Source organism: Sebastes umbrosus, chromosome 15 (assembly GCF_015220745.1).
Source record: "Sebastes umbrosus isolate fSebUmb1 chromosome 15, fSebUmb1.pri, whole genome shotgun sequence".
NCBI lineage: Eukaryota > Metazoa > Chordata > Actinopteri > Perciformes > Sebastidae > Sebastes > Sebastes umbrosus.
In genome coordinates this window covers 23,001,308-23,145,486 of record NC_051283.1, presented here as the reverse complement: position 1 = coordinate 23,145,486, position 144,179 = coordinate 23,001,308, and the positions used below count along the sequence as shown (strand labels likewise).

The 144,179-nt window shown below is 40.3% G+C and overlaps 3 protein-coding genes and 1 long non-coding RNA gene across 26 annotated transcripts; 3 read left to right on the top strand and 1 right to left on the bottom strand.

The window, feature by feature from the left end:
* The first annotated feature begins 32,517 nt into the window (after window positions 1–32,517).
* Window positions 32,518–39,605, top strand: eomesa (eomesodermin homolog a). Of its 9 annotated transcripts, XM_037793705.1 has the most exons (9): window positions 32,531–32,675; window positions 33,471–33,666; window positions 34,060–34,728; window positions 36,647–36,801; window positions 37,550–37,671; window positions 37,898–38,056; window positions 38,229–38,290; window positions 38,417–39,135; window positions 39,268–39,605. In XM_037793705.1, exons 2-9 carry the CDS (start codon window positions 33,560–33,562, stop codon window positions 39,279–39,281), a joined length of 2,007 nt encoding a protein of 668 aa, XP_037649633.1. In that variant the 5' UTR covers window positions 32,531–32,675; window positions 33,471–33,559; the 3' UTR covers window positions 39,282–39,605. The 9 variants fall into 9 exon arrangements, with proteins under 9 accessions (XP_037649636.1, XP_037649637.1, XP_037649633.1 ...); XM_037793700.1 differs by having other exon boundaries at window positions 38,417–39,605; XM_037793701.1 differs by having other exon boundaries at window positions 32,553–32,675; window positions 33,560–33,666; window positions 38,417–39,605.
* An 8,392-nt stretch (window positions 39,606–47,997) lies between these two features.
* LOC119502649 (sodium bicarbonate cotransporter 3-like) lies at window positions 47,998–98,552 on the top strand. Of its 15 annotated transcripts, none has more exons than XM_037793687.1 (26): window positions 47,998–48,191; window positions 67,456–67,537; window positions 69,637–69,786; window positions 72,034–72,172; window positions 73,357–73,517; window positions 73,713–73,862; window positions 74,891–75,247; window positions 79,589–79,704; window positions 80,460–80,617; window positions 81,645–81,732; window positions 81,844–81,990; window positions 82,390–82,496; window positions 84,081–84,255; window positions 86,082–86,215; window positions 86,321–86,566; window positions 87,771–87,876; window positions 88,166–88,327; window positions 89,655–89,768; window positions 89,944–90,105; window positions 90,797–91,048; window positions 91,191–91,259; window positions 91,510–91,683; window positions 91,904–92,041; window positions 93,218–93,342; window positions 94,317–94,433; window positions 96,152–98,552. In XM_037793687.1, exons 1-26 carry the CDS (start codon window positions 48,150–48,152, stop codon window positions 96,231–96,233), a joined length of 3,753 nt encoding a protein of 1,250 aa, XP_037649615.1. In that variant the 5' UTR covers window positions 47,998–48,149; the 3' UTR covers window positions 96,234–98,552. The 15 variants fall into 15 exon arrangements, with proteins under 15 accessions (XP_037649615.1, XP_037649616.1, XP_037649614.1 ...); XM_037793688.1 differs by having other exon boundaries at window positions 73,713–73,901; window positions 79,589–79,662; XM_037793686.1 differs by having other exon boundaries at window positions 73,713–73,901; window positions 79,589–79,668.
* A 2,752-nt stretch (window positions 98,553–101,304) lies between these two features.
* On the bottom strand, window positions 101,305–113,657 carry LOC119503364 (homocysteine-responsive endoplasmic reticulum-resident ubiquitin-like domain member 2 protein). The gene is made up of 9 exons (XM_037795113.1): window positions 113,525–113,657; window positions 111,212–111,531; window positions 108,271–108,348; window positions 107,896–108,009; window positions 107,581–107,711; window positions 106,210–106,323; window positions 105,808–106,095; window positions 105,418–105,532; window positions 101,305–102,476 (listed from the first exon to the last, which is right to left on the bottom strand). The coding sequence occupies exons 2-9, from the start codon at window positions 111,356–111,358 to the stop codon at window positions 102,312–102,314; spliced, it is 1,152 nt and encodes a 383-aa protein (XP_037651041.1). The 5' UTR covers window positions 111,359–111,531; window positions 113,525–113,657; the 3' UTR covers window positions 101,305–102,311.
* Window positions 104,043–111,353, top strand: LOC119503365. The gene is made up of 2 exons (XR_005210301.1): window positions 104,043–104,211; window positions 111,199–111,353. It is a non-coding gene; the product is annotated as an uncharacterized LOC119503365 (long non-coding RNA).
* Window positions 113,658–144,179: the final 30,522 nt, after the last annotated feature.

The window sequence follows — 144,179 nt, the reverse complement described above, 5'->3', positions numbered from 1 at the left end:
ATGCATTGAGAATAAGACTGCTTTTCAAAGTCAGCACAAAAAAATGTATAAAATGTAAACAAGAGGAGGGATCTGCTTCCACCCTGGCAAAGCCTCCCTTGTCCTTGCCCGTGCCCTGTGGACTCATGCCCAGGACCTGGGCCTCTCCCAGGCCAAGCTGCCCAATGGTCCAGTTAATCATATGCAGCGCCACGAGGAAGCTTATGCTGGCCTATGCCAGTTTATGCCTCCGTAACCGCAGGGTGTCGAGGCCAGAACCGCGGCGAGAGGGGGGCCTGACAGACTGGCCTTGGCATCGGAGGCCTTGGCTTGGATTTGAAGATGAGTGGACCCCTCAGAACCTGAGCTGGTACCCACTCTCCCCGCCTCCCTGTGTTTCTCCCAGTGTCCAGGTCCTGCTGTGAGGCCGCTGACCCCGCTGACTGTGTGGACAGAGACCCTGCTGACCAACACAAACACTGACATTACTGCCTCTCAGCAGGGAGGAACTCTGAAGGGCAGTGTGTGGGTTTATGCGAGTCAAGCACGGGTACGCGTTTCACTTCACAAAGTAAAGGATGGATTAGGGTATCTATATATCCTCTGACAGTGATACTCCTTATACTTAGACTGTTTAAAGATATCAATCCCTATTTTTGATACAATTTATGACCTGCCGCTTTTTTAGGCAATAGTCATTCAGTATATTTTCATTCTGTAGTTTTAATTGCTACTGACAGAGTCATGCTTTCCTACAAGGGAATTCAAATTACGTATACTCATACATAAGAGCTTCATAGGAAAAAAAAAAAAAGGCATGCATGAAGTTGACGTGATGCAGAGGTCAAAAGCCAGTTTCAAGAAATAATGAGAACAACGTTTAGTCATGAGTTCAGTATTATTTTGGCGGACAACATTGTTCACTGTAATCTTTTTTCATTTAAACAATGTTTTGTGATGTATACGATCAGCCCTGGCTTTATGGTGGGGATGTCATTTTGCATTTTGGTGTTTGGTCAAAAAATGTTGGACTGTTCAAAATTTTGACCTGATGATCTCCAAAGCTACAATTCATCCCAAGGGGAGCATGAATTTGTGCACCAAATTTCATAGCGAGACATCCAATATTGTCGAGACGTTTCACTTAAAACCACAAATGCCAACCTCATGGTGGCGCTAGAGGAAAAGTCGGGACAAAATCAGACAGATTTATTGTCTGAGGACCACGAATGTCTGTGTAAACTTTCACGCCAATCCATCAAATAGTCGTTGAGACAATTCAGTGCTGGAAGGACCGACAGACCGACATCACCATCCCTAGAGCCACACTGGCTAAAAAATGAACAAAAATCACAGTTTACATTAATCTATTCAAGAAACAGTCATTAAAGGGGACCTTGATGTCCTCAAAGAACATTTTTTGGGAGTAGGCCAAATCAAACTAACCACCCCTGCCCACTCACACACACAAACTACTTGTGCACATGCTTTTAATCCATCTGCAATTGTCTGTTTTCTAAACACCTGAGTGACCTTGTCTGTCTGAGTGTGTGCCATCACAAAGCAAGCTGGAGGTGTGATCCTTCGGATGAGGAGACACAAAGAAGTCTATCTGCCTTTGACAAACCTAGATTTACAGTTAAGAAGCACTTGTAATGTGTGTATATGTTTCAAACTACATATTAACTTACATTAATGCATGCATGATGTGGTGGAAATAAAAGGTGTGGTGTGAATACGCGGGTGTAAATAAAAGCATGAGTGCATTTTATCTGTGTGCTTTGCATCAATGAGCGCCGCCGCAAAAGAGCAGCGTGGATTGACAGCGCAGTGGGGCTGGCCTCTGGCCGACTGTGACCTTTGACAAGTCTCTGTCACTTCTCACCTCTGCAAGACGAGCTCTGTCATACCAACGCACACGGCATCACATGCCCCTCTCCACACATCCTACCGTCTCTTCGATTAAAAGCTTAATGGATGTTTTAGTACTCTGCCACTTTGATGACAGCATGCTAATCTGCCACCGTTGGATCTCTGAGAAGCTGAAGGAAGGGAGGAGGAGGAGGAGGAGGAGGAGGACGAGGAGGAGGAGGGTATATCTTACAGGATAGGAGGGGGCACTGACAATATAATCATGGTGAGACACTGCAGCGTGAGGATTTTTTTTTTTTTCAGTTTTCACACGCTGCAGACCCAAAGGGGTGGTCCTGGTCAGGGCATCTAGCCGGAGAGCCTAGTCTCACCTCGCTGACATGGAAGCCACCCTGGCTGTCACTTTGCATCTCTGACGCCTAGAGAGGGAGACCATGAGCAGCCTGACAGGGGCAGCAGAAGGTGAGGACCCAAAATGCTTGAGACACACTTGGCTCAGAGCCAAACTCTACTCCACCTTTTACTTTCTATCGCCCCCACCCCTCCTGACACTTCAGAGTGTCTATGTGAACTTTTATACTTTATGATCTTTCTAACCTTTACATTTTGGGAATAAAATCTGAAAGGATCTGAACGACCTATTCATTTCTCTCCTTAGAGCTAATCAGGCTTTTTGACACTATGACAAGTGAGAGAACGGTTAACTGTATTCTGAATATGCCTGCTTTGGAAGAGCCATCAGAACTGAATATGATAAAACATGGATTGGGGTGCATTGCCCGCTCATTTCCCATTGCGTGCCCATCCCAGTCACCCAGAATTTTTTTTGGCATTATATGTTTCTGCAAAACCTGGATATGTTGAATGTCGAAGTTTTTTTTAAAGTTACGTGGTATAATAACGAGTATATCAAGCAAGAAAATCCACTGAGAGTGGTGGAGGGGTCAAACAAACACAGGACTTTCACCCAGGAGACTGCTGTTCGTGTCCCATGTGAAACCAAAACGGGATGTTGACTTTATGTGTTTTACGTAACGTTGTTGTACGTAGCATTGTTGTACAGAGCGTTGTTGTATATAATATTTTTGTATGTAGCATTGTTGTATTTAACGTTGTTTTACATAGCCTTGTTTTACGTAGCCTTGTTTTCAGTAACGCTGTTTTACGTAACGTTGTTATACGTAACGCAACGCTGTTATACACAATGTTGTTATACCCAATATTGTTATACGCAACGTTGTTATACGCAACGTTGTTATACGCAACGTTGTTATACGCAACGTTGTTATACGCAACGTTAAAAGTAATGCTGATGCTTGTTACTTAACGTAAGAACGTCCGCTATGGGCGGTTGTTATTTATGTAGGCTAATTACGTTGTTATGGTTGTTATGGTTGTAGCATTATGTTGTTATGTTTTTACGTTATTATTTGAACATAATCCATGATGTTTTGTCTAACCTTAACCAAGTAGTTTTGAAGCCTAAGCCTAACCAACCACCACGTGGCATTGTGCGTATTTGCAAGCGTGATACGGGGCTGATATGAAACATATTTTTTATTCAGAAACGTTGACATTCAACGTATCACGTGGTTTTGCAGAAATGTACAATGCCAAAAATGATTTCTTGCGACTGGGTTGTGTGTGTCTCTCCATCAAAACAAAAAGATACTAATTAGCAATTGCTGCATTCACTGCAATGTGTGAAGATTCACTGTGAGTACTGAGGAAAGTTTTCACCGACTACTGTTGATTGATGCCCCATACACATGAGGTGCAGCACAGACACGTCGCCCTCAGACTCAACCACAGGTGGGAGGGTGCTGTGGGCTCGGCAGCAACCTCCCACCCCTAGGTGGGTGAGGTGTATCATGTGGAAAGTATGCTGTTTTCATACTGACATATTGTTTCGATGACAAAACATCACATGATGTTGTCAAGATTTAATTTATGTTGCAAGGGCATTATTAAAGTCTAAAGTGTAATTTAGATTAACTATAATGCTGTGGTTTTATTGGAAGTTACAAATGTTTAACACGCATACATTAAGAAAATCACATTGCATTGAAAAAATATTGTTCATCAATTCCCTGTATTAAGTCCAACAGTATATATGAAATGAAATCAAATGTAAATAGTTTCCTCTGGCTACAGGACTGTTGTTCTAGTGTCAAACTCACAAAACCCTCCAAAAGTACTTGATTGGCAACATGTGACTTACCAGAAATGAAATGAAAAAACAAAAGTGTGACAAACTACACAATGAAAACACTTGTGACTTTGTAGTAACCCCTCAGGACCGACAGATGTGATACGATGACTAATGTTTTGATACCATGTGGGTGTTGCGAAGCGAACAAGGGATTCCACATCTCTTGCAAAACAATCCAAACGTTGTATTTGCATCAGAAAAAAACAGTTTCAGTGGTCTTTTTGGTTTAGATCTGATTTTTCTCTGATAAGTACTGAACTGATCCTGTTTTGAGTATTGTTCAGCGATAGAACAGTATATACAGAAATTAAAAATGATACAAAACATTTGTAGCAATTGCATTTTATCTTGCAATTAACATAAAAACAGAAGAAAATAACATAATTAGCATGCAAAAAAAATAATTAGAAACCGTCAGATAGATGAAAGCTATAATAAAACATATTAGCGCGTTTGCTTTTCCTAAAGCAGCAGGGGCGAGGGACGCGGGTGGGGGGCGTTTGAATTTTTTCCAAAACGATTTATCATTATTTTCCATATTCTCTTTGGTATCCATATAACTTTTATATAAGTTGTACTGAAAAACTAAAAAATAAGAATTTTCCTCATCAAAAAACATCTTCTCTTGTGTTTCCTGCATGTGACTCGCTCAGCTGTGAACAAAAATTAATGGTATGAGGAAAAGGAAAGTGTGAGTGTTGCCTCTTGAGACATCTAAAGTTAAAGTAAAATCAACACTCTGATTCTGTGCTGCTGCATACATCATCAGTCGGTGCACTTCAGGTGAACAATATGAGCCATTTGATATGATGTATGTGTTATCTTTTTGTTTGATAGCTCCCAGAGAACCAGCTCAAACTTGTTAATTTCAGTTTTATAAGTGGAGGCGGAGAGGCTAACGGTAATGGTTGGCAGCATAGTAAGAACAAGAAAACCCATTTTATGCCATTCACAACGTAAACATGGTTTCAGGCGTTTGTGGTCCAATGAGGCAGATTAAATCTCCCACCGTCTATCATTCCTGAAACATCCTGTGTGGTATTTTGCTATGAAACATCATTAACATTGAGCTTGGGCGTGCCGTTGCTGTGGTAGTCAGAGCCCAAATTAGGATTGAGAACATTGCATCATGGATACGAGGCAGTTACGTTGGCAAAGCATAGAGGTTCCAAGCCTTAGTAAGTTTTGCCATGATTGTTATGACTGTTTTGGGCGTCCTTGAAGTGACTGGATACGTCCTTTACCAGCAATCTGTATCTGTACATTTGCAAATTACACATACCCACATGACTGTTTCAAAATGACTCATATGGGCATGTTCTACTTATATTACATAATTGGAACCTAAAACCACTTACAAGGTTAGGGGGAGGTTGAATAAAATCCCGGTTAAAGGAATCCAAAGTTGTCTGTTGGAAGAAAACAAACCATGATCTCCGGTGTAAACGTCATCATAACTGTTCATTCTATTGCTATTTAGCCCGTTCACATCAGTTTCCTAGGATGTCTAGATCTATGATTACTGTCATCTAACTTATTTGATTGGAGGTCTATAAGCCATCGCAGCGTTCCACATCATCTAAAGTGGACTGCAGTAGAGCCACGCCCCCTTTTTCAACAAACATGGCTGACCGTGAGGCAAGGACGAAGTGTAAGGCACATTTTAATCTAATATCCATTATTGTTAAAGTACATAATTTGTGTTTAAACTGTGTTTAAAGTAAACATGAGATGATATGTATCTTATACATGTCAAAATATCATTTATAGCTTTTAGTGAAAACATGAAAAGGGTAATACTGTTTGATCTGATTTGATTTTCTAATGATACAATCAGCTTAGAATGCATCCTATTGATTATGTACACATAATATGTTACTATGTGTGAAAGCATGGTTTACATATTAGCAGCACTATAGCATGAGAAATTAACTCCTACATGAAAAATAACATCAGCTGAGAGCTTATAAAATAATGGGGTGTTTAGCAAAACTCAGAGGAGCGGCTTGTCACTAACATGAGAATCGCTGGTCCACCTTCAAGGAACAGTTTGTAACAATTAGGGGGATCTATTGGAAGAAATGGAATATAATATCAATAAGTATGTTTTCTTTAGTGTATAATCACCTGAAAATAAGAACCGTGTTTTTGTAACCTTAGAATGAGCCGTTTATATCTACATACGGAGCGGGTCCTCTTCATGGAGCCGGCCGCCATGTTTCTACTGTAGCCGAGAATAGACAAACCAACTTTACTTTTCCTGCTTGGGCCGGGTTTGGTAACGTTACTCGCTCTGGAGTTAAAACCTGCTAAACTAACTCTGTCATCTAATCCACTCGTTCACATTCGCCGCCGCTCTATCTCTCTTGCTTCACCACTCACTTCCCACGTACACACCCACACTCTACGCACTGGCTCTGCTATTCTCAAAATGACCTACGCTACTCTTACAGCTGGCTCTAGATAAGGCCATCCGCATTTTTGCATCACCCACTGTGGTTCTCCTACACGCTTGGCACACGCCGCTAGATGCTGCCAGAGCTTACACACTGGATCTTTAAATGAACCTGGGCTGAAGTTGTCGCAAACTTTGAGGCTAACCCCCTTCACTTTAATCAGCAGGTGGCAAGCAAGACAGGGGAACTTGGCTTGGGTCTTGTGGAGTTGTAGCATTTATTCACCAACAAATTAATTTTGCACACACCACACTGCTACGTTCAATAACGTTACTGCTAAATTCATACTTTCCTGACGAGTCTGACAGGCAGTCGAGGAGGTATAAGGAGATGCGAGCACATGCAGGTGAAATTCTCCATCCAGTTGCATTTGTTTTTTCAATACCGTAGATAAGCATAGTGTAGATAAGTAGCGTATACCATAGATAAGCAAATGATAACCGTCAAATTTCATTACATGGTATACCGTGAAACCGGTGCACCGCTGCAACCCACACTTTATCGCATTCATTCACACATCTGCACCCTTCCATTACGGATCCCATCATTCCTCGTTGCACAGTTGAACTTGTGCCCCCTGCCTTCTCGATGACCTCCCTGGTAGAGTGCTGTGAACCCTCCACTGCTCCCTCCCTCCCTCCATCCATCCATCCACTCCTCCTCCTCCTCCTCCTCCTCCTCCTCCTCCCCTTGTTCCAGCTCTTTCAGCGCGGCAGACTGCCGATCCCGCCTGGCCGCCCCTTGCCGTCTCACAGAAGTGCGAAAATAAGATGGCATTGGATCTATTAACACATTGGGCTGAGTGTTAGTGAGGGGGCCCCAGCCGAGACCACTCTCCCAAGGTCCACCGACCGACTGCCATTCTGCCCCTGCTCTGGCCGGGGGCAAGGTGGAAGGTTGCGGAGGGAGGGTGGGAGGTGTAGCCTGTAGACAATTAGAGATATCTGAGAGCCATAGGAGGGGGTAACGAAGAGCCAGCAGTGGAGCTTAAGTGTTGTGTACGGGGCATGCTGACACTTGTCCAGTTGAAATATCACCTGTTCATCAACAGCACTTCACGTCAATTGATGGACTGATTGATCGATAGCTACGTGTCTGCTCATGCTCATAGTCTGACAAAAGATCCGCGCTCATCGACAGACGATCCTGAAAGAGTGAATCTGATGTTGTCAACATTTGTAAAGAAAAAAAACAAGTGTGATATTTGTATTAATTTTAAGGTGATCTGCTTTGTGTGTCAGGGTGTATTTGTGTGTTCATACGAGAGTGTGCGCGTCATTCACTGTGTGTTTTTCGCATCCGCGCATGAGCAAAAAACCCTCCCAAGCAGTCAGCATATTTTCTATTCATGAAGGTAAAACATAAACTGCCACATAAACTGCCATTTTCTCAGATAACCTTGTTCCAATGTTATGATGACTTTACATGTGCTCGCATCCGCAGGATTTCACTCCTGAACTTGTTGGCACGTCGAGATGTAATGTGTGTCTGTCTCCGAGTGTCTCTACCTCGGTGCGATTACACGCCCCCAGATCTACCAGCTCCATCACAACAGCAACGCAAAAAAAAAAAAATAAACCTCACAACTTTTTGTCACACTTCAATCACATAACATTAACCGACCGCATGTTAGGAATTAATAGACGGTGTTTGCTGCTATTTATTTGACTTTGCTTTTTTAGCAAAAGATGAATGAATATGCTCATACGAAGACAAAAGGAGCAGCTTTTCATATATGTTAGTTTTCTATAATGTACAGGGTAATATTATGGTCTGTTCTGTTTGTCATCCTGGCAGCGGGAGCGAATTCCACCGTCGCCCCTCTGCTGTACAGCATGTGGCCCTCCCTCAGAGGGGCTGGTTACCAAGCAGATTAGACAAGATATTTACAGGTGTGAAAAGATGCATTCTTCTAATACAGTGTGAAATTCTTCTGTTAAGTGCGTTCTTTCCAATAAGCCTGTTCACAATGGGATGAGAGAGAGGAAAAAAGAGAGAGAGAGAGAAAGAGAGAGAATCCAAGAAGCGAGTTGTCTTGTTTTTTGGCTCTGTATTTTAAAAGGAGCTGAGGCGTAGCTGAGCGCAAGTCTTAAGAAAAAGTGATAAAATATACAGTGAGAAAAGCTTTCAAAGTGTCGGGAAATTAAAGCGGAGTGCAGCAGCAGGGGCGGGGGACGCGGGTGGGGGGTGGTTTGGTTTGTCGGGTGGTGGTGGTAGAGCGGCGTTCAAGATGACTGCAATCTGCTTATGTGACTCCGGAGAGGAGTTGTCCTCAGCGGCCTCAGACTTCTCCTGCGTGCGTTGGTGACATCACATCAGCTGGATGTTGAATGTGCAGGTTAAGAGTTGTTTCTGACACAACTTTCTTTGGAGTAATGTTAGGAGACTAAAGCAAGTCTTGACTTTTTTTGTCACCTGGCGTGACCCTGCAACCTTTTGAAGTAAAAAAAGTAGAGGAGGAGGAGGAGCGCTCAGTCAGTCCAACATTCAGCGGAAGGGAAGAGGATGGGAGGTAGAAGGAGATGGATGTGGGTGAAAGCAAAGCAGTGTGTGGGGGAGGGGAGGAGGGGGTAGGATATGGGGCGTAGGAGTGTTGTGACCACACGCCCTCACCCGTAGAGCATGGCTCGGAGCCCAGACGAGTCTGCGCTGGGCCCGCTCCGCCTCGCTATGGAAAGAGGGTCATTCTGTACAGGAGTCAGGAACAGCAGCGCAGGGATCAAAATGGTTGCGGTGCCAACTCTCCACCCTGTGAAAAACAAACAAATGATCCTAGCTGGTAAATTCCTACGACTGGCGTTTCGCATTAATGAGTCTCAAGGTAGAGGATCGTAACACGAGTGTAAACTAGGTGAAATATATTATTCAAATGCTGAAAGAATAAGTGTGGGAATCGTGTCGTCGAATCAAGATACAGATCTTGCAATGATTTTAAATCAGTGATATTAAAAGAAATATTGATACAAACAGGAACAAAATAAGTGTGATACAAAAATGGTTGCCTTAAAAAAAAAAAAAAATCACAACATGCTTTCCTATTTTTTTAAATCTAAAAAACACCTTGTCCTATTCTCCGTTCCTACCGACAACTGTGAGATTTTACCAAAGAGCACGGTGCACTAAAGCTCGTACAACCGGTTCCTTTTGACGCCTCGCTAAATAAAACCCTGGCTCCTCTTTTATCCATTTCTGCCAGTTGCATTAGCAGTTTGCACGGCCGGCGGCCTCTCTTTTCTGCAGCCCTCTCTCCCAAAACTCGAAAGCGGTGACGCACGGCTCGGCCGGGCAACGGGGCAGAGAGACCCCCCTAATTAATGGAGGCAATCTCGCGGCTTTCAAACGGCTTTACATTGCTTTTAATGAAAGGATTAACGCGGTGCATTAAGATGTATTTAACCTCCAGCACTTGCTCTGTTTCAATAAGTATTAAACAGGCCATTAAATGGAGTGGGGGGCTCAATTAAAGCAGACAAAGGCCAGCGTGCTGAATGTGGAGCGAGTGGGTGGATCCAAGGTTCGCTGTTTGCATTTAGCATCTGCCCAAACAGCTCATGGTGAGCTCGAAGAGAAAGAGAAGTGACGTGATGCAGGCTGCGAATGAAGGCCCAAATATATATAACATAAAAAAAAAAAAGAAAACATATATGCAAATAATTGTCTTTTTTTAAAAAACATAATTTGTCTACTGCGTTAAGCTTGTGCGATAAGGTGATATTGTTTTAAAAAGATGTATGTAGTCTACCCACATTGGGAAACTGGAGCCAGAAATTTCAGAAATCTATTTTCTAAGTTGTTGATTTTACAAAACAATCAGCCGCCACCATGTGAAGCCGTGCCAGAGCCCCTGCTGAACAATGATGGTATTGTTCACTTGGAAAAGAAAACTGGCGTGGGCTGCTGCGTTTATCAATTTTCCCTTTCTCTTTTTGCGCCCACCACTTGTTTGTCATGGCATGGGCGAAGGCCCATTTTGGGCCCAGCAGGTTGTCCTGTGCGCATGGCATCACCTAAAATTAGTTCAAGTCAGCGGTGGCCCTTTTTTGCAGCTTTGCCACGGCGGATGTTTGCGGATCCAAAAAAACAGCTTTGTCTCACTCGCTTTCATGTGACAAACCTTGTTTTCTCTGTTGTTTTTTTTCCTCGGTTGAAAAATATTAAATTAAACTAGTTTAAATTTAAAAATAAATACAGGATTTATGACACCTCATAGAACTGTCTCGCTTGTAAATAAATCAAAAGTCAATCGCTGTTCGTACGTCGAAGATAATACAAATTAGTAAATCCACGGAACTGAATTGTTAAACTCCTCAATGACAGCCTTGTCATGCACTTAAGTGTTAATTAGTTTTCAGATCCTCTGCTCCCTCCCCATCTATCTCTCTATCATGAGTGTATTGAGAATGACGTGGCCCAGTAGTTAAATACATTCCCTATCGTATATCATTAGCCCCCTCCCGCTGCAGGATGTGGCGGAGCAGCTTTTCTCGGGTTGTCTTCCATTCAGATGATTAGCCTCAAACTATACTCCAAAAGTGTTTGTCAGGGCGCGTGGCATGCTACAGCGAACCCGGGAAACAGATGGATTTGCTCAGGAAGGAACAGACATGGAACATGGTGCGCGTCTTAAACGAGCACAAACCTTCAGTCCATATTACTGTACGCTTTAAAATCCCCCAGCATTTATGGTAGCCTGCAGGCGAGCATTATGGTGCCCCGTGTGCTGCTGGAAAAAAATTAGACTGACAACTAGCAGTGAGAGTGAATTACGAGGGTTACGGTTGAGCAAACATTGATCGGATAACTCCAAGTCATTTTAAATGTCTTGTTTGATAGCTTTCTGTATGCTGGTGGGTTGTTAAAACTCAGATGACGCTTGTTAGCGCAGAATAAAACATTGCCCTTAACACATGCCCTTTAAAACTTTTAGAATAATTAACATACTTCTAAGCTGGTGGGGAATAAATGTGAAAGCAAAATGCTCAATAAGTGTACACACAACTTGTTAGGCAGGAATTATAGAAAAGGAAAAGGTGTACTGTAGTTGATGGAAGTTTGATCCAACCTTACATGAACTAAAACCCTGTTGTGCGTCATTATTTCTATGCGAGGTGTTATTTACCTGCACGCAATTCACTGATTGCTTTCTCTTAATTTGCAAACTCAAGATAGCAGCGGCTTGGGGGTGTGAGATTGTTGCCACGGAGAGGAGGTACCCTATACTATAATGAAAGTATCTATTGTACTGTTGCGAGATCCATTAATTGGAATCACTAAGCTTGTGTCATTCTGGAAAAAAACAACATGCTGTTTTTGCTCTTGGCTGTACAGTGAGTGCAGAGTGATGTTTCAGTACGTTTTCCCTCTTATTATTTCAGTTTCGAAACTGTTCTTAACGTTTTATATCGAATCAGTATGTGACAGAGATTTTCATATACGTTGAGGCTGGGCGCTTTACAGCAGCCCACTGCTCCTAAATGATTAGGATGGGTTAAGATGTATATGACAAATGTAATACTGTTTTTTTTCTTCTTAAGTTTAAGGAATAATACTAATAATAACTTTATTTATATTGCAAAAACAAGTTACAAAGTGCTTTACAAAGACATAAAAAGCAAAAGAAATTAACAGGTAGTAATAAATACAAATAGAGTTGATACAGTAAAAATGACAAGCAAGATATAAAGTACTTTAATAAATGATGAAAGGGTTTGTTTGGGGAGTTTTCTCTTATCCGAAGCGACAAAAGGACAGAGGCTGTAAAGATTGTAAAGCCCCCTGAGGCAAATTTGTGATTTGTGATATTGGGCTACACAAATACAATTGACTTGACTTTATTGTATTGAACTGTTGCTCGAACTGTTTCACAGTTTAAGTGTGATTGAGAACCCTAGACCTATCATCCGACACGCTTTATGCTGAAAGAGCACAACAACTCGCGATTAATCTCATGATTGTCCATAGTTAATCGTGATTAATCGCAAATGAATCACACATTTTTTGTATCCATTCGAAATGTACCTTAAAGGGAGATTTGTCAAGTATTTAATACTCTTGTCAACATGGGAGTGGACGAATATGCTTGCTTTATGCTAATATATGTATATATTTATTATTGGAAATCAATTAATAACACAAAACAATGACAGATATTGTCCAGAAACCCTCACAGGTACTGCATTTAGCATAAAAAATATGCTCAAATCATAACATGGTAAACTGCAGCCCAACAGGCAACAACAGCTGTCAGTGCGTCAGTGTGTTGACTTGACTATGACTTGCCCCAAACTGCATGTGATTATCATAAAGTGAGCATGTCTGTAAAGGGGAGACTCGTGGGTACCCATAGAACCCATTTTCATTTACATATCTTGAGGTCAGAGGTCAAGGGACCCCTTTGAAAATGGCCATGCCAGTTTTTCCACGCCAAAATTTAGTGTACGTTTTGAGCGTTGTGTAGCCTCCTTTGTGAAAAGCTAGTATGACATGGTTGGTACCAATGGATTCCTTAGGTTTTTAGTTTGATATGATGTCAGTATCTTCACTCTAGCTTTAAAAATGAGCCCGCTATAACTTAAAAATCGCAAGTTGCGTTAATGCGTTAAAGAAATTAGTGGCGTTAAAACAAATTTGTGTTAACACGTTGTTATCCCGTTAACTTTGACAGCCCTAAGTTTGCTAACAATAGCAACCAAAAGCTAGTGACCATAGAAGGATGGGTGTACGGCCACTACAGTCAATGGATCCCTGGCAATAATGCTAAAACCATGCCGGGGTATTTCTCTCATGTCTACACGTTTCAGGAAACATGAAAGAGTTTTAGAAGTTTGGTTTGAAGGGTTCTCAGAAGCACTCGATATGGAGTATATTCAGGCTTTAACAGAGTTGGCTGGGGACGTGCCAAGACTGGCGAATACCACTCCTGCTGTGTTCTTTGCACCCCGGTCGCAGCTCTCAGAGGTATCCCCAGCCTGTTGAGCCTGCGAGGGAAAGAGAGAGGATCACATGAGAGGAGAAGGAGGAGAGAGAGAACATATGAAAGTTAGACAGAGAGAGAGAGAGGGAGAGAGGGGGGAGTTGTGGAAGTGTAAAACAAAGAGATGAGTAATGAGGTGAGACACACCTCGTGTAATGTTGCCTGCTGTAGAATCACAGCTTAGCACGGGTCAGATGTTTTAGCTCTTTCTCTCCTTCCTTGAGAACTGTCATTAAGTCATATGATCGTGTAAAGTGTAAAAAAAAACAAGTGAGTCGCTCAGCAGAGTGCCAACTGTGTGTGCGCGGATGTGTAAGAGGGCTCTTCTGGCTACACATGCTTAAAATATATATTTTGAAGGGGGTTTTTATGCTCGTATGTGAGCATGTTTGAGATTATTTCCTTCCGTTTACAAGTACTTTTGGTTTCACTTTCCAACATAAAATGAACATACTGTACTTGAGACCTGAAAATTAGGAAGGATTTCAAAACCAAAGTGGGGGGTCTGGAGGTCCTCCCCCAGAAAATTATTAGTTTCAAAGACTTAGTTTCCTGCATTCTGGTGACTTTAAAAGAAATAACAAAATAATATGCACACTGAAACAGCATTTTTAAGTTAAACTTTTAATTTTACTTTCATTTCTCAGGAAAAAAAACCCTGAATAATTCGCCACAATGAGCATGTGAATCTCTGGCATAAACTAATATTCATCAGTTTTTATTCCTTTTTTTGCCCCTGCTTGAGTATTTCATTCAGTTAGCGCTCTCCGTCTCTCTCTCCATCTCTCACTCACTGAAGGCCTTTTCAGACACAACGCGACAACGGCACCACCGCGCTCTGAAACCCTAAACTTTTACAATGGCTTTTGCCACGCCACGACGGCTTTTCGCTACATTGAGCAAAGCCCAACTTCGGGTGTTGCACACTGAATCCAGCAGCAAGCGCAGCTCAAACATGAGCTCAAACTACACTGTGTCGGAGGCATAGACTGCTCTCTTCCGCCGGGAAACGTCATACGGTGTAGCTGTATTGTTGTCCGGGTGGAAATAGTAAAGCTTAAACACGATGCACAGCGCCAGAAACAAGTTAAGATAACAAAAATTTGTCATAAATCAGGAGAAATACGGGAGAGTTATGACCCATGGAGGAAACCAGGAGAGGGCATGAAAAACGGGAGTCTCCCGGAAAAATCGGAAGTGTTGGCAAGTATGAAAATGAAACTGTTTTGTTATTGTAGGAGTTACAGTAACAGCGTGAATAATGTGATCCCTCACCGGCTTCCCAACAGCAATCACTGACAATGTGTTCTCCGAGGTACTGAACCCCGGCCTTTGCGGTGGTGGGTGAGAATTTTTGCCACCCTTGCTCCCTATTTAGAGCACCTTTCCGTTAATATTTACATCCATATCCATAGCCATATCATTAGCTAACAGGCATGCTTGATGCTAACTAATTACAATTTGAGATGTGTACTCATTTATCCGTGTGTAGGCCGGAGCCGACCAGTGATTTTAGTCATTGACCACAACAAGGGTTTGATCATCAAGGGGAAATGTAGAGATCCAATTAGCCCAATAACTTGTTCCTGTAATCATTTAACGTATATCGTACACAGTAGATTTCCATGTATATCCTCCGCCGACGTGTCCCTTAAAACAGAGAATCAAGTAACTCGAGAAAAAGTGTAAAAGAGAATTCACATCCTCCTCTATAAAGTTCTGTGAACTCCGTCAAAGCCGCCTGGCTTCCCATTGTGTCACGGCGCTGAACTGTAACAAAGTTGAAATGGCCCAAGCCAAGACTAGAGGCCTCAGCTGTGGCTGAGCGGAGCCAACATGGTGCATGGTGAAGGCCTTTACTGGGGTGACGAGAGCAGGGAGCAGGGAGCCAGTGCATGTTAGCTAGCTAGAGCGTTTGGTAAAAGTGCAGACAGCTTGGGAGGTGCTAATGAATGCCGGGCATTGCTAACCGTACTGTACCCAGGCTCCGGGCGCAGCCTGGCAGCCTCCTGTCCCTCCTGCCCGTGCGAAATGTGAAAGATCAACCGGTTGGAGGGAGCAGACGGGAGCAAACACACACACGAGTGCACACACACTTTCAAAATGCACACACACTTACAAGCGTGTACGTACACACATCACTATGCATACACACGTATAGACGCACACGGACTCACACAGACAGAACTCCATGCACACACACACACAGACTCACAGCCACACAGACTCAGCGCACCCACACGCCGGCACAAACACACTCAGGCCTGGCTCACTATGGTATCACATCATGAGGGCTCCAGCCAGGCCAAGCCATGAGGCCTCAGCTGAGATGATTCAAGGCTCCCCGCTGGGTCCTCACTCAGTCAGCCAGGTGGAGCTCCACCACCAGAATGACAGCAGAGCTCCAACACTCCACGCTACAGCCTCTAAATGTGGAAAATGAATTTGTGTTTGTCAATTTGTGCTAATCAACGTAGTACGAGGAGGACTGTATGTTTTGAATTTGAAATTGTAATTACAAGACTTTGTGGTTTGTAGTCATAAGACACAAACGATGTTGGAGAAAGTTGCTCTTTGATTATTTACAAGTTACTTCTGTATCTTGCCCTGACTACTGATAGAAATAATCATATTAAATGTGTTACTACTTTCAATTTACCCACCAACCAAATAAAAAAAGAGTTAAAAAGAAAGTATATCGGAACGCAAATGAATGAATTTATAAAGGTTTTATAAGTTAGAAGCAGCTGGAGTTGCTATTAAGATCTGAATAACAACAAATATGTTAATTATTAATACGTTAATCAGTTCTAACTCTCCCAACAACTGGATGATCCTAAATCTCCCCATTTGGTTCAGCAGCTCAAAGCTCTTATTATAATTATTAATATAGAGTATAATGTACAGTATCTATGCTGCCAGTAAGGTTTTCTGTAGCAAATTTTTGTTGAAAGAAGGAAAATGAAAGTGATCGAATACTTTCAGAAAGTAACCAATAACTTGGAAAAGTGACCTGCTGAGTTACTCGTTACCCCGACAGGACTCAAACGTATTATTATTAACCAGAAGTGCCTAAAGGCATCAAAGGAGAGGCTTCTCTGTCGGTGCTTTAAACATGAAACCACTTCATAATAACATTCACTTTACTTTAATAATCCACAAACGTGTTTCTGATGCAGACAATATTTATTTTTAATCACTTTTTATTACCTGGGTCTAAACATATTACATTTCTTACTCTTATAATGCTTTATATATATATAGGGATATACCGATACCAGATTGGATATCGGGCCGATGCTGAATCAAAACAACAGGCCATTCTATTAAATTCAATTCTATGTTTTTAATCCCTGTTTAAGTTTTGACCAATTTGTTAATGCATTAAAAAGTTTTACACCTGAATTGTAATTCCTGTTAATTTTGAAGAAAGTTGTTGGTGCATTATTTCATATTTTAATAATAAATATCAATTCTATACATTTATATCTATGTATTTATTTGTTACATTTTGTTATACAAAGTTAGGAAAGCAATGTTTAAGTCAAGCCTGATGTTGCCTCACAGATAAAAGAATGATCAGTCTCTTCCACACAGTGAGACATACAGCTTATTAATTAAACACTTGTATCAGATCGGTACGCGGTATCAGCCGACACCCACAGCCCAGGTATCGCTATCGGTATCAGGGCTGAAAAAGTAGGATCAGTGCGTCCCTTTTTATTGATAGACATAGTTAAATAAAAATATTTTTTTTAAAAACATAAGCTAAATTTTTCAAAAGCAAAATTATATTAATTTGTGAAATAAAAAGTCTGTAAAAATATAGAATTAACCAAATAAACACTGCTGAATATGGACATATTTTTTTTTTTTTTTTACAAAACAGAACCTCACTTATACTGTAGTGTAGACAAGACAAACGGCAGCTTTGTGTTTCCTGTTGTGGTTTGTGTAATTATGAAATAGAGCAGTCCTTATATGAGAGCATTGTTAAAAAGAAACATTTTAGAAAAAGGCGAAGAGCTTGTGTCGTACTTTAACATATGACCAAATTTGATTATTTAGAGGAGAAGTTGGAAATAAAGAGCCTGAGGCGCTGCGTGTTAAGTATAGAAACATACCTCCTGTTGTGAGCCGGCTCTAAGGGGGATCACTGTGAAAGCTGTGAACTCTCATCAGGAACACATCCTGATAATGGAGAGATCAGCAGCTCTCATATAGAAGTACATGCACATGTATACGGGGAGTTTTGTTCCTGTTTTGAAAACCTGGCAGGAAGGCTCTGCTCTATTCTACACATTGTCTCTGTGAATTATACCCAGCTGTATAAGATGAATCACACTTTCCATTTTTTACTAATGAATATTCATAATTCAACGTTTTGCATATACCTTATCTAAATGGATGGTTTCAGTATCACAGTTCTAATCTGCGTCCCACCATCTGTAGCGTCCTTTAATACAAACGGATGGATTGACGATTTTTAAAAAACTTTTTATTCAGCGTGAAACGAAAAAAACGCACATAATTTAAGCAATATTGAATATTTATATAAATGCCTTTACAGCAGGTCATTGAATTTATTATGTTTCAAATATTACAAGTTTTTAATATCTAACTCCCACCTGACTTTAGAGGTACAAAATGTAATGCCTCTGATTTTTCCTCTTCAACTTCCTCCTTCCTCGGTAATGGTGAGTTAACTTGAGTCTCATTAAATGCTCTTTGCGAGTTGTCTGGAGATGTATCTATTCATTAGCTTCAAAAGGGTGTCATGTGTATGAATTATGCTAACAGGATCTAATTAGCAGATGCAAATGAGGTTAGTCAAAAATTGTACTGAAAAGACAGAAGAAAAGCTCCATGGGATAGTTGGAGCTCGACAGCTCACCAACCGCCCCCACGCTGGGCACCAAATGTGATGGTTCGCCCCTGCTGCTGCTCTATACGGGAGGCAGGACTGAACCATAAACACGGACGCGGGGAGGACAGCTGTTCAGAGGTGTTCTCATCAAAATCAACGCTTTGATTTTACAGCACAGTTCTGTATTTTATCTCAAAAATCGAGCTCAGACGTCAAAAAAGCTTAACATCATGTCATTCCTGTGATGAAGGTCCACTCACGCTGCTCCGATTGGAGCCAAAAGTTAACCCCCCGACTCCTCACACCTCCCCTCCTCCTGAACACACACACACTCACACACACAGACATGCATCCCCCTCCCCGTCCCGCAAGAAACAAGTTACACAACCAGCTGATGGAACTCCAGAATCCGGCGTGAAGAGGACTCACTAATAGCAGCCGCCTACAAGCTCCTGCCATTCTGACATCAGTGGCCCCAGACTGTGGAGAAGCTGGCAGGACTCAGGGAGCATGCCTTCTGGCCTCGGCACAGAGGAAGGCCAGCAGGCTGCAGCGTAACACACATACTGTACACACACTTCATCCTGCAGTGGGAGTCAGGGTGAAGCTAGTTTAGGGTTAGAGGGGGGGAAGCAGCAACTAGTGACCCTGTTTATGGCAGGATTCAAGAGAGCTACAAAGAGCGGAGAGCAGGTCGCTATTAATTGGCACGAGTCGGTTGATGCCTGCCTACCCTTGTGTTGAACCCCGAGTCGTGTCGGCCCTGCCAAGACTGGCAGAATGTCAGTGAGCGATGCAAAACTGGGAGGGGTTTCAGCTCAGGTTAAACTACAATATGCCAGGTTGATATGCCATCTGATCTCATCTATCTAATCTTAGATAAAACCGGGATGGCAAGTCACAGGATGGTAAAATAAAAAACAAATGAAGGGTGCACTGGTGGCCAAGCTTTGTTCTGTCTCTCTCTCTCTCACCAAATTTACTCTTATCTCTCCACTGTCCACTTGGACACAGTAAAAGCATAAATTGCCCCAAAGTACTTTTTAAAAAAACAAAACAAATGACATTTGCACATTCAAACTGACAGATTACGTAGATTGTTTGAGAAAACTTGCACATTATTGGCAATTTTTTATACGTTTTTGTGCTTGACACTGCAGTAGGCAGAATATTTTTGGCATCATTGGGCAAAAATTCCATAATAACCTTTCAGCATATTGTAATTCAAATGTTCTGAGAGAAAACTAGACGCCTGCATCTCCTCATGGCTCTGCTTTCAGGCTTTAAAAAATGCCTGTGATGGAGGACTTTGACCAATCACAGGTCATTTCATTGAGAGAGAGTGTTCTTATTGAGCGTTCGGCTCTGATTGGTTGTTTACCTCCGGTCTGTGAAACCTTGCAGATGCCGTTAGGAGCACCGGGGTGCACCGTAAGGACACAGAGGCACATGATTTTTTTTCAGATTACCTGTCTCATGCACTACTGTCAGGATATAGTGACCGTTTTATAAAAAATAAAATTGTTTTAATCATATTGCTTTGCTCCAACTCTACCTACTGCAGCTTTAAGGAAAGAATGTGATGTGTGCTCTTCCATTGCCTCTCGTACAGCGAGTTAAGAGCAAGAGGGAAAGGATCTGTCAGCGAGATGGACACTTATAGAAAGCCGGAAGTCTTGTAATTAAACTTACATCGATGTAACTAGTTAACAACCAGCCATCACAAAGACATATCACCTGGTACTGTGCATGCTGGCTCACTGTCAGACTGTTAGAACTGAGCTATCGTTAATGTTATCAGTAACACCTGTACTTTCCCTGCTATGGCAAGTAAAAATGTCAGCTGTGAAATAGGACTACTGAGCTGTATAGGAATATGATGAAATGTTAAATTATCATATTATGGAAAGCGTCATTCCCTTTTCTCACTGTATGAATGATAATCTAAGTTATGTAAAACTGGAACGCATTTCATCAGATTGTTGTGACTGAGGTGTGGATATCAATGAAGATTTCCATTCAAAAGAAATGTACCCAGAGTCCAAGAGATCAAGGCTCCATATTACTAAAGTCACAGAAGGCAACGTATCCTCATACAACGGTACGTATCATATCTTATGAAAAGATATTTTGCTATTTTTTGTGAGTTTTCCTATGAATGTCCAATAACATGAGCGATCAGTGCGCCTGTGCAAGCCCCTCTGGTGTTTAGGCAACAAAACTACTTGGTTAGGTTTAGGAAAAGATCATGTTTTGTGTAACCATAACAACGGAAGTGGCGTTACTTAGGTACAGATGTTGCGTAACAAATCAACACATTCTCACTCCCAACTTGTCAAGTACCACCGATTGGTCAGTGTCCCTCGGCATCGGAGACCGACGCACAGGATACCCCTCTTACGTTAGATTTGGACGTGTCAGGGACGACTTGTCAATATACAGTGCATTCGTTGCATGCATAGTGTGCTTTCAAAATAAACTTCTGTTTTCACAGGAAGTTAGGTTTAGGCAACACAGCCACTCAGTTAGGTTTAGGAAAATGTCGTGGCTGATGACTTTACTGACTAGCGACTGATGTGACTCACGGGACTAACGACACAAATGAGTCACGTGACTAAATAAATCAACGTTGCCTTTAGTTTCACACGGGACACGAACAGTGGTCTCCTGGTTGAAAGTCCTGTGTTTGTTTGACCCATCCATCCACAGTCGCAAAGGGTGCCTCCATTTGTTGGTATCCGATGCCAAGGGGCACTTCCCGAGCGTCACTTCTTGACGAGTTGGGAGTTAGACCTGGTTGAACAAATAAGTCAATATTTGGGTTAAAAGAACTACGGAAGTGGCGTTACTGTACAGAAGTTACGTGATAAATAAGTCAACATTGACATCTGGTTTCACATGGTGTACAAACAGCGGTCTCCTGGGTGAAAATCCGGTGTATTTAGATCCACCCATCCACCCCGACCTCCTCCCTACGCGGCCTTGGTCGCTCTTTATACTACATCATCGGCCCTGGCTCACAATTACGTGGATTACGTACGAATTGATTAAGTAGGAATATACAAACTATAGTGTCATTTTTCGTAGGTATAGCTACAAACAGTGTATGAGAACAGATTGCAGAAGGTGAAAGTATACAGTATATATGTATTCATATGCAAGTTATATCAGTGGTAACTTGTGAACAGAAAGCATTTGAATGTTTTACTGATGAATATGTCAAAGAGCTTGTGAGCCTTTTGGCTTTCTATAGATGGTTGTCAGCACTTGACCCCTGGAGCTTTAATAGCAGGGAAGTAGCTTTGCTCACAATGTGTAACATTTACGCTTGACACATGTCTAAAATACACAACACTACTGTCACTACAATTTGACTTTAAAATACCCCTCTAAGTGATTTTGAATTAGATTCAGTGAAATCCGGTAGAGAAAGTGAAAGAGAAAATAGCTTTATGGTGGTGTGAGACCACCCACTCACTCCTCTGCTCTGCTCTGGGTGACTCATTGCCAACCACCGCTAACCACACAGGTGATATGAACCCTAGTCTTGTCCCCAACACCTACGTAGATCGCTTCTAAAGCAAAATGGCATAGTCGACAAGTTCTCATGGACTCTATTTGCCCCTATTTTCCCCATGTTCTCTATGGTGCACAAATATCTCTTTTAACATTGAGAGTCTTGTATTTAGGCTTATTAGTGTATCCTTAAAAAGGCTGTGTACGCCAGGCCTTTAGTGCATGCAACTGTTATTGTTCTTTCCATGCACATCCCCTTAATATTTCTGACATTATTCTGTCATTCAACAACTCTACAGGCAACAAGCAAAACCAAAAAGCCTAACAATGAACATAATTAATTGCATTTTCACAAGAAGTGAAAACAAAGCAAAAGCAGTTTTTCTTCCTTGTTCATTTTGACTGCAGCAGATCCCCTGTCTTCACACCTCCCACATTGGTTTAACGTGTTGCATTGTCCCCCACACAGCTATTCACGTACACACACACACACACACAGCAGAAACACACTGAGACCCACACACGCACTCACATTCACACAGCTATACGAAGACCACATCGGCCTGGGGCTCCCCTTTTCTCTGCTTCTGCACAAAAGGTGTGATCGCTCGTTGGTCGTGGTGAGGAGGTGGGGGACATTCTTTAACCAGGGATGGAAGGTATTAGCCTGGTGGGTCCTCCTCTGCCGAATCATATGTTGAACTGAAGGTTGGTCATCATTGGTGAATGGGGATGCCCCGATGCCTCCATCGGAACTGTGAAGGACAGTTACTGTTCGGTGGTTTCTTGCACCGTCATGGGTTTTATGTGCCCCTCGACCCTGCTTTCCAAAAATGAAGACTCTAAAACTAAGCAAAAAATGCAGTGAAACTAAATCTGACTTCACTTACTATGTTAAAGGAGTTGTTCGGCATTTTTGGAAATACACTTGATCGCTTTCTTGCCAAGAGTTAGATGAGAAGATTGAAACCCCTCTTATGACTGTACAGTAAATATGTAGCTGGAGCCAGCAGCTGGTTAGCTTAGCTTAGAACAAGTGGAAGCAGGTGGAAACAGCTAGCCTGGCTCTGTCCAAAGGTCCACCTACCAGCACCTCTAAAGCTCACCAATACGTTAAATCTTATATGTGTAATCCATACAAAAAACACATTTTAAAAATGAAAGTTCAGCATGTTATGGGGGGTTATGTGCTGGACTATTGCTGCCTTCAAACAGAACTCGTGAGCTTGCGGTTACGACTTGTGAAGTTGTGCACACGATATGTTTGGCGTTCGAGTGGTTAAGTTGTGACAACACTGCTGCTAGGAAACGGCAATGTTAATGTTACTGTCGGCGTGAAGCCGCTGAGCCTAACAATTAAGCAAGCTAACAAGTGGGTAAGGTAATGTAGGGAATACAAAGGCATAATGAAAGAGGGGAAAATGAGGCCGTTGGAAATATCAACATTTACCTCATACATATTAAAAAATTACTAAGAAAAACTCTATATGACTAAAATTACAACATATTAATGTATCATCCACCAAAAATGTAACTTCCATGGCCTCCGTCATCTCTGACAACGTCAACAAACACGTCACAACAGAGCTTTCTTAAACTTAACTTAAATTTAACTTCGTCGCGGTCGTGAATACTACAAGAGGGGGGACTCTTCTTGTGAACATGGTAAACACGACCCCATTTGAAGGCATCATATTTCTTGGCTTAGAGCGCCTGGGCAAGAAATAGTGAGGCACATAATCGGTCGCTATTCGATCTTTCGGAGGTTGTAGTGGGCTCAGTTTTAAAACTAGAGTTAAGTTACTGGCATCATATGAAGGAAAAAACAAGGAATCCTTTGGTACCAACCATGTCATACTAGCTTGTCGAGAAAGAGGCTAAATAACGCTCCAAATTTCCAAATTTGGAGCGTTATTACAGTATTACAGTTTACAGTCTTTATGCTAAGCTAAGCTAACCAGCTGCTGACTCAAGTTACATACTTAAAGTACAGACATGAGAGTGGTATTAGTCTTCTCATCAAACACTCAGCAAGAAAACAAATATATGTATTTCCCAAAATGTACCTTTATACCATTAATACGGAGCTCAATGCCAGTTTGTCAAACAATACTCTGAGACACAGGGCTTAAATGACATTATTATTATTTTCCATAAATCACTGCAAGCATCTGTTTTCCGTTTGAAAAGGTCCTCTCTCTCTGACTGGGTCATGAGTTGAATCATCAAATACTTGCAAACCAAGTAAATCACACTTCGCTTTTCAATCGTTACAAGTTGACTACAGGTTATTCAACTCATTCAGAAACTGAAACATTATTCATTTCATACTGTGTGCATAAACACATGATGGAAAGAGAAAGTATGAATTTTTTTATAGTGGCTTCAATAGCTCAACATAAACACCAGATTTCTTGAAACGAAGTCTGGGACCATTAGCACTGGGTTTGGGTCCAGCCTGTCTCGGCTGGTCTGTTCTATCAAGGTCCACAACCATCGGATGAACCTCGAAACAAGCGCTCCCCCCGTCAGACAGAATGTTTGGTCCATGTGTGTCTAGACCTCCACCATGTCTGACCCGCCAGCACAGAAGGACACACAAACACTCGACAGACGATCATAAGGAACAAATACAGGCAGGCTCCTTCCTTCCACCATGTGACTTGGATATGCACGCTCACTGCTGTTCGTAATTTCTTATCACTGACACCCACCCTTCCACATCCACATATACACTTGTCAAATATGACACCTCTACCCACAAGGAGGAGACCAGGTTAACAGCCCCCTTCTAGAAAGTCTGACTAAATTGTCCCACCGCATGAGTGGGCCTTCCCTTAAACGTCTGCTGTGGTCTTAGCCCTCAGACACGAGGGCCTCTTTGCTTAGCCCTTTGCATCTCTCCCCTGCTCTCCAGTCAGAGAAGGAGACCAAACCATGGACCACTTCCATGATATGTGGGAGTCCCTGCTGTTTCAGTGGCTGCCAGGCAGGCAGCCTCTTCCCTCTCCCTTCAGAGCGTTTGGCTCCAGAACCGCGGGAGCCCATCTGATGTGGTCCCCCCATCTGACTAGCAGCTCTCTTCCCCGGGCCCAGACGGCTGGAGGGACGGAGCAGACGAGAGGGGCCGCAGATTGTTGTAGACCATTTACATGTAAATACAGAGACCAGGCCCGGGTCTGGGTTCAATATTGAAGGTGTCCGCTGCACTGAGGTCCCCTCCGTGTGTGCATATATGAGAGCGTGTGCACGCGCGCCGGCGAGCGTATACGGTTGTGTGTGTGCGAGCACGCGTGTGTGTGTTCATGTATGTGCATGGCATGATCCAGTACATCTAAATTATACAGCTGCCAAATTGCTGCAAATGTTTTAATACAAAAGCATTCTGTGGTCTCTAATTATATCTAATGGCTGCTGGATGCGTTTCTCCTGAGCAAAAAATAGAAGCCTTTTCAGAGGATAATTTGGCATTTTATCAATTAGTTTAATATCTAATTGCACAAAGCAATGGAAAGGAATAATAATATTGACTTAAGTGTGTCCAATGTTCGTATAAATGAGGCCTTACAGCAGCAGTGGGTAGAATTGGAGCAGATATGATTAAATAAGTTATTTTTATAAAACGGTCACTATATCCTGACAGTAGTGCATGAGACAGGTAATCTGAAAAAAAACATGTGCCCCTGTGTCCTCCGGTGTCCTCCGGTGCTCCTAATGGCATCTACAAGGTTTCACAGACCGGAGGAAAACAACCAATCAGAGACTTGCTGTCTCTGAGCAGCTGTCAATCACTCGCGAACTCCGATCAAACGGTCAAACTAGGCAGCGCTGATCAAATATGAATCAATATTCTGTTACTGTAATGCCTATTCCTCACATAAAATGTTTGTGGAAACATCTTGTAGTGTACTGTTTAGCTGTAAAATGAGAAAGTTTGTGACCCGGCAGCTATGTTGAGATCAGTTGAGGAAATACCAAGCACCGCCCACCAGCCAGAGCAAACTTTCTCATCTTACAGCTAAACAGTACACTACAAGATGTTTCTGAAAACATTTGAGGAGAGAAATAGGCATTACAGTAACAGAATATTCATTTATAGTTGATCAGCGCTGCCTAGTTGACTGTTTGATCGGAGTTCGCGAGTGATTGACAGCTGCCTACGTTGAACAAACAGCCAATAGGAACGCTCTCTCTCTCTCTGAAATGATGTGTGATTGGCCAAAGTCTCCCGTCACAGGGTCGATTTTTAAATCCTGAAAACAGAGCCACGAGGAGGTGCAGCAGTCTAGTTTTCTCTCAGAACACTTGAATTACAATATGCTGAAAGGTTATTATGGAAATTATTAACTCTAATATTCTGCCTACTGCCGGTTTAAATGGGGCTGTGATAATGTTTTTTTGTTCAACAGAGAGGGGCATCTGAGGGCCTCCTAGCACTGTGAATGTAGTCCCCGCTCCCCAGAGGAGACAGAAGATGCCGAGGCAACATCGCCGCTTCACCGGGGGGGTCAACCTTAAACCATTAATCATGTCTACATAACCTCCCTCCCACTAGCATATGCCTCTGGCTGGTAGACAGTAAGTCAGTTAGGGCTTTCCTCTGTGTCGCTCTAGAAGCTTTCATACCGGGAGAGAGAAGTGTTAAAACATTCTCACTTCTGACTCACTGATTTAACCACATTGAGGCAGGAGCAGCAGCAGAATACTCCTGTGGTGTAAATCTGTCCAACAAAAAAGAAAAAAAAAAAAAAGGCAAGTGGAGGGAAAAAAATAAAGGGTCCTCCTGAAATGCAGTTTCTGAGTCAGGGTTAGCAATGTGATAAAAGCCCAGCTTGTTTGGCAGTAATAGTGCGATGGGAAAGGACGGAGAAGCAGGGGTGGGCTGGGTTGGGGTTGCTGTGTCTTGGTTGGCCGCGACTGGTTGGTCGACGAGCTCAAGTGTGGGGCCGTGTTGTGTCTTTCCCCCCTCCGCCCCGGCTCACCCCAACTCTCCTGTTAGAGAGGGCGTGTTATCTTGGAGGCTTAATGCCGAGTCGATACGACTCCGCCACCCTCCCTTACACCTCACGTTCCAGGGAACACATATATCCAGTCTACGCTGTCAAACTTTTAGCACCTGCTATTTTGCTTTGGTCCCTCATGTCAATTCCTCTGGTGTTTCAGGAGGATGGGCCGGGGAGAAGTGGGTCAACAAAGGTTGATGCTAAAATGGGGATGAGGGTGAGACTCGGGCCATCCGGCCGTCATCCACTCTCAGCGTCTTCTTGTTCTTCTCATGACGACACAGTGAGTGAAAGTGAAAGGGCGGATGTGTCAAAATCAGTTCAGTGATCTGCTTACAGTGTTCAAAGAAAAAAATCCGAAGAAAATATGACCCTGCTGTATTTAATTACATTTTCCCCTGCTGTAGTGTATTCGTTTTCCAAATAGAGTGCTTCAGGGATGACGTATCTTTGTAGGCTAATACAGAAGTTAGAATTGCACGGGTTCCTTCGTCAGAGAGCCAATGGGATTTTTGGCGTGATGACGTTTAGCAGTCTCATTTAGCCACTTGTTAGCAAGTCACGTAAAAGCTTAAAAATTCACAAGTTCGGTATTTATTGATTTATTTTATGTCGTAGAACAAAACGTTAAAATCTCTTCAGCTTGTGTGAACCACAGACCTTATTACAGACATCTAACTATAAACTAGGGCTGTCCAAGTTAACGTGATAATAAAGTGTTAACGCAAATTCGTTTTAACAGCACTAATTTCTTTACCACTTAAACGCAATCAATCGCAATGCAGCGGGCTCTGTTATAAGCTAGAGTGAGTGAAGGTCATGTCATATTAGCTTTTCAGAAAGGAGATTAAATAATGCTCCAAATTTAGGCTAAATTTGGGAGAGGAAAAACTGTCTTGGCCATTTTCAAAGGGGTCCCTATCTTATCTTATCTTGTTGTTTTAATCGATTGACATTCTTACAAAAAACAATTTAAAAAACAGCCTCAGACTTTGAGACAAGAGAACCAGAAGTGCTAAAACGCTAACTAATTTCTGGGTTTCAGGACTCATTCCTGCAGCTCTCTTTATGAAAGATTTAACAGAAATTATGTGCATTTATTTCCCATTTCCCCAACATCTGGAAAACATTACTAGACTTGGAGACTTGCTGTAAGCACGGCAGTACATGGAGATAATGTATTTATGAGAGGATAAAAAGTCAGATAAGAAGAGCACAAAACTACACCCTGCTTCCATACTGTGTAGCTGCTGCTTTTCCCACAGGCCCTGGGTGACACTTCCTATAATGCAGTAATCCAAAAATCATGTTATCATGCCTTGGGGAATCAAATACAGTGAGTGCAGCTCCAATCCTATTTCCCCTGAATGCAGCCAGTACACCTTATTTTTCTAAGATTTGTCTTAACACAGTGGATTATCATTGCCCCCTGAAAAACCTGCGCATCACAAAAGGCATCGGGCTCACATATCCCCAGATACATTTCCTGCAATAATCCACCGCTCCTTCCACACAGAACAGGCAAACAAACACATGCGTGCATGCAGCATCATGCTGACACTGAGACTTAAAGTAGCGTCCGACGTTTTTTTTATGCAATCTGCCGTTCTTTAATGTATTTTGAGGAATTCAAACGTGCTGCATATATAGAGAGAATTCCCGCGGGTCTCACTCACTGACTGGTTGCAGATGGGGAAGATTCCCATTTCATGATAATTTGCTCTGCTAGAGTGACATCTGAAATAGCCTACACGACATCAAACATGAATACACTTTACATATTCTAATGTTCTTTGAGTAAAAAATGCATTACGGGGAAGCTTTTATTTTACACATTTGTCCATGCGGGCTATAGAGGGAAAACCTCGTGCTGTTTAAATCACAAACAAGATGGCGGAGACACAAGGAAATAAGAAGTAATTGATGAAAGCAATATGTACCCAAATGGAAATTCATGAAAGCTGTCACCTTGGTATCTTTGAAGACAGCAGCATGTCTGTAACATAAGCTTTCCTTGTTTAAAGGTCCACTGCTTTGATTGAATGTTAGCAACACTGGGAAATATACTGAGGGACATCTTTGATAAACTTGTGAAATAAATTCTTTCCAATAAAAATGCTCCCGAGGATGATGATTTGCGGAGGAGCGCCGCGCTGGCACGGCGCACATTGCACTCGGTTCTTTTCCCAGCACCCCTCCCTCCAGGGGTCTCGGTGGCGAGGATCTCTAATGAGACTTGCGTTATTAATCCTTGCAATGGGGTACATGAATTCACTCCCGAGCAAAGGCTTCAGCAGCCACCTTAGCCCATAAAACCTGGAATGCATTCCTTTCATGTGCTCTGTTGATGATCTACTCTGACAACAATATGGTAGGACTTCCCTTCCCCTGTCGCGCGGGCCCTGGCCCGGGGCCAAGGAGGGTCATCTCAGACACACTTGGGCTTTTATAGGTGGTCAAGAAACACGCTGACAGGTCACAAGTGGGAGCTCCTTTATGAGTGGAACCTAAACATCCACCTCATTTGGAATTAGTTCATTTATAGGTGGCCTGTAAATCACATTTATCTTGCTTTCTTGCTTTCAAATGGCAACTTAAGTCTTTGGGGTCATGTTGGAAAACCAAACCACGGCCATTAAAACAACAGCAATGACTTTTATTTTACCAAGATTTCCCTTCTCAATGGGCTTGTAATCCTCTGTGAAATAAATTTGTGAAGTAATTCATGCACTTATATCTTAATGTAAAGGATCACAGAGGCCGGTGCGTTGTACAGGTGGCGCGGAATTTCCTCAAAAACAATACTTTCTCAGTAATTTGCTGATCATGCAAGGGCCCATTAAATAAGAAAAGCTATACGGCAGGATTGCACTAATGAGGTGCTGACAGCTCAGGTGTGAAACGCTCGACTTTGGTTCTAATACGAATGCAGCTTCCTTTGAACTATAGATTTACCCTCTAACTACAGAATGACAGCCTGCAGCAACACTGAGTCAAAAGAGCAGCACCTCTGCTACTGCTGTGTGAGAAAGAGAGAGAGAGTGGACATTAACAGACAGAGAGTATATTATACTTGAAGCGATGGTAGGTAGAATGTTTTTGGCATCATTGGGCAAAAAATCCATAATAACCTTTCAGCATATTGTAATTCAAGTGTTCTGAGAGAAAACTAGACTTCTGCACCTCCTCATGGCTCTGTTTTCAGGCAAAATCTAGCCTGTGACGGGAGACTTTGGCCAATCACAGGTCATTTCAGAGAGAGAGCGTTCCTATTGGCTGTTCATTCAACGGAGGCAGCTGTCAATCACTCGCGAACTCCGATCAAACAATCAATCTAGGCAGCGATGATCAAATATGAATCAATATTCTGTTACTGTAATGCTTATTTCTTGCGTAAAATGTTTTCAGAAACATCTTGTAGTGTACTGTTTAGCTGTAAAATGAGAAAGTTTGCTCCGGCTGGTGGGCGGTGCTTGGTATTTCCTCAACTGATCTCAACATGGCTGCCGGGTCACAAACTTTCTCATTTTACAGCTAAACAGTACACTACAAGATGTTTCAGAAAACATTTGAGGTGAGAAATAGGCATTACAGTAACAGTATATTGATTCATAGTTGATCAGCAATGCCTAGTTTGACCGTTTGATCGGACTTCGCGAGTGATTGACAGCTGCTCAGAGACGGCAAGGCTCAAGCTCGGCTCTGATTGCTTGTTTTCCTCCGGTCTGTGAAATCTTGCAGCTACCATTAGGAGCACCGGAGGACACAGAAGCACATGATTTTTTTTCAGATTACCTGTCTCATGCACTACTTTTTTTTAATCATATTTGCTCCATTTCTACCCACTGCTGCTTTAATCCTGGATCAAGTTCACCGGCCCGTGATGATCCTCATGATGCATATTTTCAGCGTTTGTTAATTTTGCCTTTTGCATCCGAGCATATTCACTCAAAGCCTTTGGGATTCACAAGAAAATGGGATATTCCTCTTGATTTTGCAAAAATGGAATTACAAAACCCCCCAAAGCTGCTCCGGTGGCTTCATCTTACAGTCTTCCCCGGAGGAATTCTGCATTTGTCACAAAGAGCAGAAAGAAGGTGACAATCAGGATGTGGTTATACGCTGCAGATAAGTGAGACTCTTTGTTGAGAGACGGGTCAAAATAAATAATAGAAAATGCTTTCTGAGTCACTTGAAGAATGCTTGATCTCTAATTGGAGATGTTGTGGTGCAGCAGCAGTCTGGGAAAGGGTCTGGGTCTTGATTGACAGATTGTGTGTGGTGTGTGCATGGAGCTCTGGTCCCCTGATGGCCCAACAGCCAGCTCCGCTGTCCCCATTTATGACACGAGCCAATCTGCCTCCAGCCGAGATCCTCCCTCAGCTTTTCACAGATACGTATCCCCATTTTCCCCAAATTCATCTCACCCCCTACTCTCCCTCCAGCTTACTTTAAGACTGACACATACTGCCCACACGCACAAACACACACACACACACACACAGGCACAAGCTGAGTTCACTGAAGATGATGCAAAGTGAGATACAAGACTGGAAACAGTGAGAGTTGCATGCAGCTCTCTTATTCACAGTGTGGAGTTACTTTAATATAACCAACGATGGGAAAGTTCCCAGTTATCCCGATGGGTCACTAGAGGGCGCTGTCCTCATGTCACTGCTCACAAATCCCTTTATTAATATTAGTATTATTATTATGATCGACGTTTGTTGTGCGACATGTTTCTTTGATTATTTCTGGTTTCGATCTCCCTCACTTCCTTCAGTGTGTGTGTGTGTGTGTGTGACACAGACATGGGCAATACTAAATTACTTTATATTATATTTTATATTTGTTTTATTTATTATTATCTTTTAATTATTAAACAACAACTGTGACTGTGTCCCTTTAATTTTCATTTTCATGGTTTCTTGGCTGGTATGCCTGCAGCAGACTTGTTCAGTGCATCCTTTCTCTCTCCTTCGTTATTTGAATTTCAGTGTCTCGAGTTGTAAAGCAGATTTATTTACCACCATTTAAACTCGGTAGTTCACCTCTTTTGTTTAACCCCTCCGTTACTTCAAATGCAAAAAAAAAAAACAAAGACTGAAAATCACCTTTTTCGTCTGCTTTCAGATATAAGAAGCACATTAATATGAAATTGCATTAAAATATTCCAAATCTACTGAAACTAATTGTAACAGTTTCATTTTTTTATTATTATTATTAGGTAGGCTAAATTAAATTAAAAGGTTAATTTTCCCGAATATTTAATTTCTTTTTTATGTGATCTCTTATATGGTCATTCATTTTGTTATATATTTTGTCACAATTTAATAATAATAACTCCGAAAATAATAATTAAAAAAAACATACATATCTATTTCAAGGTAATTTTATTTTCACAGTGTCTGAAGGAAGATAAAGCCCCAACAAAAAAACAATATTTATCACCTGAGAAAAGGAGAAGGAAGCATGTCTGGAATAAAAAAAATAAAAAATTCTTAAGCAGAGACAAATGAAGTGAAATAAAATAATAAAAAAACGTGTCTTTTTAATTTCAGTTGTTAATTTTCACTCAGTTTTGACGCTCGATAGTTTTTATTAGAGCCAAGACAGAAACCTGGAAGACCGAGAGAAGCAGAAGAAGAAGAACCTGGAAGTGGAAGAGGCGTCGGAGGCCAATTATAGGAAATAAGGTGCACATGTGATTTTTTTTCTCTTAACGTGTCTGCAGTGTTTGCAGGAGGGGAAAAGATCTCTGTGTTTGTTATTCATCGAGGATAAGTATTCTTCTTAGGTGAGTGAGTGGAAGTAATCTGACAAGCCACATCTGAATGTGTGTTTGACAGGATGACTGGAAGCTGAAAGTTTACAAGTGATTGTGCGTCAAAACGCGCGTTATGGGGAAATGCAGGACTCCTGAAGTGCGACTGATTTGTTTTAGTCTTTGGAGTAAAAGGTGGAGAAATACTGTTTTTATCGTTTAAGCCTCTTAGAAATTGTCTTTCACTCATATTTGATTACAAAATATATGTAATGCACTTATAAATTAATTATGTATACATGCAATATCTGCCTTTAAACTTGCACTATCTGCAACCATCTTGGACTCTAACCTCTTTACTTTACACTATACAGCATATATACCACTTTATAGACTGCACATATGTACATATTACATTTATTTATGCACATACTACATTTATTTATTGACACACTATGTTCACCCATTCACTCTGTATCTTTTATATCTCTATTTATTGATTTTGTTTTATAATTTTTGTATACCTTTATACCTCCTGTGTTTCACTCTGTTTGCTGATGTTGCTGCTTTGACACCTGAATTTCCCTCCAGGGATCAATAAAGGTTCATCTTATCTTATCTTAGCTTATCTTATATATAGCATATATATTTTTGTATATATATGGGGATATCGTTCCTATGCAGAGGGTAGTTTAGTTTATTTATTGACTACACTGAGGGCGTTTTATATTTTAAGACTTTATTTATTTATTGTGTTGAGTTGAATGTGCTACTTATTTTGTACGTTAATTACCTTGTGCCTTTTCTACCTTTTTTTTTCTTTTAAAGGTTCATCTTATCTTTTTTCTTTTCTTCTTCATCTTATCTTATCTTAAAATGATTTGCACAATTTATTGTTAAAATATATCAAATATTAGATGCATGGAGAGATTTGCCACTTCGGTTCTGGATATGAGCGTAAAAATAAACTTAACGACACTCGTGACAATTTTTTCTCTTTGGTCTTATTTCTAATTGAATTAGAGTAAGTGCGACCATTGGTTAATAATGGAGAGAGGGCTGGCATGCTTTCTCCAAAAGCTCCTCCTCCTTTCTCTCTTACAATCAGAAACTACATCTTATAAGAGCTGCTGAACATCCCATTTCCAGCCCATAATCTGATCTGAAAATCATAGGTGCAGGAGCTGTTTTAACCTCCTTTAACCATCATTTCATCAAGGAGGAGACAGAAACAACCTGCAGCACTGTGGTTGTTGTTGTTTTCTCCTTTTTGGGCTGAGATTTCACTCTCTGGAAAAACTCTTTTGCAACTCTTTTCTATCTAAAAAACAATGCAGTTAGAGAACATCCTTCCCAGCAGCAGCAGCAGCATCACTTCTTTACCCAAAACCTTTTACAACCTCTCCTCGTCGGACAGTGCCAACAACAGCCCGAGGTCTTCATCACAGCAGCTTGAGTACCAACAAGAAGTGGATCGGACTGAATCAGAGTCCAGCAGCAGCAGCAGCGCTCCTAAGAAGTACCTGGTGGGTACCGGGATGCTGGGAGGTGGAGGTGTTGATGGAGAGGCAGTGGACACTTCTTTCACTAAAAGTGGGGTGCAAGATGTGAGGAAAGGCTCTCCGGTGCTCCTCGGTGAGGAACGGCGTTACAACATAATAGATGAACTCGGCTCTGACAGATACTTCATCTCCTCTCAGGCCAGTTCCGACATGGCGAGCCCTTGTTCCCTCTTTCCTTACGCAGGACAGACCGGCTCCTCGGTGTACACCGGCTCCAGCAGCTCCTCCAGGTACCCGGCGTCGCTCCACTACGGATCCGTGCTGCCGCCGCCTCCGACGGGCTTCTCCTCCGCCTCCTCCGTGTGCACCGGCCGGAGCCAGTTTAGCAGCGGAGGGTACCAGTTCAGCAGCCAGGGTCCGGGCTGTTTGTACCCGTCCTATCCAGGGGCTGGGTCGGGTATCGGGTCCATGTCTCTGCCCGGGTCTGCAGCCGGAGCCAGGGCTCAGGTCTATCTGTGCAACCGGCCTCTGTGGCTGAAGTTCCACCGGCACCAGACCGAGATGATCATCACCAAACAGGGCAGGTGAGCATCACGCGCTGCACGAGGGGCTCTCTAAAGGCCCCATTTAAACACATTACAGGAGTGTTGCAGTGTGTGAAATTCGTTTTTATATTTCCACTCGGCCTGTTTTACACATTTATTTCATTAGTATCATCTCATACCTTTAAACATGCACTATTCTGCCTTTAAACATGCAACTATTCTGCCTTTAAACATGCAACTATCTGCCTTTAAACATGCAACTATTCTGCCTTTTAAGCATGCACTATTCTGCCTTTAAGCATGTAACTATTCTGCTTTTAAACATGCAACTATTCTGCCTTTAAACATGCACTATTCTGCCTTTAAACATGCAACTATTCTGCCTTTAAACATGCACTATTTACACTGTTAAGAATTTCCCAGTTAACAGTAAAGAACTGGCAGCAGGGTTGCCTTTATGTTACTGTGAAATTAACATTATTATACTGTCGCTGAAATTTACAGCTTTGTACTGTTAATGAAAAATACAGTTTGAACTGTTTTTTTTTAATTAATTTCACAATATTTTACAGTTAATTTACTGTTTAAAGATACATTTTATAGCTGTTTTTCCACCTTTCTTTTACATTATTTTACTGATTTGTTTTAATGCACTATTTGGGTTGTATTTTTTACATACATTTTAATAAACATTATTTTTTGCCTAGATGAATAGACTTAGCAGGTTACAGACATAGGAAATAGTCACACTAAATACAATTAAAGGCACTTGTTAGGAAAAAGGCTATAATAGACTTGTTGACACTTTTCCCAAAAATGTCTGCCTATAGTTGAGCACAGAATGCAAACCATAACAACATGTGAGAACAATAAAGCTAATTCACTGATTTTACAATCATGTACAATGTACAAGCCTCACATGAGCAGATCAGGTCCCAGAATTAAAAAAAAAATACTGCATGAAACTGTTACTGATGATACTTTAGACAGTTGATCAGCAGTAAAGTGATGTTTTTTAAGAATGCATTATAGTTCAGTTAAAAAACGGTCTATAATTTAACAGGTTTTCTTTTGTATTAACAGTAAAGCACTGTTTTTTAGCAATAACAGGTTAATACTGTTGAAATCCTGCTGTAAATTAACAGCAATTGTTTACAGTGCACCACAGTGGTGTGCAGAGTGTGAAATTCGTTTTTATATTTCCATTCGGCCTGTTTTACACTTTTATTTCATTAATATCATCTCAAGACATTGCTATTTTTTTAATACCACTTTTTACGCACGAACAACATTTTACGCACCGATCCAAATCTTCCTTTTTTTTTAATTTCAAATTGCAAGTCTTCGTTTCTAGTAAATTGTAAATGCGGTAGCAGGATGGTTGTGACTATAGGGAGATAGAAATAGGATGATGACTGAATTGTACACAGATTTTTTTTTGATTGATTATATGAATATGTGTTTTTGTATATGTATGTGTATATACTGCGTATGTGTATCTATGTATATATGTATACAGTACATTAAAAGTATATATAAATAGATTTTATTTTATTGTTTTAAATTGTATTTATTTTACTTGTGTATATTCTTTTTATTTATATATCATTTTTTTGTATATAATGTTTTTCCTGTATCTATACTGGCTTATTTTATATTAATATTAGGTTTATTAAGTTTCTTTGTACTGAGAATGTTATTATTGGGGACGTTTGTGAATGTTTGTTCTGTTGTTTCAATATGAACAAAAAAACAATAAATATAATATTGAAAAAAAAAATGTAAATGCACAACAATGCTTACAATTACAGCAGGATAAACATGACAATGATGGAAATTACATTTGTTTCAAATTCAATTTTTAGTAAAGAATCCAAAGTTTAGTTTTTTTTTTCCTGCTTTTTAATCACAGCTGTTAATTATTCCTGTTTTTCCTTCTTTTCTCCCCCCCCCCCAGACGGATGTTCCCATTCCTCAGCTTCAACATCACTGGACTCAACCTCACGGCCCATTACAATGTCTTTGTAGAAGTTATTTTGGCTGACCCGAATCACTGGCGCTTTCAGGGAGGAAAGTGGGTCACTTGTGGAAAAGCAGACAATAATATGCAAGGTGAGTTAGAGAATTAACACACAACTCATTTAACTCTGGCAAATTAGTATTTTGTTTTGGTTTTTATAAATGCTTGAAAAATAAATTGAATAATAAATTAATAAAACCTGGTTAGAGATAAATAATGGAGCATTGTTGCATTTAGTCGTGACAGTGTGGTGATATGAGAAACAAATCTGGGTGTTAAAGATTAAAATTATTTTAGAAATCAAGGCAGTTTTTTTTTTTCTTCACATTTTAGCAAAATGTTTTTACAGGTTGTTATTTTGAGTGTTTTAATGCAATAATTTAGACTTTTCAGTACAATTTTTAATTTGAAATGTCAAGTTATCTCGGGCAACCGCAGTTTGAAATTGCTGGTTAAATATGCCTTTTTAAATGACTGGTAGTAAATTCTTCATTTGAGGATTCATAGATAAGAGAAAATAATTTGAAGAAAAAGAAGCAGTTTTCAGCTTCTTTTAACAGAATTGTAGTATTTTATTTTAATTAATCCATTAGCCGTTCTTGACTCTACTATTCATTTTTTTTTTTTCATTCAAATAATATAAAAAATAATTTGTTTTATGTATTTTAATTAAATTTGACCTTGATTTTCCCCCAAAGCTTTAAGGTTATTAAAATAAGATCAGCTGTCATTGATACATAATGTCAAAAAGCAGGATATGATTTATTATATAACATAATTTGCACAGGATCTCTGCCTTTCTGTTTGTCACATTACTAACTCTGTTATTTCAATTTTTAGGTAACAAAATGTATGTTCATCCTGAATCTCCAAACACTGGTGCTCACTGGATGAGGCAAGAAATCTCTTTTGGCAAGTTGAAGCTGACCAACAATAAAGGGGCCAACAACAACAACACACAGGTGAGATATTGATTTCTGACACGCTCCATTTCACCATTTGCCAATATTGTTTCTGATTTTTATTTACTGAAAATAATTATTTGAATATTACAACTTTCAAGTGTGAATGCCATCTTTAGCGATGGTTAACAAGTATTTTATTTCTGATAAAGAATACAAATCAGTTCACGCAGCCTGTTGTTTGAAGTGTACAGCGTTGCACTCATCACACGTCTCTCCTCCGCAGATGATAGTCTTGCAGTCGCTTCATAAATACCAACCGCGACTGCACATTGTGGAGGTGACGGAGGACGGCGTGGAGGACATGAGCAACGAGGCCAGAACTCAAACCTTCACCTTCCCAGAGAACCAGTTTATAGCCGTCACTGCTTACCAGAACACAGATGTAAGCATTTTTTATTTTAGATTACATTTAGAATGTATCTAGCTATTTAGATACAACTAATTTGAATGATCTTATCTTGAATTGCATGATAAAGTATTGCTCTTTAGTCACACACTTGCTTGCCTTAAGATGCACATTGTTTACGCAAGATTTCTTGTTTGTTTTGTTTCAGATCACACAGCTGAAGATAGATCACAACCCATTTGCGAAAGGCTTCCGGGACAACTATGACTCGTACGTGTCTTATACTTCAAGCAGTGCGGTTGATCTGTTTTTTCCTGTGGTACACTGTATGATGCCCAAGACCCTGAATCTTCTATCGCATCTAATGTATTTTGTGTTCTCTCTTTTGTTCAACAGGATGTACACGGCACCAGAGAGTGACAGGTTGACTCCGTCCCCTACAGACTCCCCTCGCTCCACCCAGATTGTCCCCGGGGCCCGCTACGCTATGCAGCCTTTCTTTCAGGACCAGTTCGTCAACAACCTGCCTCAGAACCGCTTCTACACCAGTGAACGGGCCGTCCCCCAAACCAACAGCCTCCTCTCCTCGCAGAGCGAGGACGTCGCCGCCGCCGCCTCCGCCCAGCGCTGGTTCGTCCCACCGGTCCAGCAGCCGGGCTCCAACAAGCTGGACCTGTCCTACGAGAATGACTATTCCACCAGTAGCCTGCTGTCCTACGGCATCAAGCCCCTGTCCCTGCAGACGTCCCACGCACTCAGCTACTACCCCGACTCGGCCTTCGCCTCCATGGCGGCAGGCTGGGGCACCAGAAGCTCTTACCAGCGCAAGATGACCACGGGCCTGCCGTGGTCCCCTCGTCCGAGCCCCCCAGCCTTCCCGGAGGACCAGCTGGGGGCCACTAAAGACAAGCTTCCCGAGGAGAGCGCGCCGCCGGCCTCGACCTGGATCGAGACATCCCACTCGCTGAAATCGGTGGACTCTACCGATTCTGGCGTGTACTCCGTGGTGTGCAAGAGGCGCAGGATGTCCCCCGGGGGCTCGAGCACTGAGAACTCCCCGACCATCAAGTGTGAGGACTTGACTACGGAAGAGTACAACAAGGACAACCCAAAAGGCATGGGTTATTATGCATTCTACACAAGCCCCTAAGACTGTATTTATTGAAACTAAATCTAATTCTTTTGTTTTATTACTGAGTGCTCTCCATCCAATCCCTGTTAATGTCTTTTTTCTCTTTTCTCTAAAGGTGCCAAAGCTTAGTGTTCTCCCCCCCCAAGCAAGCTGCACAAGGTTATTTTCCCAGGCCAGCCCCTCTCACATACCTGAGCAGAAACATGCATAGTGATTGTTGTTTTTGAGGAAAAAAATTAAAGCATGTCCCCCTTTTTATTCATTTTATTTTTACAACTTTTATTTTTTACAAATGTGAATTTTTATTTTTTTCCCTCCTCCCCTGCGTATTTAAGTCATTTCCGTTGTACAGTATTCGTGCACTTTAGAATGTGATGTATCTTGTACAAATTGTCTTCATGGAGGTGTTATTAAATGGATAATAAAACGGCTTTTCACAAAGCACTGTCCAAATGTCTTTCCCGGTATGTTTTATTCATAAACTGTGGCTACGGGATATTAAGACAAGCCATTGGCAGCTCTTAATAAGCTGTAAAAAAAAATCTACACATGCATTTTAAATTGTACAAATGCTGCTGAAACTAAACTAAAACAATTGGATCCTATTCATTTTTATTTAAATCTATAATAAAATAAAATGTGTTATGCTGTGAATGAGTGAGTAAGGTATCTCTACTGTATTTTATGGCTTGTTATAGAGGCCATGAATTTGGGCCTCTAAAGTAGAGGCCCCTGAGTGATTGCTGCCAACAAGTTGACATTGCAACAAGTATAAAATCCCTGCATCTCAATAATACAATGCTTTCAAAACGGAGTGGTGCGGCAATAAAATATAGCCAATTTCATCTTATTTTGTATTCAAAATGAGGAATCTTTTACGTATTATTAATCAACATTTCTCATGTCAGCAACTGCAAATGAGTAGGGAATTAATTTCCAGCAACATTATTTTGCAAATTACAATTCGATAGGCTCCTGTTGCTTTAAATCTAATGTCTTTCTCCACTAATAAAGCATATTTAGTGTCATTTTTAGCAGACCATTTTCATATGCAGACTTATAATCGGGTATCATAAATACAGATAGTCATACACATAGTAAACAACAGAAAATGATAAGGGGATGGGATGACATATTGTGTTTTAAGGCCACAGTTTATAAGCACTAAGATCATTTCTTCGTGTTTTCTTGCTCCTGGAAATAGAAAGCAGAAATTCTCAGAGCCTGTGGTGTTTATGCACAAAAGAGCTGAGCAATCCTTTTTAAAGCTACAAATAAGTGCAACAAGGTAACACCACAGCTCACATATTCATATGAGATTAACATGTCTTACATGAAATGATTCACAACACAGACCCAATTAGGTGGAAAGCACACAAAAGCACATAGTCCTACTATTCCTTCTGTTGTTGCCATGGTGTTTTTCACGCGTTTTATCATTTACCCAAGTAATGCAACTGCATGTGTACTTAGAAAATATTTTAAAAAACAGGCTAAATGAAAAATGGTCCATCAAGCACCCAACTAAGGGCAACGCACGGCTCAACACCTCTATTTATACGCCTCTCCAAAAGTGGATTAGTGGTTACGAAAAGAGAAGTCATAATATTCACACAGAGACTACTTGGCTCATGTTCTCAACACCTGTTTTTCCTTCAGTGAAAATACTTCAAATCCTCCCCCATAAGGACCCCAATTTGAATTGATTTACATACACAAATTCTAATTAATTCTGTTGTCAGACTCCTTGACAAAGTGAGGAGTCTGACTAACTCCAATTAACACCTCCTAACAAGGTAGAGTGCTTGATTGCCCTGGCCTCTCAAGGAAAGCTGTAAGAAAAAGACTCTTGGGGAGGAGGAGGGTGGGGGTTCGAGCCTGGAGAATAGAAATGTTTGCACTTGTGCGTGTCAGCAAATTGTATTTCGGGGCATCTGATGATGTTTTTCTTTTCCTTTTTCATGTTGTCTTGACCTCTGCTCATCGTGGTGGTCGTGAGATGGAGGATAGCTATGAAGATTATGACTGGACAACTACAGGAAGTAAAAAAAAGAGCTGCAGAGATGTTATAATCCATAACTGATTTAGTGGAAATGGCATAAATTTCTCAGTCAGAATACCACAAATAACTTTTTGGGGCCTCTGATGTTAACAACCAATTTCGGTGTTTTCTATAGAGTGGTGCAGGGATGATGTATTTTTGTAAGCCAACCAGGAAGTTAGTATCGTCCTGGGTTCCCTCGAAAAAAAGCCAAAGGGATTTCTCCATACAGTTTTGGATTATTGCAGCAAATAAGCTCTGTGGCAAACAAACGTTTATGATACTTACACGTTTTTTTTCCGTAAAATAATCTCCACAAATGAACACCACTTTTATGATTTTTAAATGTTTTTTATATGTTGCCAAGAAGTGAAAGTCAGTTGTTTGTTCCATTGCAACATCAGCGCCCAGCTACGCTTCCGCTCTTTTGGACTGAAAGGGACTACCGGACGGCAGTAAAACGTTCGCCTAAAAAGTGCCATACAAAAGTAAAACAAAATTATTTCTATTCTATTGTCATATTCTACCGAAATGGCCTGTGTTGAACAATAAAATATTATAAATATAATAAGTGTTTTCAGTCCAACATGGCGGCAGCGGCTGTTGTCAAAAAAACACCGGAGTTTCGTCTCTTTGCTTCTATACTCTTTGCTCGAAGTGCTAAAATGCTCAAACTCCTTTCCGGGTTTTAGGACTCATTCCTGTAGCACTCTATTGACCTAAGAATTTCACATCAATCATTGGAAATACTGCAGTTTAACTTCCAATAAACATACGATTGCTGTTGGAAGTCCAGCACACATACCCAACAAACACAAGCACATGCTGCAAGCATATACAGTACATGCTTCACAGGTGCATCATCCTGTTTAAATGCCTTGTCAAATGCATGTTGGCATTGATATTGGGAACTGCAGATGTAATCTCGTAAAATTTCATACAGAGCGACGGCATGACTTTACATACACTGTAACGTCTATCTACGTTGTATTCCACAGCTTAATAACAGGTGATTCATGGGAGCTCCCGACAACTCCCAAAAAGCCAGCAATAAATCGATAGATTGTGTCTTTCTCAACCATTCATGCAAGAAGTAGAGTAATCAATAGACACCTCTACAGCATGCTACCACTAATTCAGACCATGTTGACTAGCTATGCACATTGGGATAAGACCTGAAGAATTGTTGTTAACATTGCTCGCTACAATCTCAGTAATCGACTGAGTTCTCCTGTAGTGTCAGTAATCCAAGGCCTATAGGAGGAACAAACCAGTGGTTTGTAGAATTTATAGCATATTAGTAAAACTTCTCCTTGTTTTGTGTGTGAGAGCAACCTTCCCTCAGGCCGCCCATTGGCGACCGTGTTGAGAGTTCATGTAAGAAAGGCCAAGGAGGCTACGGAGACGTTGTACCCAAGGAGGGCTGACATCAGATGAAGGCCCCAGGCCGTTTCCTCACCTTCAGTCACACACTATTACTGCTCTCACTGACTAAATGCAGCCACGGGCACTTGTGTGCGTCTGGGTCAAGATTTTTTAGACGCCCCCTTTTAAAAAAGTAACCTACAGACGAGCAAGAGTGAGACGGTGGCGATTATGTTTCCTCTTCACACTATATTTCCCCTTTTTGACGTGTTGATAAATGTCACTTCTGTTAAATGCTTATCAAGCCAGTTAGAATTACTGTAGGATTGTTCCTCAGGGACGGTTTGAGCCTCGTGTGGCCGCTCTGTTGTGTTGTGATGTATTCACCCGTGATCTAGTTAATCACTTTTATTTTAACAAAGACTTTCTTACATATCTTGAGGTTAATGTCATTAGTCGACATGAGTCAGATCCAGTCTTTTTAAGTGTATGAAATGATGGACACTGCACGGCCCACACCAAAGCCAGGATCCTGGTCCAGTGTGATATATTATATTGTATAACTATTTAGCCAAAAACAGTGTGTGAAATGGACCGGTACTAAGCAGTACCGAGTACCGGCACTTCTGATTTTTGTCCACGAGTACGCTTATTTATTCTTGCGTACTACCACATCCTGGTAAGTCTAGGTGCGCACCCCTAAACACCCGCAAAACTGTGTCCCTGTGTAAACACACACCGAGCTTAAAGTGGGGGTAGGCAGTATATTTTTGGCATCATTGGGCAAAAAGTGTAACCTTTCAAAAAACTTCTGCACCTCCTCATGGCTCTGTTTTCAGGCCTTAAAAAAAAAAAAAAAACTTTTTTTAATCATATTCACTCCATTTCTACTCACTACAGCTGTAATGCTGTGAATACAGTGCTGAAAATGCCTTTGGTATTCCCTCTCACTATCCAATTTCATCTGTATTCCAACAGATATCATATTTTCAGTTGGTTTTATTGTAGTATACATGCAATTTTATATTTGTGTACAATTTGATTTGAATCAATAGCTACATAACAAGTGTTTATTAACCCAATATACATATATGTACAAACTGTGGAATTGTATGTTGTATGTAGGCCTAATAAATGCATAATTCATACAAAAATGCATTTGAAGTCAGACATACTACCAAGATATACGCATAAATATAAATATATACAAAACACATGCAATGTACTGGCACCTTCTTTGGTCCAATTCAGGCAGTGGCCCAACACAATAATACTAATAATGTACAGCAGATATCTGGCACGCCATGCAATATTCTGTTTTATGTATAATGAGCATATGTTCTTTGTGTTATTAAGTAGAGGTCAGGAGCATTGACAGTCCTAATGATGCTGACAAAGGCTCTCCTTTTAGCTCGCCCCAGGTGTCTACATGTACACAACACAATGCTTTATTTAGCCTCACTGCAGCCTGCTTTGGCCCCGGTTAATCAGCAGTAAATGGGGGGGAAGGTGGGCCGCCGACCACAGTAATGCTAACAGGTCTGCTGGAGTGAGACCCTGGTGTGAGATGAGTCTCAAGTTAGCGGGGCCACAACTGTTTGGAGAAGGGGCGTTGAGTGTTGGCAGAGAGCGCGGAGGTGAGAGGAACCGGCGGCTTGTGTCGGCGCCCTCAAGACGGCGTGTGCGCCGCGCATGCAGGCGAGGGCCCTGACTCACTGATGCATGGGTAATGCTGGAGAGAGTATCCCGCGGCTAAGCTGCACTTAACAGCACATTGATTTCAAACCCCTGTGTTCCCTCTCGAGGGCAGTGGGATGCACCTCAACAGGCCGGATCCCCCCTTCCCTTCTTTTCCCTCTTCCCACCTTCCCCTTCTGACCAACACCACCATTTACCATCTCCACATTGTACGCCCTCCCACCGTCTACCCATCTCCGAGTCGATTTGGGTACACCATGCTGGTCACTGGCCTCTACTACCCCCCCCTCTTCTCTGAGTGTCCCAGAGGAGTTGAACAGGATTCAGGGGCCACTAAGGCTCCCGCAAGACCCTGGTCTTGAGAGCAGTGTTTTCGGGGTAGGGCATGCAGAGGCAGCCGCGTGGAAAAGATCTGTGGTCAAAATCAATGCATTGGCACTTTGATGGAGCGCTCCGACAGATTTGGGAATTTCACATTCTCTCCTTTCTCTCCTGGCACCATCAGAAGGCCTCGCCACTGGAGGAAAAACATCATCCTCTAAGCCTTCTGGGAAAGAGGGACTCTTAATTTCTACAGCTTCTGGGACAAAACATGACACAGTCGATAGTCATTTGGTGGTTTGCGCCTAACATGTCTCCAATCTGTCACCTCTTGCTGAAATGAAAAATGCCTGTGTGACCTTTGCACCGATTCTATATATTCTTCCCTCTCAAGAGTTGTAATTCTTCCACTACAGTAAGTTCAGCACACTCTTCCGTCTTCTCTTTTTCCCCTCTCTGAAAGAGAAAACTTTCTTTCTCACCATTACCACACCTTGCCGTCTGCATCTCTTTACGTAAATCCCCCAGCACAGGTGGATGCCAGTGTGGTGGTTCTTCCACTTGCCTAACTTCTGACTCATCTCCCGGCTTCATTATGCGGATGCATGTTTCAGGAGCAGTACACAGCACTCCTCTTTGTGCGCTAATGGGCTCTCAGCATCTTTAAGACTCGGGGTACAATTAAGAGGTGATAGTTTGATCTCCCACCTCGCAGTTCTATTTCTGAGCTGCCGCGTGATTATGCCGGAGGTTGACGGGTGGGTGAGGAACGGGCTCTATTTAAAGGAAGACATGAACATAAACTCTTCTGAAAGAACACACTACTTTTTGCTGTTTGTACTCCACTGCAATACAGCGTGTGACATGATCACAAAGTGTGTTCACTGTAATTATGGCAGAAGTTAACTTTATATTTTTTAAAGTCTGTGGTAAACCCCATAGCTCTGGAGGAAAGGTTGTCCTACAGTTACTTCCTATAGGTCATTAAAGGTAAATGCAAAGAACAAGAGTATTGCATCATGTATCCACACCAATTTAACCCTCCATATTTTACACTGAGGCTCAAAATGCATTTTTACATCTAAAGCTTTGTTTATGATCCATCAAGAATTTCTTTTAATGCTTTAAAATGTCGGTTAGGTGTCTAGGCTATTACAGGTGATGTCACTTGACCAATTATGTAGCCCAAAAGACCAGAAATAAAAGAGAATTCAAACTAAGTGTTGCCTCTAAAGAGTGAATCAAATATGTCCATATCTGGCAACCAACTGCTGTCTTCCATGAGAGAAATGGTTGATGCAGCATTGCCATCTGCTGGTGAAAATTAATTGTTACACAGTTCAAATTATAATGCATGATAAGCAGAGGTGGTTTTATGAAAGATGGGTGATAAGCCTATGTCAAGAGGGTGTAGGATGATAAGAAGGATTTAATTTATGTGCAAATACTTTGTATTATCCGGCTTCTGAACAACATAATCCCCAGAGATTAAAAGATAGACCATGAATGTTGCCCTCCCACTTCAAGACAAAGATTCAGCTTTCAGTTAATGTATTGTAATTAGGGATGCACCGAAGTCCCGATACCGATAGCGATACCTGGGCTTTGGGTATTTGCCGATACCGAGTACCGATCCGATACCAGTGTTTAATTAATAAACTGTATGCCTCACTGTGTGGAAGTGACTGGGACCATTCTTTTATGTATAAGACAACATCAGGCTTGACTTTAACATCACTTTTCTAACTTTGTAAAACAAAATGTGACCAATAAATACATAGATATAAATGTATTTAATTGTCATTTATTATTAAAATAATAAATTGTATACCAGCAACTTGGTAAAATATCTTCAAAATTAACAGGAATTACTATGCAAGTGTAAACCTTTATAATGCATCAACAAATCGGTCAAAACTTAAACAGGAATTCAAATTACTGTAATTGTATAAACAAATTATATCCCCCCCCCCAAACCCCCATCCCTATAACAATATTACTGCACCATTAAATAAGCAGAGTTAATTTCATGAACTATTACATTTATACATATAAATGAATTAAAAAAGGAAAAAGGAAAGGACCAAAAAACAAAAAGATAAGTAAATTAAAAATAATAATAAATAAACAAAAAAAAAAGGAAAAAGGAAAGGACCAAAAAAACAAAAAGATAAGTAAATTAAAAATAATAATAAATATAAAAAAGGAAAAAGGAAAGGACCAAAAAAACAAAAAGATAAGTAAATTAAAAATAATAATAAATAAACAAACATAAGAAAAAAAAAAGGAAAAAGGAAAAAGGAAAGGACCAAAAAAAACAAAAAGATAAGTAAATTAAAAATAATAAGAAAAAAAACAACAACAAAAAAACAACTAAGTATGAGATGTGAATAATATGTAATATGGGGTCAGCAGTTGAAAAACTTCAAGTTTTAAATAACTTACATTTTAATGATGGAATCACAAGCAACATAAATGAAACACATACAAAACAAAAAACAAAAAAAGGAAAAAGGAAAGGACCAAAAAAACAAAAAGATAAGTAAATTAAAAATAATAATAAATAAACAAAAACAAAAACAAAAAAAGGAAAAAGAAAAGGAGCAAAAAAAAGATAAATAAATTGAAAATAATAATAAGTAAATACATTTTATATATTATTATATTATATATTTTTATTTTATATATATGAACTAAGTATAAGTTGTGAATTATATGTAATATGGGGTCAGCAGTTTAAAAAAAATAATAATAAATAATCAAACAAAAACAAAAAAAAAAGGAAAAAGGAAAGGACCAAAAAAAACAAAAAGATAAGTAAATAAAAAATAATAAAAAAATATATATATATATATATATATATATAAAAAGATATATATATAAACATATATATATGAAACTATGTATAAGTTGTGAATTATATGTAACATGGGGTCAGCAGTTTAAAACTTCAAAAAAGGAGAAAGTAAAAAGGAAAGGACAAAAAAAAAAGATGAGTAAATTAAAAATAATAATAACTGAGAATTTCATTTTGTTTTTTGAGGAAAAACTTTTTGAGGTGGTGTCATCTCATCCTCGCCCTGGGTTAAAGGTCAGGTTTTAATCTATGCAGAGCAAATTTAATATTTCACAATATCATCGCTTCTGTACAAAGAGATATATATATATAAAGTATAAGTTGTGAATTATATGTAACATGGGGTCAGCAGTTTTAAACAACTTAAATATGAATCATTAATTTGAATCACAACCCTTCTCCTGCAGGGTTAAACGAGGTTAAAACAAATCATAACACAAAAAAAAGCCCGCTTGGGAACTGCTGCTTTTGAGGGAGACACTGAAAACTAGTCCCCGCCCTCATCGTGACGTATTCACATTTGATTGGCTGAGAACGCCGGGTGCTCAACGCGAATTGGCAATAAATCACTGTCAATCATTTTTTAGAGGCGTGTCCTTAACCGTTGTGTCGTTAGGGAGAGCACAGCAGAAGTCATCTCTCTCACTAGTGTCGCTCTTCCGTACGTCAACTGTTAATAAAACAGCTAGTGGGTAAAAGACCGGCTTCAGGTGATATGGACGAACCTTCAGAACAAATGAGGCCCCTTTTGAGATCAGTAAGTACCCGCCCAACACAGTTAAACCGTTATATACTGTGTGTCTCTTTGTCTCTTGTTCTGCCAAGCAGCCGCTGAAGTAACGTTACTAGTGATGCTCTGGAGTCAGACTCAGTGAGGCTGGCTGCTGCTATTGTTAGCCGGCTTTCTACTTTCTGACACGTGGCAGGGGGACAAGTTGTGTTCAGGTCTGTCTTTAAAGTCAGAGAAAGCCTTCCTACGAATATATACTTTGTAAAAAACGTGTTTCTTTGCCGAGTTTTCACTTTTTTTTAGTAGTTTTCAGATAGCATTCTTTGCTAACGTCAATGAATTAGCAGCCTGTCCAGTGACGATATCAACCGTTATTTAAATTAGTAGATGTCCAGTTTGCTGGTAAGTCTGGACATTATAGTGTTTGTCCACCTACTTTAATAAACTACACGTAACTATGTAAGCCTGAGTAAAGCCTCTAGTTAATTACTGTTACATGGCTTTGTACACAGCTTTGTAGTATTCCCTCTTCATGTTCAACAGGTCCACACACACTTGATATTATGTATCCCAGCAACTAGTCAGTTGATAAGATCTGCTGAAATAAAAACAAATAAAAAAGGTCAATTTGCAATTCAAATACATTCATAATAACCTAATGTCATGCCATTAGAGAGGAAAAATAGACAGGAAACTGGGAGAGAAATTGCACAAATCAGACACATTAGTTACAGTAGGTTCCATCTACCAAACTCTCTTGAATGTGCTATTTTAACTGAGTTGTGAGTTTTATTTTAACTGAGTTGTGTAGTTTATTAAAACTACACATAACATAACTCAGTTAAAATACAAGTACTCAGTATTTTTTAGCTGAGTTGTGTTATGTGTAGTTTATTAAAACTACACATAACACAACTCAGTTAAAATACAACTCACAACTATGTAACAACTATGTAAGCCGTGCTGCCTGAGTAAAAGCCTGTAATTAATTACTGTTACATGGCTTTGTACACAGCTTTGTAGTATTCCCTCTTCACTGTTCAACAGGTCCACACACACTTGATATTATGTATCCCAGCAACTAGTCAGTTGATAAGATCTGCTGAAATAAAAACAAATAAAAAAGGTCAATTTGCAATTCAAATACATTCATAATAATCTAATGTCATGCCATTAGAGAGGAAAAATAGACAGGAAACTGGGAGAGAAATTGCAGAAATCAGACACATCAGTTACAGTAGGTTCAATCTACCAAACTCTCTTGAATGTGCTATTTTAACTGAGTTGTGAGTTTTATTTTAACTGAGTTGTGTAGTTTATTAAAACTACATATAACATAACTCAGTTAAAATACAAGTACTCAGTATTTTTTAGCTGAGTTGTGTTATGTGTAGTTTATTAAAACTACACATAACACAACTCAGTTAAAATACAACTCACAACTATGTAACAACTATGTAAGCCGTGCTGCCTGAGTAAAAGCCTGTAATGAATTACTGTTACATGGCTTTGTACACAGCTTTGTAGTATTATTCCCTCTTCACTGTTCAACAGGTCCACCCACACTTGATATTATGTATCCCAGCAACTAGTCAGTTGATAAGATCTGCTGAAATAAAAACAAATAAAAAAGGTAAATTTGCAATTCAAATACACCCATAATAACCTAATGTCATGCCATTAGAGAGGAAAAATAGACAGGAAACTGGGAGAGAAATTGCAGAAATCAGACACATCAGTTACAGTAGGTTCAATCTACCAAACTCTCTTGAATGTGCTATTTTAACTGAGTTGTGTGTTGTATTTTAACTGAATTGTGTTATGTGTAGTTTATTAAAACTACACATAACACAAAATACAACTCACAACTATGTAACAACTATGTAAGCTGTGCTGCCTGAGTAAAAGCCTGTAATTAATTACTGTTAAATGGCTTTGTACCAGCTTTGTAGCATTCCCTCTTCATGTTCAACAGGTCCACCCATTCCCGTTACTTGATATTAGGTGTACCAGCTAGTCAGTTGATAAGATCTGCTGCAATAAAAAGAAATAAAAAAGGTCAATTTGCATATCAAATACACCCAAAGTAGATTCTTGTGTGACATTTCCAAGTCAGGAAACGATGCTAATGTCACTGGAAGAGAAATTGCACAAAATCAGACACGTCAGTTACAGTAGCTTCCATCTACCAAACTCTCTTCAATGTGCTATTTTAACTGAGTTGTGTTATGTGTAGTTTTAATAAACTACACATTACTATGTAAGCCATGCTGCCTCAGTAAAGCCTGTAGTTAATTACCGTTACATAGCTTTGTACCGGCTTTGTAGTATTCCCTCTTCACTGTTCAACAGGTCCACCCACACTTGATATTATTTTTATTTAAAAAGGATCCCCATTAGCTGATACCAATGGCACCAACTAGTCTTCCTGGGGTCCGAAATCAAGTACATTAAATTTATCACATAAAACATCATATCTGTTTTTACACTAATAACATTAAAATTTTCCAAACATATATAAATGTTACATTCATACACATCTTACACAACAAAAGAAAAACCATACATGACCAACACTGGACTGTCGATCAGCTGCTTAAGTAATGTATTCTTAGATTACTTAGATTCTTATGTGTCCTAGCTAGTCAGCTGATAAGATCTGCTGAAATAAAAACAAATAAAAAGGTCAATTTGCATATCAAATACACCGAAAATAGATCAACCTTTCTTGTGTGACATTTTCCAAGTCAGGAAACGATGCTATAATGTCACCGTGAGCCTTGTTTCATTAGAGAGGAAAAATAGACAGGAAACTGGGAGAGAAATTGCACAATATCAGACACCTCAGTTATAGTAGGTTCCATCTACCAAACTCTCTTCAATGTGCTATTTTAACTGAGTTGTGAGAGACCCACATCCTGTGTTTTAGGTGTAACTTGAAGCCAATGATTGATGAAGAAGTCCACTACATAAATTAGAAACTGACACATTTATGTGTTCCATTGTCGTTGTAGTTTGTATTTGTCCTTGTCCACAGGAAAGCAAAATAGTTAGCAAGCTTTTCTAACTTCTCTTTGCCTCACCGTGACACATTTCAATGCATTTACACTTTCAAGCTGCTTAGTAGGTTAGAAAGAAGCTGTGGATGTAGGGGAGAGTGGAGAAATGTTAATTTCCTTTAGCCAGCCACATTTCCCCAACTAATCAGAGGATTCAACATTTTTTCACGGGTAATTAATTACCGTTACATAGCTTTGTACCAGCTTTGTAGTATTCCCTCTTCACATTCAACAGGTCCACCCGTTGCCGTTACTTAATATTATGTGTCCCAGCTAGTCAGTTGATAAGATCTGCAGAAATAAAAATAAATAAAAAGGTACATTTGCATATCAAATACACCCAAAATAGATCAACCTTCTTTGTGTGACATTTCCAAGTCAGTAAACGATGCTAATGTCACTGTGAGCTTGTGCCATTAGAGAGAGAAAAATAGACAGGAAACTGAAAAAATATTAAAATATAAATATTTGTGAGGCAGAGAGAGGGGATGGTCTCCATCTTTTGTGTTTGTGTGCACGTTTGTCTTTAAAGTCTGTGCATGTTTGGGAGTATTGATTGCATCCAATGGAGACTGATAAGTATCTGTTTGTTTTCCAACATTTCTGTGCCAAATGAGTGATTTTCCCAGCTGTTCAAACTCCATCTTCACTCATTAGATACAGGTCATAAATTCTGACTGCCAGTACCTTCTTAGTTTTGCCCTGTTCAAATGTGTTAAGGCTCCAGGGATGTAAATAATTGAATGGCTAGTCAGCAAAAGTCAGCAAAATATAACTTACCCAGCACCTGCTAAGCACCATGGATGTCCGTGCCTTCCTTCTTGTGTGACATTATCCAAATCAGGAAACGTTCTAATGTCACCTTGAGCTTGTGTCATTAGAGAGGGAAAAATAGACAGGAAACTGGGATAGAAATTGCACAAAATCAGATACATCAGTCACAGTAGGTTACATCTACCAAACTCTCTTCAATGTGCTATTTCAACTGAGTTGTGAGAGACCCACATCCTGTGTTTTAGGTGTAACTGTACAGTCACAGATTGGTTGATAAGCATCTAACACACAGCAGTGCTAGTAACAAGCCCAAAAAAGAAAGAGAGCTAAGTTTAAAATGCATGCTGACTGTCTGACATCAATGCTGGTGTAGGGTTGTCCACTACTATGTTTGTGTGTGTGTGCCTTGGTATATATGTGTCTGAGGAAACTTGACCCTAGGCTGCCAATGAAAAGGAGTTGCTGGATAGCTATGGACTTCTTTCCCAAGCATGGACGTCAGTGCATTCACTGTGACACAGGATGCCGAATAGCGTCTCAGGGGTCATGAACTGGCACCCGTTAAAGTGCACATCTCAAAGAACATACCATTGTTAAGCTCTGAGTTATAGCTTTCAGCTAGTGTGTGCATGTTTAAAACACATGAATCTGGTTTCAAAAAGAAACTCTTGTTGTTTTTGGTCTTGCCGGTTAACTAATGCTATTGTTAGGAGTCATTTTAAAAGTGAAACCTTGCTGTCATTGGTCCAAGAAATTGGTTTGAATAGTGAGAATGTCATCTAAACTGCAACTGCATAGTTAGTTGGGCTGGGACGATACACTTATTTCCCGATTCAATACTATCACGATACTTTTTAAGTATTGCGATTCTACAAGTATTGCGATTCGATATTACGATTTATTGCTAACTTAACTTTTTTAACACTAGACAATGGGAAAAAGTTGAATCATACACTTCTAGAGGCTTTTAATTTGGAAAATATCTAAATTGATTCAGTAAAAATAGGTGAATACGTTTTTTTTCCCACCCCTAATTGTTAGCCGTTGTTGTTTAGTTTGGCCCCAACATCTGTTCAATTAAAACAAGTGTTTTGGAGTCATACCAAGAATGAACACGCCATGATGTAATGCCATTGAGTGGTTGTTGTTGTTGTTCTGCTGCCTTCATGTCACTGATCTCAGGCCGTGTTTGTGGCATTTATAGAAGGCTACTTAGACGGCTTTGGCTTTGTGTTTAAGTCACGTCTGTTGGCCTCAGTGTGTTAGAGATGAACTTCCTTCTCCGCCTGTGTTTTGCATGTTTAACCTTTTTACTATGAGTGCTTAATGGCCAAAGATCAGGCCTGTCGGTACCATGGTTTAATTGACCATCTGGTTTCAAACTTATACCGGAAGGATGGCGGGGAAAGGCTGAGGATCTAAAGACAGCGAAAGGAACAGCATGATTATAATAGCAGTTTTATAGTTTGAGCCGCTGTGTTTCCCTTAAGGGATTCCCTTTATTTGCGCTTGGTCCACGCGCCATAGTTTTCTTATTAAATGCACACGTTGTGTCACTGACACTCGGAACTCTGTGTACTCATTTAGCTCTACAGTGTGAGCTTTCATTGACTTCAGGTGTTTGCCAGCTTGCGTGGAGGAGAGGGATTTGCGCGTCCTGCTGTTCCACTAGTGAAAGAGGGTTTTAGTCCAGCAAGGGTAGACTCTCTGACCTGGACTATTATTGGCTCAGCACTTACTGCCAGGGCTAGTGAGTGTTTTATGAAGCTTACTCGCTGTATGACACTGCTTTGAATGGGTAATTACACAGAATGAGCCTCTTTGCCAGTCTGATGGCGCTGTGTTCTGTTCAGCTACACTATTAAGATAATACGATAAATATAATTAATTCCTACTGTACCCAATTATAGGTTAATTGGCGGACACAACAGAGAGCCTGTTTGTTTATGTTGTACCGAATCTACTTTTTGAGAGAATGAAATGTGCTTTCAGAAAGTATGTTGCGATTACACGGTACAACAGGCCACATTAAGGGCTTTTTGGAGCCAATGATTGATGAAGAAGTCCACTACATGAATTAGAAATTGACACATTTATGTGTTCCATTGTCGTTGTAGTTTGTATTTGTCCACAGGAAAGCAAAATAGTTAGCAAGCTTTTCTAACTTCTCTTTGCCTCACCTTGACATATTTCAATGCATTTACACTGTCAAGCTGCTCTGTAGGTTAGAAAGAAGCTGTGGAGGTAGGGGGGAGTGGAGAAATGTTCATTTCCTTTAGCCACCCACATTTCCCCAACTAGTCAGGGGATTCAAAGCAGCAACATTTTTTCCCTGGTCTACTTGTCTAGCCTTTAGATTACTACTTAGAGTAACAGAACAATGCCCTAAAGGTAATTTTACGAATGTAAAGGAAAGAAAAACAGATTAAAGGGCCCAGGATTGTTCTAATGGTATTATGCCTTTGTCTGTTGTGTACAGAGCGGACTTGAAAGCTCATCCAATTACAGTAAAATCTAGAGAACTCATCATTAGCTGCTAAGTGCGGTCTGAGTCTTGATGAGCTTGGTTTTCTGTTCGGTGGTGATGTAACCTGTGATGGATAGACATTGATAATCTTTGTTCCCTTAGCCTCTCTCTTGTGTATAAACACTGGGAGGTGCACACGCAGCCCTGTCCCAGAAAAATCTTTAATCTCTTTTTATCTTATGAGAAGCAGCTGTACGGATGGATATAATTAGAGCTGAAGCAATAAGTCAATTAATCAATGAGCTGATTGACAGAAAAAATAATAATGCAATTTTGATAATTGATTAATAGTTTAAGTCATTTCTTAAGCAAAAATGTTCCATTCTCTCAGTTCAGGTAGCTTCTGAAATGTGAGGATTTGCTGCTTTTTCTCTGTCTTTTTATGATATTAAGCTGAATATCCTGGCAAAACAAGTTTGATGTCATCATCTTGGGCTTTAACACTATTTTTGTAGACCAAACAGTTAGGATAATAATCAGATCATTCGTTGCAGCCCTAGATAGGGTATATGGATGTATAGTGGGGGTAACTTGACACAAAGGTGCATTTTCATGGACAACATAAAAGCTTAAAACAGAGCAGTACATGTAATGGCCCCAGTATGCTTCATCAGAACTGCTTGTTGGATGGTTAATTAAATATATTGAAATTACTTCACTAATTTTAATTCAAGCCAACTGTAGCTGACTACAAAGAGCCATGAACAGAAAGATAAAATGTTTGCCCCCGTGGCAAAACCTGAATTTGATTACAATTTTCCACAGACTACGTTCAGTTTCCCAGTAACAACACTACAAATATGGCTCTGTTTTTCTCTACTCCTTTGAATGCACGTGGTCGTCGGTGGCATGCCAGCACACTGGATGTAATGTACAGTACAGCTTTGTACCACCGGCATACTAATATTGCACATCATTACAGCGCTGCCTCTTATTGTGACTTCAATTGAGATTTAACCCCTAACTTGAACAGCTCTTAAGCTTTTCAGGGAACACCAGTAGTTTATAATGGTTGTAATGGTTAGATCTGGGTCTGAATATGTCTAATGCAAAGTTATTAATATTTTTTTTGCTTTGAAAAGGCAAAAGCGGACACATACTGCAATCTTAATTATACAATTTGCCAATATACAACACTGTAAAAAGTTGTTGAAAGAAGAGCTAAGTCATTTATCCCATGTTATCAAATGTGAGGATTTGCTGCTTTTCCTTGTCTTACATTACAATAAACTGTATAATTTGGGGTTTTGGACTGTTGGTCTGGAAAAAAAGCAATTTGAAGACATAACCCAGGTCTCTGAAAACTTGTGATGGGACTTTTTTTCATTGCCATTCTGTTGCTAGGGTAACAGCTTTGGTCCAAGTTTACTTCGGGTGTGTCCGAAATCATTCACTCATTCACTACTCCCTACTTACTATCCATGGAGTTCTATGTAGAGGACTATATAGTGAGCTCATCGGCAAAATAAAAAAAACACTTTCGGACACGACTCGGGTGATTTTCTTGGTGCCGTTAATTACGTCATTGCTGTCACACAATCAAAACGTGCCAGATCAACGTCTGATGATAGACCATCCATAATAAATACTGACATGTATTTTGTGTATGATAAATACATATGTAAGCTATTTTGTTCAGTTGTCTCTTAGTGAAATGCTCTGAATGAATTTAAGTTCCCCTTGGTAAGCAGTGCGGCAGCGTATATTTCTAGGGCTTTTATTGTGAAAGGTAAGAATTAACGGTCGTTGTGAAAGTGGGTGCAATGAGCGTATTTTCCCAAATTAATAAATACAAGGTACTTTGTGGTCGTTTGCGTTGTGATGCGCTGCTCTGCTCACATTAAATACATTACTTTCACGCCGCAACTCATGGATTTGTCTCAATCGCGCCGCTCTCTTTCCTCTCGTCTGTCTGCCACTTTTTCTTCAGCGCAATGCATGTTTGGTATATAGTGCTCTGTTAGTGACCATTGTTGTTCACTACTTTTCACGATACAATACGAAGGGGCCCATTTAGAATGTTTATGTTGTCATATTTTAAAAGGTCCGTAGACTAAACAATTAATTCTAAAATGATATTGTGAGATAATCAAAATAATTGTTAGTTGCAGCCCCAGTAGAAAGTTAAAGCTCTAAATTCTTATGCAAATCCTTATTTACTTAAAGTCAATTTTCTAAAACATTTAACTTGAAAATACTTGTTTTGCTGCACGGCCTTGCCCTTTGTTCAGCCTCATGACCTCAGGTTGTTCAGTCGTATTAGCCTGATGCCTCAGCTCAGTGAGGGTTCAGCCTTTAGATGGCACCCTTTCCATTTAATCTCAAGCACACTTTATATATCTCATACCAGGGAGGGTATCTTAATTTTAGGCTTGGTTTCACCTTTGCCTTTATGGCTTTGTGGTTAGTCTACTTAGAAGTGAGTGGCGCTGTGGCGGATGCTGAGAGATCTAAAGGGTCTCTCCGGACTGAGATCCACTTTGTTTTCTTCCATTAAAAAATTGTTGCTGCTTAGGTTTCAGAAATATGTTCCTTTTGCCCTACTCATGTAACAGTTCTTGTTGTGGACAGAGAACAAATAAGCCATAGTTCTTTATAAAATGACAGGTTGTTGAAAGACGTGCAACCTCCAGGCTATGATGAAGGATTGTGAATGTCAAAGGCAGAGAGGCATTTGAAATCTTAATGAATCCACAGTGCTTTTTCAATTCATTGCACCCTCTGAGGAATGGCGAACTCACACGTGTGCTTGTTTCTATTTATCTGTGTTGGGGGTGGGGTCTTCATTTGTGACCTGAATACCTCAGCGGGTGAGCATTTGAATGCCCTCCAAATTTGTGTGTGTATGTCCTCCGTGTGGTGGTGTGTATGCGTGCGTGTTTTAGGCTCTTGGCTGGGCGAATAAAATATTCATGGTGGCATGGAGGAATTGGCTGCTGAGCAAGGAGCGGGCCGACAGGGTAGAGCAGAGCACTGTGTGTTCAGGAGCAGCTCGCTCCCTCTCTCTCTCTCTCTCTCCTCCTCTCTCTGTATAAAGAGATGAGCGGAGGAAGAGGGAACAGACGAGTGCGACAGTGTCCCTGTTAGCGCTTAGCTCACACACACCTTCTACAACAGAAATAGCCGCCAGAAAGAAGGAACTGGCTGACGTCCCTGCTGCCTTTTGCTTTGCGGATGTTTTAGTCTAAATGGATGATCAGAGCGAAGGGGAGCATGTGCTTACGGTACGTCTGGTCCTGTGTGTGTGTGTGGTTCTGTCATGTTCAACACTTGAACAGGATCCTGTGGCTCTCTGTGTGTGCAGTGTTGTTGCTGTGTTTTCTATTGGTTTGTCCTCTTGTGTTCTTCTACGGTGGAGTGGAGTCTGTGCTACTGAATGGGACAGGTGGTCCGTACAGACAAGCTGTTGCCTCATTGGACATGTCTCTTGAAATGGAAACGCTTCTTTTATACTCTTTAATCGCCTCAAGGAGCAGGAAAGAGAGGGAACCGACCGAGACAGTTATGGCTGCTTGTAGGAGTGGGACAAGGAGAACAGGAAGGAAGAGAGGAGAGAGACGAGGAGTGTTGGGGAGAGGAGGGTAGCTGAATGCAAACAAGGTGCATGCTGTCAATAGAGATGACGTTTGTTGGCTGAAGTGAAATTAAACAAAATGCTTTTTTCCATTCAGTCTAGCTAAAATTACTATGCCCAGAGCGGGAGCAAGGCGGGACTGTCAGAGGAAAATATTTGTGAGGCAGAGAGAGGGGATGGTCTCCATCTTTTGTGTTTGTGTGCATGTTTGTCTGCAAAGTCTGTGCATGTTTGGGAGTATTGATTGCCTCCAATGGAGACTATGACTAGTATCTGTTTGTTTTCCAACATTTCTGAGCCAATTGAGTGATTTTCCCAGCTGTTTAAACTCCATCTTCACTCATTAGATACAGATCACAAGCTTCTGACTGACTCTGCCTTCTTAGTTTTGCCCTGTTCAAATGTGTTAAGGCCCCAGGGATGTAAATAATTGAATGGCTAGTCAGCAAAAGTCAGCAAAATATAACTTACCCAGCACCTGCTTAGCACCATGGATGTCTGTGCCTTCCTGAAAAGACTTTCCCAAATTATATAATACATGTGCATATAATGTAATGTCCATATTTTGGTTAGCAGCCATCTATAATCTATCAAATTATCTTTCTGTTTTCAGACATCCTTTAATTGGTTACATAATTTAACATTAATTGGCAGTAAATATATGCCAATATTCTCATCCGTGGTATGCATGTATTGTGCATTTTGGCAGTGCGAGACAGAGAGATATTCAGTAATCTCAAGGGACAGGTCTCTCACTATGTAACACCTCTCTTACGTCAGTCTCTATCGATTGGATCGGGTCCCAGTTAAGCAAGGCTGGCAAGGAGCTGAGATTAGAGGGAACCGGGCCTGTTGGCTTGTTGGGTGGCTGGTTGTTTTATTCACTGTCTGGCTGGCTGGAGATGTGTTTGGCTGCTGTGTGGTTAAAATCCCTCCCACACAAACATACTAACAGAAGTGATATTAATCTATGTGTTGTCACTGAAAAAGAAAATTACTTTAAAGTGTAAAAAATGCAAGGCTGAAACGATTAGTCGATCAGCAGAAAAGGAATCGCCAAGTACTTTTTATTAACCCTCTGAGACCCACAATAGACCCGATTTTTTTAGGGGGTTACAGGGGATCTTTAGGGGGAGATAGCAGGTCAACAGTAGATGTCACATAAAAGTGGTGTACAGATTAATTTGAGATGCAGCTCAGCACTGTGTCAAGTTGTTCTAGTCATAAATCAGAAATAAACACAAATGAATGAATTAATGAATGAATGAATTAAAATACATTTTGAAAGTATATAAGGGCTTAGCACATTATGATAGAAGTATATGATGGTCATTCCCATGCTCTATTACGTCTCATAAGTTGTTGCAGCAATTATTGGTTTGATGCCATTTGTTACACAGATTTGGTGCTAAATTTAACCATTCTCTTACCACTCGAGAATTGATTTAAAATGATCAATTATTCCTCCAACATACCACATTAAGACACTAAGACCTTGAGGAACACCATAGAAAAAGTTATTCTGTGATTTGGTATCAAAAACTTTAGACATTTTAGAGATTTCTGCAAGAATTGGCGATTGGATGGCGAGCACTTCTGTTTTGAAAACTGCCCAGAAACCTCCTTATTGTCAATCTACCTAGGAAAGCCATCCATCCTCTGAATGCCCTGGGTCTGTTTGTGGCTGTAAAGTTTCATGAAGCTGTGATTATCCTAGAGGTCATAACAGGATATTTTATACAGTGAGGTCAAATTAAAAAAAATGGTCTCATTACAATGAAATGGCTACTATTGGGAATAACATCTTCAGCCATGATTACAATTGGGCTCATTGGATCCACACGAATCTCAGCTTTCCAGTGATACCCAATTTATGTAATTCCAAGACTGTTTAGGGACCCCAGTGTGCAGAAATATTCAAATTCATTAGATCATTAGAATAGGCGAAAATAACACATTTGTACTGCATGCATAAAGACCTGTGTGGGTCATAAATTGGGCATGTCTGATAAGGGGAGACTCATGAGTACCCATAGAACCCATTTTCATTCACATATCTTGAGGTCAGAGGTCAGGGGACGCCTTTTGAAAATGCCCCCCTTTGAAAATGGCCATGCCAGTTTTACTCGCCAAAATGTAGCCTAAATTTGAAGTGTTATTTAGCCTCCTTCCCGACAAGCTAGCATGACATGGTTGTTACCAATGGATTTAGTTTCATATGATATCTGTATCTTCACTCTAGCTATAATGAACCTGCTACAGCTTCTGAAAGACAGTCAAATCGGTCGGGATCGCCCGCGATACCGCAGGTCTCAGGGGGTTAGATTTGAGTCAAAAATGTCAAACATTTTCTGGTTCCAGCCTCTCAGTTGTGAGTACTTGTTTTTTTATTTATCTTATATGATATTAAAATTAATATCTGAGTTATGAACTGTTTCTGATCTTGAGTAGCGCATGCAAACAAGGATACACATGCATACGCTCATGCACGTACAGTTGGTGACATGATACACATTCCTGCCAATGGTGTCACACTATCCCACTGATCTACAGGTGCCGGCTATGTGCCAAGATATGCAGCAATGTGCTGGCAGAGGCAGGAGAGAAGAAGATAGCTTTCTAATAAACCATGATGGACAATGTTGTATTCAAACTTTTATGAAGTTTTCAAGGGTTTTAAGGGGAAGGAAAAATCTACAGTGCACCTTTTTAATTGAGCAAATAATGAAAGTAGTCATTGCCCAAAAAAAACGTTACTTTTGAAAGTAAAGTGTTGCTTTGAATATGTCAAGTTACAAATATGAAAATCTATCCCACTAAGCACTTAAATAAATGTATGTTATGACATGTAATTGAGGAAAGGCAAATTGACACAATAACATGAACTGTTTGAGAGGTGTTAATTCAACTCTCTGGTAATTACTGAGGCTGTACTTGAATTATATTGTGCGGTAATGCAAAATTTTACAATAGAATGATTTGATATAAACAACAAACTGTAGCACCAACAAATGCCATAGTTAGACGTTATGTCCATGACTTGATGACAAACACCTCTGTCTACATACATTAACAGAATTTCCCAACATGCCCATTTAACGACGGTCATATCACAATCTTCTTGTTGTACTTGGAAAATCCTTGTATAAAGTTCAGTGGTGAGTTCAAACTGATTGTTTCCCTTTCTGTTGGATAGACACATGGTAAGCCTTGTGTTTACTCTGAACAGTTCAACAATAAATCCCCACCCCTGCATGATACCCAACACATTGGTTATTTTACCACCTAAGCTGCTCTAAAAGCCAGAGAAAATCCTCATACAGACACACTTACAGTAGGCCTAATGATTTTACCAGCCCTTTATCCTTCATTGATACAGCATTGAAACGATAGTAGATTATATTTTTTATTAAAGTGACAGTATGTAGGATTTGGCAGAATCTAGTGTTGTGGTTGCAGATTGCAACCAACTGAGTACCCCTCTGCTCACTCCTCCCTTTCCAAGACTTGAGAACTGAAGCAGCGGGTCTTAAAATTGCACTTTTTATTATTTTCAAATAAATGGTGTATATATTTGCCATTAATCGTTGTTTACTTGTTTATATCCATAACTAATTTATCTCTGGTTCCCTTACAAGACAAACTTCGAGGAATCCTGACTTGCACTGTCCAGTATCCAGCTATTTATTTCACAGTCACACGGATTGAATTTTTGACAAAAATCAGGTCAAAAAAGTTACTGTATCGATTTCAAGTCATTGAATCGCATCGTATCGCTCTAGATGAGCCAAATATCGTCCTTGAACCGTATCGGAACCATGGAAAGTGATACCTAGTAACCCCTGTATCGTGATACATATCGTATCGCCAGTTTCTTGTCAATACACAGCCCTGTTGCTGAGTGATCTGGTTAAGTTAGGGTCATTGTAAAAATCACATAACGTCACAGTTTCAAATAAGCTGAAAGAAAAGTGTTTGATTTCAGTGATTTATTTTTCTCCCACAGATTTTCACACATTTTATTATTGTTGTCTGAGAACAGCATTGCCACAAGCCACCCATGTGAGAAAGAATAAAGGATGAGGGGGCAGGATTGCAGAACAGAAAGATGATGAAGAGTGACACTTTTTATGGTTTGATTATGTTGGCAGGTTGCTTGCTGGTGTTGCCTACCTCTCTTTGATTGTTATCCGGAACCCACTCTCTACTTTTTCACATTTGTCCCCCCTAAAGCGTATTGAGCAAAGCCGGGCTGGGCTCACCAGACTCCATGCATGCTTTCAGTTCTCCTGAACTCAGACTAAAAGTGACGTTACATGATCCCTGGTGACATCGAGGGGCTTCTGATCAGAATTCCCCACCGTACTAGACATGTGTTTTGTCAGTGGTAGGGGGAGCAGAACGTGGCGCTTCCCATGAGTAATGTTTCTGTCACATGGCCACACACATGTCCCAGTGGACACTTGACATACCAAGAGTCTGTGCTTACATTTACGCCTACAGTTTTTTGGCTCATACCATGGTTTGTTTCCATCTATCTTTGTATCTTGATCACTATTTGGCATTTACTGTGCAGTGTAGTTACTGTTGTATTGATCCAGATCTACTTGGATAATTTGACCTACAGCTTAGTTTCCGACAGGTTTGGTGGCATATTTAAAACAAACATTACTAGACACAAATTATCTCTCTGGATACACTCAGGAAAGAAAACAGTGCTAGACACAAATCTTTGCTGTGTAGATGTAGCCAGAGACACATCTGACTTCTGTCAACATCATCTATTGATGTCACTATATGGAAGCTCATGTGGCCCTACCACAGCTGTGCTTTGTAGGCATAACGACCAATTGCCTCCCTGGCCTGGGGCTGGACTGTGAGTGCTAGACTAGGGGTTTATTTTGGACAAAGCTATGTGACAGGTTGCATCATGCGCTCTTAAATTGTACCGAGCAATGTGGGGTTGAGGGCACAACAGACTTTAACACGTGCATATACGACGAAAACATGCATAGAATACTAAATAATAGGTAAACCGGTGTTTATACTGTAAAATTAAGAGATTTGGGGAAGTGGTATTTTAAGAAGCTTAAGAATAAGGCGATATTCATGAAGCGGGAATAGTTTCACACCAGCTTTGTGCGCCCTGCTTGTAAACATTGGTTCATGTGATCCCGGCAGAATGGGAAATTAGAACTCTGTTCAAAAACTTAAATCGAGTTTCACAGGTCTTTTTCTGTTAAAATTTCACACATCACAAGACTTTTAATCTTTGTTTTACATTTACTGTCAGTTAAAAGTTTGTTTAAATTACACCACACTGTAATCGAGATATGACGTACAGATGTAATCTCTAAGTCTAAATGTATCATCAGCTAGTGTGACTGACTCAAATTACCATGAGGAACCAGTCCAGTTTTAGTCACCCTTGCTCAGTTGTACTCGCCCTTGGTGTGCTATGGGGGTGAAAAACTCCAGCTACTAGATGGATATTAATTTCTTGCTGCTCTTCTCCCCGCAGCTGAATTATTACCGCTCCTCATCAAGGCACTGTCAGAGAGCAACACGCCTCATTATCATGCTAATTCAGTCGCAACTGAGAACGCACACATACACACAGGTTTACTAGTGCACGCACAGACACAATCACAGATGGCATCATTCATCGTACGTGGGGTTCTAACAGAATGATTATGGTAATATATGTGCGGAAATCTGAATGTCATTGAAGACATATTCATAGTAGTAAGCCAGTAATGAAACCAGGAGGTAGACATGGAGTACGTGCTTTCTATCAGAATTTAACTTCAGTGTGGTAGGTGAAGGTGACTGACGGGCATGTTGGGGTGCTGAGACGTACGAGGCCCTGATATCATCCACGTATCCCGTATCTTTACAGCATGTGGCTGTCATCGTCTTTTCTGTTTCCACTCTCTCCTGCATGGCAGCAGTGCCTCTCTGTGATTGGTCGAAGCGACTGAAAGGATCCTCCAATTGGGGATTGTGTGTTGCATCAAAGAGTTTGTACACAAGGCAGGAGAAAAGCACATTTGTAGTTGTTGCAATGTGGTGTCTGATCATGTCATATGGCCTATGTAAAAGATTGAATGTTTGGTATTGTAACTCTAAGATAGGATCCCTACTATCAGCCATAACTGTTATATTATATACCCCTAATTCAGGCTGATCTTATGAGCCTGGCTGTCAGAGCCACCATTAGCTCACTGCCACCCTGTGGTGTTTATAGATCATATGTGAATGTGTCTCTAAAATAAGTCTTTCCTTCCTGGTCACAATACAACATAGTTGAAAGACTGATCATGGAGTCAAGCTGGCCTGACTTCTATAGATTGGGGATGGCGGGGGCTGACATCCGTATCAGTTGCTGCATTCTGGTGATGGACTCACAGTGACTTCTCCCAGCACATTTAGCTCTGTATCGGCCACATATGCAGCAGCCGTAATTGGAGACGGTGTCTCTGTGGCTGTCTTAAATGTTCTGGCACTTAAGAGTAGGAAGTCAGGGGACCACTAATCACAAGGCTGTTAATTGGTTTGGGTTGAGTAGGTTTATGGTTTTCGTCTCCATCTCTGTATGTGTGTGTGTTTGTTGTCTTATGCTGTGTTCAGACCAAGAGCGAAACAAATTTTCGCCTCGCTTTACTCGCGCAAGTTGGACCGCTGGCATCATTTGTGGTCATACGTGCTAGATGCGCCTGAGAGGAGAAAGAATTTGTCTCCATAGATACCAACAACTTTTCTTTTCTGCCATTTCCGCAATCAACCATGGAAGAAATAACCACTGTCGCTGCTTTGTACATGTTGTGGAAGTCCCAGATATGTGGGAAAACCAAACGCCGTCGTGTGTGGGTTCATAACATCACCCGGCGGCAAGCTGTATTCACATACAGTACCGTTGCACTGATTGCATTTAGCAAGCGAGCCACACGTCGCTATCGCGGTATGAACCCAAAATAAACAGATTGTGCTGTGATTTAATTGCAATAAACGGATCAAAAGGTTGCCGAAATAACAACATGATAATGCAGATTTGTAAAAAGTCTGAATTCATGCTTTGTCAAGTCTGTCCTTAAGACGATAAGCAAACGACTTTTAAAATGCTTGTTTTCTGAATGGAGTTCGGATCGATCAGTGCCAGGCCATGCTAACATTGTAGCTGCTCCATCAACACTCAACATAACGTCATCTTGGCATAAATAAGGCAGCAATGTTGTTGTAAGTGGATCAAAAGGATGCCGAAATAACCACATAATGATGCCAATCTGTAAAAAGTCTGAATTTATGCTTTGTCAAGTCTGTCCGCAGGACGACAAGCAAACAACTTTTAAATTGCTTGTTTTCGGAATGGAGTTTGGATCGATCGGTGCAAGGCTATACAACTGCTCCATCAACACTTACGATAAAGTCATCTAGGCATAAATACGGCAGCAACGATATTTGCTTATACCATAGACAGTCTGTGGTTTATACACATACATCTATACACAGAGATTCGTGCCGGTCTCTGTCCAAATATGATGTACTATCGTAGCTCTGGGTGCCCACAGACAGCTACAATATTTTTTTCCTCCATTTCTGATTCAACAACGTCAATTCGTCAGTGACAACAGGAGGAGAATCTCAACACTGATGGGCTTTCGTGACAGAGCGTCACGCGAATTTCTCGCTCGAGTTGAAATATTTCACCTCCTGCGAATACATGAATGACGCGACGCGAACACGCGAAATACACGTCTAAACGCCTCTTTGCATTGACTGTATGTAATTGCGCAAAACGTTCGCTTCACTCTTGGTATGAACACACCATTACAGTTCTGTCTTTGTGAGAACCAGATTTGAGTTTCAAACTAAACAAAGTTTGGTTTAGTTTAAAGGTTAGAGTTAGGATTGGGCTAACTTCATCTTAAATGTTGAGCATGTACTGCTGATGGTTAAGGCTGCGATTTTTGGGTGGGGGATGAGTGTCCTCACAACTATAGCAATTGCATGTGTGTTTGGGTGCTGTAATTATTGTTTCCAGGCACTATTACAGTATTTGATAAAGAATATTAATAATATGCACCTTTGCTGCTATACATCCTGACAGCTTTATGTCTCTTCTAATTGGATCTTTCTGGTATCTCTTAATGTTTCCATGACATTGATATCAGGCTAATTATTTCCACTAAGGTCATAACCTCTCTTTTAATGAGTGTAGCAAGCCTCTTGACGTTGCTATGAAACTCGACCTTTTATGGCACGGAGCATGCGAATATGTTTTCCAATACAGGCTAATTAGTTTGTGAAAAATAGCACACATATACCCTCTTAGAGTCCCAATTATACCATTATACAATACTTCAAGTTGTTGAAGCAAACCATCAGAGGTTAATCTGCTTAATAAGCCATGTTATTATCAGTGTGCCAAATCTAACCTGTTTGTCAGAGTATGTAATTGTGTTCTGGATAAATGATCACAGTCTACAAATCATTAAGTACGCTTAATTATTTTTTCTTCCAGATCATGGTCTGAGCTGTTTATCTTGACTGCCATGTGGTAATGGGCTGTGTCAATGTTGGCCATCTGTAAATCCAAAGTACTTTGATTGCTTTACTCCAACAACCTATAAACCCGGAGCTTTGCGTGAAAATACGAATAAAAAAGCATACAGGACTCCCTTCATAACTTTCAATTAACATATTTGAGTGTTAGAGGAAATGTAAGGATCTCCATGCTGTGTTCCCACCAGTCTTATCACAGCCAAGCCAATCTTCACAAAGCTACTCCGCTTATTGCCAACAACACTATTGGACAAACTGCAGTCTGATCGAGTCAGGGATTCTTTTCTCTGCCATGTTAGTTGCCCACATTCCTCTGCTACATCTTACTGCCACACCAACACATCTTATATCTGCCAGTCCTGTTCATCAACCCACACAGCAAACTCACCAACTGTGATTCCTTTGTGATGACAGTCTGTTGGATTTCTTAAAAGTTGGACTAAAGCGGAATTTAAAACACATTTTCAGTCTGTCATTGCTTCTAACATTTGTGCTCCTTTACAGTGATGAGATGTCTTATTGAGCGTGTTTTTATTTAGCGAATGCAAATCAGACATGCTTTCAATGTGATTTCTTTCCTGATCTTTCTCACCCACGGGTATCTCCCCAAGACCAACACTTCTTCAGGGGGAGCAGCCTTTGGGTATCCAGTGAACTGTATAAATATGCTTCATTACGAAACCGTAAAATAATCAAGGAAAATTGGAATAAAAGAAAAAATCAATTGCACATGATACTCATGTATGTTTTTATATTTCTTCTGTGTCTTTTGCTCTCTCCTCCTGTCGCTCTCAGGGTCTAGATGAGGAGGCACTAGTTGACCACGGGAAGAGCAGCTTCTCCACTCACACAAGCTATGAAAGGGAAGATTTGGAAAGTAAGTTTAAAGCCACCCAGGCTGAAAGATTTCTTGTGACTACTGTATGTTCTTTTTTAAATGATGGAAAGGATAGATTCCTAAGCCAGCACACATTAAGTGCTAGTTAGCAAGACTGTGTTGCCTTTTCTATTCCTAGTAAACTAATGCTTTATTTTATTTTCATTCATTCACTTGCTGCTGATCACTTTAAGTGTCACATACCAGGCTGAGTAAACTTGAGACACTATTGCTTTTGAGATTTTGTAGTAGGGCTGGGGGGAAATAATAGAATATTATCGCTTACTGACTTGTCTGTACAGTCACATTAATCACAAATCACAATTAATTGAAAAATCAATTGTTTAGGTTAGTGTTTTACATGTGTGAAAAATATTTGCAAGTATATTTGCTATATTATGATGCACATGGATAGGGAAAATATTCAAATATTTTTATTAGAGATGTCAAAGTTAACGTGATAATGCGTTAATGAAAATTAATTTTAACGCCACTAATTTCTTTAACGCATTAACACAACTTGCGATTTTTAGGTTGTAGCGGGCTCAGTTTTGCAGCTAGACTGAAGATACTGGCATCATATGACACTAAAAAACCTAAGGAATCCATTGGTACCAACCATGTCATACTAGCTTGTTGCGATGGAGTCTAGATAACGCTCCAAACTTACGCTAAATTTTGCCGAGGGAAAACTGGCACGGCCACTTTCAAAGGGGTCCCTTGACCTCTGACCTCAAGATGTGTGAATGAAAATGGGTTCTATGGGTACCCATGAGTCTTCCATTTACAGACATGCCCACTTTATGATAATCACATGCAGTTTGGGGCAAATGATAGTCAAGTCAACACACTGACACACTGACAGCTGTTGTTGCCTATTGGGCAATACATATATACATACATTTGCATAAAGCAAGCATATTTGCCCACTCTCATGTCGATTAGAGTTTTAAATACTTGACAAATCTCCCCTTAAGGTACATTTTGAACAGATAAAAAATGTGTGATTAAGTTGCGAATTAATCGTGATTAACTATGGACAATCATGTGATTAATCACACTGCTCTTTCTTCATGTGGGTCCACCACACTTCATATCCTCCATCCTCTATTCAATCACATCTCCATTTATCCCATTCTCTCCTTTTGTGACACCCCCAGATCCCTCTGCTCTCTGTCCAGCTAAGCTGTTTATTTTCACTCCATCCTCTTTCGTCTCTTTTTCGTCGTCGTCTTTGCTCTCTCTTCCTCTCTCCCTCTACCCTCCGTCTCTGTTTCTCTCCATCTGTTCAGCTCATGTGTATGTCACTTACGCCTTCCTCTGAGTGCTGCATCTTGGTTTCATCCCTCCTAGGTTCCCTCTCTAATCAAAGAGAGATGACTCATCTGTGGAAAAAAAAAGAGTATTGGCAGAGTATGTAGGGCGGAAATAGGGCATTTGCAATTCAGAACACAGTTCCTGTGTGGCAGTAACAATAATGAGGGGAAGTAAACATTTGGGAGAGAGCAGAGGGGTGAAACATTTAAATGTTGTACTCTGGTTTCCTTCTTATATAGAGCACTCAAACGACACGGAAACAAGTTGTCTGTCTAAAATGTTAGTGTGACCGGGACAGTGACTCTGCATATGGATTTCCATTTATATTACTGTGTTCTTCTTGGAAGAATCTGACTTAAAACTTGCATTGTCCGATTATTAGCTTTACATGCTAACAGAGGCAGAAGTCTGTCGTGTGTGATGGGCAAGAAATAGACCGAAGACTTCAAGTTCAACATGTTTTACCGTAGAAGATTTTTACAGTGTTATAGATGGAACCTGTTGTAGAAAATATGTAGAACTTGTATTTCTTTATCTCACTTCATATCACTTTATTTCAAATAACATGACATTTTACTTTACCACCTTATTAGTGGTATTCTGAGTCAGTTTTTTATCATAATACTGAAAATGTAACTGAAATTGCGAACTGAATTCCGTCTTTTATGCTATTTTACCTTTATTATGTTTAAAAAATGCTTTCATCTTTTTCCAATTTGTGTGAAAGTTGGTGTCCAGAAAAAAAGGTTTCTGAATTGGTCTTGCGCTTTTCTTTTCCCCAGGTCACAGAGCAGTGTACGTAGGCGTCCACGTTCCTCTGGGAAGGGAGGGCAAACGGAGGCATCGTCACCGAGGACACAAACACCACCGAAAGAAGCGAGAGAGAGACTCTGAGGAGGGGAAGGAAGATGGCAGGGAATCCCCCACTTATGGTAGGAAACAATCATCCTATACGTCTTAATTTACTACCTTGTTGTACTACACTCTTTTGTTCTATATCTCTAAATCCCTCTCTACTGATTTCATACCACACAGTACTCTACCTTGCAGTTAATGTCTACTTTTAGAGCCTTCAACTGTATTTATTCACACATTCACAGGACTCGCTTCAGACAATAAACAGAAACCCTTGCAATCCACATTGTACATCCACACAATGTACCTTTGATCACGATCTTTGAATGCAATATGAATGCCATAAAACATCTTCAGTTAAAAAGCACAAAAAGCTTAAGTTGCCTAGTAATGAGTAAATGTCCTTTTTCACTTTCAACCTTGGTTGACAAAGCTGAGGAAACAGCTGAGACATGTGTGGCGTTATGGGTGTGATTTGGAAGCAGACCCCCCTTTAACAATGCACCGATTTTCAGATTATAGCACCACACTGCTTAAGCCTTCTGTGTCTCTCCGCCTTTCAAAACACTTCTGAATAATACATACAGCTCTAAAAGGCATTAAAGGCCACTGGGAAGCAGCCTCTGACACTGATTGAAGGCTATGACATTTTAAGCGATGTGTGCATGCGTTTGTGTGAGAGGTTGCTGCGTCACCTCAACTGGAAGACTCGTAAACACCAAAACAATGCTTTGAACTCTGTTAGGGGTTATCGTGTCCTTTAAGACAACAACACCAAACAAAACAGCATTGGTCTTGTTCTCATGTTGAAGGTAGGGTTTGCAAAAGATCAGAATCAGATGTCAGTGTTGCCGACTTAGCAACTTTCTTGCTAGATTTAGGCCTTTTGGAGCTAGTGCTGCTAACTACTTTCATTAGAAAAGAATTGGCAACCCTAGGCTGGGTTTTTCGGTTGGATCTTTTTAAAAAATCAAATGTACTCTTGCTAGTTTCTCGGCATTACCGACCCTGCCTTTAAGCACTGACTGATGGCACACAGCATCACGATTTATAAGACAGATATTATGAAACAGCACTTTGCTCATCTACACTGTTAGACTTAATGCTGGTGCCTAAAAATGTCATCACATATCCCGCTTGAGCAGAGTCACACACACGTTTAATTGTACCATCTATCATCTACTCCAGAAATGACTAGCAAAAATCCTTCAAGGTCTTTAGGGGTCAGTAACATGAGTTATTGACCAAGAAAAGAAAATTGTCAGAGGATAGACAATCTTTATGATCAGGTCAAGGTGTTGAGCATCATCGAATATGAAGTGTACTCACTTGTGCAAAATTCACACCAGACCTAACTCTCTTCCTTCTTTTGCTTCCAGTCATTCCATTTCTGCCTCCCCGTGGCGTTTAGTCTTGTAATCTGCCATATCTATTTCCGTTTTCTCTCTCTGGTTCCAGATGTCCTGATATCTGCCCTCTAATTCAATCAGACATGAAAAGAGAATTGCTGGAAAGCATTCAGGTTTTCATTATGCTCTCTTTCTATTATGCTCTACGCGCACTTTCTCAGCATCAGGCCTCCTGCAGATATATTCCTTCTTATGTAGTATAATGAAAAGCAGTTACAGTGAGGTACTGATCTTTCTGTGCCTTTACCCAAAAATTACTCTCCCCAGCTTCAAAAGACATAGTGCAGTTCTACTGGCCAGACGCACACGCATACTTTCTCAAACGAATCCCAAAGAATCCATCTGCTTCTACGAGACATTTTTCTCTGTCATGCTCTATAGAGGGAGGGGTGTGGGATACGGGGGGGAATGTGTGTTTGAGATCAAGACATCCACTTAAAGGTGCCCTGTGGAGTTTTCTTATAAACGGACAAAAGATGTGTTTACATTCAGCGTTGCATAAGAATTCCCATTGTGTGTATCCTTGAGGTCGAACAAACAAAATACATGTCCTTCCTCATAAAACATTTCAAAGCAGAACATTTTTAAGTACATGCATTGTTGTGTTTATTACTTTGCAGTCTTCTTCTTCTTCCCTGCCTTTGCTGGCACATAGCTGCATTTCTTGGCACATAACAGCCACCTGAAGATCGGTGGAAAAGTGTGAAACCGTTGGCAGGACCTTGTATCACGTCATACAAGGGAGAACAAATGAAACGGGAGCTCACTCTTAAAAACAGTGCTCCGTAGAGCTACTAGAGGTCAAAAACTCCACAGGGTACCTTTTAACAACACATAATTCCTGGAGCATTTTACTGTTTTCTTATTGTAAACATTGTAAATATGACCTTTGGCCTTTGCCCACTCTTTGCGCAGACACACCATCCCAGCGGGTCCAGTTCATCCTGGGTACAGAGGACGACGACCTCGAGCACGTCCCCCATGACCTCTTCACCGAGATGGACGAGCTCTCCTTCAGAGATGGCAGTGCCACTGAATGGAAGGAGACCGCCAGGTCAGAAAAACACTTATGAGGCAAACGGCATGATGACAACCGCATGAAGTGACAGCAATACAACTATAAACTCCATAGATCTGTTGGCCCTTTGTACAAATATTAGTTTTCAAGATTTTTAATGCACCTGTGCAATAGCTTTGTAGCATAACCATAGAACAACAACAATTAGGAGTTAGCTGGGAACCCTGATTAGGTATTATGATCATGGCTATTAGTCACAATGATTAGCCTTAGTGGCTACATTTACAGTACATGTGCACATTACTGTGAACATTTCTAATACTATGAATAAGGCAGTCTCCATTGGTGATCTGAAGAGACGCAGACTAGGCTCCAGAGGTGGGACCAAGTCATTGTTTTGCAAGTCATAATTAAGTCTCAAGTCTTTGCACTCAAGTCCTTAGTCAAGTCCTAAGTCCTAAACTTTGAGTTTCAAGTCCTAAACAAGTCATAATGCACTCTTCACCAAATATAATGACATTTTAACAACAGAGTAACTAGCGCCAACTGTCATTAGTTCTTCATGGTTCCTGCAACTTGATTGGAAGCTGTTGGATTGGTTCAAACAAAGTGGATCTGGGGAATTAGGTGTAAGATAATCAAATTCAAGTCCCAATAATATTCACCAAAAATAAAGAGTCCAGAGTTCAACAGTAATTCAGAGATTGTTTGGGAGTATATCCACCTCCCAAACAACTCAATAAAGGATCTCTCAAAAAGTAAATAAACATAACATCACCGATACTGTCAGAGTTACCTCCAGTACCGGGCAGTTGATCGTCTGCATGCAAACAATTTTTAATCTTTGGACTTGAGGAAAGGTATCAAGTATTTTCAAGTCCAAAGGCTCAAGTCCAAGTGAAGTCACGAGTCATCGGTGTTAAAGCCGAGTTGCAATTATTTTTTTATTTTGTCAAGTCGGGTCTAAAGTCATCAAATTTATGACCTGTGTCCAGGCAATGCACCTCTGCATACTCAACCTCAGGTCAAAAACTTCAACAGGGACATTTTACTAAGAAGTTAGAGTTTGAAATTGTGACTTATCTTGGCTTGCATTTCAGTGATTGTTCCCTCACTGATAAAACTTGAACTATAATGCAACTCATTTATTTTTTTTGTTAATTATAATTTATGGATTCAAGTAAATGTTTGGGTCTGTGTGTGTTTGTGTTTATCTACAGATGGCTGAAGTTTGAGGAGGATGTGGAAGACGGTGGGGAGAGGTGGAGTAAGCCCTATGTGGCTACGTTATCACTACACAGCTTGTTTGAACTGCGCAGCTGCATACTCAATGGCACAGTCATGCTGGATATGAGGGCCAACAGTATAGAGGAAATTGCAGGTACATTCTCCAGTACTCATTGAAATCACTTACATGACATATTTGTACCTTTTTATTGTATTTCTAATGTAGTATTGTTGTGAAAAGTATGAGATCAATAAAGCAAAATAACTATTCATTACTCTAGTAATGTAATATTCAGTGTTCCATACATAACTTCTGTTTTTCCTCACTGTGTGTCTTTGTACAACTCAGACATGCTGATAGACAACATGGTGGCGTCAGGCCAGCTGAGGGAGGATTTGCGCGAATACGTGCGGGAAGCCATGCTGAAGAAACACCACCACCAGAACGAGCGAAAACTCAGCAATCGCATCCCTCTGGTGCGCTCCATCGCTGACATAGGCAAGAAACATTCTGACCCACTGTTGCTTGAAAGAAACGGTGAGATCCAACGACGCACTCGAATTTCTTTTTCCTCCACATTTCCCACCACTGGGGTAACTATTCCTAAAAAATCCACTGTTGAAATCCCTCAATGCCATCGTAGAAGGTGGATGGTAAAAGTGAGTAAAATCTAGAGAATCATCTCTGATTGAAGCAGTCGGGCCCCAATAGTGAAAGAGAAATCTGGGTGCTACTGACTGCGCTAACCTGTATGGCTGGCCTGGCTTGGGGTATTGAATTAATGGTTGTTTTCACTCCATAGGGTGACACTATGACGGAGTCAGCATTGTGTGTTTTTTTGACTGGGCATGGCAGCAATGGTGTTAATGTGCATTTTACGATCGATTTAAGTGTTTTTTAAGGATGAAAGCAATATCACATTCTCCACTACTGTGCCTGTGGTGCTTGTTGGGCTTGCATTTCCATGTCATTAAACCTGAAACGCAAATGTGAAAGGTCAAACTTGTAAATGTCACACTGATGGTTGGTGATGGTAATAGTTGTAGTATGAAATATGTGTGTCAAATGAGTACGTACTGTGTAGGATTTATGACTGGTTTGCTGTGGTAGAGCACATGTTTGCTTACTGTGCACTGACATCGCGCTAACTCATCCTCTACTGCATGCAAGTCTCTTTTTGCCTTACATCCGACATGCTGTGTGATTCGTTTGTTTGGAGTTGAATGAGACAAGTTGTTTGGCCCTTGCGGACCCACCTACATGCCTCACTGAATCATCTTAGTGTCTTCTGCACACAACCATGCTTTTCGCTCATGTTTATGAAAGCACGATTCTCTCTAACTACACCTCTGCCACGCTCTTGCTGCCCACCCCTTCTGGCTTTGTCTCCTCCAGATACCACCTCTGTGATGTACTCCTACTTCATGTGTTTTTCCTCTCTGCTCCATCCCTTATTCCTTTTCCTCCTCCTCCTCCTTTCCCTCCCTTTCTCCTCTCCCCTTTTTTGCCATTGTCTCCTCTGTTAGGAGAGGGCCTGTCCTCTTCACACCTCTCTCTCCACAAGCCAGGGGCAGCCTCCTCTGTCTCCAACCTCTCCCAGAGACGCGAGTCCAGAGTCTCCGTCCTGCTCAACCATCTCCTGCCTTCCTCTTCCTCCAACACCGGCCCCCCGCTCCTCACCACCCCTCAAACTACCCCCGCCGCCTCGCGGCGCTCCGCCAAAACCCACGGCGCAGGCCTCGGCCCTCAAGGCATCCCCGAAGTGGTGGTATCGCCTCCGGAGGACGACGAGCCACCACACTCTGCAGAAGAAGAAGTGTCCCCAGAGCTCAGCCGGCGAGCATCCTCGGCATCCCAGGGCTTCGAGATGCTGCCCTTAGAAGGCAAATATCTGTGTAGCCTGCCAGTGTGAGTCACGGCTTGAACAGAGAACACTAGCACTAGCATGAAAGCTCTGCTCCCTGTTAACTTCCAACCCTCCAACCCTGCGGCCATCTCATCAGTAACCCACAGCAAGGCTCACTCGCTAAGATGCTCTTCCCACTGTATTTATCCACAAAGTTTTTGACACTTCTCTCCGCCTCATGATTCTTGCTTCTCTCCCTTCTCTGTTTCCATCTGACCCATTCTTTTTCTACTAATACCTCTTGTTCTCGCTGCTCTCTAATCTCTCTATACTTCTTTTTACCTTTCAAACTTCTCTTAGACTCTTAACACATTTTCAAGACATTTCCTCAGCATCTTTGCCTTGCTTGGCCCTGTCCCCATTCACACCTCCTTCATTGTGGGTGCATGGCTGCCTTACAAAATGTTTTTGTCCATCTTTCTCCCATACCGCATCATGTGTCCTGTGATGTTTTATCTCATCTTTTCTCCATCTCCTACTTCTCAGTCAAGGTGTTTCATGTAAGACCTGTTAGAAGGGATGTCCCAATCATGTTTATTTTTATGTTTTGTTACTGATCACAGTCATTTAATCTTGGTTATCTGCTAATGCTATTATAAGTATTAGGTAGCTACTAGGGTTGTCAAAGTTAACGTGAATTTGTTTTAACGCCACAAATTTCTTTAACGCATTAACGCAACTTACGATTTTTAGGTTGTAGTGGGCAGTGTCAGTTTTAAAGCTAGAATGAAAGTTCTGGCATCATATGAAACTAAAAAACCAAAGGAATCCATTCGTACCAACTGTGTCATGTTAGCTTGTCAAGAAGGAGGCTAAATAACGCTCCAAACTTTTGCTAAATTTTGGCAGGGAAAAAGTGGCATGCCCATTTTCAAAGGGGTTCCTTGGTCTTAAAATGGGTTGTATGGGTACCCACGAGTCTCCCCTGGGTTTCTGGACAATGTTTGTCACTGTTTTGTGTTGTTAATTGATTTCCAATAATATATACATACATACATTTGCGTTAAGCAATCATATTTGCCCACTCCCATGTTGATGAGAGTATTGAATACTTGACAAATCTCCCTTTTTAAGGAACATTTGAACAGATGAAGAATGTGATTAATTGTGATTAACTATGGACAATCATGCGATTAATCACGATGCAATATTTTGATCTATTGACAGCCCTAGTAGCTACATTATAGAGTTGCACAGTACAAATTTAACCTCAAGGAGGCCGGCATTAAAATCAGTAAAGCCAATCCAGATATCCTTGATATCTTCACCAAGAAAATGTAACTTGCATCAGTGCTTTCCTATTATTTTAAATAGAGGAGTGTCGGTATGAATCTGTTGTGACCAAAGGCTACGGACAGGATTTGCAGAGCATCTCTATATTCCTATCATGAATACAATATGAACATTGAGAGGCAATATGGTGCTCATGCAAAATGAAAAAAACATACCTTGGTCTCAGACATGGATCTTGCAGATAGGCTTGGGACATCCCTAGCTGTTAAGTCGTCATGTTTTTGTTATGCTGTATGACGCAGATACGTGTCTTATCCCCGGGTGACCGCCCCACTTTAAGCACACAACGATATAAACGTCATGCAACTTGTGCTTTTCCCATTGCATCTGTTGGCACCCATGCTCTTCCTCCTCATCAATTCCTAAGTATAAACATTCTTTTACCCGATTAAGAGTAGGGAGGGCAACGGGTGCCAGCAGCATGGCTAAATATAAGACCAGGGTGGGTGTATTGGTACTGTGTGTCCTATCATATTGGCACCGGCGGTGACTTTTTGTTCTTCCCAAACCAAGCCTTGTCAGTTTATTATTAGACTGACTTGCGTTTCAGCGCGTGCGTCTGTGTTCGTCTCACTCTGGGAATGGCTCCATTTCAAAGTACGGGTCATTAGAAGCAGCGATCGCTTGGTGGGAGCTGAATCTGAAAGGTTGAGGCGGTCTTATTATAGCTGAGGAGCTTCTGTAATTGTACCCCCCTTCTAAGAAAATACAAAGTGTTTCCCAAGAAGCAAGCGTGCTGACAACGGTGTGTGGGTTATTATTCAGAGGGGGGGTTTTAAGCCTTCATCATCACAGTTTAATAACACTGTAGGTTGTTAACTGCTCTGTTGTACAACCTTGATTTAAAATAGTGATAACTGTGATATATAGTGTTAGACAGTAACATGCCCTTAATGTTTCATTTAGAGCAATTAATCTGGATGAGTAACAGGTTAATAATGAGTAAGGAAATGATTCTAGTCAACGATGCTATGATTTATATGTTGTGTAATGAATAATGATATTGAGTTGACCTGAATGGTTTTGAGGCTATTTATACTCTTACATGCCACAGACCTATTGACTATGAAGTCATGGGTGTTAAAGACCTGTACACAGGCCAAGCAGGGTATCACTAGTACACTTGTTCCATGTTACTCTGGGCCCTTTTTGAGAGCTTTTCAAATCTTAAGCATTTCTCTTTGTCAGTTTTATGACATATGCCATTTAAAGTCATTGCATAAGCCCTGTATGTTTACGACCGCTTGTAATCTCGGAGTCTTCGTACAGTATAATGTGACAGAACTGTAGATTGCCAACACTAGATCAAGCTCAGATTAGATCAAACTATAGATACAATATAAATCAATGTCATCGTTTCACCTTAAATCAAAAAAGTCCCAGTGCCACCAGACCCACATAAGAGTCAGAAAATCTGTATCATTTCAGTTATTTATGTTCCTGTTTTGCATATGAATGAGGCAGCGCTATGACGCCACTGTTTAAAAGGCTAGCATGGGGAAGCATTCCAGGGCTTAGCCTTCCTGAATGAAGTACGTTGGCGAACGCAAACCTAAGCTAATCCCTCCCTTATTCCAAGAGGCTTTGCCCGGTATGCGAGCAATCATGCTCCTGTTCAGCAGTCCCAGCTACCCAGCATCCACTGGGGTTACTCCAGGGTACAGTTCAAGGGTATGGATCACTGGCCGGACCACATGCTGGTAGAAATAGCACATTTAAAATTTGATTTTGGGAGATTATTGTAGATTAGAATGCGCCATATTGCTTAAGCCTTTATAAATGTGTTTCGTTTGACGTTGGCTTTTATTACTTCCTGATGGCGAAATGAGAAATGTGTTGATGTAGAAACAAAGGAAAACCTGGTAAAAGAAATGCTACTTCAGAATTTCGGAGGATAGTATTCAAATGCTATCCTTTGATTCAAATACATGACTCCCCTCATTTCATCTTCAACCCTCATGTCACCTCAAGTGCTAGCGTTTCCTGTATCTGGTATGGCTCAAAATTGCATAAGCAATGTTGAAGTGTGCAGCCAATTATGCACAGAAATACCCCAGCTTCAACACTTGAAGGTGATGAAGTCTGAGGAAAGTGAACTGTCAGGCATATCAAACACATCCCCTCACATTTTAGCTCAAGGCTGACACAAATTCAAGCTAAGCAGGACTGACTTAAGCACCAGAGTAATGAGCTCAACAGAAGGGGGGGGGGGGGCAAATAGGAACAGTGTTTTGTGAAATATATCGTCTTCCCTGTGGAGAGACATCACAGTGTTGCAGCTCTGTTCCAAATCATCACATCTAGTAATGGTTGTAATATGAATATTGAAATATTAAAGGGGACATATTATGCTCATTTTCAGGCTCATACTTTGTATTTTGGGTTTCTACTAGAACATGTTTACGTGCTTTAATGCTCAAAAACACATTATTTTTCTCATACTGTCTGTCTGAATATACCTGTATTCCCCTTCTGTCAGAAATGCTGCGTTTTAGCGCCTGTCTCTTTAAGACCCGTGACTCGAGAAGGTTGAGAACAACTGTTCTAACCATTGTTATAATGAACCAGCATGTGACATAGGAAGGGGAGACAAATCTGAATGGTTGTTGATTCACATGTTTCCTGATCTAGGCTGCCCACAAAAAACTGATTCGGTTGTCTTATTTCTCAGTTTGTGGGTTGGTAGGCACTCAAGCCATAAGTGAGTTTTTCATGGTATGTCCCCTTTAAACAGCAAATCCAAATACCCGCCTGTGAAATTGCATCTCTTTTGATGAGCCCATGCCATAAAGTAGCAGTCTATCACAGATGAAAATACCCTTGACATTAATTTTCTAGTTGCTCAAAATTAAAATCTGAGTGGAGAGAAAAATGAAAGATAAATAGCATTTAATAATGAAGTCAGAAATGGCATTTCATGGTGAATCACGCTGCTATTCTCGACCAATCTTTGCTTTCAAAGTACCAACAGTTTCTGTCACCACTTTGTCTCTCATGCCCCTTCCTGTTCCCTTGTCCCCCCCAGGACCACTGGTGTCTCGGAACTCTGTCCCGAACAACCTGGATGGGCATAAGCCGATGGAGAGGAGACCTTCGAAAGTAGGGGTCAGTAGAGAAAGCAGCAGTGTCGACTTCAGCAAGGTAACCTAACCACAGTACTGAGCACAGAAACAGTCCATCATGGTGGAGGGGCCCATGAGATCATCAGTGTCTTTCTTCAGCTTCTGGACTTCCACAGACATGTCAATGGTCTGTGTTGAAAGCTGCCTGTGTGAGAGCCACCATCACATACCCATCGGCCCTTTTCTTCTGGGCTCAGTAAGAGGCATCTTCAGTCATTGCTTTGCCTGTAATTGATCAACAAAGTAAAAGTCTTCCACAGTTATGTAACTGTGTTTAGCTTTGAAAATTCCTCCCTCGCTTGGCCTCCATTCATCCTACCATTTTGTACCTCATCCACAAAAACAAATGGCAGACTGCCATAAGTACTTATCATTATAAAACCATCCATTATGACTGCCAAAAACTAAGGTGCAGTGTTTATGTGAGTCAGAGGATACAAAAGAAGGATGAAGGCACAGTCTTTTCTTCACAGTGATAAAGAAATCGTTGCCATGCTCAGATCTGTATTTAGCATTGCACATATTTATTCAGGAACACGATAAGACGGCAACGGACAATCTTTGCTCAGTACTTAGTAGTCGTTTATGTAGCTCCTAACTTGCCTTATCTTTCATTCGTTATCCAAGCGACCTGCTGCCATCCCTTTACATTCCTGCTATCTGTGTTTGCATGTGTATTCCTGTAAGCTAGTCCCTCATTCTTTCTCTCTGTTTATTATTAGTATTTGTTTGTTTATCTGATTTCTTTAATTTCATTTGTTTCATTGGTTTCAGGTGGACATGAATTTCATGAAAAAGATTCCTCCGGGTGCCGAAGCCTCCAACGTACTGGTGGGAGAAGTGGACTTCCTGGAGAAGCCCATAATTGCCTTTGTACGGCTGTCCCCCGCGGTCCTGATCACAGGCCTCACAGAGGTGCCGGTGCCCACGAGGTACAGTCATTTGGAATTGAATGAAATTATGATGGAGACTTTTAAGACTCCAGAAACTCTGACTCAGATAAGTTATTACGCTCCAGCAGCAACTTACAGCAAACTGACAAAGTCTTTTGTAAAAGCCCCTGTTCACATGGGACTAATATAACCTGGGGATTTACTGTGGTTCTGACGACAGTAAATCTCTGTCCACAACCTTGTTTTCCTTCTCTGTAATCTCTACAGTAACACGACTAAGAGTCTGTCAAAGTCTGTAGTGAAGCTCTAATGCTCATCACACACCAGACACAAAATAGTGGCTTTGGAAAATAGAGAGACTACTTTGGTTTTCTTTTATACTGACAAATTAGGGCTGTCAAAGTTAATGTGATAATAACGCATTAACGCAACTGACGATTTTTAGGTTGTAGTGGGCTCAGTTTTAAGGCTAGAGTGAAGGTACTGGCATCCTATGAAACTCTAAGGTACATTTTGAACTGATAAAAAAAAGTGTGATTACTTTGCGATTAAACGTGATTAACTATGGACAATCATGCAATTATTTGCGATTAAATATTTGAATCGATTGACAGCGGTATTACAAATATTATTTTCTTTGTGTATATATTGGGGCGAAAAAGTTAAATTTGGCTTCAGCATGGTACATGAGGCCATACACCTTACTGCAGACAATTTCACTGTATTTCACTCATCAGCAATGGCAGGAACGTGCCAAGAAACATAGCAATGTGTCAGCAAAGGCAGGGAAGAAGACTGCTCGCTCACAAACATGGATGTTAACAATGTACATGTAAAAAAATGAACTGGCTGATGATATGTCAGTTTTATGAGGAAGAAAATGCATTCAACATGTTTATTATCCTCAAAGATACCCACAATGCATTTTAGTGAGAAACAATGATGATTTAACGGTTGACAAGAGCATTTCCACAGGGTACCTTTTAAGTGAATGTGTGCTGTTGTGATTCGTATTGAGGTCAGTGTTATTCATGGAGTACATCATGATTATTTGTCTTGTTCTAAGGTTTCTTTTCCTGCTTTTGGGTCCTCACGGCAAAGGGCCTCAGTACCATGAGATTGGCAGATCCATGGCCACACTAATGACAGATGAGGTGAGAAAGAGAAAGATTGATCCTTTTTGTAACTTGTTATTTCAGTTTGACATGTCCTAAAACTGATCTGCTTCAGACATTTAATAACTCCTTATAATATTCGTTATGTAGATTTTCCACGACGTGGCATACAAGGCCAAAGACCGAACGGATCTACTGTCGGGGATAGACGAGTTCCTTGATCAAGTGACTGTCCTGCCTCCTGGAGAATGGGACCCTACGATCCGGATTGAGCCCCCCAAGAATGTCCCCTCTCAGGTGGTTCTCTCTGTCAAATATTGTTGAATGTGTACTTAATGAATAACACATCCAAAGGTGTGTCTGTTTTACATAGATGAAAATCAAATACCATGTACCACAAACGGACATTTTCCTGGGAAGTACTGGTGCAGAGATCATTAACCAGCTGCATACCAACACCCTTACTACTGTAGACCTCACATACTGTATTTAAGTCTGGTCTCACAAACAGTAACTTAGAAGTTTTTGTTGACTTTCTGCATGTGTATTTCTGTACATCACACTTTACTTCATACAACTATAATCACAGTGAGGGTGCCCCCTTATGGATTTAAAGCATCATGACAGCAAAGGAATTGTATGCAACGACATTATATTTAAATATCCTGACCTGACCTGACCTGACCTAACCTGCAGATGAAGAGGAAGAGACCGTCCCAACCCAACGGCTCTGCGTCTCCAGCTGGAGAGCTGGATAAGGAAGAGGACAACCACTCAGGGCCTGAGCTGCAGAGGACCGGGAGGTGAGTGATAATTGGAACTTACTCACTCCAGTAATTTTTCAATTAATATCACTTGTGTTAGAAAACATGTTGATAAAGATATATTTGAGAATCAAAGCGTGTCCTAGTTGAATCCACAACTTCATTAGCACAAGTAGGCATGCTTAATACATCATGTATATTATATTGAGACAAATACTTCTTGTTAACAAGAGCTGCAGGAGAAAACTCATCAATCCCCTTTCCCACTGGACCAAAAACCCTCTAATTTCTGGCTTTTGACTTCAGTGGGAAAGGTTACAATCGGCATTCATTCCGGGGACAAATGACTCAGTAGCAGTAGTCACGGGTATGTATCTGCTCCAGCAATTTCTGGCACTTTCGTTGTCATCTTAGCCACAAATTCCATCCGTCTCCGTCCAAACAGCGCTCGAAGATCGTTCTAAATTAGTCGGCACCGAGTTTGAAGAGAGACTGAATAAGTAACAGATATATAAAAAAAAAAAGAAGTAACCACCATAACATTTCCACTGACCTCCTTGCGGCTTTCTACTTTTTATTAGTCTTACTCACCGGATGTAGACTGTGGGTATAACGCTGAATTCACAACAGGCAGCCGCAATAATTACATTTTTCTGCGGCCGGGAAGCATGTTTATGTTTTTCAAGCGGGAGGATTCTTTGTAACATCGGTCATCATGTCACAGGAGTCACAGGATCTGTTTACTGATTGGCTGCGGGTCCTCTCTGGCTGCACTTCATCGCTAAAAATTAAACATTTCCCAATTCTTAGTTTGGCCGCACTTTGCCGCAGAATCAAACGGCCGCGGCTCACTGAGCTTGGGAGCGGCCGCCACAGCTTTCCGTAGACATTGTATGGCAGCTCGCCGCAGGCCGCATTTCGCCGCTGCTCTGGTGTGAATTTGGCATAAGCCTGCCATTGGCCACCTATTTCAGCCGGCATGCTCCCCTTACTGCATCCTGCATCCTGTGCTTAGCGCTGCCTAAGACAATTGTGACGTCAGACAGCAATAGTTTTTGATCTGTCAGCAAGTGTTCATTAAAATCTTTTGGAATCATTTCTATGAGGTTCTTCACATATCATTAAAGTAGACAAGAATTTGAAAATGTGCAAAATGTAAAATTTCCTGAACTCACTGTGTGTTTAAGCAGCTCCATACCTACTGTACTCTGTGAACTCAGATGCTGACATTTATGGATTACTCATGCTGATGCTGGGTCTCTGGAGCCCGGGCCACACAGCGAGAGCGAGAATGTGTTTATTTGAAACCTCAGACAAACACACACTCTGCACACATCAGTTGCGAGGCACTGTATTATTTACAGATTCACTCCGCTTTTCACCGCGACTATAAAAGGCTCATGCTATGAGGGAGCTACTGGAGGACAGAGGAGTGCCAGGAAGCGTTAGAGGCTAATGCCTTTTGCACTATTTTTTTTTATTTCATTGGATTTCTGAAATAATCTAACTAAATTAAGTGTGTCCACTTCCCATTACCCCTACTTAACATACTGATGTATTATTATAATTGTGCGCTCCTACTTAAAAGTTCAAACATTAAAAAGGACCTCTCCCCTCCTCCAGGATATTTGGAGGTCTGATCATGGACATCAAGCGGAAGTTACCGTTCTACTGGAGCGACATCAGAGACTCCTTCAGTCTGCAGTGTCTAGCCTCCGTCCTGTTCCTCTACTGCGCCTGCATGTCCCCCGTCATCACGTTTGGAGGTCTGCTCGGGGAGGCAACAAAAGGAAACATAGTGAGTCTGAAAGCTTGACACTTAAAAGTCGATACTTGTGTTTTTCATGAACCCAGTGGGAATCAAACCCCACAACTGCTAAGTTGTCTAAGTGCCATGTTGTACCAAGTGAGATAAACAGTACAATTCGGCTATCGTATGTGAGTTTATAATTGAATATTGTGAGTCTTTTGTTGTTATGCTATTGTGACTGATTGACAGTGAAACCTCAAGTTCCCCAGAATCCTCAAGTCAAAGCAAAGAAGTCATCTGATGTAAAATAGTCTAAAGTTGTTGTTTCCCTCAAACCAATGTGTGCAACACAAATGCTTTCTTACACCATGTCATTTAACATGTACCACCCATGTTAATGTACGTACATACAGTACATGATATAAGCGTTGAATGCAGATGTGATGATCTGCAGTGCAGACAGTCCATCCCAGTTCATGTAGCATTTTTCCATACACATGTGCTGGCTTGACTCAACACGGGTCTGCATAGCACAGCAGGGAATTGCATCTTCATTACAACAGGGATACCCACTTGAGGTCGTGTGTGTAACCATGGCTGTTACTAGTGGTCAAAGGAGCGGGTGTAAAACAGTGAATGAACACATTTAATTTCCTATATTCTTCACAATAAAAGTCCCCCATTATGTTTGCTGCTTGTACTCTTCCTCCCTGTATAATTAGTAGACTTGCTAATGCAGTGATAAACACATTTCATTTCCTGAATTCTTATATAATAGAAGCCCTCTGTTATTCTTTTATTTAAACGCTTTTTATGAAGCAGCAAAATCAGGAAATGTTGGATTTTCATTTATCAGCAAATCAAAACGACTCCTATAAAGCTGAAAGCGAAACAGTAAAATAAAGCTGATATCTGAAAGTACAAACAGCGATGCAGGAGAGAAACTAAACTTCAAACCAGAGATTCAGTTAGAAGCTACAAAAGTGCTAAGACCTGAACACACACGTCTTTCTCTCTGGTCTCTCAACACACGCTTGTTTGAGGAGGAGTAGGGGGGGTTGTGGTTGGCCGGCGTGACGTCGCTGCTATATAGTGTCGCACTTTGGCCCTACTCCAGAGAGTCCATCTAGGGCGCGGCACGGCAGAACTCAGTGCGCTAAAACTGGTAATGGAAATGCAAATCAGCGCGGCACGGTTTGATTTGGTATAGCGAAAAAGTGCCAATGGAAAAGCGAACAGAGAACAGAGAAACACATTTTCTAACTACCCTATTTCATCTTTTCTCTAAAGCAGGTAATTTAGTCTGTCAAGGAACGTCCCCGTAATCTTTCACCCACTTCACCGTGCTATCACATCCTCATTTAGGAGGATGTCTTTCACTGTGAGGTCTTTACTCACTGTCCAAATAGGATATGATGATGATTCAGCCGCCCATGCACTAATCTGTTATCACACTGCAAGCTATATAGTGTCTCTCTTTTTATCGCTCCCCCCCCCTCTCTCTCTGTCTGCCTCTCTCTCCTTTTAACCCAGATGTCCTTACTAGGGCAGGGACTGTTGGCATAGGCACAGTCTGTGTGCTGGTGTGTGTGATGCGTCTGAGTAAACTCAGCAGGCGAGAGGCTACATACACAGATATGACTGCGGACAAGTCAGCAGGGTGGGAACATTTGTAACAGTTTATCTAGCCTCTCAGACGCAGCCCAGGATGTCTGTTTAATCAAAACTCTCTGTGTTCTGGTCGGGGGGGTCTCTTCTTCACCTCTCTCTTTTCTCCTTCAGTCTTTCCCTCTCTATCCTCCTCTGGGTGGTTTCACCTCCCGCATCCTCCCTTTCTCACTCCCTCACTCCCTCCCTCTCCTGTGTGTCTACAGAGTGCCATAGAGTCTCTGTTTGGGGCCTCGCTGACAGGCGTGGCGTACTCCCTCTTCTCAGGCCAGCCCCTCACTATTCTCGGCAGCACGGGCCCCGTTTTAGTGTTTGAGAAGATCCTCTTCAAGTTCTGCACGTACGTCCAAGCAAGTTTGCCGTTGTTGTGACACGATACCGAGTCAAAATACTGAGTCCAATTGTCCCTAATGTGTATCCATTCTCCTTTGTCCATCGTTCCCAGTGACTACGGCCTGTCCTACCTGTCTCTGCGGACCAGCATCGGTCTGTGGACGGCCTTCCTGTGTCTGGTCCTGGTGGCCACGGATGCTAGCTCCCTGGTGTGCTACATCACCCGATTCACAGAGGAGGCCTTCGCCGCACTCATCTGCATCATCTTCATCTACGAGGCTCTGGAGAAGCTCTTTCACCTGGGAGAACACTACCCTGTCAACATGCACAACGAATTGGACAACCTCACCCTGTATTCGTGAGTACTAGAGTAGTAGTAGTAGTAGATTTCAGTTAATTTCACATTTAAGTTTAATTTTTTTTTTAGTCCATCTTTTTTTTAATCACCATAACACTATGATGAGGAAAAACTGGCATGGCCATTTTCAAAGGGGTCCTTTGACCTCTGACCTCAAGATATGTGAATGAAAATGGGTTCTATGGTTACCCACGAGTCTCCCCTTTACAGACATGCCCACTTTATGATAATCCCAAGCAGTTCTTTGCATGCCGTACAAATGTGTTATTTTCACCTATTCTAAAATGGTGTATTTGAATATTTCTACATACTGGGGTCACAGAACAGTCTTAGAATTACATAAATTGGGTATGACTTTAAAGCTGAAACTCTTGTGGATCCAATGAGTCCAATAGTATTCATGTGTGATGATGTTGGTCCCCATAGTAACCATTTCATTGTAGTGAGATCATTTTATGAAACGTGACCTCACTGTATAAAATGACCTGTGGTGACCTCTAGGATAATCACAGCCTCATGAAACTTTATAACCACAAACTACAGAACTAGAGCATTCAGAGGATGGATGGCTTTCCTAGGTAGATTGACAATAAGGGGGTTTCTGAGCAGTTTCCAGAACAGAAGTGCTCACCATCCAATCGCCAAAAAATGCAATTCTTGCAGAAATCTCTAAATGTCAAAAGATTTTGATACCAAATCACAGCATGGCTTTTTCTATGGTGTTCCTCAAGGTCTTAGTGTCTTATTTTGGTATTTTGGAGGAATTATTGATCATTTTTATCAACTCTCGAGTGGTAATAAATGGTTAAATTTAGCACCAAATCTGTGTAACAAATGGCATCAACCCAAAAATTGCTGCAACAACTTATGAGACATAATAGAGCATGGGGATGTCTATGTTAAGTGCCAACGGGTTACATAAAGTAGTGTATTGTGCACATAAATAGTATCCCATTAAGATCACACTGCTCTTGTTGCTGACAACTGTAATAGTAGTGGTTAGTAGGAGCTGTTCCCAGTGCATGTCTTCCCCAGAGCTGAAAGGAAAATTACCCCCTTGCAACAGAGCTAATTTTAAAAACAACTGATGCCAGCAGAATTGCAGCATCCTCTGTTCTTAATTAACTTTAAAACGAACCAAACTCTTTTTCACCTTAAGATAAGCATACGTACTTCGCTCAGCATTTATTCTGTTTGTCCCCAGGTGTCAGTGCTCTCCGCCAGTCAACGCCACAGATCAGGTCGTGCAGCACTGGAACCGGACAGGATACAGCCCAGACTCCATCCCATGGGACAACCTCAATGTTTCGGTGAGACCAGCACACCGTGATCTCCAGTGTGATGTGCAGGAATCACACCCACGCTTGCATGTATAGGATGTGTTGAGCAAAGAGACATCATCAGCCAATATCCTGCTTTGTATATACATTCTCACTCTCACAATAATTCAGACACATTAAGGTAGACACATTAACACGAATGCAACAACTGCAACCACCACTAGAACTATGACTAGCCTGCCAGAAAAATCTCCCACCAAATATTACTGTCAGTACAGGAACAGCTTACAATACTAACCTAACACTCCTTCTTCTCTAGATGTGTAAGGAACTCCATGGGGAGTTTGTGGGTGCTGCCTGCGGTCATCATGGGCCCTACATCCCAGATGTTCTCTTCTGGTCCATCATCCTCTTCTTCACCACCTTCTTCCTGTCCGCCTCTCTTAAGCAGTTCAAGACGGAGAGATACTTTCCCACCAGGGTGAGATGTTTGCTACATGTGTTATTGTTATACTACTCTTTAAGGTATAAGATGTCAAATGTACGCATTAAAATGTTTTGCAACACAGTAATCCAGTAGAGACAGTAGAGAGTTTATTGATATATTTCAATATCGATCCAGCTTACTACAGTGTACTATTAGATGACAAGTGGCTCATGCTAGCCACCGAGCTAATGCGTACGGTAACGTCATAACGTAACAACAAAGTTCATAAAGTTAACAGCGCTGGGCTACCCCCCCGCCATAGTAAGATAATAATAAGTTAATGTTACATTAGCTAATGCTATTTGCGTCTATTTCATTAGAATGAAATGACATAACGTGAATAAACATGACTTCATGTGAACAAAACTGTAAGCTATTTGTTGAGTTGCCTCTTAGGAAAACTAATGCGCTGCTGCTTCTGTTGGGCGGCTGCGGCTCAGAGGGTAGAGCAGGTCGTCCACCAATGGGAAGGTCGGTGGTTCGATCCCCGGCTGCTCCGGTCACGTGTCAAAGTGTCCTTGAGCAAGACCCTTAACCCCAAATTGCGTGAATGAGTATTTAGATTAAAGTTGGATGGCAGCGTATGAATGTGTGTGAATGGGTGAAGGCTGACATGTAGTGTATAGCGCTTTGACTGATCGGAAGACTAGAAAAGCGCTATATAAATGCAAGTCCATTTACAATTTACAATTCTGTTGACAAGGTGGGAGCAATAAAGAGTTTGCCTCCTTAGTTCAGATTAGATTTTCACTGGCAACGGTGGTTGTTTAACAATGAAGACAACAACTCCCATGATCCCACGCTGCTTCACGATGTCATCAAATCCATCTTTTTTTTATTGTTTTAATTGAGTCTCCCAGAAATTAACAGCAGAAATGACATACTGTGCTCATTTAACACCACAAACGTGGCTTCGAACAACAAAGTACTTTTTATAATACTGGTTAAAATAAAAAAAACAACCTGTAAATTCATATGTGAACAGGGTTGCCTTTCTTCTTCTCTGTGGATGCAGTAGTGCGTAGATCTAGCTTAAAGCTTCTCGTGCAATGTAAATGTTTACATTGTGTCAGTCATTAGTATGCAGGAGCGGTCTCATGTACAGAAAGACAAGGCCTTCTACTTGCATCCTCCCACACGGCACCAGCTAGTCTGTTATCACTTGGTCTTCTGTGTAGGCAGGTGCTGCTATTGTTATGCTTTTACTGTTGACATGAATGTAATTATTACTTTGGTGCATCTCGACAGTGACCTGAAGTAACAGGCTGTGTGTGTGACAGTAGAAAATAAATAATAACTGTGTTGCTTGTGTGTTGTGTAGGTGCGATCCACTATCAGTGACTTCGCTGTGTTTATAACCATCATGGTCATGGTGTTGGTGGACTACCTGATGGGGATCCCTTCTCCTAAACTGAATGTTCCTGACCGCTTTGAGGTAGGCTTCTATTCCAGCATGTTTCGCTATCTTCATGCATGTTTAATGATTATTACTTCCTCTGTTAGGTTAGGTTTAAATGTTGTATTTAACGTTCACATCATGAAATATTCTCAAATAATAATGTTACACCTAACGTACTAAATGTAGCCCATCCCTGCCTTTTTCCCTGCAGCCGACTTCAAAAAACAGAGGCTGGCTGATGGACCCGTTAGGAGAAAATCCGTGGTGGACGCTGCTGGTGGCGGCGCTTCCTGCCCTGCTCTGCACCATCCTCATCTTTATGGACCAGCAGATCACTGCAGTCATCATCAACCGCAAGGAGCACAAGCTCAAGGTCAGACAGGCCTGTGGAGATTTAACCTTTGGCTGTGTTGTATCTCACAGTTACACACAAGTGTTCTGAAGTGAAAATATCTTAGATGGTCTTTTCTATTTTTGTCTGTGGTGTTTTTCCCTTCTGTAATATCCAGCAGAAAAAAAATTCCAAATCATTTCAAACATATTAAAGTCATACTTTGAATTTATGTTGAATTTATTAATGTACCAAATGTGCTATATAATTAATTTTCTTATAACCTTGTACTCATTTGTGCCGCCTCCAGCTTTCTCTCTGAACTCTCCCTTCTTTGTTCTACTCCTCTGTAGCTCATTCATCTCTCAGCAGTCCTCTCTCTCTCCCTTTCTGTCATCCTTAATGGAGGTTGAAGCTAACATATTCTCTTGTCTGTCCTTCTACTGTGTTCCTCTCACAGAATTGCTTCAACTATAATCTCTTTTAGTTTTCCTTCTGAGGTATTTTTATGCCTCAGGGTTCTACAGTGCTACTGTATTAAAAATAAATTCAGTCCACCTTGAATATTCATAAAGCAAACATTTGAAACTCAGTATTCTAAGCATGTGTGGGCAAATTATTTAGAGATGAATCTTGTTTTCTGTAATTCTATTTTTACTTGAGGAGTACTTTTGTTCCACAGGGCCGAAACACTCTCATACGTACTTCTCTTCTCCCCCTGTGTATCCTACAGAAAGGCTGTGGCTATCACCTGGATTTGATGGTAGTGGCGATCATGCTGGGCGTGTGCTCCATTATGGGCCTGCCGTGGTTCGTGGCTGCGACCGTCCTCTCCATCTCCCACGTTAACAGCCTGAAGGTGGAGTCCGGCTGCTCCGCTCCGGGAGAGCAGCCCAAGTTCCTGGGCATCCGGGAGCAGCGGGTCACCGGGTTCATGATCTTTGTCCTCATGGGTTGTTCTGTTTTCATGACATCGGTGCTCAAGGTGAGATTCACTGGAATAATACTGGCCTCACGTTTAAAATCATGACAGTCATTTATCCTGGTGCAGCAAATGTCATGTCCTTTCTTTTCCTGAACTATAAGTTGAATCATTTTTACTGTGGTTAAACTTCTGCTCTTTACAGTTTATTCCTATGCCAGTCCTGTACGGAGTCTTCCTCTACATGGGTGTCTCTTCCCTCAAAGGCATTCAAGTAAGACTCTACACTGCTGGTCTTTTGAAGATAAAAAGCCCTTTTTTATGTTGAACAGAACCGCAGTCATGAGCTGTTAGTCAAGATAAGTTTGCCCCTTGTAGTTGCAAACCTTTGATCGCTTTTCACAGCCCCTTAAAAGCTTTCGTTAAATGTGTTCCCTCATCTGAATAATGTATTGAATTTCCCTCGTCGTTACAGTCTTTTTCGTTTCTTATCTCTCTCGCTGAGCTTCTCATTTTCTCCGCAGTTCTTTGACAGAATCAAGCTGTTCGGCATGCCTTCCAAACACCAACCCGATCTGATCTATCTGCGCTACGTCCCCCTGTGGAAGGTCCACATCTTCACCCTGGTGCAGCTCACCTGTTTGGTGCTGCTCTGGGTCATCAAGGCCTCTGCAGCGGCGGTTGTGTTTCCCATGATGGTAATGACCTCAAAGCTCAAAGACTGTCACACATTTTGTCTCTTCACATCTGCATGATATGTTTAAGACAAGATCACAACAGAGTAGTGTGTTCAGCTGCAATATGATTAAATCAAGTTTCTAATATGTTCTTAGTGCAATAGATGTGTTTTATTATATTCTATTAATAATTTGTGATGTTAGATCTGTGATGATAGATTCCCTGTCTATGTGTCTCCAGGTTCTGGCGCTGGTCTTTATCCGAAAGCTTCTAGACTTTTTCTTCACAAAGAGAGAAATGAGCTGGCTGGATGACTTGATTCCGGAAAGCAAGAAGAAGAAAGAGGACGACAAGAAAAAGAAAGCACGAGAAAAGCTGGTAAAACTCATTTCATGTTTTTTGTTTTTGTTAGATTAGAATGAGACGTTTATATCTACATAGGAAGCGGGTCCTCTTCATTGATCCGGCATGTTGCTCCGCCATGTTTCTACAGTAGCCCAGAATGGACAAACCAAACACTGGCTCTAGAGAGGGAATTTGGCTTTTTTTCAATTACCTGAAAGGCCACCTTAGTTCTCCAACAAACTTGTGAAACTGTGGTAACGTGCTCCACAAAGGGCAAAACCATGGTACCGCCAGCCGCCATCTGAATTATATTGCTCCGAAAGTAGTGTTATTATGATAAGGATGACTTCCGAGTGAGGCGAACGGCGTTACCACGGTTTTGCATCCGGTGGGTCACATTACTGTAGTCTTGGAAAAGGAGGAGTGAGCGGAGGGGTACTCGGTTGGTTGCAATCTGGAACCACACCACTAGATTGCGCCAAATCCTACACACTGTACCTTTTAAGTGTTTTTGTACTTTATTGACTCCACTTCAACTTTCAAACTGGAGAAAATCGAAACTGAATTAACTCAGACTTTGTCTTTAGTCACACAACCAAGCAGACTGTTTTTGCTAAATAATCAAACTTCCAAAAGACATGCAGGTTATTTATTGTCTCTAGATTGCCCGTAGGTGTGAATGTGAGCGTGAACGGTTGTGTGTCTCTATGTGTCAGCCCTGTGATAGTCTGACGACCTGTCCAAGGTGTACCCCGCCTTCCCCCAATGTCAGCTGGGATCGGCTCCAACCCCCCACAACCCTGAATAGGATAAGCGGTTACAGATGATGGATGGATGGATGGATGGATGGATGGATGGATTCACTTAGCTATTGGATCTTAAAAAACAGATTTGGAAATTGCCAGAGTTGCAAACCCCCCGAGATATTTGTAGCCTGGATACTATACAGGTATAATGGCCATGCAAGCATGGCTGTGTAAAGGAGAAGGGGACATGAACTTTTAATGCATAACCACAGGAGACTCACGGCATCCAATTTTAGGCTTTATGTGTGCACATAAAGCAATGTAACCCCATAAAACCCATCCTTAAGAGTTAACTATTAAAAATGGCGTGATGAAGAAGATCTGAAAATGACAGTTGTTGTGACCCCATACAGTACCAGTGTTTTACCTGCCTCACTGCAGTCATGGCTATTTTGTGATTTAGGCTTCCAATGCTGTTTTCATTCAGGAGGAAGAGTCCAGACAAGAGGAAGAACAGGCGATGGGGCTGAAGGTCAGCTTTGAAAGCTCCAACCGGCTCAGCATCCCAGTGAAAGAGCTCTCGGGGAGGTGAGTGGTGCGCCCCAGGAAGCACACTTTCTTTGATGCCCAGTTCTGGGATGAAAAGCAGAATTTAATTTCAAATGCTTAGCGAGGCATCAAGTGTAATCTGTTTTTAATTACACAGTACCGTTACACACCAAAGATCTCATCTTTTATTATTCTATTTCCTTTTTTTTATGACTTTTAGGAGGCAGCAAAATACATTTATACGATGTCTTAAAATGCCTTATGGACTACATTTAATGTAAATAGTTCCCACAATCTTTTATTCCTCCTTAATAAATACCTTTATGGCTAAAAACAAGCTCAGACACTCAAGGCAAATAATAAACTAAAGCTGTAAACACATTTTCTGATGCATCATGTTGTCATGTACAACTTGTAATGGCAATTCCGACACTGGTCGTCAGCTGTGTGTTATTATGTCCATCTTGAACAGATCGTACAGAATAGGACTAGTGGCCCACAGCCTCCAAATGGAAGACGAGGTAGCAGGGTTGTGTGTCTGATGAAAAACATCTGACCCACATGGCTGCGTGCGTTCTAACCCTCCTCACTGATACCCAGACAGTTAGCGCATGGCCAGAACTGTCAGTCCTCAGCTGTTTAAATATACAGAAACACTGGCTTCGTGTGGTGTTGTGTTGGTTTTTTTAGGGTAAAATGGTCTGTGATCAAATGTTTGTCTTGTTTAAATAATCTTATCCTTGTCTAACTAACTAACTATAACCTGTACACAATCAACTCATGACAAATGACTTTTGCCTGTAATGCAGAAGGCCCACGTTTCTTGATACATGTTAGGTTGTAACATACTGTATGTGACCTGTCTGGTTTTTCTGATGTTAATTTGTTTTAATTCTCTGATTTCTCTGCATGTTTGTGTCTGCTTGTTTGAACTGCACTGATTTATTTTCTACATGTCTGTCTTCTCTTTGTGTTTTTTTTTGTGTGTGTGTGTGTGCATCTTCCGCATGTAGTTCTGATTCTGACCCCTTGATTCTAAATATCTCTGATGAAATGGACAAAACGGCAATGTGGAAAGCAGTGAACTCGAGTGCAGAGTCATGTGTCCAACCTGTGAAGCGTAGTGAAAGGTAGCTATGCCATCTGCTAGAGTTTACCAGAGCCCCACCCTCCCAACTACGGAGGACGGAACCTGCCAAAAATAAATACAAATAAATGACTCAATAAATATGTCATTAAATGTAGCAAAAATAATAATAAAAATAAATGTAGCCATTAATTAATAATTGATAAAATGTGACATAAATTGATATTTCTGTTTTGGTTGCTTCTTTATTTATTCATCTTTGTATTAATTCCCTTTTGTTTACTCTTCTTTTTAATTTTCCCTTCTATTTATTTATGTATTTATCTTAATGATTTTTTTAATTCATTTATTTATTTTTGCATTTATTTTTTATTTATTTTATATCTATTTTTAAATGTATGTATTTACTTATATATTTACAGTATGCATTTGTGACATTAAGTGGCAGCCCCCTGTTTACATATACATACATTTAAAAATAAATATAACAAAAATACAAAATAAATGAAAAAATAAAGAAATTAATTTAGAAATTAATAAAAATAAATACATAAATAAATAAAAGGGAAAATTAAACGGAAGATTAAATAAATAAAGGAATTAATCCAAAGATAGATAAATAAAGAAGCAAATTAAAACAGAAGAAGCAATTTATGTCACATTTTATCATTATATTAATGGTTACATTTATTTTTAATATTATTTTTGCTACATTTAATGACTTTAATTTATTTATGTATCGAGTCATTTATTTATTTAGGTATTCATTTATTTTTTTTTTCGGCAGGTTCCGTCCTCCATACCCAACTGCATCACTTTAATATGATGTACAGTAATGTCAAAAAAATAATGTTCTTTGTTAGGGACTACTGCATTTTATGACTCTGCAAGATTATTTTCATACTGTAGTGAAATAAACTGAAGCGTATTGCTGCCTGGAAGGTAGAAGATCAGTTTAATATTTAAAGCAGGATAGAACAGTCCATAGAAAAGACTGTTTTGAATGTTAGGTATCACAGGCTATATCTCTACAAGCAAAGATAAGGGTTCGTTCTCGTCTCCTTTAGCTCCTTAAAGGGATAGTTCAGGTGTTTTGAAGCAGGGTTGTATGAGCTACTTATCCATAGTCAGTGTATTACCTACAGTAGATGACGGTTGGCACATCCCCCGGTGGGAGGAGCAGACAGGAGTTACCTCACAGGAGCAAAGCAATGTACTGCTGTGGACGGGGACCGGTAACGAAACATATTTTAGCCACCAAAAAGAAAGGCCCACCTAAAAAACATTAATATCAGTTTAAGTGTATGTTATATTTAGAATATTTTCACCACTTCACTGTCTGTTTCTCCAAACTGGGGGCGTGCCGACCGTCATCTACTGTAGGTAATACACTGACTATGGATAAGTACCTCATACAACCCCACTTCAAAACACCTGGACTATCCCTTTAAGCTGTTAATTTGTTCACACTAGAAAAACTTTTATACTTTATGAGGAAATCCATAAAACTTTTTTAATACAAGTTGACAAATTGTCTCTATTTAGAGCTGCATATTTTAACACAGTCCTCACATAAAGCCCCGTCACCGACAAGGCGGTAAAACCTTGTTCTAAGAGCACTGGTAATTGAGCACTATCACTCCTCTACCTGACAAAAATCTCACATTTACAGTTGCTCTCCTGCTCCACTCAGCACTAGCATAAATTAGCACAAGCGCTCATCTCATTGTCATTCTCATCTTCTTCATGTGTGCATAACAGCCAGGAGAAGGTGGCCTGCGTTAGAGTCGACGTCACCCCAGAAACACCGGGAGGGGGCTCCTCTACCGAGACCTTCCTGTGATGAACGGAGGCTCTCCTCCCATCTCTGTAACCTTCTCCCAAACACAACACTTCACCCACGCTGACCAGCACCATCTTAGTGGTAAAAACTGGAGCAGCAACAACTTGCCCCGTCTTCTGGGGCAGCAGGCGAGCTCCGTTGGCGCATTAATGCACAAAACGGCTGCAATGCAGAGCGCCACATCTCCGAGGAATGAAGGCCGTCACTGCCCACCGACGCTCACTGTTTAGGAAATCAAATCTAGCAATTTGTCACGCATTGAAACCCACAGATGCCAAAGGAAAGGGGGCCTCGCTGGTGAGGATCTTGGACTGTGTGAATTATACTTTTTAACCCACTGTATATTTTAATTTCAATGTTATTGTTTTAGCGGATTACAGTACTGTACATGTTGGGTTTCTTTTGCAGCTCATCCACCACGAGTTGCCCTGCACTGTTTTTGTTTCCATGTATTTTTTAGGTTGGATTAAGACCCTTCACCTAACTACACCAGCTCATTTGATTAAAGCCATTCAGGTACTTGTCAGTGCCAGCGGATTCTGTTTCATATTTAGTATGGCACGGTGAATGACACAAAACCAAAACAAGAGGTACATTCAGATACACCACACTACATACTGTATATGTTTTGTAGAATTTTTGCTCATGAATTCATCTCTCCTGTCTGCAGGGGAAACACTCAGTATTGATATTGCTGCTCATACTTTGGTCAGTTGTTTTCACTGTAAACCTCACTGTTCATATTGTATGTGATCTTATAGAAATATCATTATGTATGTATGTATGTATGTACGTAAACTGTGTTATTTTAATTTGTAAACGTTATAGACAACCTACTTCAGAGGCCATATGAAGTCTGTACTGTACAGTAAGCACTTTGCCAGTATAGTTTCTTACCTAAAAAAAATGGATTATAGTGTGTTAATAATAATAATAATAATAATAAAGCGCTTACTTGTCCTCCCACCGTATCTATTAGAGCTGTTGTTCAAATGTCCGTTAAACAACTCAGGAATCTTGACTGATTTCTGACTGTGGTCACTTGATATATTTTTTTTCGTCACAAGGCGGCGATAATTATCTGTCAACTGTATTCAACGCTGGCATCACAACTATTTCAATAAATGCTGTACATCATAAAATATAGTAAGTTGCAAAATGAAAAAAAAACAAAAAGAGAATATTTGTGACCCAGATAGATGCACCGGTTTTTATACTGTATGTATTATTGTTGGTAATAGTGTGTGTGCGTGTGCGTGTGTGTGTGTGGTGTAAAGATAATTTGTTAAGCAAATCATTTTATGCAAAATATTTCTACAGTAAATGTAAAATAACTATTATATTCTATGAAGTTGTTCTTATTTTGCTATAAGTGCAGTCCCGTTTTAGCAATAAGTATTCCATACCGTGCGACGTATGGACTCCTGATGAAACCCTAGCTCTAATATTCAGGCAAAGGATAATTTGTGAACTGATGTCTGTGTCTGTGTGTGGCTCCAGTGACTATACGGGCGATAGCTTACGTGCCTTGTCGAAGCTCTTCTTTATGTGCAAGTCTTGTACTGATGATGTAAATGTTCAGAACAGATGTGCAGGTACATACACGTGGTTGGCACGCAATGCCAAAGACAGACTGTTGTTACTTTACAAGAGCAAAACCAGCTCGTTTGCAGAGGCTTCTGTCTGTCTGTCGTAGTGTTATTCCACATCTGTAGCCACCGACTCAAAATGATGTAAGTTATCTTCCATTTACAAACTCTTGATCCTGTTTCCGTGTGTGTGTGTGTGTTCTGCTGTAACAGCTCTAGTATTTGCTCACATTTAAAAAGCTCTGTAATCAATATTGAGGTACTGGCTTTTGTTTTTTAAATGATCAGTGAATGTCAAATTTATTCTGCCGTCAACTTAAAAACATCTATTTTCTAAAAATCTTAAATTTCAGTTACAAGTATTTCACAAATTATTTCCTTACACATACGGACCATTTGATATAAAAAAAAAAGTGGGAGTTGTCGATCAGTGGAATCGTCACAATGAATTGAAGATCTTCCAACCAAGTACTTATAATTTAATAATATTCTTTATGAGGAATAGCCTATCCTTTTCAACATAGATATATCAGCTTAAAGAGGTGGATCGACTATGTCAACGACAAAAATGTGGAGATTTTCCCATCATCACTGAGTAAATACTGCATTTGTTCTGATGTACAGACACATTAACATCAGCGAAGCACATTAGCCTCCTGTTGTTAGCTCGAATGATGACTTTTCTGTCATGACCGATTGGTGCAAAGCAATAAAAGTGAATACATGGTGATTTTCTTCTGTCTTCATTTAAAACCACACTGTGAGCTCTATGGGACATACATCATGTTCACGGAGTCTGATTGTTGGTGAAGAAGTGAACACTGCTTTTCCAGCCTGGTTCTTTTTCTACCTTGCTCATCTCAGATGTCTCCTAGTTTAGCTTATCTCTGATATATCAGCATCAGATGTCAGTCGATAAGTGATTAGACACTGAAATACAGAAATGCTAAAGATCAGAGGTAAGTTTGATGTTTAGAAACTGTCTACATTGCGTTTGAGGTCAACTTAAAAGAAAATATTTTTCAACTTTAGAATGCCCCACTCAGTAGGCCATAGGATACATATCACAATCACATCAGGCTCATTTTCAGGTTCATACTTGTATTTTTCTAATAGAACATGTTTACAGTATATGCTGTAATGTTAAAAAAACTACTTTATTTTCCTCACACTGTCTATGTTAAAACTGAAATGGTCTATAGATTGTACAGTTGTGACATCACAAAATAACAGAAATCCTGACGGCTTTTTTTCAAACAAACAGTTTCTGAATACGGACTGTGTGTGTTTCTCCATGGATTGAGCATTTCGATACTTTCACTGTATTTATATAGCACTTAAACCTGCTTTATAATTTTAAAAAAAGCCGTAAAAATCTCACTTTTTACTATATGGGACATTTAAAGGGGAACTACGTCCATTTTCAACATTTCATATCAATTCATACATGTTATTCCTATGGTCTAAAACAGTCCAAAAATATTAGTAAACATGAACAACTCTCTCCCAAATTCAAAAACTAGAGTGCTTAAACCCAAATTTGTGATGTCATCAGGTATAAAGTGTGGAACGGCTCCATAGAAAATGAATTGGGAGAGATGTTCTTCACAACTGAGATCACTACAATAGAATAAAGCTCATTTGGGTATAAAAAAGAAACATTCTGTGGGTCCATAAAATCTCCATTCATTGTCTATGGAGCAGCTGCAGACTTTATACCCGATGACATCACAAGTTTGAGACTTCTCTTGTTTCTGGCTTTGAGAGAGTGCAGCTCATGTTCACAAATATTGAAATTCTTAATTTTGGTGGTGTTCCCCTTTAAATCCCAATTTGCAGGGCTCTTTATAAAAAAAAAATGTTTATGTGGTGTGATTATGGAAAAGAAAAAAAAAGTATTGGCCAATATTAAGGATAAAAGCAGCAAATGTTACTACTGTAGCTCAGTGAATATCCATAATGGGGATGTTCTGTCCTGTTTGCAACATTTTCCTGTTAAAGACGAAAGGTGGCAGCAGAGATCTGTCTTACACACCACAGCTGAGCACTACAGGCACATTAATATGAGTTTCTATGGAACCAGTCGTTAACACACACACACACACACACACACACACACAGGTGACTTCACTTATCTGACTAATCAGACCTCCTCTCAGGCCTGTGGGGGGGCATGTGGGCTACAGACAGGGTTTGATTAGCATTCCCCCTCACTGTGTAGCCATCAACAATAAGCCGCTGAGAGGTCTAAAGGCTTTTCACACAGCAGGCATTCCTACTTCATCATAGTAGTTAAAGCACAGGTGACACTGGTAACATTAACGATGACTCAGTGCCATGAAGGGCCCCAGAAAGCTTTTCCAGTGAACATACCACGGCTTCCCCTGAGTGGAACGCAGCATCATTAATGTGATTAAATACACCTGGGCTTCTCCTACGATGGCACGACAAAGAAAATGTAGAGCAGAGGTCTAATCAGCCAGTCAGTGAAAACGCCTGTGTGGATGTGCAGGGCCTTAACATTACTTTACAGACATTAGATTAGTGCACATAATGAGCATCAATGCTATTATGTTTATGCTGTCAGCATTTTATTATACTTATGCACGGTTGATTATGACAGTTGTGATCATAATTTCTTTGATGCTCTTGATTTCTCATGAATTTTGAGCTCTAATCTAGAGGCCCCATGCTTCCAGACGAGCTACAGGTTAACTGATTCCATAAAGTAAATATATTTGACCATCTTTCTGTGGTCCAGGACAATTGTAGTTGTGATCATGTGTTGCTCATTGCTTAAAGGTGCAGTGTGTAGGATGTGCCGGCATCTGGCAGTGAGGTTGCAGACTGCAACCAACTGAAATTTCTCCCGTATGCCAAGCGTGTCGGTGGGCGACGCAAAAACACAAATGGCCCTATCTATAGCCAGTGAAACATGGTGGAGCAACATAGCGGATTCAGTGAAGAGGACCCGCTCCAAAGAACGTACATTGCTAAGAAGTGAAAGTCGATTGTTCGTTCCATTGCAACATCAGCGCCCCGTAGCAAAGCTACGCCTCTGCCATTTTGGACTGAAAGCGACTACCGGATGCCAGGAAAACATCCACCTAGAATGTGCCGTACAAAAGTAAAAGAAAATTATTTCTATTCTAGTATCATATTCTACCAAAATGGCATGTGTTGAAAACAATAAAATATTATGACTATATTAAGCATTTTCAATCCAGAATGACGGCACAAAAGCGCCAGAGTTTCGTCTCTTTGCTTCTAAACTCTTTGGACCCACTACCTATGTAGATGGGCTCATTCTAAGGTAACGAAAACACAATGATTCTTCATTACAGGTGATTATACACTAATGAAAACATAGTTATTAATATAATATTCCATATCTACCAATAGATCCCCTGAAATTTTACACACTTTTAAGTGAGAATCTGGAGAAAAAAAAGGAATTACCAATCTAAAATCACACGACTACATTCCCATGAATGAAGGTTTAATAAACATGATTATTATTATTGGTACACAACATGTTAAAAGGTAACAGCAGCAGCCATTTCCACACACTCAAGAGGTGTAAGTTACGTCCTACATGAACTCTTTTGTCGTGGCAGTGCTTTATTTATTTAACAGTGTCTCTTGTTCGCTCGATGCCACGTGACTTAAATCCAACGTCAACGACCGCCCCGTTTCGTATTCCATCACTCATTTCTTCTACCTCACTTTGCTCTTTCAGGCTGTCAGACAATTACATCGTTTCACTTCAGTAAAAAAAATCACACTTCTGTAGCCAACGTCACTCTGAGATACACTTCAACACAGTACACAATGTGTTCAACACACATTTTATGAACCTTCAGGCCAAAAAATCACTCGTGTAAATTATCACAGGCGCTACATGACTCAGGATTTCTCTCTGAAGTTTAGCTTTTTGGACTAATGTGGCCCTTTTTGAAATAAAATATCTTACTTAGATACAACCACCAATTACATAAAATAATCATTACAATTCAAATAAAACTATTTCAACAAATATTGCAGCTTCTCACAAAGGAAAAAAAAACAGACATTCAGGTGGTTAAACACAAGAATGCTGTTATTATTTTCTCTTTATAAATGTGCCTGCTGTTCCTATTTTCTAAATTGCAGAAGAAATGCATTGGCAGACACGTATTATTTAAGTGCCTATTTTTTTTTTTACAAGGCATCACTAGCAATCCTTGCATATAGCAGTTAAACTAATGTTCAAAATGTTTGTCTTACTGTGCAGACAAACTCCTTACGAAGTGAGCATTCTTCTCTTTACAGGCTAAATCAGTCATTTGTGTTTTGGCTCAAAGTCTTAGATATGTAGTAAAGTACACTATTGGGAAACTAGAACACGGTACTGCAACAGAAACAGTTTCCCTAATATAAGCAGGCAGGACGCTCGTCCTCCTCTCAAAGAAACAATGTGCCCTTGTGGAGATCTGTGGCGGCTCGTGGTTCAGTTAGCAGCGTTTGGCGGTCCCTCTGGGATGAGTGACATGAAGAAGGTTATGATGAACGACCACGTGGAGGACAGGAAGCCCGCGTGGGGCGCGCTGTTTGGATCTTCTACTCCTTCCTCTCCGCTTTCCCCGTCGTCGTCCGAGCCTTCGTCCATCGGTTCCTGTACAGGTTAAAGTTGAAATGTAAGAAGAGATGCAGTGTGTTTCACACTAACATGCAGTGCACTAGATTAGACAGATTTGACTGTGAAATGTGATATCCACAGTGTAAAGTGGAGCAATAGCTCCTTAATGCAAAGTTTCTCTGAATGTCCGACCAATTCAGACTCATCACATGCAGATTAAGTATTTCAAAAGGAGTTCATGTGCATTTTGTCCCTTGAAGTTACCATGTAACCTAAAATCAGGGATGAAACTAACAAATTACATTTACTCTCGTAACTGTAACAAAGTTGTTTTTTGTATATCTACTTTTTTTTTGAGTATTTTTAAAAAACAATAATTTTATTTTTACTTTTTATGATAACTATAGCACTTCACTACATTTCAAGGCGCATCTGATATAGAGTAAAAGCAAAAGTCACATGAAAAACACCCTGACAAACTGTGTGAGAATGGAACAAAATAAAAAGAGGTCAATCAGCAGCTGCAGCAGAGAAGAAGCTGCACAACACTACAATCACATTAAGGATCACGTCCTTATGGGGTATGGTTAGTTTTATTGTACCTCGTCATAGTTAAAGCCTCCGTACACCCACACATTTTCAGTTAACCTGGCTGATTAGACCTCTTCTCAGGACTTGATTGACATCTTCCTGAGTCTCCTGTTAGCTTTTTTTGCACCTGTTAAGGCGGGACAAATTACTCCTTTATCATTCTTATTGGTAGATGAAGATTTGTGACATCATCAAAGCTCCGGCCCAGCTGCAAACTGAGCTCTGTTCAGACAGAATAACTGAAAACACCTGTGTGGGTATTCAGAGGCTTTAAACAAGCACTACCCGGTGAGCATGCTAGGTGACACAAATCAAACACATCATCAACATGTGCATGCTGGGTCTGGCTTACATACTAACATGCTCATAGTGGATCTTCCAGTGGTGACTTCTGCATTCACTGAGGAACGTGAGGTGTGTGAGGAACTTCTGCTGCTTTTTGACAATAATGCCTGATGTGACTGCAGAACCTCATTCAACTCAGAATGTTTGAAAACTTTGAGGAGAGAGACGGAGAGGCTGAGTGGACTGGTTCTACTGGGACCGGACAGGCTGAGTGGACTAGTTCTACTGGGACCAGAGAAGCTGAGTGGACTAGTTCTACTGGGACCGGACAGGCTGAGTGGACTAGTTCTACTGAGACCGGACAGGCTGAGTGGACTAGTTCTACTGGGACCGGACAGGCTGAGTGGACTAGTTCTACTGGGACCGGATAGGCTGAGTGGACTAGTTCTACTGGGACCAGAGAAGCTGAGTGGACTAGTTCTACTGAGACCGGACAGGCTGAGTGGACTAGTTCTACTGAGACCGGACAGGCTGAGTGGACTAGTTCTACTGAGACCGGACAGGCTGAGTGGACTAGTTCTACTGGGACCAGACAGGCTGAGTGGACTAGTTCTACTGGGACCGGACAGGCTGAGTGGACTAGTTCTACTGAGACCGGACAGGCTGAGTGGACTAGTTCTACTGGGACCGGACAGGCTGAGTGGACTAGTTCTACTGAGACCGGACAGGCTGAGTGGACTAGTTCTACTGGGACCGGACAGGCTGAGTGGACTAGTTCTACTGGGACCAGAGAAGCTGAGTGGACTGGTTATATTATACTTTGAGAATGAAGAAGATGAACCTGGAGCCGATTGAGGAGGACTTTGCGGTGCCTCGCAGAATGACGTTCAGACAGGTGAGTACAACAACAAACTTACTGACAAATGTCTACTACCGCTGCGTTGCCTAACAACGTACAGTAGCTTTGTGTGTCTGTGCGCTACACGGTGTGTAAAAACTGTGCAGTCTCTCTTTTTGCTTTAATCTGTGTGTTTGTGGCTGCAGCTGCTGTGGAGTTTGTAGTATGTGTGATGTTGTTTATACATCTCTGTGTTGGCTGCTTTGGTGATGGTTTATTCTGATGTTGATTCTGTATTAATTGTCACGCTATTTAATTTATGTGGCTTAATAATGCTTGTTGTTGTTTTTGTTGTTGTTGTTGTTGCACCCGCCGATGTGTCCATGGCTCTTTTTTTTATCTATTGTTGGTTATTTCAGTTTAATCGTCTGAGCTTTGTCTCTTTCCTGGTTAATCTAGTGAGACTACACTGGCTTGTAATTGATAATCAGTTGTATGCACAACGGCATTTATTGTTGTTTTGGACAAAAGTGGTCATGTTGTTTCACTGGTGTGTACGTTGACATTTAATGCAGTCTATTTTGTAGCAGTGACAGTAGTAAAACATTTTTAATGACCTACTTTTTACTTTTTTTAGGTACATTTCTACATAAGTACTTTTACTTTAGTAAAATTGTTTTAAAGTAACAGCACCTTTTACGTTAGTACACTATTCTCATACTCTTTCCATCCTTGCCTAAAATGTCACTACAGCGGCAAAGAGCAATTACTTTCATTATTGATTAAATATGTTAGCACTTTTTTCATTTAATTAATTAATCGACGTTAGGCTATAAAATGTCAGAAAATAGTTTAAAAAAATAGCTCCCATCACAAATATCCCATAACCTATTGTGGCATCTTTTTGTCAGACAATCTAAAACACAAAGATATTAAATTTATAATGATATAATATTCAGCTTGAGACACTGGGACCAGCAAATGTTTGGCGTTTGTGCTTAATAAACAATTATGGAATAGTGGGTGATATTCCAGCCCTACTTGTCACTTTTACTCAGCTATTTAGTGCATCTGTGTTGTACTTGTAACCAAGACGGGGAGGCTTATTATTCGTTTCGATGTATTAGAATTAGAGCCATTCTGGAAATTGGCATTTCAGTGAACGACTTGCTCTGCAGATACAATCGTTGTTAGAGATAAAAATCCCATCAGCCCTGAGTAATGTAATTCTTGGTGAAGCTGAGATGAATTAGAGGCAGCTACCACATCCTGTAGGTCGTGGTTTTGTAGCTCTCCCTCCATGTCGTCCTGATTGGCTCGGTCTCCAGGAAGCTGGAGTTCATTCTCCAGGTTGAAGGGAAACCAGCCGGCCTGATGCCTGCAGACACAAACAACAAACTCTTTACCAACTTCTTTATTTAACATATTATTAATTATATTTTTGAGTAATTCTAACATGTAAAAACTGTAACAAATGCCCTCAATGTGCAAGGAATACCAAATTAAATGTCTTGTTTTACAGACTGTTTTGATGTAGCTGCAGTCAGACAACAACCTCTATCATCATGGGAGGTGGATGGCATGATGTACAATATTAACCAAAAGCCCAAACTGCCCAATCAATATACAGCAGGATAATTAAGTAGCACTCACAGGTAGAGCACCAGCATGGCCATCATCACCATGACAAACCGGCTGAAAGAGGAGTAGAAGTACACTATACTGAGCAGGATCGCAGCACGTGAAAACGTGTACACCCAGTCCAGCCAATCCCGGTTCAGCTCCTCCTCGTTCATGATCTCCCCTCCCTGGGCGTTCATCTGGACCTCCGGGTTGCCGCGGCGATCCGCCTGAGGTCGCTGGCTCAGAGGGTCGGGCTGGTTAGAGTGAGGCGGGGGCTGGTCCGGCCTGAGGTGTTGAGAGGAGGCAGCCAGTAACTGACTAGAGGGAGAGAGAGAGAGAGGGAGAGAGAGAGAGGCACAGAGAGGATCAGAGCACTTATATTTTTGCCTGGATGGACGCTCGCTAAACATTGAGAAACAGGAAGAGACTTACTAATGCATGTAGTACTGCCGGGCGTACAACTGCTGCCACCACATTAGTGTCATGGGGTTGTAATAAGCAGGCATGTTTGTGGGAGCAGGTGACTGTGGGTAGAACTGATTCCAGCTGGAAATGGAGACATTGCGTTATAAAATCATTTGACCTGCCACACACACACACACACACACACACACTAAATGTCTTTGATTGTAGAAACATTAAACTGATGGGTTATTAATGGCTATGGCATCAACTAACAGCTAAGGTAATTTTATAATCAAGAAACAGGCCAAATAGTAACTTAACATGAACCACAAATGTCAGAGGTTGAGATGTACAGAAACTTTGCACTGGCACATAAACTAAACTAAACTAATCATTTCAACCCAATAGGGGTCCGTATAATCATAGCCCTTTTCAGACAACAGCTCGTGGAAGTGATGGCTTTTTGACTTCTAATTCAGACATACAGTAGGTGTCTTTTATGTTAATGTTACTGGCGGCAGAGAGCAGCATTGCTTGTGTGCTATTTGGTACCTAAACTCGCTATAGGTCTGGAATTATCTCTCTCTTTTTGTTTTGTGTCTTTTTTTAGCGGTCGTTTTGTGCCTCTTTGTTGTCTCTTTGCGGCTTCGTAGTCGTTTTGTGTCTTCTTGCAGTCCTTTTCTGTCTCTTTGCAGTCGTTTTGTGTCTCTTTTAGGGATGTTAATAATGAACTGTTTAACCGTTAACCGACATTAAGAATTTGAACCGATTTAATGCTGTCGGTTAAACGGTTAAAATAAATATTAAAGATTAAATAAAAAGCTGAGCAACCTCAGAGGAGCGGCTTGTCACTTAAAGGAGAATAGCTGGTCCATCTTAAGAGAGTCTGAGGCAGTGTTGCTGCTAACGCAGGGGCTAACCTCCTTCACTTTAATCAGCAGGCAGCTGGCAAGACACAGGAGCTTGGCTTCGATCTTGAGGAGTTGTAGCATGTATTCACCGACAAATAAACTGTCCACACACTGCTACAGCTACGTTCACAGCTATAACGCCACCGATAACCCCACACTCGTTTGTGCAATGGCTTATCATCGCACCTGGGCGGCTTGTTAGCACCAAAACCAAAGCCCCGCTGCATGAAACGCACTAATCTTGTCAGTTAACGGTTAATAATCAGTAAACGAGGGTCGGCTATAAAATTTGCATTCCTCGTCTCTTTGCAGTCGTTCTGTGTCTCTTTGTGGTCAATATGTGATTTGTGGTCACTTTGTGTCTCTTAAAGGTTTATTTTTTCTATGTTCTGAAAATCTTTAGTTGCTGTAGTGAGTTAGCTTCCTGAAATATTCTTTCACTCTGCACTGGAGTAGTTCTTAAAGTTTCACCAGTCCATGAGCTTACCTGTGCATAAATTGTGGATACATCTGGTGATAAGGGAAGGGTCCAGTTTGCTGTCTGACTCCATCACCACTCTCTCCTGTAGGTGACTGGCTGTGTTGACCAGTGGAAGGACCAGTAGAGTTTTGAACGGGCTGTAACCACAAAAACAATTTCCAGGTTTATAGTTCATCTTGAAAGAAAGGCAAGTGTTTTTTTTGTTTTGTTTTTTTTAATCCTTAAGGAGGTGTAATATTACAGCAGTGAGCTGGATGATGAAAGGAAATGCACTGATGATGAAATGAATGGAAAGGTGTGAGGAGCGCGTGGCTGACCCACCGTGGGACCGGCCGAGTTCTCCTGAGGCTTGTTACTGCGGCTGCGGGGGGGCTTCGGGGAGCTGGGAGGGGTTCGTGAGGCGCACACCAGATGGAGCATATGGTACTCGTCCTGCTGTAGAAGCAAATACAGCTCATTATATAACACAGTATTGCAGGTTCAAAGAAGAGAGAGATAAACTTCTGAACTTTGTGAGTGTACACTGCGTCATTTAACCAAATCCAGAACACTTCAAATCTAAATTTTAACATTTGCTTTAGGAACTGAAGCTAAAAATAAGAGTTGTAAGAGATGTAATAAGAGTGCTTCTTCTTGGTAGTTTTAGAATCATTAACTAGAATCACTCTAATAAATACAGACACGTAGAGAACATACCTTTCTGAGCACATCTTTTAAGGTAAAGTGATCCAAAAGCAGCTTCCCAGAATACACCAGCCTCTGGTCTTTGGAGCTCTAGAAATACCAAATTATAAAGACAATGGGGTCAGGGGAGAAGAGATAATAGAATACAGTTTATTTCTAGTTAACGTTGACAAAAATGTCAACAACAACCATAAATAGCGAATTCTGAAGTGTAGATTACGACATCAAAAGGCAGAGCCTTGAGTGAGTAATGAGGATGAGATTATAGTAACCTCAATTGGAATAAGTGGGTTTTAACAGTAGATTAACCTGGTGGAGGTCAGAGTGTCCTCTTAAAGCCAACGTTCACCGTACGGCCATTCAGGAATTTAAATCGCCTGCTTTAAATCCTGGCCAACTTGCGCCGAAGAACTTTTCATTCTGGGTCCAAGACGCTTAAATTACACCAACAAAAATGCAGCCCTTATACAGAGATTACCCCACAGCTTTACAAGGGAGCAGTTTGACCCTGTGTGTTAGCAATGATTGCATTAGAACAAGTCACAACCAGGGAGAGAGGAAAAGGTCAGATTAGCAGCACAATACAGCAGGAATCCAAACGCCTTCCTTTCATTGTGTGACGTCAAATCTACAGACTCCAAGGCTCTTTCAGCTACTGTGACTCTGGAAACCTTTCACTTCAGAGAACAGCACAAGGTTAATGGCCTGTGTCACTATTATTATAATGAAACAGTAATTTGAATTGCAGAGGAAGTGTTTAAGAATTCAAACAGCAATCTATAACACCAATCAAATCTATTTCTGAGTGGAAGTGTAAATCTAACATTCAACAACAGGCAACAATGTTTGATCGCATCTTACACAACTCACTTCTTGGGTTTAAATTCTACAAACATCATACATACATCACATGCAGGAACCCAGCTGACTATCCAGTGGTAGAATGTAACTACCGTAACATTTACTGTACTTAAGTACAATTTTGTACTCTTTTTGAGTATTTCTATTCTCTGCCACTTTACATTTAACTACATCTCAGAGGGGAACATTGTACTTCCACTCCATTGATTTGACAGCTGTAGTTACTCATTACCTTTTAAATAAAAATATAAAAGATGATATGCCTATATGATGCAGTACTAATCTTCCCAGCCAATAGTACACAAAGTATCTAAAATTGACGCCACATTGATGAACTACAACATTAGAATGATCTTACATGTATTCATTAGTAATAAAAAAAAACAGAGCAATATAATATTCAATAATAATATAAGACTGAAAGGAGCCATTCTGCATCATGAGTACTTTTACTTTTGATACTTTAAGTAGGGATGCACCGATTCAAATTCTTTAGTCCCGATACCGATAGCAATACCTGGGCTTTGGGTATCGGCCGGGACCGAGTACCGATCCAAAACCAGTGTTTAATTCATTATTATTATATATATATATTATTATATTATTGAGCTGTATGCCTCACTGTGTGGAAATGACTGGGATCATTCTTTTATGTATAATAAAGCAACATCAGGCTTGACTTAAACATTACTTTCATAACTTTGTAAAACAAAATGTGACAAATAAATACATAGATATAAATTTACTGAATTGTTATTTATTACTTAAAATAATAAATCACACACCAGCAACTTGGTAAAAAATCTTCAAAATTAACAGGAATTACAAATCAAGTGAAAACTTTGTTAATGAAGCAAAAAATTAGTCAAAATTTAAACAGGACTTAAATTCCAGTATATAATGTATATAGTATATAAACATAGAACTGAATGGAATAGATCGGCCCCATTGTCACCGATACCAGATCCAGCTATTTGAGTCAGAATCGGCCCGATATCCGATCCAGTACGAGTGCATCCCCAACTTTAAGTATACTTTGCTGATAATAGTTCTGTACTTTTACTCAAGTAACATTAAGAATTCAGGATTTTTAGACTGTTGTAGTTCTACATAATGGATCTGAGTACTTTTTTCCACCTCTGTGTCTATCCATACCAAGTAACTGATGACATGTTTATGTCAGCAGTCTCTCTCTCTCTCACTTCTTGTTTCTTGCTGTACTATATTGTCAAACTTCCCAATATAGGCAAAAAACACTTCACACAGGATGTAACTCTTTCTTGTGATTCAACAAAGGTGATCAGCTGACTTGGATGCCAGAGGAAAGTAGGGTGGACAGAACAGAAACAGAAGCATTGGCATATACACATCGTTCATGTGCAAACAGGATAGTAAATCATGTGGGATATAGGGAACACACGAACACACTGTTCACATGCATTGAAATTCATGGATTTGGTCAAATTTAAAACCGCAATAATTAAGTTCAAGACATAATTCACTTCCGGGCAATATTGAAAAAATGTTTTGTGACAGGGAGGGGGGTTATAATTTAAGAGGAAAATTGAATTTTAAAAAGCATTGTGTTCGTACAACAAAGAAGAGTATGTGTATTTCAGTCTGTGGTGTGGAATGGGTTGGGTGATGGGTTGAAGCGGAGCACAAATATAAATCAATCAATTTAAAAAGCTATACAAAAAATATATTTTTGGGAGGTATATGGTTGAGAAAGAGTTGTGATAAAGGTTGGTTTATATCTACTTTTTAAACTCCGGATGGATTTGTGGGTTGTAAATAAACTTGGGATGCTGTTCATATATTTCATTTGGGATGTAAATAAGTCTGGGATATTTTATATATTATATTATATTATCATTCTATGATATATGGGTTAATAGAGGAGAAGTGAGAAAGGGGTAGGGAAATATAAGTTTCACTTTTACCTACTCCTTTTCAGACACTATTACTCTTGTTTTGTTTGTTATTATTTTGTATCTGTTTTTATTTATTTTTATGTTCGAAATAAAGTCATTCATTCATTCATTCATTCATTCATTCATTCATTCATTCTCATCTCAGCAGCTTTACTCACTGGTTTGCTGGGGTATACATCTGAGATGTGCGCTTTGAGCTTCTCCACAGTCCAGGTCTGGGAGCAGTTGATGGTCTGGTCATCGTACTTCTGGTTGGGCGCCCTGATGACAAGGGTAACAGGACCGTCCACAACACCCTGATCCATGACTCAAAACCATTTGTCTCCAGTGGAAAAACAATAGAAAGATCCGGACTGCCCTGTTGTCAGGGGGGTACTGGCTACAGTCCTCCCTAGTAGTTTTCTAGTGTGTTCCTGACATCTTTCAATGTTATTGTAAAGTCTGATGTTGCTAATCTGCAGACACACACAGCTGGATCCTGAGGAGAGAAAGGAAAACATGAGGTTAGCGTGATCCCAAAGACCTATTTTAAAACAAATTTCTCAGGTCCATTCTTACTCAGCCCGTCAATCTCTAGATCTTCATCCTCCTAAATTCCTCACTAGTAGAGGTCAATTTTCGATAAGATTTAGGGGAACCAAATTATGGAGTAGCTTTTCACATCTATCAATAAACTGTTCATCTGTCAAATGTTTCAAAAGATGCTTAAAGGGTCATTTAATTGCTGTCTTGTAATTGCTTTTCCCTCCATGTTGTCCATGTATCTGTTTTAATGTTTTTTAATTTTTTCCTTCTCTCAATGTTGTTTGAAGAAGTCTTTATAGATATTTAAATCAATATCCTCCATAAAAACACTAACCATACACTTCCATGCAACACACACACACACACACACACACTTGTCTTTTTTTATATATTTACTGTATTGTTATTGTTATTATATATATCTTGTCCTAATTGTTTTGTTATCACTATTATGTAGTCATATTATTTCTTTATATTAATCTTGTCTCCTGCACTGTATATTATTCTTTTATTTTAAATAAACAATAAACATGTATCGTATCGTATATTAGTTAGAGATCTATTACAGACGAGTAACGTGTTGCCACTGTCAATACACACATCTGGTGCTGGGGTTAGGGCTTTTTAATGGGTTATGTATGAATAATGGTGATGTGTTTTGTTTTTGGTCTGAGGGGTCTTACTTGTCTGTCTGTCTATGGTAACATTATGTCTATTGGATGTGTACTTTCTCTCAAACTGAGCTGCCTATGAATGCAAAATGAATTTCAATGCAAACTAACAATAAAGTTGTATCATATGAGGGAAAATAGTGTTTAAATTACACCATAGCTTCTGGAGGAGCTCTGTTTTTTGGGGGTTAGGGAGGGTACTGTTCACAGTACTGTACTTTGTTATCATCATCTATGGTAGTTATTTGCATAAAAGCGCACAATTCAAATGATTAGGAAATAAATTATTATATTTCTATTTTCTTTTTGGGGAATTAGTAGTTTTAATTATATATTATTATTATTATTATTATATTAGAGTGTTAAACAGGTCATAATTCTCTGTATTATCTGTTCTATATTGATGTGAAAACATCTTCAAACAACTGGATTTATTCACCTATGGTAGTTATTTGCATAAAAGCACACAATTCAAATGATTAGGAAATAAATTATTGTATTTCTATTTTCTTTTTGGGGCACTAGTAGTTTTAATTATATATTATTATTATTATTATTATTATTATTATATTAGAGTGATAAACAGGTCATCATTTTCTCTATTATCTGTTTTATATTGATGTGAAAACATCTTCAAACAACTGGATTTATTCACCTATGGTAGTTATTTGCATAAAAGCACACAATTCAAATGATTAGGAAATAAATTATTGTATTTCTATTTTCTTTTTGAGACATTAGTAGTTTTAATTATATATTATTATTATATTAGAGTGTTAAACAGGTCATAATTCTCTATTATCTGTTCTATATTGATGTGAAAACATCTTCAAACAACTGGATTTATTCAAGTTAGAGGTCTATTACAGAGGAGTAACGTGTTGCCATGTCAACACACACATCTGGATCTGAACACAACGTTACAGTAACATCTGACAGGTGATTAACAGGTTAGCTAATGCGGTCTGTACTCAACAATACACATACAATTAACAAGCCAAACGTTTAATGACAACTAACTTAACACTGTTATAACGAGCTCGTGCAGGTTAATAGAGACGTAACGACATGAAACAACATTAAACCAACAGCTAGCTGCTTTAGTAGAGTATTTACCTGGCTAAGCTAACAAGCTAACGTTAGCATCAGTAGGTTTTCTGCTGCTAATATCATTCAGAGATGTTATCTATCTCACTTAGCTAGCCACATTAACACCATATAGTGTTATAAAGATGTTGGTCTCAATTAGAGGAGTGTAATAGCTTGTTTGCCTACCTTGTTTACCTCCCAGTGACATAAATACACAGCTTCTACTTGTTGTAACTCCTCTAGTCCTGTCTGAACCTGGGGGGTGCTCTTCTTCGTTGGTGTTGTCGACATTCAGTGTTTACGGCGCATTACCGCCACCCAGCGGTAGACCGGAGTTACTGCAGAGGCGTTATGATTAAATCCAGTGTGGGCCATTCAGTCCCAGCAATTCAATTTCATATAAAAATGTGCAGTTCAATGGGACTATTTGTAACTTTCAGAAATGCTTATTAACAGCGACACCTGTGGCCGTGAAATCAACGAAAGTCAGCGTCGGGCTCGCGCTTGCTCGCTCTAAATATACCTGAACGAGCATCGCTCAAAACAGTGAGGCGACACACGTCAGCTAAAACCACAATATCACTCTATATTTCAGCTGCTTGGCAGTAATGTTAGCCGACCAGATGAAGGTCTCTCCATGAACATGATTTAGATCTGATCCTAGTGTTGGCTTTTCCTGCCTAAGTGCAGGCTGAAGCAGCGGGGCTCTGCAGCGTGTCTCCCTGCTCTCTCCGCCTGCAGCCGGAGAGAGCAGGGAGACACCGGCACCCGGTGGGTAACGAGAGGGTAACGTAACTCTCTGAAGAGCTCCGTCACTTCACAAGACACGGGAAAGCTCTGTTGGTCTGGAGGAACTGCAGCATTTATTTCTGCACAAACGTCCCCTGTACATTCACTAGATATTCTCAGAGCTAAACTAACTCTTCTGCAGTGTGGAGTGAGCGCACGTTCACGTCTAGAGGTGGAGCGAGACAGAGAGGACGCACGCGCATTCTGAGTGAAGGAGAGCAGGCAGCGGAGACGAGGCTCCAGCCACACGCGAGCGCGCATATGCGAACGCACGTGTGTGGCGACCCGCTACATTTATACGCTTAAAAAGTTACAAATAGTCCCTTTCAATGCTTGATGAATATATGCACCTGGTGGCACATAGGGCAAGGACTAAGGATCTCCACTCATCTCTGTTGTTTGCTTTCTTCTCAATGCTGTTCCAGCTGTATCCTCTCGTCTTCATCTCTCCTTCAATGGTTCGCCTCCAGGTTGTTTTGGGCCTCCCTCTTTTGCGTTTTCCCCTCTGGTGTCCCAACGCAATGCCACTTTTGTCATGTCATCAGACGGTTTCCTTAATACATGTCCAATCCATCTCCATCTTCTTCTTATCAATATTGTTTCCATGTCCAAGCACCCTGTCCTTTTGTGTAGTTCATGGTTTGTGATCTTCCTAGGCCAGCATATCCTCATGATCTTTCTGAGGCGGGTATTGTGAAAGCTGGAAAGCTTGCCTATATGTCTCTTTCAGTCATTTTCCAGCACTCAGCACCATATAGATGGACAGATAGTACACAACTGTTGTATAACTTTATCTTGGTGTTTCTAGTTATGTGTGTCGACTTCCAGATGTTTCCAAGTCTTAGAAATGCTGTCCTTGCTTTTCCTAATCCTAATCACTGTGTTGATGAATATATACACAGTGTTATTTCCCATCTTGACATAAAAAATAATTACTAAATAATGTGATTTTAATAAAATGTATAGGTCCAAACATCACTTTTTTCATGTCCCACTACTGTGGTATCAATGTTAAGATATGTAAAATGAGCTAATTCAATTATAATATGACTTAAGTCCCAGAAATTCAATTTGATATACAAATTTGCAGTGCAATGCTTGATGAATATATACACAGTGTTATTGCCCATCTTGACATAAAAAACGCAGAAGTTTTTATTTAAATGATTTTTTGTTGTTGTTTGTTTTTCTTTTTTCTTCTTCCTGTTTGTTTGTTTTTTTGTTTTCTTTTTCTGTGGCTACTTGCCAATTTTGTATTGATTAGTACATGGACATTTGTGATTATATTCTTTTACTCTAATGGTGATCTATCAATTTGTAACCCCACCCTATATAATTATGCTTAAATACCAATACAAAATTGATCACAAAAAAAGATTTACTAAATAATGTAATTTAATAAAATGTATGGGTCCAAACATCACTTTTTTCATGTCCCACAACTGTGGTCTCAATGTTAAGATGTGTAAAATGAGCTAATTTAATTATAATATGACATTATTTCAAATGGAACTGGTTCATTTACATATTACTTTTACTTACACCATATTAAAAAAAAATTATTTACAAATTATTTTTATTATTTTTTTTTTTTCATCTAAATGCGCCTGTCCCACACTTCTGAGTCCTTATGGCAACACTGTACAAAAGCCTCAGTAAAAGTTTTATTCGAAGCCAAACAAATCTAGTTTCTGCAGAAACAGAAGTAAATAAGTGAGCATGGGTGACAGGTTGTGATCAAGCCAAGAGAGAACAGGAAGTTCTGCCACATACAAACCACAACCTAAATTGGTCTATTATGTCCTTCAATGAAAAACTGAGAATAAATGTGTTCAATCTGCTCTGAAAATGGGTTAACCTACTTCCACTTGAGTCATAAAACTCAAGAGACCTTGCAGAACCTTGGACAAAACAAAACTTCCAGACTACTATTTCCTGAGTAGACAAGAGCCTGGCATTATTCCTCCTGTTGTAATGTCCTTGCCATGATGTTGCTTGTGTGTTACATTGCAGCATATCAGTGTTTTTATGGAACAGAGGAGTGTTATTGGGTAACACTTAATAATAACCATTATTTATAAATGGTAAATTGATAGTTAATTAAACTGAATCGTTATTTTACTGCTAGCAAACAATCAAATGATAATTATTAATGTTTACTTATTACTTATAATTTCTGTGATTTTATCATTAGTTTGTGTAATATGAAATAATTAGTTTATAAATTGTATATTGTATCATAGCTGATAAGAAATGATAACAATTGCATTCTGATTACAATAGGAAACTATTTATTAACAGTTTATTGTTGCACCGAAAATGGCATGTTATACACTATATTAAGCATTTTTTTAGTAATTAAGAAATCATTTGTAAAACATGACATAGATAAATGGACCAGAAACCAATATTAACCATTGACAAGGTATTAACTATCTATCAAAATAATGTTTATAGATGCTTTACAAAGTATTTATTAACCATTTAACAAGGTATTATAATCATCAGGTGCAACTTTATAATTGGTAAACGGTTTACAAACCAATTAATAACCATTAACAAGTGTTACACATATCTATCTATGTAATGTTTATAGATGTTTTACAAACAATTTCTTTAAAGTTTACAAATAATATCTTAATCATTAAATGTATGTGTGTGTATATGTATGTATATATACACTATGTGTGTGTGTGTGTGTGTGTATAAAATGTAATAAAGTATGCAACAAACAGTTTTTACTAATACTTAGCAAACATTATTCATTATTATTTAATTGTTTGTTAACAATAAAATAAATAATAACTATTAATAACTATCAATTAACTATCAATTTACCATTTATAAATTATGATTATTATAAAGTGTTAATTGTAATGTTTTTTAAATCAATCACAACTATACCAAACCACAGCAAATTGCTCCAGTAAATCCACAATGTGAATGTCCGTAGCTGCTGGGTTGAGGCTCTGTTTCGTATAATTCGATTCATTTGATCAAAAGGCTGCTTGTTGACCCAGATTTCCTCCAGGTGCTTTCCTCGCACAATTCAAACACATGCAGGTGAGGTGAATTGAAAAATTCCCATCTCCTGCCCAGTGTTTGCTGTGATTGGTCTCACATGACCCTGAAAAGGTTGAAGTAGACGATGGATGAATGGATTTCTGAAACCAGAGCAATTTCTTCTTCTGTCTTTATAATCAAATACCTTTTTTAAAATGTCTGGTGTGCATTCTCTTGACGTTCGCTATTCAAACTCACAAAAACACAATGAATCATATCCTACTGGATGGTTGCTTTGTCGTTCTTCATGAGTTACACAACCAGACTGTATAAGGACTTCCTGCAATAAAAAACACCTCATGAGGGAGCATTTCAGGAGGGTGAAGCACTTTCCTTGTGACGTCCATCATGTTTGCTTCACTGTGGTAACACCTCTGACACATTGCCCTCTCTCTGAGGACACAACATGTTGATAAGGTCATGTACAGTATATCAGTTGGTACGCATGCCTCCTTTAATGACGGCGCAGGAGAGACGTCCAACTGCTTTCATTTCCCTTTCCCTCTGCGTGTATTTGTCCATTACTCTGCTTCACAAAGGACTGTCTTTCACAACCTGCTTCAATTTATCAGTGTGTGACATTGTAATATGGGACACTTCCTATCCGCTGCCAGATTTTCAAATTTGAATGGGTTGAATTTAGGTCAGCATTAACCTGAATTCTTTCTATCCACATAGAAATCACTGTTTGATGTTTTGAAAAACTCCTCAGTGAACATGCATCATCTGATAGGAGATGTTTCTTTTGTTTCCCCTCACTGGTTGCGTCTCTGTTGCTGTTGTGTTTGTTCTCGGTCTGTTCAATGGGCTCTTACTGCAGCCGCGCTGCTGTTATTGGATTTTAATAAAAACCTGAATTGAACTCAGTGGGGTTTCATGCAAAGTACTTGAATAAAGATTTGTTTGCGTGTTTGCATTAGTCGGGGATGTGAGAGAACATTGCACCATTCTCAGTGATTGTTCCTGATTTGATTTATTTCACTGCCAGATAACGTGACCCCCTGATAAAGACTGTATAAATGGACCTTATTTAATTAATCTGAACAAAGTAATGATGACTTATAAGTGTTATCAAAGCATCTGGGATCTGCTTTTTGCTTTTGAATGATGGGTAATCATCACTTAACATACCAAGCAGAGTGGAGACTCTTTTTTATATTTTCTTGATCCAGCCCATAGCTGCAGAAAAAGGCTTTCTTCCATATTTGTTTTCCATTTCTCTCACCCTATAAATGGCAGCCTGCTTTCAGAACTAGAGAGCTTCCTGTGGCCTATATAGAGAAAGATGCCACTTTATGGAGGTTACTCCATATGTCACGCCACCCTCCTCGGCAGAGAGAAAATGCAATATATATATGGGGCAAGTAAGCTTCTGAGCAGGAGGTTAAAGGGGACCTATGATGCTTTTATGCTTCCTGTAGTGTGGTATATACAGTAGATGTTTGTGCATGTAAAAGGTCTGCAAAGTTACAAAGCCCAAAGTTCACACCAAAGGGAGTTACTCTGCCCCACAGAAACACTGCTCCTGAGCTGCCTGAAACACCTTGCTTTAAGTCCCGCCTTTTCTTCCGTAACGTGATGATGTCACCAAGTAAGACATTTGCATAATACCTGCCTAGCGGCTAGTTTGGCATGCCTTCAAACAAAGCTAGTTAGAGCGGAGCTGGAGCGGAGTCAAAAGAGTTTGGTTTAGCTGACCAATCATATTGGAAAGGGCCAGCTGACCAATCAGAGCAGACTTTTCGGGGGGGGGAGGAGCTCAAACAGAGCGTTTCAGACAGAGGGTGAAAAGAGGTGCTGCAGCACAGCCGGTATGAGAAAAGTAAAGCATTTTTTTTTTACATTAAAACATGTAAACATGTTCTAGTAGAAACCCAAAATACAAGTATGCACCTGAAAATGAGCATAATATGTCCTCTTTAAAATTGAGGGTGCCTTTTTTTCGTGCACATTACAAGAAAAGCAAAAGAAAAGAGGAGATATGTATTTCCCTTTCAGCATAAAGCGGCACTTTTAGCATGCTTGCACATCGACGTTTTTCACAATCAGGCTGGGCAAAATTTCATGTCAGGAAATAAACAAAACATATAAATGAAGATCCTTTTACATCAGGTGAAACAGCTTTATTTCATTCAGACACACTAACAGTAAGTCTGCCCCTCAGTGGCCATCAGGAGGAATAGCAACGTCCATAGATAAACATACTGAGCTGGGATCAAGTCTCCTAAAGGATGATCTCATTAAGTGGCTTTTGTAACATTTGCCCTCTGACCTACCAATAGTCAAAGCAAATAAAAAGCTGTTATTATATATTTATTCGACCATGCTGTGGGTTTTCCTTTTCTGTTGAACTGAACAGATTAAGGACCCCACCTCGTGCCCCCTCTGCTCATGATGAGTGTCCACATTAGTGAGTCATATAGTGTGAAAAGGTCACTGGTTGGAGGAGGTTTTAATTAAGCAGTAACAACTAGGGGTGCAACACATTTTGATTTCGAGGAAAGGGTACAATTTGGCTTTCTATGTGTGTTAAACTGCACTCACATATATACTATACTATGTACTCATCCGGCTGTCCGTCTGTAATAGTTCCAATTAATTTGGGAAGTCAGAATCATTAATTAATCAAATTAATCAAAACATGTTTTTTTAAACTCACTGACTACGTTTACTTGCACCAAATATTACGTTTTTTGCCCTTATTCCAAAAAAGACAATATTCCTAGTAAACTGTTTACATGGCTAATGAACATGAATATTCCACTAATATTCCCATTTTCATGCAGCCGTGCGTACTTCAATTAACGCAAAACATCCGCATGAGGAAAGTCATGCTGACCTATAAAACAATCCATTTAGCTTAACAAGTCAGCTGGCTACCTCGTTGTCTTTTTCCCTATTTTAACCATCATCATCATCATTTGGTCCATTTGAGGAGCTCAGAGCAATTTTGGCGAGTGCGTACCAGATTTGACTCTGCATGTGTTGTACCCCAAAGATATGACGCGTGACATCTCCTCTTTTCACCCTGCTTGATCACCGGGGTAAGTGAATCCTACGTCAAAGCCATTCTCGGCTGTGTTTTACAGGGGTTGGCGCCCTAACGTGTTGTTTATCATGTCAAAATATGGAAAAGTGGAACGGCGGGAGTCACTAGTGCCATTTTGCTTCTTTGCGTCAAAACTGTTTTGTTTTTTTTCACCAGTGGTGGACTTGTTTGGCCGTGAAAAGGTCAGCGTTTGATATTTGCACATATACAAAAAATATGTTGATATCCAAGACTTTCATAATGTTTAAAAGTAGGTGTGTTTCATTTTCCAACCAGAAATTTGGGCTTTTCTTTTGGGCATGCATCTCTGCAAACTGTCCGTAAACAGACAATAGCATGTGTCTCGCAAACTGCCGTAAAAACCTAAGATGCAAATAATAAAATTTGGAATAATAGTAAATATGTGTAAACATAGTCACTGTGATTACTTTCAGGGCAATAAATACATAAATGATACATTATCTCCCCACCAGAATTTAGTTTTTCAGTGTGGAGGGGACACTTTCCTCAGTATTTCTAAAACCCTGGCTACGCCCCTACTGAGTGTTTCATCAGCTATAAGGAAGCTAGATTACAATAAAACACATGGAAGTGATTTAAAACTTCCACCTGATTAAAACTAAGTCCTCTTCTTCCCAATAGTTTCAAGGCCTTTCCACTTTCTACACTTCAGGTACCTGACTATCATCTCAGTGCAGTCTCAGTGCTCATGCCGTGAAAGATTAATGAGGTTTGCTTACGCAGAAGCTTTGGTTCTAGATTCTATCTGCAGTGCCAGGTCAAAAATATTCTCAGTCATCCTTTGACCGATGATGTTCGGTATGACAAGAGATCTGTATTGATTGTGTCGTAAATGATGTACTCAGGGAAACTTGCTTGTTCGTCACTTTGGTACGAGTTCAAGGTCTGTCAGTCCAGGGCTCCCCGTTCTCAGCTCACCTCTGGCGTAGGTATTACGTACAAGAGCAGTACACAGAGAGCTACACTTGCTCACTAGGATGATACAGTGTGTGTCAAGTATCTAGTGTTAGTCATCGAAGCTTAAATGTATTTGTATATTTTGTGAATGGATGGCATTTGCAAGTTTTATTTATGGTTTAATTTAGTGATTGAGATTCATGTTTTACTGCTACTCCAGATTATCTATCCATCTTCTCATGACCTTTTTCTACGAAACTAAACTATCGCTCGTGATTTTAAATCAAAATTAAATTAATAAAGCATTGCCGAATCCTTTGGGGGATATCTGGAATGTTGTAGCTTTATCATTGTCTTGATGTTTGCCCTTTGAAATATCATTCGTCACAACAAATCAGAGAGTTATCTGTTGGTCAATGCTGTCGCTTTGTGTTTCTGTTTACTGTGCTGAATAGATTCTGAAGCCCTTGTTGCCCACTCGCTACAATTCATGATGGTTGTCTACAATTAGTGAGTCACCGGTGTGGAAAAAGTCACAGGCTGGAGGAGGAGGAGGCTTTAAGAGCATATCCGGTTGTGACTCGGTTAAATACCATGTCAAGTTAATTTAAACCCTTAATTATGCCTTAATGATAAGTAGAGCTCCCTCACTGTTTGGGGCCATTAGCAGAATATCCTGCCGCCTGAATGGCTCAATGTATCATTTAACGCAGTCTTTATGTATATACAGTATTGTGTTAACATGAATGTAGTTAACAGCTCACTAAAAATCATCCAAATTAAATAAAATGCGACCTAATTCAAAATGATGAATTTTACAAGCACAGCTACTTCTGAGTCATACACACATACCTTTCTTCCCACAAACCTGTTGCTTACACTGGGTGGCAGTATGGGTTCAGTTTTAAACCAAAAGCAGGAAGCCAAGTAACCTGTGATGAGCAGCATTCCTATGTTTCCTGCAGCTAAACCTTTTTCTGAATGGAGCATTTTCCAATTATGACATGTGGGATGTGCAGATATTATTCGGGTTTTAGGAGTATTCTTTGTACATGTATACAGCTCATTTGGGAATATTCGTCTCAATTGGTGTTTTTATGGCAGTTTGTGACACATGGTCTCGTTTATGGCCAGCTCTGTGCGTTGTACCCAAAACAACTAGCTGACGGTTTGCAGAGATGCATGCCCAAAAGAAAAGGAGAAACACACCTACTTTTAAAGAGGACCTATTATGCTCATTTTCAGGTGCATACTTGTATTTTGGATTGGTCAGCTGGCTCGCTCTGTTGTGATTGGTCAGCCAAACCAAACTCTTCCGACTCCACTCGAGCTCCGCTCTGACTAGCTTTGTTTGAGGGCGTGCCAAACTAGCTGTTATACAAATGTGTTACTTGGTGACATCACCACGTTACGGAAGAAAAGGCGAGACTTCAAGCAAGGCGTCTCAGGCAGTTCAGGAGCAGTATTTCTGTGGGGGAGAGAAACTCTTTGGTGTGGACTTTGGGCTTTGTAACTTTGCAGACCGTTTACGTGCACAAAAAACGATATAACACACTAAAGGAAAGGGAAAAAGCATAATAGGCTTAGATATCAACAGCTTTTGGATATGTGCAAATATCACAATGCTGACCTTTTCAAGGAGGTGGTTGAAGGAATGAATAAGGGAGAATGTGTTCGCACAGTTGTTACTTTAATTGCAGTTTGCAGGGCTGCATGTAAACCGAGAATATTAGTGGAATATTCATTTTAATTAGCCATTTAAACTGTTTAGTAGGAATATTGTCTTTTCAGAACAAGGGCAAAATTGAGTGCATGTAAAAGTAGTCAGTGAGTAGAGAGAATGAATGCACTTACTCTTATTTTCAAAGTGAAGACATATTGTTTAGTCTTCAATGGATGTTCCTGTGACACTGACTGCACTATCTCTTGAAACGGCTTGCTTGCACTTTACAGTGTAAACTCTCAATTGATACCATTACACTGTAATAGGCCATTGATTTAATTGTAGTAAAATTTGAAGATTACCCTCAGCAATTCATCTTGCGTCGATAGTTAAGTATATCAAAGTGGAAAAAACTTTTTATTTTCGAGCTGGATGACTTGTCTTACGCACACACGTCTAGCCGGTCTATTAGACAGCAGTCCCCATGGAAACAGGTCTTCTCTCCGCGGGAGCTCCATAAAGAGATTTCCTGATAGAGAAGTGGGAGAGGGAGGGAGAAAGGAGAGAGGACGGAAGGGAGGACAATACTCAAAAGTTGAGATGTATAACATCCATGCCTTACAATCTATATACAGTAAATACAGTATCTGATTCTGTACATACTGTATAATAAGAGCTCCGCATGCCAGTTGTTCTAATTTCACCTGGCTGTGTATCGTCATGTTCTTATGACTCACCTGACAACTTGATGAAGTATTTTCTGTTTTCACCATTAACTTTAAGATTTCCTTGTTCACTGAAGCATGAGACAATATGACTCAGCCCTTTCTTTATGCTGGTGCTCTCAGCCCGCAGGAAGGAGTAATGTACAAATTAGGAAAGGTCAATTGCATGCTATTTGGCTAAAGAAGTCCCTCCCACCAGTGCTGAAAATGGAAGTGAAGATGGGAAGGTAAATTGCAGCTATCATCTTGGGGTGGCTCGTTAAGTTACATCGACGGCATGATGACCCTGTGCCATGTCATCACGAAGGGGGCTATCATTAATGCATGTGCCACTGGTGGGTCTGTGTAACGCTGCCTTTTGTTGGTTTTATTTCTGGCAAGCTCCTAATGGTCCCATACAGACCATTAATAGCGTACTCATCAGACACTGGGCGTGCACCGTTCTGGCAGAAACATCTTGGCAGAGTCATTGTGATCCAAAATGGCTCCCCACGCGGGCAAATTATTAGTTACGCTGACTATAAATAGTTCCTCGAATCCACTCCCGAGCATTCACGATAATCACTGGTGGTGTGCAACCAGTGGCTCATTTTCAAGTCGTGTATTTATAGGAAACTGTGATCTAAAACAGAGCACGCTATAGCTGGAAATAGTACTTTCGGAAATCAGAAAGTTAAAAAAAAAGAACTACTTGCATCACCAGACGTTTCTGTTAGAAAGACTAAAACATACAGTAGGTTTCTTCTTTAAATTTAGCACGAAAGGAAACAAAGATAACCTCCGATATGACATGATCTTTTCATATATCCTCAAGCAAAGAGAGGTCAGATTGAAAGGTTTTCTAGCTCAAGCTTACAAAATGAGCCAGACGTAACAAAATGATTTGTTCAGGCTGTTTTTATCTTCCTAACTGCTCAAACAATTCATCCCGTGTTATGCCTCCTCACATTTAAAGGAAGGAGTGTAGCATTTAGGGGGATCTATTGGCAGAAATGGAATATAATATTCATTAGTGTATAATCACCTGAAACTAATAATCGTTGTTTTTGTTTGCTTAGAATGAGCTGATATCTATAGATGATATCTAGATAGGAGCTCACCCTGTTGCTCCACCATGTTTCTACAGTAGCCCAGAAACCAAACACTGACTCTAGAGAGAGCCTTTCACTTTTTTACATTACCTGAAGGCCACCGTAGTTCTCCGACACGCTTTTGAAACTGCGGTAACGTGAGCAGCAGAGTGCAAAACTGTGGTACCGCCAGCCGCCGTCTGACTTCTGTTGCTCCTCAAGTAGTGTTATTACGGTAAGGATGACCACTGAGTGAGGCGAAAGGCGTTACCATGGTTTTGCACTTATGTTACCGCAGTCTTGGAAAGGGAGGAGTGAGCATTGGGTTATTCAGTTGGTTGCAATCTGTAACCACACCACTAAATGCCACCAAATCCTACATACTGCATCTTTAAGCCAAGAAGCTGTAGCATGTTTACAATTAATCCAAAATCCTGCTGTACAATCACTAAATAAGACTACACAGCTTTTCTGTATTATCCTGGTGTTGGTTTCACTATAATGCCCTCCTATTATATTTAGGACTGAATTTCATGTAAGGATGTACAGCGAGCCGGTCATTGTTGTGAAATAAACCCCTTGTATCGCCCTTAAGGGGTTTATTTCATAAAAATGACCTGCTAGCTGTACATTATCCCGCTTATTACACGGCTACTTACTTAAGAAATCAATAATTTGACACAAAAACTGTCTGCAAGAGTCACACATCAGCACTGCGCCCATAGCAATGGTCTGTTATACATAGCAACGGTCTGCTATAAAGAAATAACAGACCGTATAAAACTGTGATTGACCAATCAGAATCGAGTATTCAACGAAGCCGTGAAATTAATTATTCTAAATATTTTTAAGACTTTACACAATTTGGCACCAACATACATCAGTGAGTTGCAGATCCCATACAGGTCCGCTATAGGCCTCTCAGGTCGTCAGAACAAAGTTTCCTGTTTGAACCCTGCTTAAAGTTCAAGACTGGTGGCGACCAAACTTTTGCTCTCCAGGTTATGGATCAGTCCCTCAGTTTGTCAGGTCAGCAAACCCTTTGAGACCTTATTCTGAAAGGCGTTTTATTGACGCTTCGCTGCCCTAACTTGTTCACATTATTTTTCTGGTTTTGAAAAGTGCAACACAAATTTAAGTTTTACCGAGTTACAGTAAAAGTTTCATTGTTTTTAGATGTTTGCAGAATTGTCAGTGATGTTTACAAGGATATTCTCAAGGATATTGACTTTCAATAAACATTTTTGACAGCTCAACCCACTAAAATATAATAGATGTTCTGTTCTCCTTGATATATGCCTACACTTTTGTTTTACCACCCACTTTAGAACAACAACAAAACTGACTCACTTAACAATGGTATCTAAGTTATTCAACATTAATTTTGAAGGCTAATCAAAATAAACTAGACTAAAAATAAAAAAATTTTAATATGTCATCAGTCTTCTGCACATCTCAGTTTGTTGTTTAGTTGTGACCTTATGGTTAGTTTTGCACAGAAAACTTTGGAAAATGAGTGTTACAGGTTATTTTGGAGGTGACTTTTCCTGACCACTTGATTTGCATAAATATTTTTCGGAACATGACTTTGTCACTCAGTTGAGGGGCAATTTGTCTAAAGTAGTTGCCCCTGCAGTGCAATTTTGGCAAATCAGGGTCTCTGACGGTAATCATGGCCCCCAGCACGGTCAATGTAAAGTAGCGTTTCCTGTCCAGCCCTCATTAGTCCTCAGCAGGAAGCACACATCAACAGCCAGACATCACAACAGTTCCCCGGGCCCCTGTGGTTGACCTGGCAGCTCAGATGGCAAAGTCGGGACACTGAGCATCAGCATAACCTATCATCCTTGAAAATATCATATTTGAATCATAGCCATACCTTTTTATTTTCACTTTTCAATTAAATTAAACTAGGGCTGTCAATTGATTACAACATTTAATCGCATGATTGTCCATAGTTTATCATGATTAATTGCACATTTATCAGTTCAAAATGTACCTTAAAGGGAGATTTGTCAAGTATTTAATACTCTTATCAACATGGGAGTGGAAAAATATGCTTGCTTTATGCAAATCTATGTATATATTTATTATTGGAAATCAATCAACAACACAAAACAATGACAACAGGTAACCGTTGATTGAATATGTAAAGGTACATGTTAAGATGTCCAAGGCTTGTCACAAGCAAGCATGTGCGCAGATAGACCATCAGTCAAAAAGTCACGCATTTCTTATTATGTATAACCACGTGCTGTGTCAAATCCCATTCCCATTCATGTAATCCTCCTCCAAGTTTGATTCACTGAATAATAATATGCAAATAAACGTGTTTATTGTCATCCCACTGAAAGGCGAAAATAAAACTGAATGAAGCAATAAGTGCGTTGGTAGTGTGAGGCATGACAACTAGTAAACCTCCCTCTCCTTAGTCCTCCTCCTTTCTATAAGCCAAGAAACAAAACATGAATGGAGGCACAGACTCAGACATGTCAGCACTGTCAATGGGCTCGACGGCTCATTCAGAAAATAAAAAAATTAATAAAAAACTCTGCAGCGTATAAAAAGTGTTGCAAACAGCCTCTGTGTCTATCATTTTATTGTCCATCAACATTGGGATAATGGGTGCAAGGCCTCTGCAATGAGCGAGTCAAGCGGAAAGATGCACTTAAGTGAAAGTGCTGCGCAATGCCCAAAGTGCGTTGTATTGAACAAGTTGCCACTTGAGGATGAGTTTCCATAGTTACGGGATCATCAGAATGCAGGACACGTGTAATCCAGCTCCACTTGAGATGTGAGAGAGGGGACAAGCAGGTTGAATTGATGCACTCTGCAGAGTCACAAATGGTGCCATTAAGTTCAATTAGCAGGCGTCTATCCGATAACTTCAGCATGTTGTCTGGATCAAGTCCTAATGGTCTTTTGTACCACAGAAGATTACTGCATGACTTCTGTCTATACATGCTATATAACTGTCATATCTGTAGGACAATACTTAGAGGGGCTGACTGGTTACACACCTCTGATTATCTGACTTCCTGGGGATGAGGGGTGCAAGCGAAGAAAAGGTGCCAGCTAATATAAAAAAAAAAAACGTGTTATGGCATGCATTTTGAATATTCCAATACACTGTTCACATATCTATTGGTTCTTTATGTTAATAGAGCAAAATCCTCCACTTTGGAGATGTGAATACATGCAGCACTGCAAATAAGGACTAAGCTCCGTGGCTTGTGAACAGAGGAACACTTTACATTACACCTTAGTCAATTTAAAGTAAGGCTGGGCAATATAACTATATATATCATAAAACGATATAAAATGTCTATCATATATATTTTTATATATTGTTTCTACCATGATATAGGCTAGGCCTATATATTTTATTTTATTTATTTTATTTATTTTATTTATTTTATTTATTTTATTTATTTTATTTATTTCATTTATTTTATTTTATTTATTTTATTTATTTTTTATTTTCTCTATAATTTCACTTAAAACTGTTATGTTCATTTTGCAATCAAGTTCTTAAAATGAGAAAATAATCAGTACTTTTCATTTGTCAAGTATTTAATGCACATAGGAGTTTACAAATATTCATGTAGACTACTACAAAATGCTATATCGTGATTTAGGATTCTTGCCATATTACCGAGCTCTATTTTAAAGCTAAATGCAAGATTGGGAGCATTTGTATTGCCTCTGCACGGCTCTCAACATGGCGAGGGCTGAGCTGGCAGCTAACAGCTAACGGTACTAACAGCGCTAACAGTGCAAAATATGGCAACAGTGCTGACAGAGCTAACAGTGGGACAGCATTATCAGCTGTAACCGCCATATGAGAGCAGTGCAGAGCAGCAGCCGTGAGCTAACCAGTGGGGCACGCTGACATGCACTAAAAGCACACGCTGCCTATGTAAACAAGCACAGAGAACTTCATTCTCTGCTCAGGTAGACGTTACTCCTCCATATCTTTACAAAGCAAATAGTTGTTTGCTGATATATTAATGCTCTGGATATTGAATAGTGCACCTTTAATGTCCATGGGAGACCCCAGGGGTTAGGTGATTTGGAGGCTTAAGAGAGATGTTATCATATGGAGATAGGACGCGGATGGGAGGCAAGCATATATGTGTAATTATTTGTACCTTTTAGTTTTATTCAGCATTTGCAAGCAACTCTACTTACGTATTCTGAATACAAAGGCAGGTTCAGAATCTGCTAGAACAGCATTTCAACAGATTCGGAAGTTGCTTTTCTCTCAATTGTCGTGGGATAACTTGCAATGATCTTGCAGCACTTGACCCTGACATGCCACTTTAACCCCCCCTCCCTCTTGTCATTGCATTCAGTGCAGCCCACAATGCCCTATTGGTCCAAGCAGAGAGCATGAGCCACCTGACAGCAGCCACTAGAGCTCGTCAGTATCAGAGCGATGTATTCAGCTCCGTTCTCTCTTCTCCCCTCAAGGGCAGCCAACTTCCTGTTGCTGGGTTACACTAATTGCAGCATTAGTATTCTGTATTGAGCTGCCACCGGAAGCTGAGGCTCCACCAGACACCGATGGCCAGTGCAAGCCATAGTAACTTCAGTACCACAGAGACCCTCTGTACTCTTTGTCTGAGTTTCTCACTCAGACCGATGCGGCTTCCGTTTTGACTGCATTCATTTAGTTTTCCCCATTTCTTACCCTGACCTCTCAGTTAAAGGGATACATGGGTCCTATTTTCTATTTCCCTCTTTATACCACATCTTTAAAGACCTCCTGTTGATCTTGCAAGTCATAAAAAACGATATTTGCAAAGTGCCATCAAACAAGGAAATAGTCAGTTAGACTGAATGGGAGTTACGTTTATAACCTGGCATAGTGTGCATCAGGACACAGCAGTCCCTTTTTGTTCCTGTGACTTGCATTTACATCTTGCATAAACTTGTTTGCAGACACATTCTGTGTTGTGTGCATTGGCATTATCCATGTTACGGTATCGATTGTTCACTTGAATGCCGTGCTGCCTTCACAGCTCGCACTCTTCTCGTCAAATTAATTTCATTTATTCCAAGGAAAGACATCACCACAGCAACAGGGCTATCACAAGCTCAGGGTTCCTCCATATGTCGCGCTCAGTTACCGTGACAACATGTTTAATGGCGAAGTTCCAGCACAGAGGAGCTCCCTGCATCCCGATGAAGAATGAAATGTGAAAAATAATTACTTTTCGGGGGTGAAAAACATCATTCTGAATTCAATGTTTACTTCCGGCAGCGATGTGCGGTGCCAAGCGGAGCATGCATATGCCTGCTTATGCAAATGTGTGTTTGTGTGCACATGCATGTGCCTCTGAGAGTGTGTAGCGTGCAGAGGCGTGGGCGGCCATTCAAAATATCAGAGTTGTTGGTGCTCGCTTAGTGACGCAGGAGTTGTTGCAGCCTGCGTTTCTGCCTGACCTGGCCAAAGGCACTTGGAGGATTTGTGTCATTCTGAGTGATGCATTTATCAGACATAAACAAGCCTTAGTTTTCTTTGTGCACATGAATCCATCTAATAATCTCTTCCTGCAGAAACTTTCAAATGATTACATCATAATTTTGCATGCAGACCATGATCCTCTCCACCACCATCGACGAAAAACTGGAGAAAGCTTCTTTAATCCAGCGTAGCATCACTTTCACATTCCTGCTGTTCACCTTCCTTTCTGCCAATCCAAGCATACCATTTTTTTTCAAGGTTCTGTGCGTCATCAGACCTGTGTGAGGCTAATCTCTCTGCAGTAACATCCTTGCTTCCATCAGGTGGAGTCAACAGGGTCTTGTGGTTATAAGTCATACGCTTCTGCATATCAATGTGAATGATAGACACAGACTGACGTAGAACATTTACTTTGTAGTTGAAGGACCTATATGCTGTGAAGACAGAGAAGGGGAACGATTTTCTCATCAACAGCTGGAGGCAACTGCAATAAACAAAGAGAGAAATCTCTGTATATTAAATACAGGGATCTTTCATGTTGCTGGGAGCATTTGTGTTCCATTACTCTTAAGTGCCTGGCAAATCCATTCAAAGAAAACCACTTACAGCTCACTGCTCAAGCATTCCTATGGTAGAAGTGATTTATCACAGCACATACACGTGCCCTGTATTTGCAAAGCACAAATGGTAACTTATCATCAATGTTACAAGGTATGTAGGGAAATCTTAACCCAACTGAAGACTCATGGGAGATTTTAAAGTGAATCTGGGGCAAAGGACAGCAAGCCAAATGAATGATTTTGAAGGAAACATGACAACAGGGTTAATGCAGCAAATGGAGGGCTTACATCTTAAAAGCTTATCCTCCACTGGGAGTGCTACGGTTGCCTGTCTATTTATCTGTTATATCAACATACAGGTTTGGCTAGATGCCTTTTACAGACACTCCTGCAATATATGGCTATTAACACTGAAACTGTTATTTTTAAAGCTGCACTAATCAATATTTTATACATTAAAGGCGCTAAATGTGAGTTTGGGAGCATTTCTGCTCTCAACATGGCGATGGCTGAGCTGGCGGCTCGCCGCTAACGGAGAATATGTTTTTGAACATTTTGTCCCAGGGTTCCCCATCTGATAAGATTTTTGCTTTTATTACAGATTTTATTATAGTTTTATTACAGAAAGCGTATGAAACCCAAGACCAAAATAGTCAAACATTTAGTCACTGTGTTACTTAGGGATGGAATTATAGTGAACATATTTTTTTTTTGCTGGGGACCCACTGGAACATGGCGCCCAAAGGACCCAAGGGGGTCCGCGGACTCCACGACTGGTATAGAGAACCTATGTGCAATGTAGTGATGAACCCACGGATAATTATCACCTGACTCTGCAGTGTCAGTCAGCTCTACGTAGCGTTTTAGCATCTTTCAGCTCATTGTTTTGGTTTGACCATAGACTGTATATAAAAAATGGAGGTGAGGTCACTCATTGGTTTGTGGACTTGCCATTTTGAAGGCCGCGTTTTTCATCTCAGTTTTTATCCGTCACCATCTTGGTTTTAGCAACCAGAAGTGACACGACGCTAAACACAAAGGAACGTTGAATAAGACATTTTTAGGCGACCAACATGTTGCAATAACAGCTCCAACAATCCCCAGATGGGACCATGATTTACTAAATGAACATCATGCTGTATTGAAGAAGACTTGAAACTAGCGATTGAGACCATAAACTCATGTTTACAATGTTTACTGAGGTAATAAATCAAGTGAGAAGTAAGGTAATTTTCTCATAGACTTCTATACAATCAGACTTTAGAGAAAGAATGCAAGTTTAAGGCACTTCCACATTGGCTTCACTTTTCAGAAGCGGAGGTTTGAAAGACTTTACTGTTTTGGTTCACTCTCTCATGGCTCTCATCAACCCCGTTTCCAGCCACAGCAGGCAGCTGTTGTTGGCAAAAAAGTTCTGATAAACCCCCCTGCTAGTGACTAGCTGGTAAACGTGGTGGGTATTTCCCTTAGGCAGTTAGTACAGAGCAAAACAGAGATTATGTTGGACTTGTGTTCGTTAGGCCTCTCCATATGAATGCTAATGTTGCTTCACGATTAAAGCTGCTTTGATGTTTGCTTACTTGTCTTTGCCTGCTGTACTGACAACATACAACAGCCAATTTAACAGTGCGGTGCTTTAAAATGTCTTAAGAGGGATAATGAATTCTTTCCTCAAAGTTGAATCACGCCAAGTTTATTTGTGCAGCCCAATCACATACAATGTCTCAATGGGGTTGAAAGGTCTGTAACAGAGCATCGACAAGCTTTCTAAAAGGTAAAAAAAAAACAGTGCATAAGGATCTAAGAAAACGGAGACCTCAGGAAAAGCAACGCAAAGTGATGCCCTACCCCCATAGTGACATGCAGGTAGGGATTGGGAAAGGCAGTTGTTAGTTATTTCAGTTAGTAGAAACACAAAATTAAAAAATAACAGGGGAAATCATGTCCTTTTAATCCTATAAAAGGATTATGGGCCAACTACTAATATACAGTAGTTCATCTAATGTGAAGAAACTAAAAATAAGTCCAAGGATAGGGTCCAGTGAATTTAATCCAATGCAAGTCCAATTAAATCATCCATATTTCTTTAGTACATTTTGTCTTCAGGAAATAGATCCATTTAAGATATTATTAAAACTGAGCTTTCCATTCCACCTTTGGGTCACCATTAACCGTTTTATTGCATACTATACTTCAAAGCTTCAAAATGTCTATATTTCTGCTTTTCCTGCGGGGAAAGGATCACACTGAAATAACAACTCTGAGCCGGTCAATAGCAGCGATGATGACAATGATTTGACAAAAAGGATGAGGTTTTTGTGATTCTCACGTCAGTTGTTTACTCCTGCAAAGGTACCATGCCATTGCCTGAAAATTGAAAATCCATCTGCTGCCTCAAGCGTACGATCATTACACAACCTGGCAGAGTGCCAGACACCTCTGGAGACTTTCTCCATCATTTGGACAGACACACTCGCTCTGTAAACACCATTTATTTGCCTATTTTCTCAGGACTCAGTCTGTGACTGCTGTGAGATACAAAGGTGAAAAAGTACTTGGTGCACTTGCAGATGAAACCGCAGCATTTAGTCCTTTTCAGAGAGGACATTTGCAAAAAAGTATTCAAATATTATTCATTGTACTCCTCGAGTAAACATCTATTGTGCATAGAAGCATTCATCGAGATGGTAGAATGCTTATTGTTAGACTATCTGCACACATTGAAGCCACGTTGCACACATTTCTTCATATTTGACTTCCAGTTCAGTTAAATTCAATTTATTTTCCTGATGTTGTTGTGCAGACAGGTGTTAGAGATAAACTCAAATCTCAGAGGGAGACTAGAGAGGATGTACAAAATACAAATCCTTTTGATCCACACTTCCTGCAGGTTAATGGGGGCCGTTTTACTGACATCATTTTGTGAGTTTCATTGATCACCTTTCGGTGTATATTTCATATTAACCTGCATTTGAGAAGCAAATGAAATCTTTCATTTTTTTTCACTCTCTTTTGTCTTTTGCGCTCTCTGTCTCTTTACAACCATCAGCGCTCAATGACGTCTGTTTCTGCTCAGGATATTGAAGTGCTGTCGTTCATATTGTCATTGTGTTCAATAACTGCAATCAGCCCACTCGCTTTCCTCTCTGTGCTTTACCATGTGCATGGTTGTGCATGTGTGAGCAGCTAATTTGTGTCTGACTAGGAATGAAAAGGGTCTGGGAGAAATTGTTGAGGCTAGCCTCTCTTTTTTTTTTTTACTCCAATGACGTCAATGACATTTTAAGGGAGGCAGCAAATGCAGAAAATTAACACCTACAACAATCACTTACTTGGAAGTACCAGCTCACCAAGGCAATTAGAACGAAGTGTTGAGTGCTTAGACCAGACCTTCTGAAAAAAAACAAATTCTTTTCATTCCCTGTAATTGACAGAAGGCTTTTCCGGACATCAACACCTTTAGTGACTTTCCTTTTGTTAAAGGATTTCCTGTGTGCAAGGTAGTAGCTGCTGATATTTAGTCATCCATCTGTGTCAGACACAGAAAGCATTTTACCAGCTTCTCAGTTTCTAGAACAGCCCCCTGACTTGTTGCACACAATATATATATATATATATTTGACGCTAAATTATTTTACATAAGCATGTTTTATGCATGCTTGTTTTGTTAAATGCATGAGGGATTGTCTGTGTGAGCCAGTCTTAGCAGAACACTTGAATTGTTCTGCAAGATTAAACACATACTCACTGCAAACATTTAGTAAATTCAAAACAAGGACAACTTCCAGACCGAACAACGCCGTGGTAGGGACCTGAAGCATACCCTGTTTTATGGTCCGTTTGCCTCTAAATGGGACCATAATTCACTAAATGAACATCATGCTGTATTGAGGAAGACTTGAAACTATTGATTGAGACCATAAACTCCTGTTTACATTGTTTACTGAGGTGATAAATCAAGAGAGAAGTAGGGTCATTTTCTCATAGACTTCTATATAATCAGACTTCTTTTTGCAACCAGAGGAGTCGCCCCCTGCTGGATATTAGAAAGAATGCAAGTTTAAGGCACTTCGGCATTGGCTTCACTTCTCAGACCCGGATGTTGCCCACTGATTTAAAGTTGTAATCCCTGGTGGACTCAGGAAGGGTCCACCAGGGGTTGTAATACTTAACACTTAAATCCTGTTTGGTGACACCCCCATGGCAAACACACAGAAAACACTCCTTAAACAACTTCTTACAACAGAGGAGCAGCTGGTGTATATGTTTACAGTGCAGCCAAACAAACTCGGATGTGCGACATGTCGCCTGCAACTTTACTTCGAACACCTGCTCCTTCTCGCTCCATGACTCACTTACAAAAAATTGTGATGACGCCTGTGCAAAAAAATGCTGAAAATGACGATGATGTTTTGTTGATGCATTTCTGGTGAACAATTTCAGTCAGTGCTAACCTTGATGACAAATGCATTGCGTTTCCTATGACAGCTCCAACAATAAAAGCCACTTGACTGTTTTGAATGCAGAGCAGCAACAGTAGTAACTTAATACAGCTCTGCAGGAGAGGGAACAGGAAACTGTGAGGCTGATGAATCCCTCATTTTAATCCAGAACGATGAAAACTATAGTACATAGGGAGGTAATTACTGAATGTAAATACACTGAACGTTTATGGCTGAAAAAATGTCAACCATATATCATATCAAAAATAAGGTTTGATTTCGTGAAAACCTTAGGAATTACAATTTAGCAAGAAGTAAGATGTTAATCACTGCTGCCTTTTTTGCTCTCCTTATGTTGCTGATTCCCTGCTCAGTTTGCAAACACTGCTGCTATAATGCTGCTGCTCATTTTAGCCAGAGGAGGACAGAAATCTCAAAATGAAAATCACATTTTTGCACCACAAATATGGTCTACTGTATTGTGGAGGTAAAGATACGTCCTGCACGTTATTTAATATGTATGTGCTTGTCTATGCATCAGCAGACTTTTTCTCTGAGTTGAAATCATCGTCTGAAAGCTGTGTCATTATCCACTATTTCCGGTTTGGAGCTATTTGCTGAAAAGCAATAGCCTTGGGCTTCATGGGAAATAAAAGCGGCATAGAAGCTCATTGATTTCTTGTGAATGTCTCTGAACACCAGTAACTCAGGGCAAACACAAAAACTAGACTGAGGTCTTTTATTACCTCAGCGTGTAATCACCTCGAGGTCTCAGCCTTCTAAAGGAATAAATGTAAGGTTAACAGATTGAAGACACAGCTGGCAGAAGGATGGAGACGGTGTGAAGGCTCAGCTTTCCAGAGCGGAAGTGACCATTAGAGGCTCAAAATGAGAGCTGCTCAGTCATATGAGTTGGTTAACAACACAGCAACAGACGCTTCCTGTCTGTTACACAAACGGGCAGGTGGAATGAGATCAAGGTAGTCTGTTCAGAGCATTGTAAGCCACCATAATGGGCCACTGAATCCTTTGAACTGCCAGCCTTAACCTGTCGATTTGTGTAGACGGTATAGCCCCGAGCACATTTCACCCACTGCGCAGATTTAACCCATCTGAAATTGAATGCTGTTGTTTGTATGTTCTTGGTGGGGATGTCTGGTTCTTTGAAGCCTTTATATGCCTCACAGCTCTTGCTATGAGACAACGGCATCATCTCAGAAGTGATTTACACTTAGCTAAATATCTATTGCTCGTTACTTCATTAAAAAAATAGAATCACCTTTATCTTAAAGGGATAGTTCAGGTGTTTTGAAGTGGGGTTGTATATGAGGTACTTATCCATAGTAGGTTGACGGTCGGCAGAAATGTCTCACTCCTATTACCTTTTCAGACAATAAACTCATAATTTGAACAACAAAACAATGTCTCAAATGATCAAAAAGACAATTATCCCATCAATAATTAATTACACAAATATACACAATAATAATAATCCTGAAAATAGTGCTTAAAAAAAACACTGGATGATGACCGTGTGATAACTGAAAGCAAGGACGTGGATCTTGAATTGTGATCGTTTTGTTAACTGCTGTTTCCAAGGTCGAGAAAGTCAAGCTCAAGTAATCGACAATCACAAGATTTAAATAGGAAACACTGGTGGATAAGCAGCAACAAGGATACCACCAAAACTATAGTTTTCATAGTCAGCATCTAACACACTTTTATAGCTAACAATAGTTGCAGAAGTACAAAGCCTGGACACATTTATGATTTTCTAAAATTCTACATGCAATCCACTAAAATCAACAGCTGTTTTATTCTTCCAGTAAATGTTGTTACACTCTCTGTTGTCTAATGCTTAGTGAAAGAAACCTTAATTCCAGCATATGATATCACTTTATTATGACATTTGGGAGAGACAAATGACTCACGATGCAATAAAGCTCATTTAGATGAGCTCTGCACAACAGATTCCAATTGCTCATTTCCTAGAAACAGTCCGGTAATAAAATGCCTGCACTTATCCCTAAATACCTGTAATCCCCAGATTGCATATTGACATCTCGTTGTGAAGACGTCACCTGGTCTAATTCAGAGTTGTACTCCCCGCTCAGCTTGGCTCATTGAAATTCTCATCCCAATAGCTCAATGTCAGCGTTGCAGCCTGAAGTCAGTGATTATCACAACAAACAGCGCAGAGCTAAACAGGCGTACTATGCTGGGTTCACAACAACCTTGCCGATTCAATCAACAATGCGCCTTCTCAACCTGGCCATTGACGTCAGCATCCCTATTGGATTTCTATTTGGGTTTTAGTGGACTGATATCTGTCACTGCCAGCTGCCATCTCCCCTGTCTGCCTTTGTTTCCCATGAAACAAGTACACAGAAGAATAAACCCACTGATATTTCTGATATTATATATGCTTGGTACACAGTTTGCTATACTTGGCTTGAATTATGAACAGCATACAAGAAGGATCAAGGAAAGAAACCCTCTATTAAAAACACATTGCTGAGGAGAGGATAGTGTAACAGAAGCCTGGCTGCAGATGGGGCCAGATATGATTTAATATCCATTTAATGAATCAATCAATTTTTGGAACAAGCTCCCAAATGTTGAACCAACTAAGCTGTCACTTAATAATCGTTGCTCCAGAATTTCTCAGGGGAACCAGAAACACATTTTACTATTCTGCTTGATACCCTTGTATTAGCATATTAATATGAATCTCCCCATCTCCCAGCATGTGGCAATTAAAACTTTAATTATTCATCGCTAGGTCCCATGATGAATATGGAGGAGATGGTGTCGGGGAAGGCCTGTGCGTCATTGTCTTCCTCCTGCTGTTTGGGTTGGATTGAGGACTTGTGAGGATGCAACCGTTTGTTGTGCACAGTTAATATCGCTGACACATGCGCCCACCTGACAGCTCCACAATAGCTGCCTAGGCACACATTCGCACACGTATGAATGCACATCAGGAACCACTGACTCATTTTTTAACTTAAGAGCATGATAAAAAAATGATATTACCGGTAGTTCCTGCAAGCTAAAAAAACAATATCTAATGTCATTGTACTGAAGCATGACACACTAACTCATTATAAACAAAAAAAACTGCTCAATGTTGCTCAAGTCATCCGGTTGTGTAATAAAATAGGCCCTGGACCACAGTAGACCTGGTATTTCTGAATCATCATAGTAATGTTTTATTTATTTGAGGTCTCAGGGGGACATGTTTTTTGCGTGCACTATTTGATATTACACAGATATTGCAACAAAGAGAGGAAACAACTAGCTAAGATTAAGATACTTATGAAGGGAAAATGGAAATGACAAACTTTTCTGCATCTCTAGAGGTTAGGGAAATGTAATCCGAGTGGGCTGTGTTTAAAGCATCCATTGCTCTTCAGGCATCTGCTCGAAGCTTTGGCCAGTAGATCAACAGTGCCTGTCTATTAAGAAACTACCGGTGAACAAAGTCCTCATGCTGAAAAGGGGGACCTTTTGAGGTTTGGTCAGCTCAGGGATTTCTGGAATCAGCAGGCCAGAAAGGACAGCAACTTCTGTGGTGTCCCAAAAGCAAAATGCATGCTGCTCCAATCGAAGGAGTTCAAGTGTATACCCATCTTGTTCATGGGTAAATGTAAGATGGGTGGAGAGGTTGTCATCAATTACTTGTGCATTGTGAACAGACTGCCATGAAAAAGGATCTGGGAGCCTAGGAAAACCTCAGGAAACAGATGTGACTGCAGGACTGCATGTCATGGCGCTCTCCAAGGTCCTGATCCTGCTGTTATCAGTAGCTATAGCGATACATCCTGGATGCTCTCTCTGTCTCTTGTCCACACTAGTGGGATGGTTACTGGCAGCAAGAAGTCCCAGTTAATGACTTATCATACCTAATCACTGACTTTACCCGTTCTCTATGATAAACACTATATAACCCTGCTAGTGTTCTCTTGATTTGGCCTTCTAAATGCGACTCCTCCAGCTAACAGTCACAGCTTAGTTCTGACTGTTCTCTACTTCCTGGTTCACAATTATGTGGATTACATATGAATTGATTTTGTGCTGGTTCAAGACGAAAACAATTAGAAATTCATGTCTATGTACATGAATCAATACATTACATTTCGTGACTATTTCATGAACTGCCGTGCGACTGGGCTGCAATATGTGATGGGTGTGGTGAAATGTAACAAAGTACATTCATTCAAGTACTGAACTTAAGTACAAATTTGAGGAACTCGTACTTTACATGAGTACTTTCTTTCCATGTCACTTTATACTTCTATTCACTACATCTCAGAGGGAAATATTGTACTTTTCACTCCACTACATTTGTCTGACAGCTTTAGATACTTTACACATTAGGATTTTTGCACACTAGACATATGAAGAACTTGTAAAATAGTATGTTTTAATGTAGATTAAAATACTCAACAGTTTATACAGGTGCAGCTGAAACAAGTAGTGGGTTGACAAAAAATAAATTGGCATCTATTTTGATAACTGTTGAAGTCATTCTTCATGTAAAAACATTTCAGGTCCCAGCTTCATGAATGTGAAGAATTGCTGCTTTTCCTTTTTAATCATTTTGATTTATTTTCAATAATTGAGGTTTTTTCTGCATTGAGTTCTTTTACTTTTAATACTTTAAGTACATTTTCCTGATTATACTTACATACTTTTACTTAAGTAACATTTTCAATGCAGAACTATTTCATGTAGTGGAGTATTTTCACGGTGTGGTATTAGTACTTTTGCTTAGGTAAAAGATCTGAATACCTCCTCCAAATTGTTTTTTGTGGTAACCATTTAGAAAGATTTGACCTGGTGAAGATTCGATTGGGATTGAAACGTTAATCTAAATGAATTTGTGTTTAGGAGTCAGTATGCAGACATTAATTGTTTCATGAATATCCCAGGGAAGCAGGTAGAAAAAGTGCACAGAGGGACCTTTAGCCTGCTTTCTTTTATACTGGTGTTGTTGGTTAGCCATTGCAGAAGAATGCTTTAATATGCATAACATACTATCTGCACAATCCCTCTGGATGCTTGTGTAATTGGATATGATTTCTGTGGTCTTCCTAGAAACTCTGCTGCTGACTTCAGAACCGGGGTTATTTAACTAACATAACTGTTTACCATAGTCCATTAACACTCACCGAATCCACAAGACACAAGAAATATCAGAGGAATTCATTTAATGAGGTCGCTGTCGGTTATTAATTAAGTTTAACTTGAAACGAGGTGCAGCGTGTGCCTGACATCCAGCTCTACATATTAGAGATCAGGTACTGTAGTACAGAGAGTTCACAGTGTACAAACAGTATATCGGAGGGCAAAAGTTCAACCTCTCAGCTTATATAGAATGTGTTTAAAGTGCATTAAACATGAATGTCCAATGAAAGGAGGGTTCACGAGCACATTAATAAAAGCAAGTCAGAAAAGGGCTTTTAGGCATGAAATCCTGCCATTAATGACTTCAGTATGTGGAAGTGCTTTTAACGCGTTGGGTCTAGGGTTCGCAGGAGAATCCTTTCATTAATTGCCCATTAAACTGGATGGACCCTCAAAGGTGCATTTTAATCAAACTGACTAATTTGCCAAATAATTACTCTCACGTTGTGCGACATCAGGCTCAGATAATGGGTACATATCAGGTACAAAGTTTGAATAAAATCAGTAAATTATGTAACGGTGGAAATGTTAAGGTGATATATGTATTCACAGTGAATAAATACATATTAAACATTCAGTTTGTTGCCTCCTTTTCCAAGGCTGTTCCAGCTCTGACTCACAAAACCTGTGCAGCGCCATAAGAGACGGCTGTAATGGTTCAGTGAAGGCTTCAGAACACATTAGATAATGACACAAGAGAAAATAACCACTTCTCTCCAAATTATGGACAATGACACCAATTTCCCCTCCTGTCTCCTTAAGTGACTATTTAAATGGATATTGATTGTCCTGAAAAGGTTTGTGATATAGCATGATATGGTTATGACTAGTTTTTAAGCCATGCATGCTGGCTGTAGGGATAGCGATGTCAGTAGGTACTTTTCTTTTCTTTTCTTTCTTTTTTTGTCCAATTTTATTTAAATTTTCCGTATATAAATCGAACTTCATCATTATACACGTCACAAAACAAACAATAAAGCTCACAATCTCAACAATGACCACCACTTCATCTAATGATTTTATCAGAACGGTAAGACGAGAAAAAAACTGACAGCTTGTACTGAGTTTTATGACTACCTTACACTAAGCGATTGAGATTACGGGAGCGTACCGCAACTCTAGCTAAACTCTCGTGATTTTATTCCGACATTCGAAATATGTCTGCGACAGTGAAATCGTTAAAGGTCGACATAAGTCTGCGTTATTGCACTTTGTCGTATTTTACTTTTACTTATACACCAACTTTTCTACCTCAGCCAAGCATAAAACCTTTTTGCGATATTTATCAAAATCTTTTTTCTACTCAGTTTTTTTTTTTCTTTTATTGAAAATGCACACATAAAACAGGTGGATGGAAACGGGAGATTTTGTCCAATCACAGGTCATTTCAGAGAGAGAGCGTTCCTATTGGCTGTTCATTCAACGGAAGCAGCTGTCAATCACTGGCGAACTCCAATCAAACGGTCAAACTAGGCAGCACTGATCAAATATGAATTAATATTCTGTTACTGTAATGCATTCTCTCGTAAAATGTTTTCAGGAACATCTTGTAGTGTACTGTTTAGCTGTAGAATGAGAAAGTTTGCTCCGGCTGGTGGGCGGTGCTTGGTGTTTCCTCAACTGATCTCAACATGGCTGCAGGGTCACAAACTTTCTCATTTTACAGCTCAACAGCACACTACAAGATGATTCTGAAAACATTTGAGGTGAGAAATAGTCATTACAGTAACAGAATATTGATTCATATTTGATCAGTGCTGCCTAGTTTGACCATTTGATCGGAGTTTGCGAGTGATTGACAGCTGCTCAGAGCTGCTCTGCCCTGATTGGTTGTTTACCTCCGCTTTGTGAAATCTTGCAGATGCCTTTAGGAGCACCGGAGGACACAGAGGCACATGATTATTTTTTTCAGATTACTTGTCTCATGCACTACTGTCAGGATATAGAGACCTTTTTATAAAAATAACTTTTTAAAATCATATTTGCTCCAATTCTACCCACTGTTGCTTTAATGCATGTAGGAACGTTATTGATCTATCACACCAGCAAGCATTTTTTTTTCTTCTTTTTCCAATTAGAAACAAAAGTCCACTTTAGCTGCAGTTCAATTGCAGTACAGAGGTCCCTTTGTTGTTTTTACAAAGCAATCACACTCCAGCACACGGCCACTAAACCCCTGAAGGGACTGGTTAAACAAAACCCATTCTAATGTGCAATTAATTTAACTCTCAAATAGTTGATTTACCTTCTACTGAAGAGAGGTTCATGAAACAGGTTATTAGGGGGCAATTATGTTTTTTCTTATCTCCTCTGGCATATAAGCATATTTTTTTTATATTTTAGAAAGAAGCCTCTGTTTCCTAATCTGGGTACAATTTGCCATAATGTGCTCGTGTTGCTGTTCAGCTCAAAACTTCTGTGTTTAACTGCCACAACATCTTCCATCAATACAACAACATAGTCTTGCCATTCTCTTATGTGTGTGTGTGCATGTACAGTAGATGTATCTGTTGGTCTGTCTACGGCTAATCTACTGCTGGACCCATCAGTCTAGACTATATGCTGAAGGACTTCTCGTGTTTGCAGTGATGCACACGTTTTATTTGTTTTTGTTTCTCCTGGAGAATCATTGTTGTAGCCAAAGTTCATTTTCATTATTATCAATAATTCACCCAGCCACCTCACGTGGATCATTTTATTACTGTGAACACAGAGTATGTCTTGATATTCATCATCTAACCTCTGTCCTTGTAACTCCCCGCAACTCAGTTTTCATTTCAAGCAAACACATTTCTGACATTCAGCAATTCTCATCTAAAATCACATTCTTAAGACCAAAGAAATGATGATTGTATTTCCATATATTGCCATTCTCACTACTCTGTTTTTCTTATTAACACAATTCTGTTCTCACTCTTCAATTCCAGTGATTATATCCCCATTATTATCATCTCCTCCAGGAGATTATGTATTCGGTCGTGTGTGTGCAACTCTATGTCTGTCTATCCACAGCTAATTTTGCGTACTGCTGGACCCATCAGCCTGATGTTTTTTGTGCTCATTTATTACTGTATGATCAAGGAACTCTTGAAGACTGCTGTCTCCACACTACTCTGAACCGGCCAGTAGGGCCGCAATTGATCAATAACGGCTTCAGTTTGGACTCTTGTTTTCACAACAAATAACAAATTGTTCCTCTCTTAATTTGCACGCATAGGTTAGATAGTTGCATGTATGTATGTATAACTTTCGCTTAGCAAATGAGTAACTGAACCGAGCCTTGACTACAACAGAGCGTGTCTTCGTAACGAGGCTAAATACGCAGTGGGACTGACAGTTTCTGTTTAAAGGAAGTGTTAAACAGTCATCATGAAGCGTTAAGACCTTTACACACAAAGTCCCTTTTTTTATTCTGAAATTGTCACGTTTAAAAATAAATACGGCTTCAGATTGTGTCAATCACGTTTACACACCGGCTCCGAAACTTTCATCCATCATTAAAGTTTTCAAAACGGGTTTGATTTCTGCGTTTTTTTTCGCATCTGTCAAAAGGCATAAGAGTGCTGTTTGACCACCGTCCATGCCAACGTCATCATTCAAAATGGCGTGACAAAAATGTATTTTTTCTCCCGGCAAAAAGCACTTTAATATTAAGAAATAAAAGAATACAGAGAGGCAGAATTTAAAGATAGATTGTGGCAGGTGATTACAGAACAGCTTGGAATCTCGGATGATGCCTGCACTGACAGCTGCATAGATCTGTTGCGTGAGACGTGAGAAATGTGTCTGATACACTCGCGATCTAGACAGGGGGCAATCGTGGTTTGTATTAATTCAACACTGGCTTTTATTTGAGAATTCACAATAAGCGGGTTAATGGCATAGCAAAGAGCCCAGCAGGT

What these genes read in the sequence shown, in the direction of transcription:
- eomesa (XM_037793700.1), top strand. Translation starts at nt 33,560, where the DNA reads ATGCATGGAGAGATTTGCCACTTCGGTTCTGGATATGAGCGTAAAAAT. An exon ending in ATCATCACCAAACAGGGCAG is followed by an intron (nt 34,729 to 36,646) that starts GTGAGCATCACG and finishes CCCCCCCCCCAG; the next exon opens with ACGGATGTTCCCATTCCTCA. An exon ending in TTCCGGGACAACTATGACTC is followed by an intron (nt 38,291 to 38,416) that starts GTACGTGTCTTA and finishes TTTGTTCAACAG; the next exon opens with GATGTACACGGCACCAGAGA.
- LOC119502649 (XM_037793683.1), top strand. Translation starts at nt 48,150, where the DNA reads ATGGACGAACCTTCAGAACAAATGAGGCCCCTTTTGAGATCA. An exon ending in GGGACAACCTCAATGTTTCG is followed by an intron (nt 87,877 to 88,165) that starts GTGAGACCAGCA and finishes CTTCTTCTCTAG; the next exon opens with ATGTGTAAGGAACTCCATGG. An exon ending in CTTCCCTCAAAGGCATTCAA is followed by an intron (nt 91,260 to 91,509) that starts GTAAGACTCTAC and finishes TTTTCTCCGCAG; the next exon opens with TTCTTTGACAGAATCAAGCT.
- LOC119503364 (XM_037795113.1), bottom strand. Translation starts at nt 111,358, where the DNA reads ATGGATCAGGGTGTTGTGGACGGTCCTGTTACCCTTGTCATCAGGGCG. An exon ending in ATGTATACCCCAGCAAACCA is followed by an intron (nt 108,349 to 111,211) that starts GTGAGTAAAGCT and finishes TGGTATTTCTAG; the next exon opens with AGCTCCAAAGACCAGAGGCT. An exon ending in TAAAAGATGTGCTCAGAAAG is followed by an intron (nt 108,010 to 108,270) that starts GTATGTTCTCTA and finishes TTGCTTCTACAG; the next exon opens with CAGGACGAGTACCATATGCT.